Source organism: Botryllus schlosseri, chromosome 15 (assembly GCF_051294905.1).
Source record: "Botryllus schlosseri isolate E-star chromosome 15, Bs_hap1, whole genome shotgun sequence".
NCBI classification, from domain to species: Eukaryota; Metazoa; Chordata; class Ascidiacea; order Stolidobranchia; family Styelidae; genus Botryllus; species Botryllus schlosseri.
In genome coordinates, this window is record NC_137250.1 from 11,319,499 (window position 1) to 11,424,182 (window position 104,684).

The following is a 104,684-nucleotide window of genomic DNA, read 5'->3' on the forward strand; positions in this document are numbered from 1 at the left end:
TACTAGCAATGTCGCCATATCGCAAGAATTGCGATGTAGCGAAGAAAAACCAACGAATCTAAACGACTTGGAGAATTCTATCAGACAACTTTTCAAAATTAGATGGTATCTTCGAAAATTAGGATGAGTCTATCGAATGTCACATAAATTATGTAGTTGCAGTTGGAAGGGAAAGGACTGCGTTGACATGAAGAACGTATGTCCTGTTCCGAATCAAGGTATAGGCGTTATTCTAAATAAAATAACAGTAATAGGAAATGCCGGACGCAAACGCGACAATGTTTTACGAAATTCTAATGATAGGTCTTGGCCCTGTAGTCTACAGGCTGTAGCGCTGTAGCTATAGCTGTAATTCTCGTTGATAAACTTGAGTCGTGTGAGCAACGAGATAAATTAGACGGCCGCAAGTGAAATTACGCAACAATTCAAGAATATACGAGAATACGAGCAGATAACAATGCACGTAATAGATGATTACTAGGGCCATTTAAAGTCATTAAAGTCATATTTTTTTCTATACATCAGTAAGTCGTGAAATCAATTTTAACGCAAAAACCGCATCCATATGGGGTATATTAAGAAAGTTATAAAGTCATATAAAGTCATATTTTCCTGGTTAGGTCATATTTGAGTTATAAAGTCATATTGTTGTATACTTTAAATAAAAACTGCCAATTGAAGCAATTACGAACTAGGAAAGTAAGGCAATTTCTGATTGAACGAAGTCAAACTCTAAGGCTAGCCTAACATTACAGTCGCAGACCTATGAGGTCACACATTGCATTGTGTTGCTACACAATCTGTTTTACTTCTGTGCACTGAAGTGCGACGTCATTTGATGTTCTGAGACTTCCACAAGTGAAAGAAATAGTCAACGCACGGGAAGCTGAAGGAGTTATTGTAAAGAGCGTCAAAGATTCAGTGAACGATCCAAAGTTGACGAGTCAGTTGACAGAAATATGCCTCCACTACAAAAATATTTCAAACTTGATACTGAAAATGGAAAGTTGTGCGTACACTATCAAAGAGGCTGCTAATGCTGATCTAAATGTCCTCGATTTCGGAAAAGATCCGCTTGAGCTCAAAAATTACATTAAGAAGCGATTGGACAAAAACGATGTGAAACAAATTATGGAGCTACAAAGACGAGACATTTCACCAGCTGTATGCAAAACTGCAGAAGTGTCAACCAACGTCAGCGTCTGTGGAGAGCTTATTTTCCTTACTAAAGTCATTTTTTCGTCCAAATCGTAACTTTAAAGACTCCAACATTCCACACTATACATGAAACTGTACTACAAAAGTGGTTTAAAATAAAAATGGATGTGTATTACTGCTATATGTTGTTCATGTTTTACTCGTCAGTTCCATGAGTGACGTTGTTTACATGTAAAAATACACGATTTTCGCATAAAGTCATATAAAGTCATATTTCCCCAAAAATAAAGTCATATAATTGGTTTTTTAAGGTCATATAAAAATGGCCCTAATGATTACACACGAGAAATCGCGTGGCGAGACACCGTAGCTACCATATCTATTAGCAGCAGCATAAATGGGTTGCTGGTTCGAGTCGAGGTCGACTCCAAAATTCCTACCTAGCTGTTGGAGATTTACCTAGGCTCCTCCTCGCCATCTCATCCGTGTGAGCGGTGTCCTATTAAAGCCTAAAAGTATGCCGTACTACAAATTGCCACCGCCCCGTCAGTATACGTTCAGTCGTTCACGTATGCAGGAGTGGTCAACGGTCAATTTGGTCATATAGCTCGATTCAGCAAGAACCGTGCTACACGGCCAATAAATCAGGGAAATGGCAATTAGGGTGCTGCGTAGTTGGCACCAGAAAAATTTGTGTGGGCGTCGCCCCGCAAAGTCAAGCGGAGAAGATCGTGTCAATGGGATCCATGAAAAGCATCACCTGGGAACAGATAGAACATTGTATGCAACAGAACGCTACGTGGGGTGGAAGTAAGCCGGGAAATGGTTCAACATGGGGTTGGCAATTCCATCATATGTCGCCAAATCGATCCTCATCCTGTCAAGTGGGAACGCGAGCAGTTGTCGGCGGATAAAGTATGGGGTAGGTTGGCATTAGACATTACACACGTTGGTGGGTAGCCTTACCTTAATATAATTGATTGTGGTCCAAGTCGATTTGCGATATGGAGGAAGATAAAAACCTAATCTACCGAACAGGTCATACAGCATCTAAGCCAGGGGTCACCAACACGCGGACCGCGGGTCGCATGCGGCCCGCGAGATCATATTTTGCGGCCCGCGACCTGATTTGAAATTTCGGAAGACCACTTAGTAAAGCATTTTGAAATGCTGGGATTGATTTCAGTTTAAATACAGTTGTTGTTGTTCAAAGTGTGTGGTATTCTCCTGTGCTCAATATCACTATTCCTCACTCGCTGATGCGGCTTCGGCGACAGTAATATCATTCCACGAAGGAAGGATTTGCTGATATGAATGAGCATATTTCCTTGACGTGCAATGGCCCACCAATGCCACGACCGAGACGCTTAGAAAATGACTTCAGGCTCCGCACAAGACCAAGCTTTACGAGGAGGTAGTTCTCCAGCAAGTATTGTGTCTATAACCCCAATATCGATTCTTTAGTTCAGGGGTGGCCAAATCTGCGGCAATAGAAGGAAAATTATGTTACCATCAACACTTATTTCAATTAGGATGTGTTGGCGGCCATCAGTACGCAAATTGAATATTCAGATTGACTCCCTAATTAAAGAGAGGTTTGATGTATTCTTGAAATTTTCTTCGCGCTAGGCGCGGTTCCGTGCGAGTTGATTTTAGATTTTAATGTAGTAATGTATTTTGTAATCTGAGCCCCATAGTACAGATGCGAACGGCACAGGAAAATGATGCGCCCAATAGAGGAATACCAATTTATAATCGTGTTCTCCTCATCACGAATGAAATCTGTTTCTGGTAGGCCCACATTTGGGCAATTCCAACATCTTTTCATTATATTGACAATCCTGATGGGATGTCAAGAAATAACAGCATGCAACTGAGGGGTCTAATACCAATTGGACCTCCAAAAGATGCAGCACAGCATTAATGGCTTCCCTAAATTTTCGAAGACACCTCCTGCATCAACTATAGGCAAATTTGATCACATGGGCTGAGAAAGGATAAATATATGATAGTAATATGTGAAACTAACGAAGTTTACTCGAGAATGTGAAAAATGTTCGCGCTTCGCGCGACCAACAAGGGGACCCCTGGGGTTGTTTCTAATAGGAGTGCTCACGATGTCGGTGCGCAGAGTAAACCGAGAGGAATAAATAGATTGGTCTGGAGTTCACCGGCAATTGACATTGACAGTTTAACGCGGGGATTCGGCCTGCAATTAGTTCATTACGACTATATGCACTGGAATGCAGCCGTACCCAACATAAGTAGGCTAATCGAAGTGCGGCCGTGAATAGCAAAAAGGTTGGCCACATATTCACATCTTCTTTAGTTACTGAAGAGTGTTGCCAGGTACCGTGTGCAGCTCATAGTACAAAACAGAATGAAAGTGATGATCACGATTTTTTGTTGTTGTATTTCTTCAATAAAATATTATTTCCTTTGTGGTAACTATGCCCGTCTCCCATGTTAGAGAGAACAGCGCTATACTGACGTAGAGTTATAAAAACGTGGCTGTTAAACTCCGTTGTCTATTTCTATTTTGATATTGAAGTCATGCGGCCCGCGGCCTCGACGAATTTTGAAAAGTGGCCCGCGACCCTGTTTGAGTTGGCGACCCCTGATCCAAGCCAGGTGTTGCTCCAGCGTGGGGCTGTTGACGAAATTTTGAGTGACAAGGGTATATAGTTGCTTCAAGAGTCACAAAATGTCACAATATTTATGAAATTGGAGAATTGTCCGTGTATTCAGCTGTGCTTACAAACATTCCGGAAATTCAACTGTTGAAAGAAATCACAGGACCATTAAACGGATAGTGGCCAGGACTAATGGTAGTGTGAGCGTAATGGTGTATCGGTATAATAATACCACAAACTTTCAGAATGTCATACTAGCTGAGAGGGTATTTGGTTATGAGTCTAATCTTCCAAATGTTGAGCGGAGAGTAGCAAACGAACGCAATTCCAGAAAGAGAAATTTAAACCCATACAACATTGTAGAAAATGTCTTTGTGAAGTCACCTAAGGCGGAGTGTGGGCCTGCATCTGTGTGGAATCTGTGGAACGAAGGAACTGTGACGGATATTGATTCGGACTAGGTTATTGAAGTGAACGGGACAAACCGTCACATATCACATATGCCACGGTGTATATTGTTTTCTTTATGGCTCACTCGCCACTTGGACTGCTTTGGAGGATTGGAGCGCACGCGCACTCATTTCGTGAGCGACGTGGTGAAGTAGCCAGCTTTGTTTTGTTGTTGTTGGTCTGTTAATTATATAGTTTATTTACTGAAGAATATGGTCTTACCAGGATATTACCATCAATTTTCAACGATATTTTAATAAGATATTCGTTCATTTGGAGTTCTTCTTTCGTACCAGTTGAGGAAGTAGATCCAGAGTCAGCCTGCTCCAATCACTTTCTTCACAAGTCTCTACACTTGGAGACGACAACAAATATAAGACGTGTAACGGGTTGCGGCTCAGATCGAGGAAGAAAACAGAGCAAAATGCCACTTCTGTTTGACTTATTCCCAACTGATGACTGAAGTGCCAGTGAATCGACAATGGCTTCGGGAGGTGAACCAGTGGGTGAAGAATGGATACGAGAAGTAGAACAAAGATCATTTCGCAGAAGGGCACTACTGGGTTGGTTGGCAGACTTTAATATGGGATGGTATTTTTTCAAGTTGTTGTATTGTTTGGTGATAAATTCATTTCGTTAGCTAAGCGATTCTGAGATCAGGGGAGTATGAGGTTTGCAGCATGCGTTCTATGTGCGCCATGACCTGCGAGAGGCACCTGTGTCGGGAGAACGTGGAGACTGGAGAGCGGCGGCAGGTGCGTGTCGGAATAAGTTTGCATGTACTATAGAATGTAAACATGGAACGGCAACGACCGATTTTGCAGCTTCGTTCCGCGTCGTTGAGGCTGGAGTGGTGATTTGTTTTGCGTAAGCGACTGTAGGATTTCTTGCAATCCAAAAGTTATCTTCCAGAGCGCAGAAATTACTGAATCTGGTCTTGATCGAAAGCTACTGTCGCAGTGATTCTATACTACAGTACCTCACGCCACCAAGTGGGCTCCCCGCAACCCTAACACATCTGAGTATGTAGTTATACTCGCGTATAGCCCGCGTCAAAATTTGGAAGAAAAGAATAGTAGTTTTACGGTTTTGGGCTATAACTTGTTTTGTGTTCCCAATAGAGAAAACTTTCTTATTGGGACGGATAGAAACATGATATGTTGGCAGCTGTTGAGCTATATTTCATGACTCTACGACCAGTGGTTGACGATGTGGGCAATGTTACCCCCTCGCGCAAAAATTGGGGGATTGCCGGCTTAAAAATATGGGTGACCTGCCTAAAGTCAACCTTTTTTAAAGTTTTAGGTCATTTGTTTTTGTAGGAATTAAAAAAATTACACTCCACCCTAATGAGTATGAATAGCTTACACACCAATATTTGAGAAATAGGCTTATAGTTTATAAAATGTCGCAATATCAAGTTTTACGTTCCTCAACAGTACATCTTAAGGCTTTAAAGAGGGTGTCTTTATTTTGTACATGCAAGCTAATGAAAAGCTAATGCAGCTAATTAAGCTAATAAAAAGCTAATTAAGCTAATGAAAAGCTAATTAAGCTAATGAAAAAGTAAGCCAATGAAAAGTAAGCTAATGAAAAGCTAATTAAGCTAATGAAAAAGTAAGCTAATGAAAAGTAAGCTAATGAAAAGCTAATGAAGCTAATAACTATGCTGTAGCACGGGAGCCTTTCGACCCGCCAGGCGGAAGCAGACCTTTTAACGTGGCCCATGCATTTCAAAGGGTAGTTGAGAAAATTTTCGACCTCGCCTATACTTTAACGTGGGCGACATAACTGCCGCAACTTTACCGCGCGTCGCCTACCCAAAAACACGAGGCAATATGGCAAACCACCTATACTTGCTCGGATCGGTCCTAGATTTCGTGTGAGCCTAGTCGTGGGGGGGTGGGGGGTGGGGGGGTGTTTGGCCGAGAAATTTTTTAGAAATTTTTCGAACATTTTTTCGGACTTCAACTTTTTCTCAATTTCGTCCCCATGTTAAGGGATAGGAAAGTTGAACTTAGTCGATTTTTCAGGCATTTTATAATTTTACAATTTTTTCGATTCCCGATTTTCGATGTTCTGCTATCGGCCGAAGCGGCGCACGCTTTAAAACGAGAATCATGATTACAATAGTGCCTATTCAGATTTACACCGACCAGTGGTTGTCAAAAATTTCAACCTCGCAGCACCCTCTGTAAATGAAAAATAGTCCGTGGCATCCTGGCACAGTGATTCTCGACCTTTTTTTCGCTAACGGCACCCGGCAAACCGGAAGATTTGACGGCACCGACAGATATACAGAGGTTTGTTTAGAGGCGTTCATGGCGTGTGTCGACTACTATGGTCATGGTCATTTACACCAGGCAATTTTCTTCATTTCGATTCCGTAGCGACCGATTTGTACCACGGCCCACATTCTTGGCTTTTATAAGACACCGCTTACACGGATGAGATAGAGAGGAGGATCCTAAAAAAACGTCCACCACCTAGGTAGGAATTCTAGAGTCGACCTCGGTCGGACTCGAACCCACAACCCATAGGTCTTGCAACTGTGGATTATACCGCTGCGACCGTCTAAAGTCCGAAGTCCCTATACTTTAACATGGGGCCGAGATCGAAAAAAAGTCAGAGTCCGAACTTTGGTTTTCGGGCCATAACTACTAAAAAATTGAGAAATTATGAAATTTCTGAAAAATCGACCAAAGTCCAACTTTCCTATACTTTAACATGGGGACGAAATCAAAAAAACGTTGAATTCCGAAAATCTTTTCGGAAAATTTCAAAAACTTTTCTCGGCCAAACACCCCCCCCCCACGACTAGGCTCACTCGAAATCTGGAACTGATCCGAGTAAGTATAGGCGGTCTGCCATAGGGCCGCGTGTTTTGGGGTGGGCGACGCGCCGCAAACTTGCGGCACGTTAAAGTATAGGCGAGCTCGAAAATTTTCAAAGTCCAAACTCCCCTTTGAAAGGCATGAGCCACGTTAAAAGATCTGCTCCCGCCAGGCGGGTCGAAAGGCCCCCGTACTACAGCATAGTTATTAGCTTAATTAGCTTCTCATTAGCTTACTTTTCATTAGCTTACTTTTTCATTAGCTTAATTAGCCTTTCATTAGCTTTTCATTAGCTTTCCATCAGCTTTTACTTAGCTTCATTAGCTTCATTAGCTTTTCATTAGCTTAATTAGCTTTTCATTAGCTTAATTCGCTTTTTATTAGCTTAATTAGCTTCATTAGCTCTTCATTAGCTTGCATGTACAAAATAAAGGCACCCCTTTAAAGATTGTGTTTAGTGGCTCCAAACTTACCTTAACCACCGTTACCTTTATACATCTGCGCTGCAGACTTAATCGGTCGGTGAATGTGTGACAGCACCCTGCTTTTTCGTGAAGCGCGCGCTAAAGTTTGTAAACAATAAACATTACATTGTCCGTGATGTAGAAAAGAATTGAACGCTTTGGCACATGAACCAAGTATGTGGTCCTGTATCCTTGCTTTGAAACATAAAAAGACACAGGGTTTCTGCTTTTCCAAAGAACCAAACATAAGGGATATACATACATGCACCGTATTCTAACTGCACCTAAAAGGATTTTCAAAATATGTACCATACACACGTACGATATCCGTGATCCAGGTATGACCTTCAATAGGCTCTTCTTTATACTTGAAAACTGGTGTCCAATGCTCTCACATTGTACTACGAGTAATGCTGTACGCTTGAGACTGTAGCTTTATTAGGCATTGCATGACCATCACCCTCAAGGTTCTTTACCAGCAGGATTTCGAGGAGAGAAATCACTTGAATTTGGTCTAGTCGACGATCAACGTATAATCGTAAACTATTTGAATATTCGATAGCTTCTCACGAGTTGAATAAGATGAGGTTGGGTAGCAAGATCCTTTTAAGATGAAATAGTCTTTCGTGACATCTTTCCATTATTTTAGCTTCAAAAGTAAGAATATAATTTCCTGGATTATATCGGAAATCGACGTAGTTATGATAGACCGAATCGTGTGTGTGTTATGCCTTATTACCCCAGGTGAGATTATTCTATATGATGCAACTATTTCCCGTACTTCAAAGTGTTCTCTAGCGTAATCAGTCGAAGTCAGTTTTGTTCTCACATCCTAAAATGCTAAGAAATGAATATGAACATTGAACATTCGTTATCATTGTGACGTGATGTCGTGGGTGAAAATGCCTGGCCTAGAAAACCCGCTTAAGAGTTTTTACGACAATGAGTCTGTACACATGTCGCACTTACTGATGTATACAATCGTTTTGCGGCTGCGGCTGCGAATTGAAAATTCGGATACGTAATTAGAAGGCACCTCTGGGCTATTGTCAATAGTCGATACTCTACGTTTCTTTAATTGACTTTAAGAAGTTCGGACGTCGGAGCCTGTCATATTAGGCCTTTGGAGAGGATTGCAAGCAATGTTCCCTCTAAGCTGCTCGCGCACCCCCGACAAAGTCCGCGCGTATAGAAAAATGTGTGGCGCGCACAAAAATCGAAGTGATGGCATTTTTTATTAGTCGTTTCGCAGTGTTGTCCAAGGGACCGCGCAGTGTGTTGGCGAGTCTGCGCAGGCTCGTGAAAAATTAGAGGAAACATAGATTGCAAGCATCGTTTATTGGTACTTATATGCGTGACCAAGAATGCTGACTCAAGATATGAGATATTTATAGAGCAAGCCATTGTATATCATATCACCAATAGGTCTGAAAGATTTCCGTTGGTGTCTTAGTTAGATACGGGGAATAGCTGGCAAATTCATTTTAATACTCCAGCAAGCATTGTTTTTATTCATTTCTGAGATTCCAGCATGTTTTATATTGGAGTAGAGCAATGGTTCTTAACCGGGGGTCCGCGAAGCAATTTCAGGGGGTCCGAGAAATTTCCAAATTTGCAAAATATGTGATAACTTAATTTCTATTTTTTTGATATAGAGAAATCACGAAACAGTCTCACTTCATAACTACTAAACCTTAACGATAACGACTCACGTAAACAGAATGGCCGTTTGAGATGAAATATTCTACTGTGCAAACTCATCTTAATCGTCAATTTGCCAATAGCCTTGTTGATTAGAAAAGTTTTATTGGGGTTTCGGAATAAATTCGCTTTCAAAAGCATCCATTTTCGCCTGTGATATACACAACCGCCATTCCAATAACTTCAAGATGATCTGCTACATAGAAATGACTACAGTCTGGATGTGATATTGGTGTCATGTAAGTTTCGTTCAGACCCAAAAGTGTCGTCGGAAGCGTTACGCGCTATTATACATTTGCCACCTATATCTTTGTGGAAATTAATGGATTTCCGGCACTCGCTCACGTCAAATCGACGGCGCGGCAGTGTATTCCAAGAAATGCAGCCATAGGCTATAACTGGTTTTGAAATAATATACGTCTTCCCAATTTCTACATAAATAAAGTGTGATATTAATTTCAAGTAAGGTCATTTTGTTGCTGTTTATCACTAGCCTACAGTTAATATTTGCACAAGACAGATGACAGTTGCACGGTAACAGAGCTAAATTTGAGCTAAAAATTGGGGGTACGCGGGGGTACGTGACGGTCCAAATGGGGTCCGCGACTACAGAAAAGTTGAGAACCAGTGGTGTAGAGAGTCCCGTTCGCTAACAGTACGTAATGCAATCTTGGTTTCGCAAAATTATTGGATTATATACGTAATGAATATGTAAATATTCGTGGACAGGATAACTCTGTACAAGGGTCCATTCATTGATATATGACGATGATATTTTTACATAATTGCCGAAGTCGCTTGGTATCCTCATTTATGATCAGTGATAACTAGGGCAAGTTTTTTTTTGCACTAAAAACCTGAGAAAGTTGCATTTATTTTTTAAATTTTAACAAAAGTTGCAGAAGTTGCATTTATACAATTTTTTGAAATCATGAGGGTGTGAGATACTCGAAAGGTTCCAGCAGTTTAAAATTTGTATGGTGTCTGCTTGTTCCGTTTCTTCCTTCGCTATTCAATCGTTCATGGTTACATTTTTATTTACATAGGGTTCGCACAATTTACCAGTTAGTTCAGGGAGTTTCATGACTAACGGAATAGTGGGTATGCCGCATATACCCGAAAAAATTGCTTGGTAAACACGGCATACCCAGTAGACCCTACAGGGTTGGTGCGATGACATGCAAAATAAGGTCAAAAACATGCAAAATAAGGTCAGTCGCGACATGCAAAATAAGGTCAGTCCGCGCATAAATCCAAATCTATACTTCAATTACAAATCCAACTCTTTTTCTTATGAAAACGAAATTCAAAATATCTTTCCTGTATAGTAGCCTACTTTCAACATTGAAATTCCTTATCTATATCCTAAATCTTAAGATGTTTCAATCAAAAGCTAATCATGATTATCTTCATTACGAAGTCAGTCGCATGTAGAATATTATTATCAGTCCGCGCATAAATCCAAATCCATATTTCAATTACAAATCCAACTCTTTCTCTTATGAAAAATTGAATTTAAAAAATATCTTTCCTATATAGTAATTTCATGATTGACATTCCTCATCTATATCCTAAAACTGAAGATGTTTCAACAAAATATAATCAGACGATTATTACGATTACGAGGTGATTAGTCGCATATAGAATATTAACAGTCCGTGTATAAATCCAAATATTTACTTCAAATCCAACTTATTTTCTTGTGCCACTGACCTTAGTCTGCAATCTGCATGTGGCGACTGACCTAATTTTGCATGCGACTGACCTTATTCTGCATGTCGCGAATGACCTTATTTTGCATGCCACTGACCTTATTTTGCATGTGACTGACCTTATTTTGCATGCGACTGACCTTATTCTGCATGTCGCGACTGACCTTATTTTGCATGCGACTGACCTTATTTTGCATGTGACTGACCTTATTTTGCATGCGACTGACCTTATTCTGCATGTCGCGACTGACCTTATTTTGCATGCGACTGACCTTATTTTGCATGCGACTGACCTTATTTTGCATGCCACTGACCTTATTTTGCATGTGACTGACCTTATTCTGCATGTCGCGAGTGACCTTATTTTGCATGCGACTGACCTTATTTTGCATGTGACTGACCTTATTCTGCATGTCGCGAGTGACCTTATTTTGCATGCGACTGACCTTATTTTGCATGTGACTGACCTTATTTTACATGTGACTGACCTTATTTTGCATGCGACTGACCTTATTCTGCATGTCGCGACTGACCTTATTTTGCATGCGACTGACCTTATTTTGTATGTGACTGACCTTATTCTGCATATCGCGAGTGACCTTATTTTGCATGCGACTGACCTTATTTTGCATGTGACTGACCTTATTTTGCATGCGACTGACCTTATTTTGCATGTGACTGACCTTATTTTGCATGTCGCGACTGACCTTATTTTGCATGTGACTGACCTTATTTTGCATGTCGCGACTGATCTTATTTTGCATGTTTTTGACCTTATTTTGCATGTCATCGCACCAACCCTCCTCAGTAGACCTGCGTCCGGCGCCTATGGTGGGCCGCATTGTCACTTGAAATCCATTAATTTAGTCTTTATTATAGTTTTATAGCATATTTTGCGCAATACTTGATAAAAATTGCAGAAAAAAGTTGCATGAAAAATATAGACAAAAAGTTGCAACATAAAACTCCTCCAAACAGATTAAAACACCACACTACATACATTATCAGTATTTACGAAGCTTCCAAAAGCTGTAAAAAAAGTTGCAAAAGTTGCAAAAACTTGCCCTAGTGATAACCTAATCATGTTCCTTCACAAACAAAGTAAAAATATAAACATCTTCCACACGAATCAGTTCGCCATGGCCATATAGCTAGCGTGGAAGGTTGTTTTCTGCACCGATTCTTCTCGACATCCACTTTTAGCAATAACAGTCCATAACGGCTCGTTAAATTGGCAATTCCTTCGCAATCAATACAACTGACTATCTTCTCATTATTTTTGGGGTTTCCACGCAACCGACAGCGGCTTCATGGTACAACGACGTTGGAGAATGGAGTGAATGGATAAATGATCTAATCGATTGGCGCAGAAATGTTGCAGAATGGAAACATCAAATTGAGCGCGGCTGGTATGTGATTGCATTCAGAATTTCGTGCGATGTAGACTTGAATTGAAGTTCGGTTATCAAACGCCCATTTTCGGCTAACGTGATTCCATTCCAGGCTTCAGTGTCGCGATATTTGAGGTCAAGAAGTCCGTGCTTACCCGACAATGAATATACCCCGTTAACAATGCTAAAATTGTATGCGATTGCTGTAATATTGCATGAGCGAGGCGGGAACATAATTGGTGAAATTCGCTAGTGATGCAAATGTAATGATGGCAAAAAGTTTATTTTCCCCCAATGTTTAATTGCACATTATGTCGTTTAGCCATTGAATCACGTCATAATAGATCCATAGATCCACCTCTGAGACATTTTCAAATGTCCTTCCCAAATTTGTATTCTGGCTATACGTCTCACACTGTATGCTTCAGGAAAATTGGAAACAATAATATTTTAAAAATACATAGATTCATAACGTATTATAGTTCGTAACAACGCGTCAAATCCAGTGACACATTTTAAAATGCAAGTCTTTTCGCTCTCGTTCGGGATGTTAGAATCCAGAAGAATAAAATATTGACGATTATGTCCATTATCTTCACTTGGAAATACCTCTACGGTTTGATACCAATCATGTACCATACGCCGTGAGCGTGTTACACACATTTTTACCCACTTTGTCGCCTTCACCGGTTACAAGTCATTCTCGCCTGTTTTAAACATCCGATTGTGAACATTTTCGAGTGAAATCTCACATACGATGCAGCAATGACGTCACTGCTATTATGATGGATTGCTTTTACCCAGCTCTTGTACGACATGGTCACGTTGATTTGACGACACCAATAATGGTAACAGGCGTCAAAATTAACAATCGAAAAATTGGCGTACATGCCATTGATATTTGAGATAAAAAGATGCAAGCGCAACTATATACTGTGTGAAACGGATGCCTATTCGAGACACTGTTTCAGACACGTTGGAGCAGACCATCACCAGTATTCGCAACCTCGAATTTGACTCTATTCGAATTGTAATATTTCGAGTACAATGAGACATTAGGGTTGTCCAAAATTTGGAAAATCTTAATAAATGCTCTGTTTTAGTGTCTCATTCTATAGATTATTGATTTAAAAAAAATGAGCCTAAAAGAAGCTCACAGGAAAGAAATTTCGGACAAAGCATTTGAAAGTCGCTGCCCAAGAATGGGTGTGCCACCGACCATAGAATGGCGAGAAGACTTGTAATCACATAACCATGGCTCTTGATTGGCTAATCGGCTATGGTTCAATGTCACGACAGCAGCAGCTTGCAGCTAAGGTGTTCACTGTTCAAGGAGTCTGCTACCGGCGGGGATTCTGTAGGCGCATTGTTGGTATAGGTTGGCAGATGATGATTCAAGATTACTTCAGGACATATTGAGGTACGAAATACATGATGAACGAACAACAGCTACTTCACAACAACTTCTACAGCATGGCCGCATTATTGTGAAGGAAACGGCTGTTGCCTACATGTCTTGTTTTCATCGAGGGAAAGCAAAGGCGCTTATGCAAGAGGCGAACGAATTCCTCGTTTCGGAAGGGATCCATCATCATTGAATACAAATATATAGCTTACCAATGACACTATGATTCGTGTGATCTTAATGGGCTTCGGATGTAGTATATAGTTGAAGTCTTGAATGCTCTAGTGATCGGCTGAATCAGCCGGTTATGCTTGGTAGGCCTACTTATCGGATGCTTACAACAAATTGAATTCTCTTGTGAGTCTTTTCAAAGTCCTTAATGATGCTTCAGAAACGAGGTGTAAATGTAAGCACAGACTATGCTGGATATGATATCCAAACTATGCTATACTATGCAGCATAATCTGTGATACCTAGCAGCATAGCCGATTAGCCAATCAAGACCCGTGGTTTCGTGATTACTAGTCTTCTTGCGGTTCTATGGTCGGTGGCACACCCATTCTTCGTCAGCTACTTTCAAACGCTTTGCACGTAATCTTAACGGCTTTGCTATGAGCCCACTATTTTTTTAATCAATAATCTATAGAATAAGACATTAGAACGGAGCATTTTAAAGATTTTCCAAATTTTGGACAACCCTAGTGGTCACAGATATACGTCAGGAACCATCGCAAAGACCGAGCTTGCGGAAAGGTCAGGTGGTGATCAATATAGTCGCTGTAGACACCCGAGTGCAAGTACAGTAGCAACTGCTGTTAGCCTAATGTATACTCAAGTACTAGTAGAAGTACCGATTTCTAACGCATATTCCTTCATCAAATGAAATATAGAAAAATTCTGAGGAAGTAGATTTGGACTGAGCGTTGCAGATAAACCTCAGTGATTCAATGGTGATTGTTTTGAATTTGCAAAATACATCACCGTGGAGAGCAAATAGAAGGACTTCATAATGACAATGTAAATAAGGCAAAGTTACGCAACTAGGTAATATATGTTAAGGTAATACAGGGTATCTTCCAGTTGTCCACGCAAGCATGCCAATTTCATTCATGAAAATGATTTGAATGCATCCAAGGACTACTTTGTACTTGACAAATTTTAAAGTATGAAAAGTATGGAAGTTTGACTGCAAGAATGTAAAGTAGGTGTGGAATCTGTCAAAAACGTAGCGACCTGAGTAAGTGGTGTGAGCAGTCAAGACTCACTAGATTACTTAGAAAAAGAAGGGGTATTTTGATACTGCCTGCCTCCGACCTCCATACATATCCACTTACCTAGGAAGTAAAACAGTTTATATATTAACATCTATAAATCATAATATGCTTTACCGAGTATTGAATTGACCATGCGTCCGGCTGAATCTTATGAAATTCTCAATTTTACAGAAATTCAACTTGTGTTTCAGCTTTGTCAATGGGAGCGACGCGTATTGGACATTGCTTTTTGAATGCCCGGACTTTTCTGAGATTCAATGCGTCAATCAAACCGCCGGGAATTCGATAATTGACTCTCTTAATTGCACTATCGCATTTTGTGAAGATGGTCGTTATACTAGTAGGATTTGTATGTTTCGTGATCTAACGTTACAGAAATATAGGCTGGTTTCTGAACGAGCCAAAACGTTTAGTAAGAATTACCAGTTGATTCACGCATATGGCAGGTCTTTGCCATAATTCTAAATATTCCATTGTGAAAGATTCAACATGGCATTGATATAGGGAACAAATCAACTCACGTTACCTTGATATACGATCACAGGCAAATCTTTTTATTACTATTCCCGGTACGAAAGGTATTATCTATTTGAAAACAGTTGTACAATACATCCTTCACTGCTAACTTAACGGGCCTGGAACCCTGATTTACATTTAGTTATAAATGATAAAATATAGCTCGCCACGATTATATCAAATGGTAATAGTTTCATAAGAATATATGGGCATTCGAAAGTACACCCGACCCTGCTAGTAATATGGGTAAATTAGAGTCGCCAAAACGAGGCCTGGCAATATTAACGCAGGCCAGAAACATTGGTTCATTATCTGCATGAACTTCATCACTGCTGTTTCATAGTTAAGGTCAAATGCAGCATTTCATAGATTCCCACCGGCCGACTATCAGAGATTGGACTGTTCAATTGCAATACATTTCTTTACCAGACAACACGGTTCTCCGAATAATCTACCGCGGTCAATCTGACATGTACAAAAGAATCATTGGGATTCACCAAGAAGATTTGATTCAATGCAAAGAAAGGTAGGAGATGAGGTTATTCAAGTACGCCAGTTTGATAAACAAGCAGGCTTTGTCGTTGATAAGGTATTGGCAACCAAAAATATTTGCACCGACTAGACCCGATTACTATCAAAACAATCATTGATCGACGGAAACCTGACGAGCTTCTTGGACGTATAGAACTTCAATATACAATTAAATATATTCATATTGAAATGAACCCGAATATTTTCGGCTGACAATCGTCAGGGGTAATCGTCAGCAACTAATAAAGAATTGGAAAGAACGTTGCATATCAACAATCGAGTCGACTTTTATCAAAATACGGCAATCATACAGCTTTGTCAACTATATTACGATACTTTATTCGTTATTGGTCAATGCATATCGATCCATTCAGTTTGAAATCGGATACCGAATATGAGAAAGTGTGGAACTGGATCCGAATATTCACCCTGAATCGACGCACCAGAACCAACGATCATTATTTAAATAAACATGTCACAACCCGTGTTTTGTTTCCATGAAAAATAACAATGCGTATAGCATCGCAGATATCAAGTAGCCTACTTCACGATTGTTCAGTTCACCCATATACCAAGTATTCACGAAATGAGGTGTATGACATCACATACAATGTGTTGGTTTACAAATATCGAGCAACAGCCAACAAGACAGGTTTCGATCCGTAGACAACATTATCGAAACCGTTGTCGATCGATTTTATAAAGCATCATGGAAAAGAAATTCATGTTCACAAGTCTCATTCATGCACCGTCTCAGTACGCATCAATCTGGGGATCGATGATGAAGACTTGGAGACCCAACATGCAAACATCAGGCATATTTGACCTTAACAGTGTTATTCGTTCGACTATCACTGACGGTATCGAAACATTGGACAGCAGTACAGTATGCATACCAATAGACTGATATGTTCACAGTCAAATAAGGGAACCATGCACAATAATGTTCCTGATTTACGTTGGATATTTACGACACCGACATATTGATACATTCATTTCCCTTAGATGTCAATGATACAGTCCTGTTTCCAATGTACTGCTCGAATGTGCGGCTCATCGCGTGTAGAATCCATGCCAAATAATGAAATACCATCAAATTGTGCCTTCTGCGTTTTATTATTTCCACCGATGCACCTTGCCTGTGTCGTAAAACCGCGGTGAGACGGATTGACATGATCCCCGTCGATATGACCAAGTTAAACCAACGTCGATCAATAGGTCTTTTGGTGATGACCGTTTTGAAATGTTGCCGGATGAACTAGACCAGGGGTTCCCAGCCGTTTTTGGCCGTGGCCCATTTTTTAGCTTGTTAATGTTATGTGACCCACCCTTTATCGTAGAGCCATAGACCTGTTCAAAGCGTGGTAATCACCGGCGGCGACATGCTTATTTCTCTAAGATATGCGCATTTTCTCTTACTAATCATATTTAAATGTAGACCTCTTGCGACATGAAATCGCGCGAATCGCTAAGAAAATTTACAAGTTTTATAAATCTGTCGTAACAAACGAGAACGACAAACCAAATAACTTTGGGCCTCTTGGAGCTCTGGCCAATTGGAGTTTGGAGATTGGCAGTTACGGCCCTGGTAGATCGTATCACTCTCGTATTCAGGTCGTCCGGTGTTCCACTTACGTTGCGAAAGCCTATAATCTAATCCCCGCATCCACAGTGTGATTTGGGTCTTAGTTCCACTATATGGTGGGGAATAGCCTAATATAGCCATTATGGACCAGCTTCAAACAATTCTTTGGTGAATGGGATACTACAGTGAAGTAGAGAAAGAATGTTTTAATATGCAAGCTGTGCAATGTACACAGTATGTCTTCTGTCTTGTACGCAATGAAGTTGCGATGTCAGAATATTAAATCCAATGTTACAATCAGTTCACGTGACTCTTACAATGTACACTGATTTTAAGGCCAGACATTTCAAACCGCCCCAAAGATGATTGTGCTGCGCTAAATCCTCAATCCATTACGATTCGTTGCTTGATAAGGGATAACACTGGCCAACACATATTTTTAGGCAGACAAAGTATGTGTGGTTTTGGGGGTTCTGAAGCGAGGCCACTGATTCCGAATATGACCTTATTTCTTTCAAATTGGCTATTGTCCCTATTTTTGGAGATAATCCATGGGACTATTTTGACTAAAATCTCGTATTTTCGCTGCATGGGCTGGATTAAAAATCGTCTCAGTCGTACTAGAAAGTTCAGAAATTCACTCTACTTTTTCTTTTGACACTCTGAAGACTGTTTTAAATTTAATACATTAACAGAATTATATTTCGGGGTATTAGGTATATCATAATTGGAGACTTTCACGGATATCATGTAAAATGTACAATGTACATGTACGTAAATGAACTTCAATCATGTGCAATGCATAAGTATTTACCTAAGTACTCAAACAACGTTGCAATAATTGAATCAGGTTTAAGTCAACCAACTATTATAAATTCAAACTAATCGGTAGGGCAATTTTTTTTGACCTAAAAAATCTAAATTTTGACCTTTTTTGACCTAAAAAAAAACTGAAATTTGACCAAATTTTGACCTCACGTATGAAAATTAGGTGTTTTCGCATATAATGTTAAAATTGTACTACTTATCTTCATTTCTGGTTGGCACTGTCTGTCCTTACAAAGTAGATTGGCCTGAAAAAACGTTATTGGCTCAAAAACTGACAGATTTTTACATGAAAAACTAGTATTTTAACGAAATCTGGCTCTATGAAGAATTCCAGTTGTTACATTACGTATTCTGGTGGAAATAATTAAAATTTGTTGTAGTACAACGAAAGATCTTTTCCTACATTTTCGGGTAGAAAGTGTCTGTCCTTACTACGTAGCTTGCCAAGAACGGAGAAAGAACGTTCAACAGCAGCATTTGTTGGCTGACAACACTCAAGTTGTGTGCACACTGCTGGTGACAAACCGTGTTGCTTCATTCTGACAATGTTGTCTATATCACAATATTTCAGCTTGCGCTTCTTGATATAAGAACCATGCAATGTCCAAGCAGTCTTGCTTCAGCTAGGATATTGCGGTACGTTGACCATAAAACCATGTCACAATTTGTTTCATTTGACCATTTATGATTCACAATGAGCAGACGATGGTCCGTTTACAACGGTAGGCCTATAAAGTAGGCTACAAGCTGTAAAATATCAAATGATAAGTTCAACGACAGCGCAAAATCTACGATACAAACGAAATGCAGAGGTCAAAAAATGTTTGAGTTTGTAAACAATTTTGACAAATTTTGACCTAACGCTACAATTTTGACCTAATTTTGACTTTTTTTGACATGTAAAAAAAAAAATTGCCCTACTAATCAGTTGGAATATAATTAGGGCAAGTTTTTGCAATTTTTGCAACTTTTTTTACAGCTTCCGACAGCTTCCTGGATACTCAGAATCTATGTCTTATGATGTTTTGAGCTGTTTGGAGGAATTTTATAGTGCAACTTTTCTCTATATTGATGCCTATTTTTACTGCAACTTTTAACAAAAATTGCGCAAAAATGTACAGGAGTGATTGAAAAACATGCTACACACTGTTTCTAGTATGGTTTCATTCTCATTGATTTGCATAACAAAGAGGTATATGATGCGTTAGCTGCATCTCACTGGTATCTATGACACAATGGCTTGTAAGCAAGAAGCTCTACTATCCCTGCCAAGCACGACCGTGCTCGAACAATATTTAAATAGATCACTTTATTAATTCTGTTGCTTAAATCTGAAATACCGTAATTTTCCGAATATAGTGCGCCCCCATGTATAATACGCACCCTTAAAATGACGTGTATATTCTGGGAAAAAGCCTGTACCCATGTATAGTACGCACCCTGCATTCGCAGTACATGATTACATGAATAGTTGCGGTTTAGTATTCGATGTTGTTCTGTTTTGCGATGTCACCCTCGAACTATCGAAATTAAACATTGTCGATCTATAGTCGAACAATCATGACATAATGATTGCTAATCATAATACAATTAACGGCATTGTCTCTAAACGAGAGTAGATAGTAGCCAAAGCCTGTGAGGTCGGCGACGCGATAGTTCAGGCTAGCGACACCCGACATCTTGCGCACGAGGCCTATTACAATTACAGATGCGATTGCTCAGGCCAACGGTCATGTCGGGCGCACCAGTCCTGTTGGAGATGCGACTGATTACGCAAGCGATTATATCTTGCGCACATGGCCTCTTGTGTATGCGATCGTTAAGGTCTGTCGTTGACGCGATGAATCAACAAGGATTGCCGCGCATGCTTGTAGCAATCAGTGACCTAATTTCGCTCGCGTACAAACTGCAAACCAACTCAGCAAGAGATCGCGTACTTTGCAGACGACTCTCGTTAATTCGAAACCCGCTTTTCGTTAATTGGCAACACGCTTCTCTATTTGGCAGCGCGTTACACTCTATAATACGAATTACGGGACCCAATGGCTAGAGGTGATGCGCGATTTAAACAAACATGACGAAAGGTGTGATTTCAAGTTTTTGATCGAGGGATTTTTTTAAAGGCTTGCTGTACCCATGTATATTACGCACCCCCTACTTTAGGGCAAAAAATCGGTAAAATTTTGCGCGTTATACATTGGAAATTACGGTATTTTCCCATTTCACAAACGCCTAGGCGAGACCGCCGAAAATGACATTTTCACTGGGTCACCTTTTTCCGGGCTATTTATTTTGTTAAGGTCGCCAAGAGTGAGTTTTTATGAAATGCCTTGGGTTACGGTTGCAGACCTAGGGGGTTTGGGGTGTGTTATTCGACTTGTTTTAGGGAGAAGGGATTATCGCTATGTTGTTTGACTCTTGGGGGGAAAATTATTCCCGCATTGCGTAATTTTTTGCTGTGTGCATCAGACCGTTAAATGGCGAAGTAACAAATTTGACACCCCTGCAGGAACTAAGTTATACAACGGAACCATTCGATTATCTCATACCCTAATAATTCAACAAAAATTATGATTGCAACTTTTTACTGCAACTCCTGTTAAAATTAAGTGCAACTTTCTCGCGATTTTAGTGCAACAAAAACTTGCCCGAAATATTATATTAATAACTTATCTTAAACCAGATTTGGTTCTTGTACTATTCTCGGTTTTAAGCAATTTAGTGCAGTTTTTCGAAAGGTTCCAGGTTCTTTCTTTTGTTGTTTTGATGTATTGATGGAGCCTTTCCCCTTTATATTCCCTCTAATCAACAATTTTATCAGAAAACATATTAAGATGACTGGTCAAGAAAGTGAGATTTAATGCTCATGTTTGCTCCAAAGTTTCCATATGCGGATGCCAATTGTCGGACCAACTATTTGTAGTTGGATGCTTTGTGATATTCCAAAAACGGTTTCTTTACTACATCCTATAGAAGGGATTCCATGCAGCGAGCACCTTTCTTAATATGGAATTGTAATCCTTAGTCCGTATTCGAATCTGATATACATCAAAGACTCCAGATTTAAGCTTCTCGTTTGATATGGATACTATAGGATACCCACTTTGTTGGCGTTACGGAAAATTATCCATTTACAAGTGAAAAGAGATGAGACGGGTATGAGTATTTTCGTTAAGCTTTCCAGGGATAAACTTGATAGCTATATACTCCTCTTTCATCTTCGTAGAATGACCAATTGGGCAGGAGAAAATATATTTCCATTGTGCAAAAGTACAATTTTAGGCTCGACAAACTGCTTTTTTAACAAACAAAGTTCTCGCATCATGTCATGTTAATATTGATGGAAAAAGTGAGAACGACATGAGTGTTTATCATAGTCAATTGTATATTTATGCGCAGTATAAAAGTAGAAAAATCTAAGATTTACTTCCTACCAAGTGAAATATTCGAGGTTAAATACAGCGATTTTAAGCTTTTTATGGGTATAAATATCTTCTATTCTAGAGCCAATCTGGCAAAACTAATGTGATATTCGTAATCAGCTACCTCGAAAACACCAGCTAGCTATGTTCTACCAATTTTATTTTCATTTGTTGACCAGTGTAATAAATTGCAATTGTGGCTATTTTATGTCACGATGATACGACCTGCTGAAGTACCGTAAATCTAGATGAAATAAACTTCAGTCCGAGTTTAATGCTCCCCCCCCCCCCTTTTAACTTCATACGACATATCAGCATAAACTTCCAGTTATTATATAATCGAAATTCATTCCGGTGCTGTTCGCTGTGGGTTGTCATGGCCGTAGCCGGCGGAGGGGGAGGACAAAAGCCGCCGTTTTCCTCTCTCATTGTGACTCCATACGTCTCATCAGATTTAGATGAAAAGCTTTATGTAGCCTGCGTATAATTCGATAATATGAATAAGGTATATGTTTTGAGCGAATACGATAACGAATATACCTAAACTTTCACTAATTCTACAATTTTCCAAATAGTTCTGTGACTAGGGTTGCATCTAAAACAGAAACCAATTTAAAACAAGGTCCTAATCTAAAAGATGTTTTTTATTGTTTTTTATGTTTTTTTAAAGCCATGACGTCATGAATATTGATTAGGACGTCATAGTGGATTGACATTGACTATTGAAAAGATAGGGTAAAAATAGCTCCTTTGACGAAATATATGTACTATTGCTGCCGAACCGAGTATTTTGAGGGCTCCTACCATCCCATATCGATATACGTTGGCTGCATCGAGTGGTAAATGTCCGTAGGCTCATACGACATGTTTTTTTGTGAAGTATTGACACAACTATGGCATAATTTTACAGCTTAAAAAAACACAATTTTGTTTTTTAAAGGCCTTTTAAAAAATACTATTAAAACATGTTTTAAACAAAGTGTTTTAATACACTGTTTGTTTTAAATGCAACCCTATCTGTGACCCACCTCAAAATACTCCTGTGGCCTCCTATGTGTGAAATAACGAGGCAGTGCTCTCTTGTGGTGCTTAATACGATTTCAGTCTTCATTCCTCAGAAACACACCTAATTGGATCACATTATAATATCAGTCGCAATCGAACTCGAGATTTGCAAACACAGAATCACTGTTTACGATTTTTTTTTTATCTGGAGTGGTTGTGTGGGAGTAGCGACATCCGACATATTTATCGTGTCTTAATGAAAGAGGGTAACGACAGTTTTCGCAATCATTTTGAATACCAGTGATTCGATAGTTCACCAAGACATGCATATAGGTCAAAAACACTTTGGTTTTAGTAAAAAAGTTCACAGGGTGTTATCGTCGACAACACGGAGGATATTAAACGATGCAGTATTTACCGATGTACCCAATTTTGCACACCAGTGGTCGGGATGAAAGACCATCTATCCGTCAGATAGAGTCATGACTATCTTGTGATGTTACAAAGCGATGAAATCATAGAGTAAATCAGTGAACGGTGTAGCAATTCAGATGTATTACCGCTAGACTCGTATAGTCATTTTACCCAAGTCGGGGGCATGCCGGTTCATACTACAACCATGTTACGGTCAAATATTCCTGTTTGCGTGTTGGATCTCCAAGTCATCAATCCCGGATTGAATGTATTGTATACAGATTCGGTGCATGAATGAGACCTGGGGGAGCCATTGAGAATCCATTTTCTTACGGGTTTCCGGAGTATGACACACAGACTGAAAAAAAAAAACTCGATGATATTGATATAGAGCAGTGCTTTTCCACCTGTGTTACGGTTCGCACTTATGCGAATGAGAAAAATTTCAGGGCGATTGACAAGCGTGGTGCGTATGGTGGGAATGAAAATTCGGATGAGTGCGAATGAAAATTGTCCATATTTCTCACTTTTTCCGACGTGGAATAATTCAAATGAGTTTAATAGGATATTATATAAGTACAGTGTGTCTGTGACTTTTGTCGTTTGGACGCAATTCTAAAAACTTGTTGGTAGCTGTGCTTTTCTAGTTCACAATTGAGGAACGCTCCCGATGCGTTCATAATACTGCAAAGTTTGAGAAAATTTATCCGCACGAGAAGGTAACGTCACTGCCAAGAAAAAATAAGTAGTGGAATCGGAATCGGTATCGGTATCAGTTGCTCGGAAACATTCGGACCTTGTAGAGGTAATAGCAGACGTTGCCAGTCTTGACATTTGACATATTTCAATGCAAAGTATTCGGCTTTCGGCACATATTCATGTTGGTTGGCATTGGCACCATAATTTTGCGTTTATCACGTTCACACTTTCGACTTTCTTCAACTATAACAATTCGCACATGTGATCTGTAACAAGTGTTGTTTACTCATGTACCTAACCAAGTATTAGAGGCTGTTAAAAATAAATTTAGAGTAAGCACATTGGACATTGGTGTCTTAGGTCCGATGAATCCTTATCTCGCATTACATCGAATTACCAAATCACTGGGCGGTTTATCTACTGGCCACTGCAATAGCCTGTTGCGAACTACACCATTTGGGCTTGGACACGCTTCCGTGTTATTGAACTGATGATCTTAGGCCGAGTCTAGATCGTTAAGGCATAGGTCCAGGACCGTAACTGCCGCACCTCAAACCCCCCAATTGGAGGGTGGAGCTTGAAGGGGGCCCAAAATTATTTCCTAAATTAGCATAATTTATAGAGTTCACCATTTAAAAGTAGTACATTTAACGCTCACGTATTCGACATTTCATGCTGCATGGTGACGTCATATTTTGTGATGCGATTGTTGACATACGATGTTCTTTTGAATTCTCTGTGTTGCTGAAGATTGCCCCTGACGAGTGTCAGCTGAAAATCTTCGGGTTCATTTCAATATGAAAATGCTATTCAAGAATTTTTTTTTAAAATTTATGCAACTTGAAAACTAAAAAAAATGCGCTGCGCGATTTAATTACGATTTACTAAACTTTTATGAAAATTAAATGTTGATACTCCGCGAAAACAGCCCCGAAATTCCTCAGGCTATCTTCCCTATTGGAAGATTGAACTACTTCTACTTGACAAACTGAAAATAGCGAAAAGTAAGTAAGTAGATCACAAAATATTACGAAGTAGAAGTAGAGAAAATCAGATATACTTGAGTAAGTACCAGAAGTAGAGGAAAACTACTTGAGTACTTCGAAAAAGTAGAAGTACTTCGTTACTGACCACCTCTGGTTGTTGATCAATCAGCTTCCAATTCCATTCTGAGTAAAGCTGGGCAAAGGCGCTGGCCGTTTTTAGCTATCAGCTTACTAAATTTCGAAATGGACCGAGTTCGACTACAGAATTCCTACCAGAGTGTTTGAAGTTTATCTAGGCTCCTTCTCGCCCTCTCATCCGCGTAAGCAGTGTCTTTAAAACCCCAGAAGTCAGCCGTGCTACAAGTCGGCAGCTACGGAATCAAAAATAAAGAAAATCGGCCTGGTGTAAATGAACGTTGTCGTCGATAAAACACCATGATTACCGCAAACAAACAAACAAGCAGTAGACAATGTTGGATACGAATAAAATAGTATTTTAGGTGGCTAATTCCAATACTGTATATAGAGAAATCTGAGCATGCAAGGAAGAAAATATGAGAAAGTAGAAGTAACGGAAAATTACATTTACATGATTAAGTCCTGCAAGTAGCGGAAAACTACTTCGAACAACTATGGAATTACTTTATTACCGACAACCTCGGCATTAATACGGATCATTGCGCGGAATCAATTACGATGCATGGTAGCGTTTCGTTCGTACGTGTTTATGAATTCAACAAAAGGAACTGTTCTGGTATAGCGAACATCATGATTTAATTTAAAGCGCTCTTAAAGATACATTCAAAATGTAGGCATTTTTGAAGGTTTATTACTAGAAGCGCATTAAAATATTTTGGATCTACAATGCATTGAGCAAAGTATGAGCGAATTGCAGCGCCGCTATCGCTACCGATGCTTCAGTGTATTTTAAACTGAAGGTCTGAATTCCTACCCTAAGAAATGAAACACCTCAATCTCTACATTTGGTAAACGGATGGTGCTGTTCCGACAGATTTCGCTCTATGGCAAACTATTGACAGTGCGACAGTGCCACATGCATTTCAGTTTGGTAAATACACTTATATTTCAGGACGTGCTCGGAAGATTCGGATACAACCAACCAGTTAACACAGCCTGCAATCACCTCTGTTTCACCAACAATAATGGAACCGGAAACAAAGGATGCTTCCTCTACAACACCGACAGGTGGAGTGTTAGGTCAAGAAAGGCGTTTAAAATTTTAAAAAGACTCGCATTGCATATCATTCTGTTCAGAAGCTGTGCATACAACCAACCAGTTAACAGAGGTTACAGAGCCTGCAATCACCGCTGTTTCACCAACAATAACAGCCCAGGAAACAAAGGATGTTTCCTCTACAACACTGGCAGGTAGAGTGTTAGGTTAAGGCGGATGTTCCTGTCCTGGCGATCTGAGCCCCACGGGATAAATGCCATCCCACAGGGAACATTATTTTCCGTAAAGAAATACCAATTTGAAATCGTGTAGTCTTTTAGTTTAGTACGTTTGGGCGATTTCAATATCTTTTGTCATATAAGATAGGAGGTCACGAAATAGCATCATGTAACGAAGTCATTATACTAATGGGTACGCCCGAAGGTGTTTAATTATTATTTAGGGGCCCTACCTTTTCCAACACACCTCAGTCAGCTCTTCCGGTAAATCTCATTACGTGAGCCTAGAAAGGATAAAAATTGATAGCAATCTATTTGCAAGTCCCGACCATATTGCCCGAATCAATCATGAATTATAGAAAGTTTTCACGCTTCGCGCATCAAGGCGTTACAAACTTACTCACTAAACGGACACCCAATGTAAATGATAAGTAGCAGCAAAAAGCGGATAGCCCGAGGGGGATCTGGGTACAATAATATTTATAGCGAATTTTGTGGTTCTGACCAAAATTCAATCGATGTGGAGTTCCTACAAAGTGGTTCGAACAGTTTTTCATGAATTTGTGGCTCCGCACTGTGGCATAGTCTACGTCCGTGATCTTAGTCCCGACTCAGTCGAAACCCACACAGAACGATTCTAATGGTATGGTGTAGGCTCAAAACGTTATATTGACTGCTTGCGGATGGAACATATAGGCGGATCATATCAATATTTATCATGCAACATCCTGTATCGGACAAGAGATACGCTCCACATGTAGACTAACAACTGCAACATGATGTAAAAGAATGATGACAAACCAACATGGATTTCCGGCACATATATCGTTACACTGGGAAAAGAAAGGACTGCGTTGATATGAAGCTCGCAGGTCTCATAATGAATCAAGTGATACGAGTTATCATTATTGAAAATGCCAGACGTAAACTTGATAATGGATCGGACGAAATAATAGTTCAGTTCTAAGAACTGTGTACAATGTAGGCTACATTATACGTCGCCGCCCGTCATTGACCGTCAGTGTAGTTATCAAGATATTATGTTGGGTATGTATAGTGAGGTGATTGAAGAGTGGAAACAAGTGAGAAAGAGATGTCGTCCATGAATATTAACAAACTGCAGTCACTGAGATTAATCGTATGCGTTGCCGTGTCGCACAAGGCCTAAATAGGAGATAAGCGTGATATATAAAGAATAGTCGGAACAGTGGCGGCTCGTCCTATAGGGCAACTGGGGCATTGCCCCACCTAAAATTCTGTTCAATAACAATTCTTTACTATTTACAGACGCACAGCAATCTATATATACCGAAATCACAGCGAAAATCGTATTCTTCTTGTCCTTTCGCTTGTAAATGCTCATATATAGCGAAGTCTCTGCGAAAATCGGAATCTCTTCCGTGTTTTCGCTTTGCGAATGCCTAGCCGGGGCATGCCCCGGTAGCGCTCATAACAAGCCTTCACTGTCTATTCTCTCAAAGCCGCGCACAATAAAGAAACAATGATTTACTCTCTCCTATTCATAAAATTACCGAGCAGGTGGGGCAACATAGCCTAGTTGCCCTTAAGGTGTGATGTAACAATCGTATCTATATCTGAACTCGGTTACAGTCATATGCGTTGAGTCGATCTTTGCTGGTATAGGTCGATTTTGATGGTGTTTCACTCCATGATAATTCTTGAAACTTGGTATGTCATGTCGTGATGGTGGTATTTAACACTGTCCCAAGTTTCAGGGTTTCTACTCAAAGTTTAGGGTAGTAATTCCGTTTCCGAAGTCAAGTGTGTGCTGATCCGTCATGTATCGCAAACAGATTTTACTCAAAAGCCGGTATTGGTATCCATTGATTTTAACGATGCTCCTTAGCTAGTCTTAGTCTTAATGTTAGTATCGAACGCTGTACCAAGTTTCAAGTTTGTCACAGAAGTATGTTAGTGGTAATTTCGTTTCCTATAAGTCGAGTGAGAGCTGACTCGTCATATATCGCAAACATATTTTACGCAAAGCCGGTATTGGTCTCCATTGATTTTAACGATGCTCCTTAGCTGGATCCGTCATGAGCTTTTGCATGGTATGTCTTGATTTTAGTATCGAACGCTGTGCCAAGTCTCAAGGTTGACACTCAATGATTAGGGCAGCAATTTCGTTATCAAGGTCGAGTATGGTAGAGATGTGCGCTGATCTGACACTTGGCCTACCTAACGCATTGCGGATTTCACACAAAAGCCGGTGTATCTGTGTTACCGCTAACTGTGTTCAATACTGAGATAGTTGATGAGATGATGATATCATGAAACAGTTTACTAACATTCTCGGTTTGCATTCAAATATTTAGTTTTATTTTATATTCTCCAATGTCAATTTCACCGTGAAATTGTGGCCTTCAGGCCATTTGCTTACAATTACAACCCTTGTCAAGCGTGATAGCTGTTTCGTTTTGGATGGCGGCTAACAGCTGATCGCTTGATTGAACCGTGTCGAATCTTTGTTCCGTACACCGTTTACGCAGTTACCACACTTCAAGTCACAGCTCACCAGCAGACCTCTCGCGGCTTATACGTTAAAATCACTGTTGTCGAGAAGTTCGTGTTACCGTACCACCAAGTTACTTGTTTACGTTGGAAAACGCCATTGTGACGTCATCTTGATAAAAAGTCGCTCGCAGCCCTTGCCCCACCACCCGATATTGTCACGAGCCGCCACTGAGTCGGAAACATGGGTATTCTAACTAGAATGTATTTTCATAACCATCATACATTAATATTGTAATTGCAATTTGGTACAGGATATTTTAGGCGAATAATTGAGACAATGCTTCTTTTAATGATTGTACTCCTCGGAAGCACTGCCGAAGGTAAGATACAAATGCGACATGACGAAAAACCTTTATCTTGATGTAGCCTACCGACGAGTTTGCATCGGGCAACTGGTCGTGTGTCAGATTCCTAAACATATTGAGTAGATCGAAAGATTTAGCCTAATTCGATCATCGTAATTCGTGTTCTACTCCCGAAGCTGTTGATCTTGTCCTCTTCCAATTAAATTGGCCAAACCAGTTTAAATTATGATTTTAAATTCACGTTCACGGTATTTGATGCAGTGTTTCGGTAAGCACTGTATTTGACATATTCTGGTTATAAATATGGTACGAATAGGGATGGTGTGAACCTCTGAAAGGTTCAGGTTTGTGTGAACGCGAACCTTTTTGAAAGGTTCTGTGTGAACGCGAACGTGAACCTCATGACGTCACGTGACGTCGTATTGCTAATTCCAATCCTATCTTTCAATGAAGTGATAGCCTATATTAATGTACACGATACCTAACGACGACTCGGACCACATAATGCCACAATGCTGAAATACATATTGGCGTTTTAAACGTCGTCAAATGTATCATCTGAGGCATTCAAATGATATAATAATCCCACAAAATCTATATTTTCCGTCACTTTGCCAACAATTTCGACGAGGACTTGCCATGGAATATAAGCTTACTCCTTAACGGTCTAGGCCAGACCGGACAATGTATTCGGCATCTGAGTATTGTTGCATTGATATTGATCAGAGTGTAAAACGGGTTTCTGTACTTCCTACCGATATTACGCACAAGTTATACAGCAGTAGCCAAAACCTTAATCGCACGGATTTGGTCTTGACGATGAAATAAACATATGAGGTCAAGAATGACCCCGTACGCCTGCAAGATATTTTACATCAGAAAACGATATCAATCTCATTGATTGGTTGAATAAGCATCATTCGCTGACTACATGTAGTGTATTGAGCTCGTGATGTTGTGTGATTACAGGTCAAGCTCACAGCAGGGAGTCACTAAATATTCACAAACAGAAAGCTGGATATTTCGACAAAACTTTTATAGCAAAGCAAGTAAAATGTGGATATTTCGACAAAACTTTTATAGCAAAGCAAGTAAAATGTTTGAAATTGTCAAGGTGCATGCTCGTTTAGTGATGATTTTTCATGCTGCCAGCGCCATGCATAGGGTGGCTCGTAGTTGAAATGCAATAAATATGAACCAAAGATGTTATAATGCAGTGAAAATTGTAACATATGAAAAAGGTTCACAGTGCAGAACCTACCAAGGTTCTGTTGTGAACGCGAACTTCTAAGTTTCCGAGGTTCACACACAGAACGCGAACGTGAACCTCACGTTCACACCATCCCTAGTACGAACCTCTGGTCCACGTAATCATGTTTGCATACCGTAACAAACCTCAGGGCTTTGGAGATGTACATTCACGTTCCTATCTGTCCACGCAATCTTGTGGTGTTTTGAACTGAGGAAGATTATAACTAGGGCAAGTTTTTGCAACTTTTGCAACTTTTTTTACAGCTTCCGACAGCTTCCTAGATACTCAGAATCCTTGTACTATGACGTTTTAAGCTGTTTGGAGGGATTTTATAGTGCAACTTCTTGCAAATTTTCGCTATTTTTCATGCCAATTTTTACTGCAACTTTTATCAAATATTGCGTAACATGTAAAGGAGTGATTTTAAAACATGCTGTAAACTATTTCTAGTATGGTTCTATTCTCTTTGATTTGCTTAACAAAGACCTGTATGATGGGTTAGATGCATCTCACTATTTTCTATGGCACAATAACTTGCAAGCAAGAAGTTCAACTACCCCTGGCAAGTACGACCGTGCCTGAACAATATATAAATAGATCGCTTTATTAATTCTGCCGTTTAAATTTGAAATAGTTTCCAATTTCACGAACGCCCAGGCGAGACTGTCAAAAATTACATTTCCCAAGGGTCATTTTTTTCAGGCTAATGATTTTGTCACCAAGAGTGAGTTTTTCTGTAATACCTTAGGTCAAGTTTGCAGACCTTGGGGTTTGGGGTGTGTTATTCGACTTGTTCTAGGGGAGGGGATATCGCTGTGCCGTTTGGCTTTTTGGGGCAAATTATTCCCGCATTGCATAATTTTCTTCCTGTGTGCTGGCAAAAATGTAATTTTGTTGGTTTCGTCAGACCGTTAACCCTTTTAATGGGGGGGGGGGGTCACTGGTGACCCAAGTTCAAGTTCATCTCTCAAATTCTCTAAATATATATGTCCTAGCGGACTGCTTTTGGATTCTATGGAAAGCCAGCTATCTTCTGATTTATATGATACCTAATTTGACGGTATAGGGCATGACAATTTTTGGATACCGACGATCTGACATGAGGAGTTCGGCCGAAAATACGCATGCCTAGAATTTCCAGATATTTTCCGAGTAGGAAATACAGTCAGAAATTCTGCCACAACATCAGAAGTCGGCTTGGACGGTATTCTGTGTAATTTTTTCACCGTTTCGAACATCAGACTTTGTTCCGGGGGGTTTCTGAGGGGTTTTGGTAATTTTGGTCACGCTTCGGTGATTTTCAAGAACATAATCAAGTTCAAGTCCAAGTTTGTGACGGAATACGAGTCACAAACTGGTTTACTATGCCTGCAAATGGTTGGATATGACAAGAGAAAGTATGCCAGATTGTTTCGTACCATTAACTGGGCGGTAGGGGTCCGATTCGGTATTGATCTTGAACTTGACCATTATGACCACTCACTGACCACGCCCATATGTAAATTTTTCATGTATTTTTGATTTTACGATATCTGGCGAGCCGCGCGGTTTACGGTCATGGTTGACGGCTTGTTTGAAACCAGGCAACGGTGGCTACGCACTGAGGCATCATTTTTGACTCTCTGACGCTATCCTGCAGAGATGAGCATGGATTAGGATTAGGTTTTGAAAAAACAGGATTTGTGAAATTTTGTCGGATTTGGATTGGATTTGGATTAGACATTTTTTTCAGAACGGATTAGGATTTGGATTGGATTTACCTATTTTCTGGGAGATTGAAATGTCGTGTGGCGAATGGCGACAAACTTCATTTAGATCAGTTATTAATGTACTTATGGTTACTAAGTTATCTTGAATCAAGTGAATAGTTGGTTGTGAAAGAAAATTTTCGACTCCCTCCATTGCATAAATTAGTATTTTTTCTGAATTTCCAGTTAGAATCGGATTAGGATTGGACATGGACTTGAATGTGAAAAAGTTATGGATTAGGATTTGGATTTGGATTCGAAGGTTCGGATTTGGATTGGATTAGGACATAGAAATTTCAAATCCGCTCATCTCTGCTATCCTGGGGTCTGTCTGGAAAAATGAGAGAGAGAAAGAGATTTTTCAGAGAAAAAGTTTGTTTATTTAGTCTTATAAAAAAACTCTAGACATTTCATGGGGTGTCGATCGGGGGTGGACATGGTAGAAGGCTATATTCTGCCCACGTTTAAACTGGAACAGCTCAGATTAAACTCTTGGTGAGGTCACAGTATGAATTTGAAAAGTGATAGTCAGTTCTGCAAAATCTGACCCCCCATCAAAAGGGTTAAAGGACGAAGTAACAAATTTGACAGGTCTGCCGGAACTAGATTATACAACGGAGCCTTTCGAGTATCGCTTACCCAGTAATAATTCAACAAAAATAATAAATGCAACTTTTTACTACAACTTTTGTTGAAATTAAATGCAACTTTCTCGCGATTTTAGTGCAACAAAAACTTGCCCTAATTTAAAAAATAATGATGAGTCCGATTTGCTTAGTCGCGATGGTTCAAAAAGCGACAAAATCACGACGTGATATTGGTGCTTTATCACCCCGTTTGTCTGATGATTCCCGTACGAAATATTTTTCTAAATCTATCGAAATCTTCCTTGTTACGGAAATTTGATTTCGGCGAACGATTGAAATAGAAGTGGAAGTATCTCAAAACCAAAACCAGTATAGCGTGCACGGTAGTATTCGGTACTCTAACTCTGGTAATTGAAAGGTTCGCGGTCGCAAATAGCCTTCGCACGTTCTATACCAGTGTTTCTTAACCGGTGGAACCGCAGAGGTCCATTGAGCCAGCCTCGGGACTCCGGTAGTGGCCAAGACAAACACTCAACTCTATATTAAGGGTGTTCAAAAATGACTGTTTTTCTCAAATTTTACTGGCTACTTGATAAAATTGTTAGGTTGACTAATTTAAGCCTACACACCAAATTTGGTTCAATTCCAACCAGTAGCCGCATTGCTACAGGAGAAGAAAGTTTCTATTTATTATATAAAAACAAATGAATAATAAATTAAAGATTTTGTGTTCACCCGATGAAAGTGTTAGGTTGTCTATAGAAACGATGTTCACCAAATTTGGTTAATTACATCCAGCGGAAGCGGAGTTATTGCCGTCGAAAAATTTGGATTTGAATAAAACAATATTTACGGTGGGCACACTTATAATAAATAATTGAAGAGTTGGTCACCGTAAATACTATTTTTTTGATAATCCAAATTTTTCAACGGCAATAACTCCGCTTCCATTGGTTGGAATTGAACCAAAGTTGGTGAACATCGTTTCTGTAAAATTACTGCTTGATTGTGCACATTAATTGAAATTTGGGATAACCAAAAAAGCAAAACGTGATACAGTATTGCAGATCAGTCCAGTAGAGGTAGATTGTAATGCGGGAAGCATAGTTTCTCTGCATGCTCACCCAGTTAAACTCGTCCTGCAAGGGCAAACCTGTCAGTTATCGCCCTTTGCGTCGTCGATTTCTTGAGATTGAGATCACGGAGCATTAAATTTCCAATATTAAAAAAAAATTATGAATAAAATATCGGCTTCATAGGCCGATATCGATAATCGGGGAAGTGCCAAATATCGGCCTCGATAATTGGCCAGGTCGATAATTGGTCGACCTCTACTTACTAATCCACAGTATACCCTGGCATACCTCCGACACATAAAAGTTGGTCCGAAACACTGCCATTTGTGTCGTGACGCTGGCGCTTAACCAATTGCGCCACTCGCCCATGTTTGCGGGCATTCTTTAGCGGCTACTAGCGGGCTTCAAGATGAGTTATAAACGCATTGTCTGTCAATATGACGTCACACTATCAAAGCTATGCCTATCAACTGTAAACACGAGTGGAACATGGATCCTGAAATTGGGCCATCTCTAACATGAGCTCTGGTGATTGCTGTATTGTATTCTCATTTGTCCTGCAACAGATTTCTTCACTGGCTGAATGAAATCGTCTGGCTGATCGGATCCGTTAAATTTTTTGAATGAATTCTGTCAATAGTATTGTTTCTTCCATACACTACTAGAAAATGTTGATCCTCTCTCCGCCCTAGTGATCGGAGTTAGCGGTAGAGCTGGTGGTGGATAATGCTTTCGAAAATGTAGGGAGAATAATTGTACATCGTTAAGTCATGTTCATATCACATGAATAAGACTATTTGTCAGCCAAAATGACGGTCCGCGCTAGCAGGTTGCACATCCGGTTGTTTCCAACCTTTTATGGTCGCGACTCCATTTCCAATTTGAAAATGTTCCGTGACCCAGCTCAAAATTTGATAAGCTGATTACTAAAAGGGGTCAGCAGCACCTTTGCCCAAACTAACCCACGGACTATTTTGGAAGCTGATTACGTTCAACATCTTCCCTATCCCCATAATAAAGGCAAACCACCCTCAGGTTTTTAACCAAACGGCTTTAACCGACTCTAGGAATATACTGCTATCTTATAATTGCGAATACAATTAGACTTATTTCAGTAAATTATTTCATATAATTTCAGAACATGCGACACTAGGCCTGAATCGCTCGCTGAGCGAAGAAAAAATTCGAGTAGCCTACATCTGCTTGAAAATAATATTGTTTATGTTGATTTACGAAAAATTGTTCAGCCTACTTCAAGCCTTCAAAATTTGGAACATTTTGGCCTATTTTAGAATTTCCTACCAGACGCAGTTTGAACATCAAAATTCCGGGCATGTGTAGGGCTGTTCAAAAATAACTTTTTTTCCCGATTCAAGCCGGTCACCTCTTAAATCGTCAGGTTACCCTAAAAAACGCTTCACGCCAAATTTGGTTCAATTCTAACAAGTATAGGGCTCCGCAGATCCAATTGAATTTTTTAATTTAAACAGAAAAATTTTAAAAAAAAATTTCAAATTTTTCTGTCAACCCCATGAAATTGTTGAGCTGTCTTCAGAGACCATGCAAAACAAATTTGACTCAATTCCAACTAGTAGAAGCGGATTTAATGGAGTTTTTCGTTGATATTTCTCGGATTATCCTTGATTGGTGGATAATCCGAGGATTATCAACGAAAAACTCCAATAACTCCGCTTCTACTAGTTGGAATTGAGTCAAATTTGTTTTGCATGGTCTCTGAAGACAGCTCAACAATTTCATGGGGTTGACAGAAAAATTTGAATTTTTTTTTTCAATTTTTCTGTTTAAATTAAAAAATTCAATTGGATCTGCAGAGCCCTATACATGTTAGAATTGAACCAAATTTGGTGTGAAGCGTTTTTTAGGGTAACCTGACGATTTAAGAGGTGACCGGCTTGAATCGGGAAAAAAAGTTATTTTTGAACAGCCCATTGTCCGTGCAATTCCGGACGTATGGCAACCCTAATATGTACTAATATAGTCAGTATGATCCGCGGATCGATTATCTTACCCGCTCAAGACATAAAATGTATACAATGTGATACGCAAGAAAGAATCCGATGTAGGCCTAATCAACAGATAGGAGGATGCTGAAACGATGGAGTGTCGCGAATTGATCTAACATCCAGCCTGGCCTAATTGACAGGGCTGTGCACAATGATTCGCGTAACCTATACTCGTATCTGAATCAAGAATTAATTTTAATGATCCGAGAGGTGTAGTAGGAGATAATTATGGCCAGTCGAGTACTGAGATACTAGAGCGGAAATTGTAGTTTCGATAGTGTTTTCCACGGTGGAAGCCTTGAAGCCTCGATTGGCCGTATCCCAGTAGAAGATTCATATTATACAAAGCTACGCACGTTAATTTTAGTGGAAATTAGATATATGTGAAGGGAAATGAAATAGGCATGGTCGAAAAAATACTATTTTCTTTAATGTGATGTCAAACTGGCATTATATTTGTGTGGCGGCATAAAAGTGGGTGCCTTTATTTTGTACAATGAAGCTAAAGGAAGCTCAAGCGTAGGGCTGTTCAAAAATAACTATTTTTCCCGAATTCAAGTCATTCACTGATTAAATTGTCAGGTTACCCCAAAAAACGTTGCACACCAAATTTGGTTCAATTTTAACAAGTATACGACTCCGCAGATCCAATTAAAATTTTTAATTTATTAAGAAAAATTTTTGAAATTTTTTTCAAATTCTTCTGTCGACACCACGAAATTGTTGAGCTGTCTTCAAAGACGATGCAAAACAAATTTGAGTCAATTCCAACTAGTAGAAGCGGGGCTCTTCGAGTTTTTCATTGATAATCCTCGGATTATCCAACGATCAAGGATAATCTGAGAATTATCAACGAAAAACTCGAAAAACTCCGCTCGCTACTATGCTTGTTAGAATTGAACCAAATTTGGTGTGCAGCGTTTTTTTAGGGTAACCTGACAATTTAATAAGTGAATGACTGGAATCTGGGAGAAAAGTTATTTTTAAATTTGCCCTACTAAAGCTTCATTAGCTTTTCATTAGCTTTTCATTAGCCTCATTAGCTTTTCGTTAGCTTTCATTTGTCAGTAGCTTGTTTCATTAGCTTTTCATTAGCTTCATTGTTTCATCACCTTCATTGTACAAAATAAAGGCACCCCATAAAAGGTGCATATCGAACCTTCCGCATCTTGCAACCTGTGACGACGTCACAATGAGTGATATTAGACTCGAAGCCTAATACTCGATTTAGAATCGAATTACTCAGGTACTCGATTTTGCCCAGTTCCACTAATTCCCGATGTAGCAACAACGTTCGATCTTAAACTCTTCGGCTGTCTTTATAAACTCATCTTCCTTGCTCTTGGCCATTTACTTTCAATGTATCATTGAATTCAAAGGAGAATCGCATGAATGTTAGAACTAAGTCTATGCAGGCAAGCAACTTTTATCTTCTCATAATGTTGAAAACGTCGGTGTTGACCACTGTTCGCTCACTGAAAATTCTGGAGTAAAGGACATCCTAACGGGACGGCGATTATGTTGTCCTCATTGCGGTCTGTCCTTATGACTCATTCTGACTCCGACGAATCTCACACCTTTACTTTTACATTCTAAATCAGTGGTTCTCAACCTGGGGGGCGTTCCCCCGCTTGGGGGGCGTGAAAGCATCTGAAGGGGCGCGAAAAAGAGGTCAACTGAAATTTTCGCGCTATGCGCGATTCTGTTCCGACGCGTGTTTCTCTATATATAGACCGAATTTCATATTTTTTTAATTCGCTCATCAACAGTCGTAACCTTTCATGCCATCAAACAATCTGTTGGGGTTGCTAGCATCCCGGTTGGATTTTGAGATATGACAATAAGGGGGACGCGAGATTTTTCATTATCATAAGGGGGGCGTGTCTAAAAAAGGTCGAGAACCACTGTTCTAAATGATTATAGTATAATCTATGCCTTGCGTTTCAGGAAGGAACTGCTCAGTAGATAATGGAGGCTGCAGCGACTACTGCATTGATCGGGGCGATAGCAGCGATCCATTTTGTGGATGTCCTTGTTACTACCAACTCGAAGCCGACAACGCAAACTGCGTCCTTATTTCCACGTGCCCTGTCGATATGCTGTGGATGTTTGATTTCAGCACTCAAGTTGCTGGTCCAACGGGTTGCATTTATCTCCAAATCGATATCCCTGGCGGAGACCCTAATATCTTCTATGTATGAAAATTGGACAGGGAAACACTAGTCGAATACATATCTAATAACCCCATGTTACATTGATTTCAGGAGTGGAGAAATACGACCGCAGCATACATTGAAGCTTTCACACAGGAAATCGATAACTCTGAATACAACGTCGCTACTGTTGTCTTAGGTGCATCTACAGAAGTTACAAATAAGTAAGGTCACATAGGCTACAACAGATCAACGAGAAGGTACAAGAAAAGTTATATTCGTATCTTCGTATGTATATAGTTACGGCGAGTTAAGAAATGCTGCGGCTCTTCGACAAAGCATCGAAAACGTTAACTATGCGAAGGACAAAATATGTGGCTCGTTGGAAGTTATATACGATCTCGGAAGAATAGCCGGCGAAGTTGCTGGTATCTCCTTCCAACCAAGTGGCTTGACCAGTGAATCAATTCGCATCGGTAAGTAGCTTTATTGTCCGTCAGGGCTTCTTAACTTTGGCTACGCCCCCGGGGGACGATTTGAGTTTTGAAGGGGCGGAGACGCTCTGGGGCGCTGGAACGGAATGGCGTAGTAGACCTACTTCAAATATGGATGTAGTTTTATAGTAAAACTACAGTTCTATGTAGCCCTGAGTTATCGTGACAAATTTTCTTTGTAGCACTTGGCATTACAAGTTTATTTTGTATTACTTTGTAATTAGCCTACTATATGTCGTCAAATCGCCAAATTTTTCGTCGCTCTTCGCCAGAAATATACTGACGACGTATGCAATATGTTTCCAAAAATGCAATTGATTATTATAATTCATGTAAAATGGGAGTTACGTGCTTCATGCGCACACTTTTATGTCTCGAAGTCTCCCTTAAAACACTTCCATTACAGTAGATAAGGGTTTCTCAACTAAATGTCTCGAACTAAGTATATATTGTATATCTTGCAGCAGACTCCGTGTCGAATCGAAATTTGACAATGAGGCACTGTGCCAGTGGCTCTCAGCCTTTCTGACGTCGCGGACGGATCAAACGTCAAAACAAATGTTGCGGACCTGTGGAAAACCCAAATTTAAAATTCAACCCTAGATTTAATTACGAAAAATGTCTGCAAATCTAATGCCCATTTGTTGTTAAAATACATTCATTAAATACTATTTATTCCTTGTATATGTAGATAAATGGGCAAATATTGTAGCGAATCAGCAATCCGGCCCGCCAATACTTAATTTTCCTATATCCGGCCTGCCGACTGGAGAAGTTGCCCGCCCCTGGGCTAGGCTAAGGTGGGTGTCTGATTTCAAAGACTACTCCAGGTCGTGTCGACACCTTACTATCTTTTCATTGTATCGCAGCTCTGGGGTGTTTTCAAATGATTAAAATAACAATAAACGGATACTGATACTGAAATAGGTATATGCCTCTGGAGTTTCCATAGGGGTTGACGGTTTAAGTTCGATATTGAGGAGGCGATGCGTCTTTCGTTGCATCCGAAATCATATATCTAGGGCAGTGGTTCCCAACCTTTTTCGGTGGCAGGGCCAAATTTAGAATTTCAGAGTACGGTCGGGGCCGCACGAATACCAGGGCAATGAAAGGAACCCAAAATAGTCACCAAAATATGAAAATTCGCATTGTTCCAATCATTCGCTTGGCGCCATTGGCCATTGTTTTGCCGCGCTCCCGTTGTTCAAAACAATCAACCTTTGCCGGCTATTTCGGAGCAGTTTTATTGGCCTGGCGAGATTTCAATTTTTGGAATCAGTGCGACACCTTCTTTCGATAAACACCGTCATATCAAATTATTCGGACGCTTGGGTGACGAGCTATAGGACTAACAAAATTGTTAGTTTTACGATCTTTTTTGCCGGCTAAGCAGTACGCATCTCGGCGTATTCAATCGTGAGTCACTTGTTGCACATCTATCCGTAAATTAGTTATCAATACCCAGGTCCGTAACAGCACTTCGTCAGCCCCCCCCCCAAACGTTGCTCTTGGCCCCCTCAGGCTAGATGGCTGTTTACCGCTATTTATCATTCAAATCGGGTGTCCGTTTTAGGCAGCTTCCCTCGACTAATCGCGCGAAGCGCGAAAAATTTATGAATCGGTCAATATAATCGGGAATTGAAAATATAATGGTATCAATTTTTATTCTCTCTCTCCTCACATAATCAGATTGACCGGTTAAGCCGAGTGAGTTGTATTTGAAAAGGTAGGACCACTCAATAATAATTACACATCTTCGGGCGTATACCCGTTGGCAGAAACGAAACAGCACTTCGTCAGGCCTCTCAAAACACTTAGGTCTTGAGCTCCCATAGGTTGATAAACCGACCCCCTCCCGTTGTTCGCTTCTGCCACGAAATTAAGATCACCGTTTAGTGAGCCTGCGTGGAGCGCGAAAATTTTCGATAATTCAAAATAAAATATGTAAATAAGATCAGGAACTGCATAAATATTGCAATCAATTACTTGTCCTCTCTGCTCACGTAATTAGATTTACCGGCAGAGCTGAGTGTCTTGAAAACTGTAGGGCCCGTAAATAATAATTAAACATATTCGGACGGGCGGACCCGTTGGTACGACTTCGTTACATGATGTTATTTCGTGACCTCCAGTCTGCTACATCAAAAAATATAGAATCGCCCAAACGTGCTAAACTAAAAGATGCACACGATTTCAAATTGGTAGTTCTTCACTGGCATATAATTCTTCCCTGCGGGATGGTAGCCTATTTGTCTCATGAGGTTCAGATTGCCAAGACAGGAATAGTCGGCGCTAGTCATTTGGGCGCCTCTGGTCAATTATACCTATATGTATTTTGTATATACATAACGAAGTTTCCAGTCAGCGTAAGGGCAGTCCTTTTCGGCCAAGATTTTCTCGCTGTCGATCGTTCTGGCACACTTCTTGGGGTCGCATGTTATATGGCCTAAAAATTTATATGTCTTCGTGCGTCGTGACGCGGTAATGGCCAACGCCGATATGCCCACTTCTATAAATCTTACGTATTTTATCTTGGTGGAAGAGTATCCAATAATGAAGGTACTTGGAATCTTGAAATCGCGCGCAGCGCAGAAAATTTTTGAAAAAGTTGCATAGAATTTCATAAAATACTCTATAATTCATGCTAATTCACTAAATAATTTTGGGGCCCCTTCGAGCTCGTTCTCCCCAATTTGGGGACTTGGGGTGCGGCAGTTACGTTCCTGTCAATACCTATAGGTATATATCAGACATGGGGTGATTACTTCATGAATGTAATCGATTGCGATTACGATTACTTCGGAATCACGCGATTACGATTACGATTACGATTACAGCAAAATCAGGAAGTAGTCGATTACGATTACGATTACACTGGAAAAGTAATCACGATTACTCACGATTACATTTATTTTGCATCTTAGTAGTTATATTGGAAGACAATACATGGATTGCGCTGAAAAGGCCTAATGAGATAACATATTTCTTTAAAACAGATGCGACATTTGCTTGTTACGTCACAATGCACATATTGCCCATTTTATAAAGGACGATTTATCGCACCCAATGATTTGCATTATTGCCAGGTCCATAACTGCTGCACCCCAAATGCTCCAATAGGGTGTGGAGCGTGCTCGGAGGGGACTCAAAAGTATTTCGTGAACCAACATAAATGATAGCGTATTCTCGACAGATTTCATTAACTTGAAAATTCTCTTTGAGCTTTGCCATTTAAATGTCTCTAGATAGCTTGATTTCGAAATGCAAACGTCTCCCCTCAAGAAATAAAGGATGCATAACTCATAGTAATAGGCATTATGGTGCCAGTCAATACCGCGCCCCGACACACCAAAAGACATATGCAGCTTAGGCCAACATGCGACTCTACGAAGTGTGCTATCAAAGAAAGACATTGGCCGAAATTTGGGGTATGTGTCCATTGTCAATAGCCGCGCTGGGTGGGCGTGACTAACAGTCCGGTCCTTCCAATCTGAGCCCACGATGCAAATGCCACGCAGGCACCCACAGAGCATTAGACATGACAATTTGTGTGTGCGTCTCACGAAAGTTTTTCTTTTAGTCTGCTAAGTTTGGGCCACTACAATATCTTTTGACTATATAACAGACCGGAGGTCACGAATTAACAACATGCACTACAATAATTATTGCAAGATACCAGATGTTATAATTATGGATTACGCGCCCCCTGCTCTTCAGGTAAGTCTGACCATCGGAGGCTGAGATAGGATTAAAAATGCAATATAATGCAATTACCAATGTTATTGACGAAATTAAATCTTCAAGTTAAAAATTGACTACCCTTTGGGGGCCCAAGACCAACGTCTAGAGTGGAGGACGATTTTGCTGTTTTGATCCTGATTCTAGCTACAACCCACGCTAACATGGTATATACTATAAGCCGATGGCTATGGCGGCAGGTCCAAATCTTCAGTAAAGAATTGTGAAATAGCAATTGACGCCCGTTTTGAGTAGAATAATATGAGAATAAGAGAAGGTGAAAATAAAATTCTGCCTTCAACTTAATACAGATAATGTAATGCAAGCTGCCATTACGAGAAACGGCAAAAAACGGCGCGGTTATGATATATATCAGCAGCTGTTGATTTTTAATGCTTTGTTGTGGAAACAGTAATATTTTATTTGATGAGTACAAAATTTCAAATCTTTGTCTGGTGTACGTTCGTACCAGCACATAGGCCTACTGCTCGCCAAGCAGCAACGGTCAAATTGCGTCTAACTAAGCATAACCAAACATCAATACAAAAGTTGCTATTTTGAACTAGGCAGAGAGGTGATTGATTATCCTGCAGCGAGGTAGTGGCGTATGAAATATATTGATAACCCGATATACTGAACGGTGGGTGTTTTACAATCACACTAATGTACATCGACTATCTATTTACTATAAGTGTGGAATGTGGATACTTCTTACGCAAAGACGAGCACAGCTAATAGGCTACTTCCGACGTGATAATGAGCAATGGCATTTGAAAATCAGACGTTTGTGACTCAATAACTGGTATAATATCTCTTGCTTGTTAACGAATGTTCAGTTTATGTCACAGTCGTCGTACAAATAAAAAGTAATCGTTCTTTCACAAAGAAATCGATTAAATATGCGAAGTAGTCGATTACGATTACGATTACTTCGGAATTTTTTCGAATGTAATCGATTGCGATTACGATTACTTGAAAATGCTGTAATCGTCGTAATCGATTACGATTACTAATCGCGATTACTCCATGTCTGGTATATATATATATCTATACCTATATCTATAGGTACTGCTCGTTCAACTGGAAAGTTAGGGCATATTGCATTAAAACAGCAGTGACGTAATCTTAGCAGCCTACTCACAACTTTCCTGCAATCCTAATTGAAAACTCCAGACTCCAAGCCAAGCAAGAGTATTTTATAAATAATTTTTTTTTTTCATAAATCGATTTCTCAATATGTTTGTGGGGGCCGCAGAAAGGCTAACTGGGGGCCGCATGCGGCCCTCGGGGCCGCGGTTGGGAATCACTGATCTAGGGGCATCATGTAGGTAACGTATTGTTGTCGGATAACCTGCTACAGTCGTAAGCCTGAGTCCAATGTAGACGCGCCTATATCGGTGTTTATCAGCAAACTCTGCGGGGATTTCATAGCGCGGGAATTTCATTGCAAATAATCTTCAATATGATGTAAAGTGGCGTCATATTCTTTGTGGTCGCATAAAAGGTACGTATCTGAACTTTCCACATCATCGACGTCATAATGAGTGCTACTAGAATACTCAACTTTACTAAGCCTAATACTCGATTCACCATCAAATTACTCGGGTACTCGATTTTGCTCAGCCCTAGTTGCGACTAGGCGGGGCACAATAATTCGAGTACTCGAATCTGAATCGAGTACTGAAATTATACGCTCCTCGCAACTGAAGGTTAATTTATCAACGAGAATTATAGTTTCGATACTATTGTCACTGTTGATACCTTGAAACCTTGATTGGCCGTATCGTATCATACAAAACAAATTGTACAAAGTTACGAACGTTACTGGAAATACCCACATTTCCGAAGTCATGATCATCCCACAACATTGTCACCAAGTGCAAAGAAATCGGTATGGTCGAAAAAATACCAAACTATCTTTAATGCGATGGATAACAGGCATTATATTCTTTGTGATCGCATAAAAGGTACATATATGTACTTTGACATATTGCATTCCGTTATGACGTCATGATGAGTGATACTCGATTATTCGACTCGACACGAAGCATATTACGTGATTCAGAATCGAATCACTCAGGTACTCGATTTTGACCAGCCCCAAAAGTGTCTTCATACTGAGCTTAGGAAACATTGTATCCGGTTAACATTTATCGAAATCATTCAATACGAACGTAACGCAACGTAACATTTTCCGTAAATATTTCGAAATATGTGCGATATGAACGTAGGTGGCGCCGTACTCATTTCACCAAGCTGTCAATCATTTCGTGCTTTTCGAAAACGCTCTGTTCATATTGACTTATACGGTACCGGTATACTGTTACTGCGTGGTGTCTTTTGAGGACGACACTTGATATAAGCTATGGTCATGACACTTGATGTTAGTCATTATAATTTTGGATACTCATGAAATTATTTTATTTATGCATCAAAATGGCTAGCAATGATAATGTTCAGCAGTGGTGCATGAGAGGGGATGCAGTCGCATCCTCAAATGATTTGAATTCTTCGCGAATTGATTTTTTGAGCTTCGTGATACTTTTCAAATAATATTTTACACCTTTCCCTCACCATTTTAAAATTACAATATGTTACAAGAAACCACTATGCAGTATACAAGAAGTATATATTCACTGTAACCGGTGCATGGAATAAATTCTCGAAAATTACAATCAATGATATGACAAATAGTTTCAACAAGACCAAGCAACAAGGATCACTTGATGCGCCCTTGTAATCAGACCTTTAGTGGGATTAGTAGTGCCTACATCAAGCCATCTATTGGTTGGGTGACATTCTGAATGACATACAGTTGGTTCTACCTCTATCCATCCAGACAGCGTATTATATCGACTTGGCGCTGCGATACTACCCCAAATCGCTACCTCGTAGCTGTAACACCTCCAGTCGGTAGTTTCGTAACACTAGAAAGCCTTGTTCACACTGAAGCAAATTTACGATATATTTAACGTAAGAGAGCTTAATGTAATGAAGTAATTCGAAAACCGCCTTCAGTATGAACCAAATTGTTTTCGTAAATATTTCGGTGAACTATAGGCAGTGTGAACAGTGTTAGTTACGGACATTGTTTCGGAATCGGTGCCGAAACTCCAATGTGAAGACGCCCCTAGTTGCGACCCACAACCTCACATGTACGCTATAGATTGATTATTGCTTAGTTTAGAGTAGGCCTGCACGCATGTTAAAGTTACGAACTGGGTGCAGTTTTACCAGTATTTTACCGAACTAAATTCAATATAAAAGTCGATATCATTTTTTGAATGAATTTATTGGTATCGGCCATCGGAGGTGAAAAAAGATCGGCAATTTTCGTGACGTAACAGCATGACGGTAGGAAGTCAAAAAACTATAATCCTTGACCGCTAGACTGGGAATATTGCTGTATTTCATGTAGCTGACACTTTCAAGGTATCGAGATGCAGCCTTTCTAGTTTATTTCATGTCCGAGCATGACAATGGCTGTAAAGCTGTTGAAATAAGTGCTATGTAGTTTCAAAAATGCACATTTTGAGGTAGATTCCACCTTATTTGAATATCGGCTGAATATATAGCTGCTATCGATGAAGGCGTTAGATATCGGTTTTATTGGTATCGGCCCAAAATCCAATATCGGTCGGGCTCTAGTTATAACCTATAATATCAGGAAACAAGTGCTGAGATGCGTGCTAATCAATGAGGTGATAGAGCAGAACCCCATCATGTTGGTTGTTTGAGACGAATTACTGATTGGATGCGCGCCTCGCGTTTCTAATAATGTTCTTCGGCTATTAATTATTATTTTCTGCTTGACACATTCGTATTCACGAATTGTTGCGCAATGTCACTTGATGGTGCGTAGTTCAATACGTTACTCACATGACGCAGGCATATCTTTGAATTACATTTGTCAAATATTGATGCAACACCTGAGTCTCGGAGGCGCATATTCTGATTTTCTTCGATTAGTGTGAATGGAAACTTTCTATATCACAATAAGGTTGATCGCCGCTGGACAGACTAGCGAAAAACGGCACCGATATCGAATTTCAACTAATTGCCGCTTTTGGCAAAAAGCGAATTTCTATTGATATGGTTATACAGATACACTCATTGTTCTTGCTTCAGGTTCGCTCTTCGCATGCATATTTGTATCGTTAAATTCGGCTGTATGTCTTGATAGCAATGAGTGCAGGGCCGGTCATGGATATCTAGAAATTTGAGAAGTGTTGGTTCGATTATCTTCACAATAAGAACAATTTTGTTCAAAATAAGAACAGTCTCATGTTCACAATAAGAACAGTCATATTCACAATTAGAACAATTTTGTTCAAAATAAGAACAGTCTCATGTTCATAATAAGAAAAGTCGTTATATTTACAATAACGTCCGTCGCAGCACCAACATATCCCAAACACGATGTCCGAGTGGCAACAGAGTCTGAACGCACTCCAGACATGATGTCCGAACACCCCCAGACACGATGTTCGAGTATCAACACAGTCCGAACACACCCCAGACATGATGTCCGAACACCCCCAGACACGATGTTCGAGTGTCAACAAATTCCGAACACACCCCAGACATGATGTCAGAACACCCCCAGACACGATAGTCGAGCGTCAACGCAGCCCGAACACATCCTAGACAAGATCTCCGATCACACCCCAAACACGATTTCCGATTGGCAACGCAGTCAGTCCGTAGACACCCCAGACATGAAGCTTGAGGTATGATCGGACACATGTCTGGGGTGTTTTCGGACATCGTGTCTGGGGTGTCTCCGGACTGCGTTGCCAATCGGAAATCGTGTCTGGGGTGTGTTCGGACTGTGTTGCCACTCGGACATCGTGTCTGGGATATGTTAGTGCTGCTACTGACGTTATTGTGAATATAACGACTGTTCTTATTGTGAACATGAGACTGTTCTTATTTTGAATAAAACTGTTCTTATTGTGAACATGAGACTGTTCTTATTTTGAACAAAATTGTTCTTATTGTGAAGATAATCAAACCAAACCGTTAGAGAAATTTCGCAAATTATTAAGAAGCATTGGCGCACGACTTCGAGTAACCTCGAGATCGGCACCACAGATATATCACGTGTGTTACGGTGCATATTTAAAAAAAATCTTTTAACTCCAGATCGAATACGGTAGGTTTCTGAAGGAAATTGGTGATACCAAAATCTGTTCGCCTATTTTATCTTCAATTTGAAACAATATTATATTTAGTATGCTGTGACCCCTACATTCCTCGCTCATAATGTGATTATCTGATGTCATTTAATGAAAAGTAATATAAATGCTGTAACTTGATTCTTGCGACTTGAAAGGATGCACGGTTTACACTCGTCTTGCTCTCAATTGTCCAAATGTCCAAAGGACAGCGCAGGGAGTTAGCGTGTTTGCATAGGCTCATAATAAATTGGAGGGCCATTGATTCCAACGGATAATGACTCTGTGATACCGGGTAGGTCAACGTGATGGACTTTCTTCAGTCCTCGACCTCCCATATTTCGCGGTAACTAGTCCAACTAGACAGATTAATGAGAAAAGGAACAATGTATACAGATACAATTTAATATTAATGGGAAAGTTGAGCTTGCCTATCAGATAATATCAGGTCAAATCTACGTTCGATTGGCTTGATTTTCCCACTCAAAAATTTTCCAGAAATATCTACAATTTAGACATACCTATTTTCGACCTACTGCGGCATGTAAGTTCGTAAGTATTCCGAACGTATCTATAAATTTGCTATCGTATCCATAAGGCATAAGCCATCGCAAAAGTAGCCCTGTGCGACAAATTGCATAGAAAACTCAAATATCAAATGAAAATGCATGCAAATCTTACAGCTGTTGTCACCATGGTATCGCCCTACACCTCCTCAGATGCACTGCGGGTCACTACCACGGCTACGATACACTCCTACTTTGACCAGGTATTCGTGATAGGAAGAAAAAATCCCACAGTTTCCGGAATTGAAAGCGATTTAAGGTGAGTATGCCCGATACCCATGTTTAACTTTTTCGTTCGCTTCGCGACTAGACCGTAGAGCGTAGACTAATTGTGGGCAATCGTTTTTCCCAAACGGCCAACAGAGAAGCAGAAAATATTGTGGCGGCCCGAGGAAAAAATTTGAACTTTATTCTGCGGGGTGTTAATTGTATTTTTGAAATGAAAGAAGTGAATGACTCTGTCAAAATCAGTGTTGGGATCAAGTCACTACCTTCGAGTCACGAGTCATTTCGAGTCATTGCACATTTTGACTCGAGTCAAGTCAAGTCAATCGATTTTCGAAGGTGACTCGAGTCAAGTCAAGTCACTCGATTTCTGGAAGTGACTCGAGTCAAGTCGAGTCAAGTCAAGTCAAGTCACGAGTCAAGTCATAATTCAAGTCAAGTTGCCTTTTCAAAGTATGAGGCATGATTACGTCATTGTCTTTTGCTAGCTGCCTGAAAGACAGATTGAGTGGTCAGTGTTTCTGAACCGATGAACGAATATTTAGTTGAATATACACGCACGAAGGCATCGATCACATATACGTAGAACTGCTTAACTATGCAAGTAATTGCATAGCCTCAGTTTATAGTTACCAGCCAAAATAGAGAAACGAATTGATAAGATGCAATACACCACCCTTTTACAAATTGATATGATACAATTCGAGCCTTCGCCAATGGTTGAGGAATATATAAACTATATTCGAATTCAATTTCATTAAAACAAGAGGTTTTGTTAAGGTAAGAACAGAGAACAGAAATAGGCATTTTGCTATTACATTACTTTACTACTAATTTAGGACAACGTAAGCTGTAAGCTTCGATGGCATCGTTTGCGGTCAATTCATTTGTGAGAGAACGATGGAGGCTAAGTAAAACGCAGGATTATTGATTGGTTGGTCGCACTCATGGGTTACACCAGCGTCTCGCGAGCAATCCGACATATGCAAGACACAGTGATTTTTATCGACACCGATTACTTGATGACTTGAAATTGACTCGTGCATTTTGCTCCGAGTCACAAGTCAATTCACATTTTTGATGCGCCGAGTCAAGTCAAGTCAAGTCATTTTAGCAACGTGACTCGAGTCAAGTCAAGTCATACCAAAAAAGTGACTCGAGTCTGACTCGAGTCAAGTCATGACTCGAGTCATCCCAACACTGGTCAAAATACAGCCGAAAGATCAAGATCGAACACGGCGTCACCAGATATTAGGCCGAATTGGAGGTTAGGCTCAAAGACTGTATTCGGTATGGTGCTAACGAGGGATGGTGTGAGCTTGAGGTTCACGTTCGCGTTTTGTGTGTGAGCCACGGAAATCCAGAGGTTCATGTCCACAAACGAGCCTTGGTAGGTTCTGCAATGTGAAGCTTTTTCATATATTACAATTTTCACGTCGTTATAACATCTTTGGCTGAAATTTATTGCATTTCAACTGCGGGCCACTCTATGCATGGCGCTGGCAGCATAAGAAATCAACACTTGACGAGCATGTACCTTGACAACCTCAAAAAATTTTATCTGCTTCGGTTCAAATTCTTGCTCGAAATATCCAGCTTTCTGTTTTCGAACATTTAGTGACTCTCAGCCGTGAACTTGGTCCGCAATCACACAACATCAAGAGCGAAATACGTTACATGTACTTAGTCAGCGAATGATGCTGATTCAGCCAATCAATAAAATTGATATCGCTGTCTGATGTAGAAAATCTAGCAAGCGTACGGGGTCCAGCTCGATTTTATGTTTATTCTATCATAAAATCCAAAACCGTGCGATTGGGGAGTTGGCTACAGCTGTATAACTGACGCCGAATACATTGTTCTGTGTGGCGAGATGGCGCAGTGGTATAATTCGCGGCTTCAACACCAATGGGTTTCTGGTTGGAGTCCGACCGTGGTCGACTTCAGAATTCCTATACCTAAGTGTTGGAGGTTTATCTAGTCTCCTCGCCTCCTCATCCGCGAAGGCGGTGTCTTACAAAAAGCCTAGAAGTGGGCCGTGCTATAAGTCGACAGTTACGGATAAAAATGAAAAATATCGGCCTGGTGTAAATGACCACTGTAGTCGACAAACACCATAATACCTCAAACAAAAATATGGTTCGGTTTGGCCTGGACCGTCAAGGCGTAAGCTTATGTTCCCTGGCAACTTCGACTAGACAAAACCGGGTATACGACCGAGCATTAAAATGCTGAAATAGACAACAATGAAACAGTAGATACGGTTGACCCGAAAACAACCCGGAATGACGACATGAAGAGGAATGAAACTAGGCAGACGAGCCAGGCAATTATCAAAGCATACTTCTCAATTGACGCCGCATTCGAAAATGCAGACACAACACAGAATGAAACCGAGCCTGCACAAGCCGGGATGGAGGAGTATGCCATCAAAAGCCGTCGGATAAGACACCTCAGAAACCTCATGAACCGACAAGCAGCGAAAGAGTGACTACCATGAGAGGAACTGCAAGCAGCCAAGCGAAAAAGCCGAATAATATTAAGAAGAACAAACTCAACAATTCTCCCAACAGAATCGATGACGAATCGATTGATACCAACGTCGATTAACGTAAATGAATTTTCAAATAGAATGCAAAATCTGGAACAATGTATACAAACCTGCAAACGGCTATCGACGCTACACCCGACGAAATTATGGGCAACGTATACGACGGACCACAAGCTCCGATAATACTGAAAGCTATCCGATAGTACGCGATAAATTGTATTTATTGACCCATAAAACCCATCCATTTCACCCACAACCTATCCCAAGCATCCTAACCTCCCATCCCTTCCTCAACCCATATCACTCCCCCACCAATACCCACCCAAATTATCCACCAACCATCATAAACGATAAACAATACACGCATACGAACGCCAATTACTGACGGCTTCTACTACGACTTCAACCACAAATTCGCCTTCAACAACGACTGCGATGAGATGACCCGATGATGGAGACAAACCAAACCGAAAGAATTGTATTTATGAAATTATTGATTTTTTATCCATACATAATTGAATAAAAATCACAAAACGGCAAGTTCTCGTCAAAATTGTTGGCAAAGCGACGGAAGATTTTAATTTTAGGGATGATTATATCATTTGATTTCCTCAGTTGATACGTTTGACGACGTTTAAAAAGTCAGTATGCACTACAGCATTGTGGCATTATGTGGCCCGAGTCGTCGCTAGGTATATCGTGACTACATCAATATATAACACTTCACTGACATGTAAGGTTGGAATTAGCAATATGACGTCATGAGGTTCACGTTCGCGTTCACACGAGCCTGAACCTTTTAGGGGTTCACACCCAGTGTTGGGAGTCTGACTCGAGTCACCTTTTTCGTATGACTTGACTTGACTCGAGTCACTTTGCTAAAATGACTTGACTCGGCGTATCAGAAATGAGGATTGACTCGTGACTCGGAGAAAAATTCACGAGTCAATTTCAAGTCATCAAGTAATCGATATCGATAGAAATCATTGTATCTTGCATATGTTCGGATTGTTCGCGAAACGATGGTGTAACCCGTGAAACCGACCAATCATTAAATGATCGTGCGTTTTACTGAGCCTCTGTTGTTCTCTCACAAATCAATTGTCTGCAAACGAAGTGATCGAAGCTGACAGCTTACGTTGTCGTAAACTAGTATAGTAAAGTAATTTAATGGCAAAATGTCTATTTCTGTTCTCTGTTTTTACCTTAACCAAACCTTTTGTTTTATTGAAATTGAATTCTAATATAGTTTATATGCTCCACAACCATTTGCCCAGGCTCGAATTGCATCATATCAATTTGTAAATGGGTAATGTATTGCATCTTATCAATTCGCTCTCAATTCTCTATTTTGGCTAATAACTATAGACTGAGGCTCTGCTGCAATCACTTACGTAGTTTAGCAGTTCTACGTATATGTGAATGATATTGAGCCTTATTGCGCGTACATTTAACTCAATATACGTTCATCAGTTCAAAATCAATGAACACTCAATCTGTATTCTAGACAGCTTGCAAAATGCAATGACGTAACCATGCCTCATACTTCGAAAAGGTAACTTGACTTGAATTGTTACTTGACTCGTGACTTGACTTGACTTGACTTGACTCGACTTGACTCGAGTCATCTCCAAAAATCGAGTGACTTGACTTGACTCGAGTCACTTTCGAAAATCGATTGACTTGACTTGACTCGAGTCACTTTCGAAGATCGATTGACTTGACTTGACTCGAGTCAAAATGTTCAATGACTCGAAATGACTCGTGGCTCGAAAGTAGTGATTTGATCCCAACACTGTTCACACCATCCCTAGTGCTAACCCCTGAAAGGTTCTGGTTCGCGTGAACGCGAACCTCTTTGAAAGGTTCTATGTGAACTTGAGCGTGAACATGAACCTATGACGTCATATTGCTAATTCTAACCACACATTTCCGTGAAGTATAATATATTAATGTAAATGTTTAAGAACGATACCTAGCGAAGGCTCGGGCCACATTAAGACACAATGCTGAAGTAAAAGCTGAATTTTTAAGCATCACCAAATGTATCAACTGGAACAATCAAATGCTATAATAATTCCAAAATCAATATTTTACGTCGCTTTGTAAACAATTTCGACGCTTACACCTTGACGGTCTAGGCTGGACCAGACGATGCATTCTTAAAGCGTCACACTATTGCTGCATTCAAGCATATGGACTTATAGTGTTTTGACTGGAGTCCGAGTCCAACTCATTGTGTTGACCGTTCATTGTTCAGTTCCTAGTTAATGTCATGTGTAACTCACTTTTTATGACTCTGATCGGTGATATCGAATGCTTCGCATTCATAATATACTAATGTTCATCACTTTTAACAGTTTCTGTTAGCATTTTCAAGCATCAGTAATGATGCGGTTTGTAGTATTCATGGTGTTAGTCGACGACTATGGTCATTTACACCAGACCAATATTCCATATTGTTGATTGCGTATCTGTCGACTTGTAGCATGGCCCACTTCTAGACTTTTTGTAAGACACCACTTACGAGGATGAGATGGCGAGGAGGAGCCAAATAATCCTCCAACACTTAGATAGGAATTCTGGATTTGACCTCGGTCGGATTCGAACTCACAAGCCATATTGGCGTTGTAGCTGTGGGTTATACCACTATGCTATCTCGGCTATCAGTACTGATAGACGAAATAATATTAATGTGAAAACTATACTATTTTTCGAAATTGGTAGACTCAGTCTCGAGTCATATGACTTGGTCCGAGTCATGCGCAATGACTCGAGTACAAGTCGAGTCAATCCACAAATCATCACAAGTCATCGAGCATGTCCAGTGTCCCAATTCAAGTCGAAACACAAACAATTTTTACTGAATCACTAGGCCTACTTGTATGTCACTTGACTTTTATATTATCTTCTTTCACTTTTCATTCAGTGTGTATGCCTCCTTTTTTACATCGCCTATAGGCCAGGTGAGTGTCTGATTTCGAAGACTACTCCAAGACGTTTCGACACCTTCCTATCTTCATTGCATCGCAGTCTCGATGACATTTTTAGCAATAAATTGAATTGAAATTGAATATTAGTTCTTTATATCCGCGAGTTTACATTGCAAATATAACTTTCACCAAAATCCGTCAAATCTCTGAATTTTTCGTCGCGCTTCGCCGAAGTATACTCCGACAATGTCCGCATCATGTTTCCATGAATGCGGTGTTTTATAATAATTCACGTGAATTAATTGCGCGTACTTTTCGATAGCCCGTTCCTCGTTAAAACACTTCCCTCATGCTACCTCGGGTTATTTTCCACAAAATGTTTCTAGATATCCCATATGCAGCGCACAGCGTGTCAAAATCGAAGAAAAGGGCACTTAATCTCTTTTCTGAGTGAAAGCCCTTTGCGCACTAAAGAAACTTCAAATATTTTTGGTGAAAATGATGAGCTAAATAAACTTGTATATGGGAGCTCCAAAATTAATTCTTCAGAATATTTATTCATCGTGTCGTAAAGGAGGATACTGTTTAGTGTTGTGATCCACAACCTCACATGAACGTTATATAACACGGGTTGCTTTGTTTGGACTACATTCATGTTGAATTTAAAAACTGGTTGCAGTACTTAATTCAATGTGAGCTAAAATATCTGCCACATTCTAAGTTGGTTTACTATAGTCACACAAATCAATGAAACAAAACCCAATACGATTAACTTGTGGTGATTTCGGGATGTGTACATCGGGCTCGAACGAGATGGTATGAGCCCGTAGCCGATGATTGTTATAACAACCTTGGTTTGATCCCGGTTCGCACATACAATTAGCATAGATTTAATTAGTCGGATGATCCTCGGGGTCGATTCAAGCGCTAAATATTTCCAATAATAAAGTCCCAACTCGAAAAGACAGACCGGACCGCGTCCTCTTATCTTTTGTTTTTTACTGCAGTTTTTAAAATATGGCGGGCGACCTAGGCAATTTTTGAGAAGGGGCACTGCAGGAAAAAAGGTTAAGAACCACCGGCTTAATTCATGCTGTGATTCACTCCTGCAGTGTTACATTGACACCTTATGGCAGATCTCTCGCGTGCCAGAACGCATCATCGACCCACTGTCCCTATCTATTCTACGCCGATGACGTCAACGATGCTGGAGTTACGTTTAACAGAGCTCAGATCAAGAATATGATTGGGGATGAAGCCTGCGTCGCGAAAAGACCTACCCGTAAGTTTCGTTAAAGCTAGTGTTTCGCGTAATGTCGCTTATCATAATGATGTATCTCGAAATGAATTGGAAGAACTTGGCGTGAACTCAGAGTCATATTTGGATTGAAATCGTAAATCCAATAATATAGTTACAGCTAAATTATTGCGATTCAGTCCGTACTTGCCAGTGGAATGCTATCCAATATGGTCGCCAGCAAAAGATAGAAAAATATTACGTTATCCAATAGTAAACAGAAACATTCATGATAGTAGCCTACACAGCCGGGGTTTCCCGTTAATGGTCAATGACCGTAGACCACAGGTCTTATTTATTGTTTACGTATTTTTTTTAAATTGAAAACTTCATTTAAGGCTGCGTTTCTGATATTAGATATTTAATTATTTATACTTGTTTCTATTGAAGTTTCTGCTAGCCAGACCTGGCCAAAGTGCGGCCCGCGGAGCTATTCTGTGCGGCCCGCGAAAGGTTGCTTGGAATTCAAAACATAAATCCTGCTTTTCGAATGCTGACGCGTGGACTAAAACCATGGGCTGTAACAACTGAACGGGAAATTCGTTTGCTCTGAAGCCTAGTCAATAATACGCCACGATTACGCTGCCTATACGTACGCCTACCTCGCGTGCGTACTCCAGATTTACAATAAAGTCAATGCAGCGAAGTAGCCTATGATTAGCAGTCACAAGAGACCACTTTGTCCATATAGTTTAGTTCAAACCTTCTTTGTTGCCATCGTCACGTTACGCATTATACGGTTGGTGTTTCAAATTATTACGTGATACCTTTCCAAATCCCTAATTCGTAAAACAACTCAATCAGTGCTCGCGATTACTATATGACTCATCATATCTATCACCCATAAACGATGAACGGGCATGTCAAAAAGTGAAGCCGAAAGCTGAAATTCAAAGAAGGTTTAGAGCACTAAATATTTCTATACTGGAGTCAAATGTAAACCTTTTAGTTTGTACCGATCATGTCACCGAGTTTAGAGATTTTAATTAAAGTCGGTATTATGACAAAAACACGGAGACAGGCATGGTCAAGGGACGGTGAATTTCAGAAAAACTGCAAGCTTTGCTCAACCTCATGGCTATTTAAGCTGCACACTGCTCGGAAGGCAGCGACCAAGACAATAATCTTTGTACTATCACAAATACATTTCAGTACAGTGGTTCTCGAACCGGGGGAGTGGAAGCATTTGAAGAGGGCGCGAAACCGAGGATAAATGAAAAAATTTTCGCGCTCGGCGCGATTCACCACCAACTCATGCTTGTTACTCTGCGTATTGATATTTCAGAATTCCCCCATCAATAGCTATCACCTAACATGGCACCAAACTATCCGTTGGAATTGCTAGCACTCTCGTTGCTCTTTTTAATATTTTTTGATGTCACGACAAGGGCGTGGAATTTTTCACTGTCGTAAAGGGGGGCGAGCCTAAAAAAGTTGGAGGATCACTGTTTTAGTGTATTAATAGTGGGATGTGGATACGGGTTTAAAGATAGTTAAAAATGAATCGTGTTTCGCATTGTCTCGAATCATGAAGATACATCGATATTTTTTTAGTTAACCGTCAATTTCTCATTACCCAGCATGAACACATTGACTGAGCAGCATTTTAAAACAATGTAATTTAGAAATAAAATTGAAATACGCTAGATATTATAGCTAAAAATTTTCACTCGGCCCGCCAACGTATTTTCTACTTCTCATTTGGCCCGCGGAGAAAAACAATTGCCCACCGCTGTGCTAGGCGAAGCTCGCGAAGTCTTGTCAGAAAGTACGAACTTTATCTTGGTTATTCGGTATTCTTTGAAAGTAACGGGCCTTTGCTGTTTGCTATGGTCTTTGTTATACTGTTAAGTGTCGGCTAATTGTACTGTTGTAATTTATCAAAGTTTGCCAAAAACTCTCCGTAACTTTCACGTACACGTTGTCGGCTACTTGTAGGCTGCCTTTGAAGTTTCATTCTACACTTGCACCATTATGACGCACTCCCAAAGTGTACCATGAACTCTATGACAACACCATGCACAAATATACCTTCCAAACTTTTCAATCAATTTAAAATTTGATGTTTACTTCTCTAATTAGTTGGCAATCGTCCGACTTCTTGTAATCTCGAATTGAGACATAAAATTCTAAACTATTTGACGGACCGGCAGGAAAATGGCCATGGACCAACGGCTGAAAATCACTGTTCTAGAATCTAGCTAGATCAACAGAAAGAAGTCGCGGAAGTCGGTTTTCCGGGCATCTTCTCGAAAAAATCAACCTTTTCAGTCAATTCACCAGCGATCAGAGTTAGGTGAATAAATTGCCCGTTTATATGTCCTCTTTTTCGAATCCGTAAATATGGGGGCGGGCGCCGTATTTAGCCAAATTAGGCCTAAGATTCGTGTACAATCAAAAACTCCGCTTGGTTTTACGCGCTAGGTCTATCAATAATCATTGCTGACGTACTGTATACAGTTTTCAATGGTTACTGCAAATTTTGACAACCAATGTGTGTATCAGAATCACTAACCTTGAACGACTGACAAATTACGTTAGAGCAGTGGTTCCCAAACGGTGGGGAATTCAATGGTTTCTGGTGGGGAATAGACGCATTTGCTCATAATTATCTACAGGACAGTCTTCATATTCACGGAGACACATGCGCAATTACCGCTACCACCTACCAGTTAACTGCTCTGGACTGTATGTATCGAAAATTATATTGCGCGGTGCTCATAAAACCTCATTTTTAACTCTGGGTGGTCAATCATGGCGTCGTAAACGCATCCAACACGACTAGTTTGGCGTGAAATAACGCTTTCGCGAAATTTTGAGCGTTACTGGTATCGGTTCACCATACGTTTTACGTTGCAGTTATAGGCGATTGTCTTGCGTACTGGTGTGGTTGTGTGTCTTGTGCAGTCAAAACAGCAAATAGCTGCTCTGTGATGACAAAAGTGTTAGGTAGAGAGGAGAAGAGCCGTAAATGCCGCACCCCAAACCCCCCAATTAGGGGGGGGGGCGAGCTGGAAGGGGACCAAAATGATTTCGTGAATTAACATAAATTATTGAGTATTATTTTGTAAATTTATTCAATTTTTTTTTTGCGGTGGGCGGGCGATTTAATATTGCCTGATATTTTGATTATTGGGTACCCTTCCGCTACGAAAATACGTAGAATTTATAGAAATGGAGACTTCGGCGTCGGCCATTACTGCGCCACGACGCACCAAGACATATGAAGTTATAGGCCAGGTAACATGGGACTCCGAGAAGTGTGCCAGAACGATCTGCAGCGAGAAGACCTTGACCGAGAAGGAATGCCCTTGTGGTGACCGCAAACTTCGATATATATACAATATACATATATGTTTAGTTATCCAAAGGCGGCTAAATGGCTGGCGCCGAATGTTCCTGGCCTGGCGATCTTAACCCCACAGAACAAATGCCATCCCGCAGGGAAAAAATTATTTGACAGTAAAGCAATACCAATTTGAAATCGTGTGTGCCTTTTAGTTTTGGCGATTTCCATATCTTTTGACATAGCAGATATTTGAGGTCACGAAATAGCATCATGTAACGAAGTCAATATATCAACGGGTCTGCCCGAAGATGTTAAATTCATATTTAGCGGCCCTACCTTTTCCAACACACGTCGCTCAGCTCTACCGGTAAATCTGATTACGTGAGCAGAGAGATATAAAAAATTGATAGCAAAATATATGCACTTATGCAGTTCCCGATCATATTGACCGATTCAAACATGAACTATATAAATTTTTCGCGCTACACGCATTTACGGTCCTTGTGGGGAATGCAGACTCGGAATAAATCTGAAGTGGGGAATGACGACAAAAAGGTTGGGAACCACTGCGTTAGAGCATCATAACTGTATGCCAAGGGTCACCAACGCCGTGCCCGCGAGCCTGTTGTAAAAATATATCGAATAGCAGCATTTAACAATATTCGTCAGGTTATTACCAGTGAGCTTTTAAATATATAGATAGATTGATTAAGCAAGCTATTCTTTTTTAAATCACACTGACATGTAACTTACAAATGACAATACAATAATACAATATACATTTAAAATTATGATATCAAATATCCTCAATTAATGAGAAAAAACCAACATGTAATAGAATCACAAGATATCGAAGGCGTAGGACACGGCGCACTGCCTATGCAGGTGACACGACGGAAGGCTATCCACGGTCTTCTTGGAATGGTGGGTGGTTCCATTATGGTACATCTACATCAAGGACAATGCCAAAGTAGTAAACAACATTTCTATTCGGTAGCAGATAGCCGTGAAGTACTAGCAGATTTTAAATATCTGTATGCCCATTACGTATTGCATCTTTTGACACAGTTTGTTTCTCTTACACTCAACGCAGTTTAGTACCATGTTTCTAACTTTCTGTAAGGGTTGCTGTTAGGGTTGGGACTTCGGGATCAAATTTCAAATCCCGGGATCGGGATTTCCCGGGATTTTCGCTCCTCAATCCCGGGATTTCCCGGGATTGGCAAAGTAGCAAAATGCACATACAACTACACAGACAACATTTATTCCGTGTAATATTGACGCAAAAACATGCTCCCGTGAATACGAATGAAACGCAGCGATCGAAAGTCACCCGGATAATGAGCATTTAAATTCATGTACCGCCTGCTTCGTGTAGGAGTTGATTTGTCCAACGTGATTGAAAAACGTCCATCATTCCGTTACATTGCCATAAGCTCTTCTTCCACACACTTGCGGATTTTTTTTTGTGCTCGATCACGAAGTCCCGAATCCGTTTGTGACATCTTGGCAAGTTATAGGCGTCAGCCTTGAAGGCCCGACGAATTTGCTCACTTTGGAACAATTTGTTTAAATGCTAGCCCGTCCACAGCAGTTACCTGGCTAGGAAGTTCATTGAACCGAGGATTATGCGATTTATAAAAGGAATGATATTTTTTTGACTTGCCCGATTGATTCGTGAGGGTTGATTTAATTACTATGATGTGTACGGACCTTAAATGCGTTATCAGTCCCTTTGTGCTACACCTGTGGTTCCTAACCTTTTTCGTCTCATCGCCCCCTTATCAACCTCGACACACATTTCCGCCCCCATCCCCTATCGCCCCATATTTACGGATCCGAAGAAGAGGACATATAAACGGGAAAATCATTCGCCTAACTACTTTGATCGCCAAAGAATTGAATAAATAAAAAGGTAATTTTTCCGAGTAGGTGCTCCAAAAACCGGTTTCCGCCGTTAAGTTGACCATTTTTTGGTTAACTTTTGCGTCGTATGCAGAATGAGCCAATGCTACGATCCGTAGACTACGACGGAAATGATGGTGCAGCTCATTTTATGCCATAGTTGGTTTTATTATCATATAATTGTGAATTGTTTTAGACAATCAGCCGAGTTTGTAACACTGCTTTATTACCAAAATAAGAGACATGACGCTACGTAAGCCTTGGTAGATGCTGTTCACAAATCCCGGTATTTCATTGCGATTAATCCCGGGATCGGGATTCCTTCAAATCCCGGGATCCCGGGATCGGGATTTCCCGGGGTCCCAACGCTAGATGCTGTTGTCCGGTACAATGGAATCTGTCATGTCTGAATACTGAACAGTTGGAGATTGAACTTGTAACACTGCAACCTGACCTCCACCCAGTGGCGGCTCGTCCTCTAGGGCAACTGGGGCATTGCCCCACCTAAAATTCTGTTCAATAACAATTCTTATCCATTTATAGACGCACAGCAATCTATATATACCGAAATCACAGCGAAAATCGTATTCTTCTTGTCCTTTCGCTTGTAAATGCCCATATATAGCGAAGTCTCTGCGAAAATCGAATCCCTTCCGTGATTTCGCTTTGCGAATGCCTAGCCGGGGCATGCCCCGGTAGCGCTCATAACAAGCTTTCACTGTCTATTCTCTCAAAGCCGCGCACAATACAGAAACAGTGATTTACTCTCTCCTATTCATAAAATTACCGAGCAGGTGGGGCAACATAGCCTGGTTGCCCTTAAGGTGTGATGTAACAATAGTATCTATATCTGAACTCGGTTACCGTCATATGCGTTTAGTCGACCTTTGCTGGCATAGGTCGATTTTGATGGTGTTTCACACCATGATAATTCTTGAAACTTGGTATGTCATGTCGTGATGGTGGTATTTAACACTGTCCCAAGTTTCAGGGTTTCTACTTAAAGTTTAGAGTAGTAATTCCGTTTCCGAAGTTGAGTGTGTGCTGATCAGTCATGTATCGCAAACAGATTATACTCGAAAGCCGGTATTGGTATCCATTGATTTTGACGATGTTCCATACCGAGATCGGTCATGTCATTTGGTACGGTAATCTTACTGTTAGTATCGAACGCTGTACCAAGTTTCAAGTTTGTCAATGAACTATGTTAGTGGTAATTTCGTTTCCTAAGTCGAGTGAGAGCTGACTCGTCATTTATCGCAAACATATTTTACGCAAAGCCGGTATTGGTCTCCATTGATTTTAACGATGCTCCTTACCTAGATCCGTCATGAGCTTTTGCATGGTATGTCTTGATTTTAGTATCGAACGCTGTGCCAAGTCTCAAGGTTGGCACTCAATGATTAGGGTAGCAATTTCGTTATCAAGGTCGAGTATGGTAGAGATGTGCGCTGATCTGACACTTATCCTATACCTAACGCATTGCGGATTTCACGCAAAAGCCGCTGTATCTGTGTTAACGCTAACTGTGTTCCATACCGAGATAGGTGATGAGATGATGATATCATGAAACAGTTTACTAACATCCTCGGTTTGCATTCAAATATTAACTTTTATTTTATATTCTCCAATGTCAATTTCACTGTGAAATTGAGGCCTTCAGGACATTTGCTTACAATTACAACCCCTGTCAAGCGCGATAGCTGTTTCGTTTTCGATGGCGGCTAACAGCTGATCGCTTGATCAGACTATTCCTCAGTAAATTTTACGCAAAATTCGGTGTTGGTCTGTTCGTATTAATTTTGACAGTGTACCATACCGAAAACGGTCATGAGGCTACTTCTTGATGATTTCATGTGACAGTGTACCAAGTTTTCGGCTTTCATCCTCGTATTTATTCGGTAATATATTTTCCAAAGGCGATTTTGCAGCAGACATATAGACACTACAGACCGTAAGCCGTATGTGTCGTGTGACAGTCTCCAGCCTCAAGGCCAAAATTTCATATGCTGTACCGGGACCGAATTTCCGAGGCTGCTATCCGTAGTTCTTCAGAATTATGTTTTGGATTCAATATGACATGTCCAATCTATGAGATAACAATTGCGTATCTGTCCGAACTCGTTGACCTTTCCAGTTAGGCTTACGCAATCTCTCGAGTTATAGTAATTTCCATTTCTGCAGAATTAGTCAGGTATAGTGCGAACATGAACCGTGTCGAATCTTTGTTCCGTACGCCGTTTACGCAGTTACCACACTTCAAGTCACAGCTCACCGGCAGACCTCTCGCGGCACATACGTTAAGATCACTGTTGTCGGGAAGTTCGTGTTACCGTACCACCAAGTTACTTGTTTACGTTGGAAAACGCCATTGTGACGTCATCTTGAGAAAAAGTCGCTTGCAGCCCTATCCCCACCACCCGATATTGTCACGAGCCGCCACTGCCTCCACCCAAAAGCCCACCAGGCTTCAGCAAGCTTTCGGTGACTAGGAAAAGTACAGTGGTGTATGCCAAGCAGCTATGAAGGTTGCAAGCGTGTTGCTGTAGGTCATGCATAAATGAATACACGCAGTGACGGAGGTCAATGGAGGCAAGTGAGGCACTGCCTCACCTGTCGCCGGGATAAGAAAAGGAAATTGTGAAAACCGTCAATGATTATTGATATTAACCCTCGATGTCCAGGAATAACTACATTTGAATATTCTTTTCATCCAATATCAGGATAGAATCTGCCTCACTCACTATTCGCTAACAATCGAACGATCGCAGCCCGATGAAACGCGCTATCGATTTCGGAAACCGACAGTGTTGTATGAATTTTATAGTAGCGACGGCCAATACGTAATGCGAAGTAAATACATTCCCTTTCTGATGTAGCTGTTACGTATTTGCCATCCATAGCTACGTTAAATACAATAGCCATTTACAGTTTGATTCCAGTTCTGCCAACTTGTAGCACGGTCCACTAATAGGTTTTTATAAGACACCGCTTACATCGGGGGTGACCAACCTTTTCGGCCAAAGGGCCACATGAGATATGCGAACCATTGCGCGGGCCACTTGAATGTTGATGACCTTTTTCAGTCTTGCGATAGGAGCGAACCGGATTAAGCAACGGTGAAATCAAGACTAATATTAATACGCATCAAAATGGATAACAATTATGACATGAACACGCAGCAATGCTGTTAATCTGACTCAATTCCAACAAGTGGAAGCGGAGTTATTGGCATCGAAAAATTTGGATTTGACTAAAATAGTACTTACGGCGAGCACACTTATAATAAAAAAATAAATAATATTTTATTCAAATCCAAATTTTTCTGAAGGCCATAACTCCGCTTCCACAGGTTGGAATTGAGCCAAATTCGGTGACCCTCGTTTTTATGGACAACATAACAATTCCATGGGGTGAACAGAAAGTTTGGAATTTTTTTTACTTATTTTTATATGATAAATAAAAAAGTATATTCTCCTGTAGCAATGCGGCTACTGGTTGGAATTGAACCAAATTTGGTGTGCAGACTTTAATTAGGTAACCTAACAATTTTATCAAGTAGCCAGTATAATTTGAGGAAAAAATCCATTTTTGAACACGCCTACGCAGCATGCAAATGCGACCTAGCCGCGCCCAGCGCGAAAATTTTTCAAAGTTAATGAATGAATTCGGTCAATAATAATGTTACTTTCATATATTGCGGGTTACGAATGTATACCGCCGGGTTCATTTGGCAAGGACAGGATCATTCGGCGCTTGGACATTTAAATATTGAAGATTTCTGCAAGCATGCGTCTATCATTTTGGTGCAACGGTTTCATAGCCGACGATCTTTCTGCGAATACACACGCGAAGTCGCATGTTGAGCGACACGTTCACTGATAATTGCGATGCGAATATAGTTAGACTTTATTCTGTAAATTGGGCGTATGTTTAGTCTTTAGGGGGGCAAGAAATCGAGTGACAATAAATCACGCGAAATTCGAAGAAAAATGTCAAGTCATCTACATCTGCCACGAACATTCTACTTTATGGTCATATGCGGAGATCTACGAAAAATGTGACTGGCGCCTGGCTACACCAATGCGTCGGAGTTGATATATTGATATTTCAATCAAATCACGCTGTAAGCACCACTGCTGTGTCTTGTAATAATAATAATCCAAAATTTCGCGGTCAGGCTAATCAAATTTTTAGGTGACCTTGCAAGTTCACAATTAATTACCTGGAAATTTTATTTTTGGGATATTATAACTAATTTCGAGAATTACCTCGCGGCCCACTCAAAACCATCTTGCGGGCCCGCGGGCCACGGGTTGGCCGCTCCCGGCTAACATGGAACAGATGACGAGGAGTAGCCCATAGATAGCCTGCGTCTGAAGATGACTAACGGCCTCGAATCCTCGAAAATTGTCATCCCCAATCAAAATCATGAATCTAACCCTGGTTTTCCACAGTCTGAATGATGTATTCAACCTAGTTCGATGTTAGTGAGTGACATATTTAGTTTTTCTAATACACTGTCCATTTCAATCTTGTAAGAGATTGGACGAGCAAACTGCAATAGAGACTATAAACCGAAATTAGGACCTTGAATAAAATATTTTTATGATTTTCATTTAATACTTTTCGTTGAGCAATCGGTATTAAATAAGTGAATATTTCTGTGAAGTAAAAAATTTAAACATGTGTTGTACACTGTAGAATCGCAACGGCTAACAGGGTACAGAGAAAACGCTATTGCCTAACCGCTTCTTTTGCTGCTGCTGTTGTTGTTCACCTATTTGTGTATCTTTATCAGTTACTTTACGTGTGTGAGTGTGTGGGGGGGAGGTCCGTGCCTCAGCAACCATGAACCTCATCGCACGTCACTGAATACACATAGGTATTCTAATTCTAAATCTTTATCTTTCGATTGTACAGACAACTACACAGTGACTTGCGGCGTATCGGATGTAACAATCCGAATACCCACTTGCATACTTGGAGGTTTGGATGCGACTGACCTGAAACTGAATGACGATTGTGACGTGAATGCCATTTCACAAATCGACGGTGGCGACACGGTTATCACAGTGCCTTACGATGATTGTACTTGGGATATTACTGTGAGGGCTTGGTCACGGTAATGTGGTGTTGTAAAAAGAAGACACATGATTATATTTTGCAGTATGAGACCGTTGGCGAGTTTAAGTATGCCACATATACTCAAACTGTGTCGAGAAAGGCCACGGGTTCCTCAGACAGCGCTAAGACGGTCGACTTGAAAGCGTCGTGTAGGATCGCTCAGTACACAGATGCTGAGTTGGGCGTCGGCGTAATGGACACAAGAGCAGTTGCCGGTGATGTGAAGGTCAACGGAACCTACGATGTAAATTTCTTCATGTATCCGAATGCCTCATATGTTGCACCGTATGAGACGCTTCCGTCATCGGTAAGTTAACCTACGCTGAACGACATCGGCATTTAGACCTGTAATCTAATTTATGCGCAGAATTGTGCTGTGCCATGAAACCATAGATGAAGATTGCAGTCTTTTCTGGGCTGCGATAACCGTCCATCCCAAGTATTAATTAAACAAAAGTTGCCATCTGTGTTCAAAACGTGCTAAAAGCAACACAAGAATCCTTACATGAGCAATGAGCAGATTTGAATAAAATAGCATTTACTGTGGTCGGGTAACGATTTTATTTATTTCCGATATTTTTCGACTGCCATAACTCCGCTTCCACTGGTTGAAATTGAGCCAAACAGGGTAAGCATCGTTTCTATAGACAACCTAGCAATTTCATGATGTGAATAGATAATTTTGAATTTTTTAATAAATGGGAAATTTTCTTCCCCTATGTCATAAATAGTATTCAGTGGTAGATCTCGGACAACTTCAAAATTCTCTTCGCGCGATTTATCGTAATTTATTGGCTACTTTCAATTTTGCTACTCGTAATGCCCCTCCCCCAAAAAACAATAGGCATTTAAGCGCCGGCCATTACCTCTCCACGACACACCAAAACTTACTGAGTTTTGGCCAACATGCGACTTTGCGAAGTGTGTTACCAAATACAACCTTCGCTGAAAATTACATCCGCATGTTAGCATAAACCATCAATATAGCATATCGCCAATTGTCCATAGGCGCGGAATAGTCCCACGCTTGCTATAGGAAGTCACCACCTCCTTAAGCTTTACCAGTAAATCTGGCCACTAGACTGGGAGACAATGAAAAATTATTAGCAATGTATGCAATTACCAATATCATCGATGTAATTCAAACCTCAGTACCATTTTTTTCGCGCTCGCCCTGCTTTACGCAGACACCAAGGTTTATTCCCTATCACAGCAAAACGTGCTATTCTGTTAGTGGTAAAAAGGCCCGTTATGAAAGGGTTCTGAGGGAATTCCCCAGAAGTTTGGTTTGTGGTCATATGGGGGCTCAAGACCAACGTTACTTTTTGGGGGCACCTGAGCAAATGAGTGCCTACACAGAAATACACCCCCTTGTAGTCCCGATATATAATCCAATGCTCATTAGGGTAGGCGTCTTCAAAAATGACTTCTTCTCAAATTGTACTGGTTACTTGATAAAATTGTTGGATTACCCAATAAAAGGCTGCACACCAAATTTGGTTCAATTCCAACGAGTAGTTGCATTACTATAGGACAGGGATGGGCAATTTTTTCTTCCGCGGGCCAAATGAGAAGTAAAAAATAAGACGGCGGGCCGAGTGATTTTTTTAGCTAAATTCTCCAATGTATTTTAATTTTACTTCTAAATTACATTCTTAATAAATGCTGCTCAGTGATTGGGTTGATGTTAGGTAATAAGAAAGTTGCGGTTAATTAAAAAATATTTATTTGCTGTCATGATTCGAAACAGTGTTGAACATGAAACATTTTAACTCTCTTTAAACCCCTTACACGTTCTTCTAGCAGGAGACTAAAGCAGCGGTTCTCAATTTTTTTAGACACACCCCCCTTTATGAAAGTAAAAATTTTTGCGCCTAGCCCCCCACCATGCTATCAAGATATCACAACCAATGTTCCCTCTAAGCTGCGAGCGTGCGCAATTGCGCTGTGCTGACACGGTCTCTGCGCACAGAAAATATAAGCTGCACACAAAAAAGCCGAACTATAATGACCTTTTTTTAGTCGTTACGCACTGTTGTCCGAGAGACCGCGCAGTGAGTTGGTGAGTGCGCGCAGACTCGTGAAAAAGTAGAGGGTAAATTGATCACAGCATATTAAAAAGAGCAACCAGAATGCTAGCAATCCCGACGGATAGTTTGATGGCATGGAAGGTATATGGTTGTTGATGACATAATTTTGTAATATCAAAGTCGGACAATAGTCTTAAATAAAGCAATAACGTCACTGTAAGATGAAAGTAAATCGCGCGGAGCGCGAAAAAAAATTTCATTAACTTCAGCTTCGCGCCTCCCTTCAGATGCTTTCTCTGAAATGTACATGAGAAAGTACCAAGCTTGTCTTGGTCGCTCCATTCCGAACAGTGTGCAGCTCAAATAGCCTTGATCTTGAGTGAAGTCTGCAGTTTTTCTGAAATTCGCCCTCCCTTAACCGAGTGTTTCGTGTTTTTGTCATAATTAAAATCCTTAATCTCGGCGACATGCTCGGCAAAAACTAAAAGGACGAGCTTACCCCCGACTCCAGTATACAACTATTTAGTGCTCTAAACCTTCTTTCAATTTCAGCATTCGGCTTTCTCCTTTTGACATGCCCGTTCATCCTTTATGGGTGATAGATATGATGAGTCATATAGTCATCGCGACCACTGATTGACTTGTTTTACGAATTAGGGATTTGGAAACGACTCGCGTAACAATATGAAACCCGTACCGTATAATGCGTAATGTGACGATGGCAACAAAGAAGGTTTGACCTTAACTACATGGAAATGATGATTTCTTGCGAAGTTAATTGTTACTCATACTTTGCCACATCAACTTTATTTTAAATCTGTATTACGCTTGCGAGGTACGTATAGGCAGTAAGGATGGTATGAACGTGAGGTTCCCGTTCGCGTTCTGTGCGTATGAACCTCCGAAATTTAGAGGTTCACGCTCACAAACGAACCTTGATAGGTTCTGCACTGTGAACCTTCTTTATGTATTACAATTTTCACTTCATTACAACATCTTTGGTTGAAATTTATTGCATTTCAACAGCGGGCCAATCTATGCATCGCGCTGGCAGCACAAAAATCAACACTAAACGAGCATGTACATTGAGAATCTCGAAAATTTTACGTGATTTGTTACAAAAGTTCACTCGAAATAACCAGCTTTCCGTTTGTGATTATTTAGTGATTCTCTACTGTGAGTTTCACCAGCAATCACACTTCACACACCATCAAGAGCGAACGATGCTTATACAATTGATATCGTTGTCTGATGTAAAATACCTAGCTGGTGCACGGGGTAAATCTTGATTTAATATGTTTATTGTATCATAAATACCAAATCCTTGCGATTGGGGTGTTGGTTACTGCTGTATAATTTGTTAATGGGGTAATATAGGTAGCAAGTATAGAAACCCATTTTACAATCTGCTCAATATCAACGTAGCAATACTCAGACGCCGATTACATTGTCCGGTCAGGCATGGACCGTGAAGGCGTCAGCTTATGTTCCCTTGCAAAACCTCGTCGAAATAGTTGCGAAAGTGACGAAAGATATTGACTTTATGGGATTATTATATCATTTGATTGCCCCAGTTGATACATTTGGGGACGTTTAAAACGTCAATACATACGTCAGCGTTGTGTCATTATGTGGCCCGAGTCGTCGCTAGGTATCGTGTACATTATTATAGGCTATCACTTCACTGAAATGTAGGGTTGGAATTGGCAATATGGCGGTATGTGACGTCATGAGGTTCATGTTCGCGTTCACATACAGAACCTTTCAAAAAGGTTCGCGTTCACACAGGACCTTTCAAAAAGGTTCGCGCTCGCGTTCACACGAACCTGAACTTTTCAGAGGTTCACACCATCCCTAGTAGGCAGCGTAATCAAGGCATAATAATGAACAGGCTTCAAAGTAAACGAATTTCCGGTTTAGTTGTTACAGCCTATGGTTTTAGTCCACGCAGCGACATTCAAAAAGCAGGTTTAATGTTGTGAATTCCAAGCAACCTTTCGCGGGCCGCACAAAATGGCTTCGCGGGCCGCACTTTGCCCAGGTCTGCTTTTGTTGATTTGAGAAATAATTTCTGGCCCCCTTAAAACTCGCCCCCAAATGGGAGGGGGTTGGGGTGCGGCAGTTACAGCCCTGATCATAATTGAACACGTCCATAGCGATATGTGACCCGAATCGAAATCTTCAATTTATTTTCCGTCATTAACAGCCATATTCATTATGACTTGACGAAAGTATATATGATAGCGGGCTGATACAGATATTAGGCTACTCAGCTATCGCCGACGGTCTCCTGTCGTCTCTTTATCGTGTTATATGACTGAGCCTTGATAAAATAGAGGAAGTGGAATATTGACGATGAAATACATGGTCATATGCACTATCGACCACTATCCAGACGTGGTCAAAGTAGTCTTTGGTCAAAGTAGTCTTTGATCAAACTCATGTGCATGTCGTAATATTCAATTCAATAAATTTATACTGAATTACAGGTAGAAGTAGCGATTTTCAGACTTGTCAAAACTACTTGGAGTAGAAATAGAAATCGAAGGTCCGAAAATTACTCAGCTATGTAATTTGAACAGGAAAATTGGGATGCGGCACTGTGGCGGTGGCGTCACATACTAGCATTAGTTAGTGAGCCAATCAAACGCCAGTGACAGCTCTCAGCATTACTGTAGTTACATCTTTGTTGGCAATACGGAATTACCATAGTGGCGACACAGATGGGTTCAATTTTTGAAATTCTATGTTATTTCTGTGATGTCGGCTGTATCGCCCCGTCGATATGTCTATTTCACTTATAAAAGAGATGCAAATATATACGTGTTTTACAATACTTGCCGCATGACAAAATCTGCAAAGTGAAAAGTAAGTACTTTGGCTTCAAAAGCTGTAGAAGTAGAAGTGGGAGTAGTCAAGAAACATAACCACTTGAGTAAGTTGTGGAAGTAGGTAGCGGAATACTCAACACTGAAGAAGTAGGAGTACTTCGTTTTTTATCAACTACGTTACTTTAACTCCAGCTTGAGATTAGTCAATCCTGTAAGCTACTGAAAATGACTGAGCGTCTACTGCTCTACTTATTTGAACAGTGTTAAGCTAAAAGACCGAGCTCAAAACACTTCATCTCAGCCTATCCTGTTCAGCATCGCGAGTTCACGAAGTCATAACGACACTACAAATTTCAGATCCCAGTACTTCAGAGAGTATACCTTTCACTTGAAGCCACTCTTCCCAGCAATCTTGAATTGATTGTGACCGACGTAGAAACGAGTCCCCATGCTAACAAGACGATAACGGTGTATCCATTACTGAGCGGCCAGTGTCCAACCGACGATACGTTCCAATTTGAAGAGACTGCGGCCGACGCCATAAGCAGATTTAGCGTTCAAATGTTCCAGTTTGCCAGTAGCGCATCGCTTCCTGTAAGTGATAACCATCGTCATTTCATAATAGATCATTCTCCTTCGTGATGGATGTAATAAATATGTTTCTACCAGTGTTGGGATGACTCGAGTCACCTTTTTCGAATGACTTGACTTGACTCGAGTCACTTTGCTAAAATGACTTGACTTGACTTGACTCGGCGTATCAGAAATATGGATTGACTCGTGACTCGGAGCAAAATTCACGAGTCAATTTCAAGTCATCAAGTAATCGGTGTCGATAAAAATCAATGAATCTTGCATATGCTCGGATTGTTCGCGAAACGCTGGTGTAACCCGTGAGAGCGACCAATCATTTAATGATCATGCGTTTTACTGAGCCTTCATTGTTCGCTCACAAATAAATTGACCGCAAACGAAGTGATCGAATCTTACAGCTTACTTTGTCGTAAACTAGTATAGTAAAGTAATTAATCTCTGTTTTTACCTAAACCAAACCTCTTGTTTTATTGAAATTGAATTCGAACATAGTTTATATAGTCCTCAACCATTGGCGCAGGCTCGAATTGTATCATACCGATTTGTAAATGGGTTATGTATTGCATCCTATCAATCCGTATCTATTCTCTATTTTGGCTGCATGGTAACTATAAACTGTGGTTTAGCAGTTCTACATATATGTGAGCGATACAGCGCCTTCTTGCGTGTATATTCAACTCTATATTCGTTCATCGGTTCAAAATCAATGACCACTCAATCTGTATTTCAGACAGCTAGCAAAATGCAATGACGTTGTCATGCCCCATACTTCGAAAACGCAACTTGACTTGAATTGTGACTTGACTCGTGACTTGACTTGATTTGACTCGACTTGACTCGAGTCACCTCCGAAAATCGAGTAACTTGACTTGACTCGAGTCACCTTTGATAATCGAGTGACTTGACTCGAGTCGAAATGGGCAATGACTCGAAATGACTCGTGACTCGAAGGTAGTGACTTGATCCCAACACTGGTTTCTACCCGATATATATCTTAGTAAATATAGCAATGTATTATACAGGTATACACAGATAATGGTAATTTATTATGTTAGTCTGCCATATCTTAGGCTTACCATATTTCGGAAATCTAAAAAGAGGACACTTTTTCAGAAATTTGAGACTTGCAAAACCGGAGAAGAATTCTCAAAAATCGGTGAATTTTTCCCACTTTATGATCGGTTGACTAAAAAAAAAGGTCATCTTTTCGCTCAGAGCTCAAAATACCGTTTGAGCGTCACTGCTGGTGCTAAAATCTCAAAAAAGAGGACAAAAGGGCGTCCTCCGAGGACACTTTCAAAAAAGTCAAAAAAGAGGACAAATCCTCTTAAAAGAGGACGTATGGTAACCCTACCATATCTGCAATTATAATTCTTGATTATACTGCATACATTTATTTGTATGAGTATCTTACGTTATTTGCTGATTGCCGAAGGTATATGCAATCTCTCCGTTTGATGATCGATTTCCTATGGCACAAGTCAACTTATAATAAATCAGTAATTTCATAGAAGACCAAAGAATCAGAAAAGGACACATGCTGGTCTTGTCTATACTTGTAGCCTACTTGTATTGCAGAATGAACAAAAGGATGGGGTATACTTTTTTGTTTCCGCACATATGTGTGAAAAAAGCGACACCAGCCCGTCATGCATACAGGAATGCCCAACAACAAAAAGAAAGAAAAGAGACTTGGGAAGTACCGCGATAGAAAAGCAGCTACATAGATTGGGACCGTTTTTGCTTGGTAATCATAATACTATATGTTCATTTTCATATATCAGACGATTCCAAATTTAGACATTCACAGAGTATTGTGTAGCCGTTCGGTCGTAGTCTTCGCTGTCTGACTGAATACGGCTAAGTTTCTTCAGGTTCGACTGGACCCAGAGACACATTGCAGATTCGGCGTATATATTAGAACGAAGGCAGGCAAAATATATACATCAATACTTCCAATCCAATCCAAGACTTAACAAAGTAACAACTCCACACAAAGAGAACCCAAGACCCACTGCATACTAAGACCAACCCCAAACACTTCCTCTTTTCCAATACCGCATGCTACCTTACGCATGGCTGGTCTTGCAATCAGACAGTCCGGAGTCATTGTGGCTCTGCACTATGCAGCCGAGCGGTTACAATTGTTATGATAAAATTTATATTTTGGTCGGAAATAGGCCTGCGTTGACTGAGGTTTTTTTGAGCGATAGCTGTGCAACGAAAATATTTCATTTCGTCTTGGAGTTTCCATGCTGCGCTCCTTAAAATTCGTTTTTAAACCTACACTAAAGTGGAGACCGATCACGTATGTAGTGTGGAGATACTCAACCGCATGGACAATGCACTGCACAGTGCACATATAACTTTTACCCCATGAGAAATGTTGCGAGTGCTCACCATCTGTGGTCTAATATGTTTTGCCTGTGTGTTGCCAATTATTTTGTAAACCGGATTGTTGCGCCTAACAACATTAGATTGAATGTAACAGTCGATAAACATTGTACAGCGCAGTGGTTCCTCTTGCCTTTTTTCGTTATGTACCTCGTTCCCCCCTGGCGTATTTTGAAACACGGGATTCTCCCCTCTATACAACGGAAACCACCCTGCAAAATTTGCTCTTGTTTGTGCACATTATCATTAAGAAAACAAGGAATCGTAAAAAGGATAGCCACGAAAAAAATTCTTTCAATCTACTGAACGGACCTGCTACATTTTATCCAGCTCGGGTATCACGTGTCGCGAAGACAAATATTAATCCCAATGAACAGAATAAGCTATATGACGGAAGAAGTAAAATAACTGAGACCTAAATTTACATTTACGCTTGTGCGACACAAGAATAACAGAATGCAAGTAGAAGAAAGTTAAAAGTGCTGGGAAAATCCTGTACATGAGTGATTCGATTGCGAGTGGAGTATGAAACGTCGATTCGAGTAAATCATTACTCATTATAACGTCATAACAGCAAGAGCAGGACCGTAACAGCACTTCGCCAACCGGGCTTCGCCCCCCTGATCCCCCTCATCCTGTTCGCTTATTACTGCTACTTACTTATCCTCTACATTGGGGGCCGTTTAGTCGGGTTGCTTTTCTTGCCTAAATGGGCGAAGCGCGGAAAAATGCTATAATTCATGATTCAATCGGTCAATATGATCGGGAATTGCATATATGTTGCTATCAATTTTTATCCTCTCTCTGCTCACGTAATCAGATTTACAGGTAGAGCTGAGTGAGGTGTGTTTGAACAGGTAGGACTCCTCAATATTATCGTTAAACATCTTCGGGCGTATACCCGTTGGCAGGAATGAATCAGTACTTCGTCAGGCCCCCCGCAAAAAATCTTAGGTCTAGGGCTCTCATAGGGTGATAAACCTACCCCCCATCACCTTGTTCGCTTTTGCCACGAAATGAATTGTACTGCTTAGTGAACCAACGCGAAGCGCGAAAATTTTAGAAAATTCATGATAAAATCGGTCAATAAGATCGGGAATTGCATATGTATTGTTATCAACTTCTTATCCTCTCTGCTCACGTAATCAGATTTACCGGTAGAGCTGAGTGAGGTGTCTTGGACACTGTAGGGCCCGTTGGTATGACTCCTTAACATGATGTTATTTCGTGACCTCCTGTCTGCTATATATAAAAAATATAGAATCGCCATAACGTAGGCTGCGGAACTAAAAGACGCACACGATTTCAAACTGGTACTGGCATATAATTTCTCCCTGCGGGATGGTATTTGTCTTGTGAGGTTCAGATTGTCATGACAGTATTTTGTATATATGACGGAGTTTTCGGTCAGCATTAGGGCAGTCCTATTCGGCCAAGGTTTTCTCGCTGCCGATCGTTCTGGTAACCTTCTTGCAGTCGAATATTACATGGCCTGCTTTATATGTCTTGGTGCGTAATGGCCAACACCAATATGCCCATTTCTATAAATCTTGTGTATTTTTTCTTGGGAGAAGAAACCGCGCGAAAAATTTTCGAAAAAGTTGCATAAAGTTTCAAAAAATACTCAATAATTTATGCTAATTCACGAAATAATTTTGGGCCCCCTTCGAGCTCGCTCCCCCCCCCCAATTGGGGGAGGTTTGGGGTGCGGCAGTTACGGGCCTGAGCAAGAGGGTCTTCCAAGTCTCCAAATACGCACTTTATAAACGACTACGAAGTGAAGATAACCAGTTACACTTATTTGCATACATCAAATTTGCTATCTGTAATCTCATAAGGCAATACTGAAGATCGGTCACTACTGTACAAAGCTTTCCTGACGTTAAGGTATTGAATGATATACCTCGTATCGTGGCTTTAAGGCTACCGCAGTGACAGGAAAGTGTCGCAACCACGATTTCCATTCACTAAATGTTGTTTTGGGGTATTCATGGTGTTTTTCGATTGCAATGGTCATTTACACCCGGCCGATATTCTATTTTGATTGCGTAACTGTCGACTTGTAGCAGCCCCCCCCCCCACACACACACACACAAACACTTCTAGCCAAGTTAGACACCGCTTACGCAGATCAGGTGGCGAGGTAAAGCCTAGCTTCAGGTAAACCTCCAACACTGGGGAATGTATTCTAGAGTCGACCTCGGTCGGACTCGAACCCGCAACATATTGGTGTTGCAGCCGTGGATCTCACTACTACGTTATCTCGTCACTCATGCATAAAATAATAAGGAGCGTAGAATTTCATTACTCAAAAATTGAGATCTGCCTATTTAAAGGACTGTCTACTTCCGTTCCACGCACTCTTTTTGTAAGACACTGCTTGCACGCATCTTATGACGAGGAGTAGCCGAAATAAACCTCCGAGCTCCGACACTCAGGTAGTAATTTTGCAGTCGACCTCGATTGGACTCGACCTCGCGCCCATTGGTGTCGCAGCTGTGGAACATACCACTGTGCAACGTACCACCAATCACTATCTCGCGGCCCTGTGGATATAAAGCTGTATCAGCTGTACCAGCTGTATCAGCTGTATCACCCTGTGGATATAAAGCTGTATCAGCTGTATCACCCTGTGGATATAAAGCTGTATCAGCTGTATCACCCTGTGGATATAAAGCTGTATCAGCTGAGCTGTATCACCCTGTGGATATAAAGCTGTATCAGCTGTATCACCCTGTGGATATAAAGCTGTATCAGCTGTATCACCCTGTGGATATAAAGCTGTATCAGCTATCAGCTGTAACACGGCTCTATCAGCTGTATCACTCTCCTGTATGGAATCGGTGTCTTGTGTTCAAACAATTCTGGAATTTTTTATTAATATTTTTTTAATAACCGGTACTTCAACTTTGAGAATCATCACTGCTCCCATATTATAGACAAACCGTACCGAGATTCACCCAGGTATCACTCTGCAATTAGTATCAGGTCTATACTATGTCTGGGATGCGCGAAATAGTATAGTACGCTGTCACACATTTAGTGATTCAGCTCTTCTCACCTACACGCGCGAAGAAAGAGAAATTTCTATATTTCATGATTGAGTCGGTAAATATATATAATCGGGAATTGCATATAGATTGCTATCAATTTTTTTAACGTCTCTATGCTCACGTAATCTAATTTAGGCTACCGACCGGTAGAGCTGAATGAGGTGTGTTTGAAAAGGTAGGACCCCTCGAATAATAATTAATTGAACATCTTCGGGTGTGTATACCCGTTGGCAGGAACGAAACAGCACTTCGTCAGGCTCCCCAAAAAACGTTGAATCTTGGGCTCCTATAGGGTGATAAACTAGGCTTACCATATTTTGGAAATATAAAAAGAGGACACTTTTTCAGAAATTTGAGACTTGCAAAACCGGAGAAGAATTCTCAAAAATCGGTGCATTTTTCCCACTTTGTGACCGGTTGACTAAAACAAAAAAAGGTCAACTTTTCGCTCATAGCTCAAATCACCGTTTTTCACTCCGAAATACCCACCGGAGCGTCACTTCTGTGCTAATTTACGGCATATCACTCGCATTTTGCTCTAAATGTGACCTAAATTTTCAAAAAAGAGGACAAAATCTCAAAAAAGAGGACAAAAGGGCGTCCTCCGAGGACACTTTCATAAAAGTCAAAAAAGAGGACAAATCTTCTTAAAAGAGGACGTATGGTGGTAACCCTATGATAAACCGTCCCCCATCACCTTGTTCGCTTTTGCCACGAAATTATTGTTGTACTGTTTAGTGAGCCAGCGTTAAGCGCAAAAATTTTCACTAATTCATGATAAAATCGGCCTATAAGATCGGGATACAGCTGATACAGCTTTGATACAGCTGATACAGCATTATATCCACAGGGTGATATGGCAGATACAGCTTTATATCCACAGGGTGATATAGCTGATACAGCTTTATATCCACAGAGTGATACAGCTGATACAGCTTTATATCCACAGGGTGATTTAGCTGATACAGCTTTATATCCACAGGGTGATACAGCTGATACAGCTGGTACAGCTGATACAGCTTTATATCCACAGGGCCCTATCTCGCCACAAAATCTAACTTAATACTCTGTCTAATCGGTGAAAATGAGTTAAATACACCAATTCTTGTATATATCGTAAGGTGCAGTGTGTTCCGTTTTTGTGTGCGACCCCGAGAAGACGGGAAATGGAGGCACCCCCTTAAAAGCATTGCAATATAAAAGGCAGTTCACAATTCCCATCTACAAATTGCGAAATCCCCACCTAGTAGCGAATTTCCCCCACCGCTGGAAACCACTGGTAGCGCATGGTAAGGATAATGATCCGTGTCAATACATAACCGCTTACTATAAATGTCATCAGGTATACCTACTATTTTTATTGAATAACAAAACGTGTGCTCGCGTTTGTTGAAATCGTACTCATACGCAATATTTCACATTTCAGATATCACCAATACCGATGGTATGGCGTTTTGAGATTTCCGAAAGTCACACGACTTTTCCTCTGCGATTCCTATAATCATCGTAACCAGATGCTGTTTATCGTTAAAGCTACCCATTTACCAGGTCTATAGACAGATCAATAACTTTGATTGTATTGGTGTATTTGTGCGTGAAATTTACATACCGACGGGCAACGATCTCCAAACATCAGGGAGTTGTACGCATGTGCCGCGCACGAGTTGTACGTATTGTACGCATGTGTCTTATTCCTCATGAGAGTTAATAAATACGGAAGTTTTATTTAATATAATAATCGAAATAAGGTAGACGTTCGTGTACTGTAGATCATATACACACACAAGAAAATAACGTTCGCAGACTCTATTAGCCAATCCTTCACGGGAAATTATTCCATTATGTAGGGTCAAGCAAACAGGAGTGTCCAAATTAGATATCAGCTTCACACTAGCAGGCTTGGCGAGTTTCTTTCTTTCGTAAAAAGTCACCGATGTTCGTCATTCGGATTGTTTGGATGCAGACGAAGTATACAGCGGTGTAGCCATATGCAGCTCGAAATCAGGGTCCAGTGTCCAATCATCATACCAGAAATTGGGTGAACACGGCTGCGAATCCGAGAATAAGCATGACGACCAATGTGACGACCAGATTGTTGTTCTGAAAAGTCGGTCGACACGCAATATAATCTTCAATGCACAATAAACATTAGCATCTATATCGCACCAGGTATTATCAAGCAATGAAGTAATCCGAAGTTAACGGAATAATATCGAGTCATTGCGAATAGTCATAAGATATATAGTATTTGGCTGCACATCAAATTTGTTGTCAACTGGTAAAGGTGAAAACATATCCTAAAAGTTTGACCCGAGTCCCGAGGAGAATTAGTTAAATCACGGGAGTGATACCATGTCTTACTTTTAAAACTACCGCGACTTTTCAGTATAACGAAAGAATGTAAAATTGAATGCAAGTGGTCAAATTAAGGGTGTTCTAGTTTTACCTGCTGCAAGTACCAAACTATATCCATAAATGTTAATACAAACTTACTGTATCTCCACTCGTGTTGGATTGTTCATTTGGTGGACTGTCTTCCGGTGTGCTGAGTGTCTTCACATTATGCCTCAACCTCGTGGGTAATGGCGAATACTTTTTTGTAATTGATGTTTCAATTGCACTGGGATCCGTGGAGTTTTTCTGGAATTTTTATACATACGCTCGCTCCAGAATGCAAACACGATGTATAAACAGTTCGGTTTCGGGGTTACAGTAGAACAGTGGTTCTCAACCTTTTTGTCTTCGCGCCCCCCTTACGGACCCCGCGGACCCCCACGAAGCTTCAGTTCAAATTTAGCTCAATTGTCGTGCAATCGTCATCTGTCTCGTTCATGTTTTAAACAGTGTTTTAAATAAAGGCCTTTTAAAATCCACAATTTTTTTAAGCTGTGTAATTATGATATTATTGTGTAAATACTTTCCAAAAACATGTAGTATGAGCCTACGAACGATTTCCTCCCGATATTGCGGACGTATACGATATCGGATGGCTGAAACCCTCAAAATAGTCGATTCAACAGCTACAGCACGTAGATATTTCCTCAAAGGAGCTGTATTTACCCTATATTTTCAATTGTCACTCCGCTATGACGTCACAATTGAATATTCGTGACGTCATGGCGTTAAAAAACAATACAAACATGTTTTAAACAAAGTCCTTGTTTTAAACATGTTTGTTTTAAATTGATTTTTGATTTAAATGCAACCCTAACTGCAGGCCTAGTCATAAACAGCAACAAAATGCCTTTTCTTAAAAATAAGATCAGACTATTCATGTGGAAATTGGGTTGATTTCTATTATTTCAAAGCGAATTCTGCAACTGCATTTCTTGAAATACGTGGTGGTGTCTTGAAAATCCGCTCCTTCGATTTGATATAAACGAGTGCCGAAAATCTATTCCAACAAATATAGGTGGTGGCGAATGTAATAAGAACGTGTAATGCTTCCGACGACACATTTGGGTATGATCGCAACAAATATGCCACCAAAATTGACAAACAATTTTTTTAATGAGCATAGAACGTCAAGCCTGGTCATTTCTATCTAGCAAGTTATCTTGAAGTTATTATCAAAATATTGTCATGTACAATGTACATCCATAGTAGGCCATGGTACATCACACGAGAAAATGGATTTTTTTTATCATTTAGACGTCACCGTACTGATTGACATTACTTGTCGAAATTTTTTTTTTCACACTCTTGAACAAAACATCTCTAAACAGCAACATGTTTGTATCAGTAAGTTATTGAAAATTTAGCAATTAAAATGCACAGTAGGATATTTCATCTCAGAGGGCCATTCTGTTGACGTGAGCTCTGGAGTTTTACTAGTAATGAAGCCAAACTGCCCCATGCATGATTTACCGAATTTAAAAAAATACAAATGAATTAACAACTATTTTGAGGCTTCGCGGACCCCCGATTGCGAACTGCTGCATTAACAAGTATAGCGTATATCGATATAGATATATATTTCAAATCACTCTGTCTGTATAGAGCGAATGGAGACGGCATTGACTGTTGAAATATTTGTGGAGAGAGGCTCCAAGCCTAAACATGTAGCCCCAGTTGTGATAGGCCTACATGACAAATTGCACTTCAACACCAGGAAGATTATTACGATGCTTGTTGAGAAAGAGAGAGCAGTAACGTGTCAATCAGCAACTACAATATTCAATTATATATCGCATGCCATGAATCTACGTCCCGCATACACTGCACATCACGTATCTTATCTGTCCACTACTGCTATAAAATCTAGACCAGAGGTGGTCAGTAACAAAGTACTTCTACTTTTCCGGAGTAATGAAGTAGCTTTTATCTACTTTCGTTACTTACTCGAGTGGTTATGTTTTGGGACTTCAGCTTTTACTTGAAAAGCTTTTCGGCAAACTATTCGCTTTTTACCAATTTGGATTTACAAAACTAGAATGCAGTTTTGGAATACGTTTGCATTGTACGAAATGTCATTAGTCATTTTGCTTAATTCGCGAAGTAGCCGCGTGTGATAAGCTGCTTCAAGTTTTCAACCCCTCGACCAATACTGCTATCTGAAAGCACTTGACTATTTTTCCGACCTTTCAATTCGCTACTTCAAACTGCAATTGAGTAGAAATTGATGGCGTTACCTGTACTTCTACATGAGTAGCAGCCCTGACTATACTTTTGAGTAAGACAGAGCAGTTGCACCGATAGGTGACCGGGACCATAGGTGCTAATAAGAAACGAATTTCATTCACCTACCCTATTTCGCAAGTAAATGTCTCTACGCTTCCGCCTGGATTCAGAATCAGATGCTTCGGAGCTGTCTCTCGTGTTGTAATTGGCAAAGGCAGGTGATATCAAATCAACAGTTGAGCTCGCCGTGGTCTCCGTGCTCTTCACAAGTTTCTGCGTAGTCAGACGCTTTCCATCGGCGTGCTGCTCCGCTTCTCTCTCACTGTCGAGAGAACTACGACCTGGCACGGCCGAGGCTTGTTCTTCAGCGACCGTGATCTGTATTTGTGGATTGACTAGCGCGTAGTCTCTGGCGCTTTGATGGCTTTTAGACACCGCTTCGTTACCTGAAGGGCGCTGATTCTGGTATTCGGACGGATCGTTCATGGACGCGAGAGGCGACAGCATTTCGCTTTCATAATTCGAGATGTACTCTTGCCTTGAATTATCATCGTCATGAGTTCTGGCGTCGGAGTCGTGAAAAAACTTTGAAGCGCCGCTTTCTGAAGTCGAAACGGACTTTGACCACATACCACGTTTGGTGTCTGCGGCACGGCGACCCCAAGACTCTTTATCTACGTTTTGAAAATCGTCCTTTGCCGACGCAAACACAGAATCGGACGATTTCGACGTGGAACCGTGCGTTTTCCGTGGCTTGTGTAGCAGCGACCGGAAAAACCCGTGCTTACCACTGGATGTCGGTGAATGCATCGAGGTATTAGACGCGACATTGGTGTCAGACGCAATGGAGTTTTTCATTTCTGGTGGCGTGGAATTGTATAATCGATTCCTATCTTCCGAGGCGGTAGAAGGTATCGCGCTCTCAGGCGAGAGGTGTGTTTCTTTACGCGTCGGAGATGGAGAAACGTGGCCTGGCGACGGCGCGACTACGCTTGACGAATCTTCGTCCTTGTTTATCTTATGTTTGCTTCCGAATATGGATAGTTTTCTAAAGCTTGATTTCCTGAAATAGGCATATATAATTTACATGTCACAACGAATATACACACTTACAGTCTTGCAAGAGACTTATACATCGGCATAGGCACTGCTAACATTAGGCCACCGTCTTGTAGCATCATAAGTGCACGATCAGTCAGAAGTACATCCGGTATGTACCTCCGTCACAATGCCTCTATAAATTTCAGTCTTGCTACACCCAGGCCTGTGTCTGTAAGACTATATGCTGTGAAACCATTTTTGCGTTTCGTTTTGACTAAAATATCTGATAAATTACTATCAAGGTGCCAGTTATGGACTACACTCGAGCATAGTCTACTGTACATTTTATTACTGATATGAAATTTTTTGCCAAGTTGCGACATGCAACTACTGCATTTGCACAATTCACAAGCTAAAATTTCATGCAAGTCCATTTTTCCTATATATGCATGCCACTTTATCTTTCGTCAGGGTGCCTTTATTTTGTACATGCAAGCTAATGAAAAGCTAATGCAGCTAATTAAGCTAAGGAAAAGCTAATTAAGCTAATGAAAGGCTAATTAAGCTAATGAAAAGCTAAGTAAGCTAATGAAAAGCTAATGAAAAGCTAATTAAGCTAATGAAAAAGTAAGCTAATGAAAAGTAAGCTAATGAAAAGCTAATGAAGCTAATTAAGCTAATGAAAAGCTAAGTAAGCTAATGAAAAGCTAAGTAAGCTAATGAAAAGCTAATGAAGCTAATGAAAAAGTAAGCTAATGAAAAGCTAATGAAGCTAATTAAGCTAATGAAAAGCTAATGAAGCTAATTAAAAGCTAATTAAGGTAATGAGAAGTAAGCTAATCAAAAGCTAATGAAAACCTAATGAAACAAGGCAATGAAAAACTAATGAAGCTAATGTAACAAGGAAGCTAATTGAACACCACGCATCGAAAAACTTCGCTGATTGCAATTGCGAAATGTGTGCGTTTGTTGATTGACGCTGAATTGGTATCTTTCAAATAATAATTATTAACCGACATCAATGCCAGCCTCGTTTATAAATAAACTATGCTGCGAGTACTATCTCGCGATATTATTGAAAATACTCGTGATATACTCATTTACGACTATGAAAATGTTGCTACTTTATCGTTCGCAATGACTATGAAAATTATTATATTTGGAACCACTACACATCGCCGATTTTGCGTTGAACATTGTGCCAATGAAAACGTAGCTTTCTCTTTACAAAATATATTGACCCTACATTGCTAGGCTTAACTAGACCAGTTATAGAACTTTTTCTCTCCTGCGAACTGTTTGCTCTGGTTAAACCTCTACTCTACCAAACGATAGCTGTCCCGACAACCCATAGCCGCAGGCGCGTAACATCAGTGCCGATATCCAGTCTGGTTGAAAAGGTGCGATAACGACAGAAAAGGAATCCGTCGTGAAAATATCTGTCAACTCATTTAGCGGATCACCGGTTCGTTGAGGCAACCTCACATTCGGGAGAAACCGAAATACGCCATCTCATCCCTGCTGTTCATATCATTGGGTGATAATTTTCAGTTTTGAAACACGAGCAAGCGTAGCACTGTATTGAAAAATATAGCAACATATAAAACGAAACTGAGCATTCACTTGCAGAAAATTACGACAACGAAAGGAAATACGCCAATATGGACAGGGATTTCAGTACTTGCAGACAGAAAATGTTGTACATGTTGTGTATGTTCATGCTGGCAGTATAGGCACAATTGCTGCAAATGCACAGTGCATTTATGACCATAGTAGTCGAGACACACCATGAACACCTCAAAACAAACCTGTCGGTGCCGTCAAATCTTCCGGTTTGCAGGGTGCAGTTAGGTCTGAATTGGCACTATTGCAATCATAATTCAAAAATCCCTATTGAGAATCGAATATCCAGATTCTAAACTTGGATTTAAAATTTCGGATTTGATACGTCCAGAATTATATGAGCAAAATACTAACCTGGACTTACTTCCTTGCTTCATTGGCTTCATTTTTACATTCGCTGGTTTCATTAGCTTTTCATTAGCTTAATTAGCTTTTCATTAGCTTACTTTTCATTAGCTTACTTTTCATTAGCTTACTTTTTCATTAGCGTAATTAGCTTTTCATTAGCTTAATTAGCTTCATTAGCTTTTCATTAGCTTTTCATTAGCTTTTCATTAGCTTTTCATTAGCTTTTCATTAGCTTTTCATTAGCTTACTTAGCTTTTCATTAGCTTAATTAGCCTTTCATTAGCTTAATTAGCTTTTCCTTAGCTTAATTAGCTTCATTAGCTTTTCATTAGCTTACTTTTCATTAGCTTACTTTTTCATTAGCTTAATTAGCTTTTCATTAGCTTTTCATTAGCTTACTTAGCTTTCCATTAGCTTAATTAGCCTTTCATTAGCTTAATTAGCTTTTCCTTAGCTTAATTAGCTGCATTAGCTTTTCATTAGCTTGCATGTACAAAATAAAGGCACCCTTTCGTCATCTCCTCGCTCGTTCGCTGTTGTCTGGCTGTTCATTTCAATGTCATCCCGTGGCCTGAGATCAATAATTAACTATTCCCCGTCTAAGTCAGCGACGGATTTCTACGCACTGCGGCGCAAATGATCTCAATTTTCATGTATTGGTAAGCTGTGTTCGCCACCTAAATGCGTTACTCACCGATGAGGTTGTGAATGTTGAGGCGATTCTTCTTTTTCTCTGCTTGCTAGTCCTTCAACGTTACCTTTTGCTGGGTTGCTGTCCGCGTTTGTCGACCTGAAAAGCGATTTTGCTGATGGCAAATGTGGCACGCACTTATCTGAAGGAATTGTGATATACTGCTACATTTTTGCGGTTCTTTAATGTAAGATAGGACCTTTTCATAGGGTTACAATACGTCCTCTTTTAAGAGGTTTGTCCTCTATTTTGACTTTTCTGGAAGTGTCCTCGGAGAGCGCCCATATGTCGTCTTTTTTGAGGATTTGTCCACTTTTTTGAGAAATTTGGTTAAATATAGGGTGCAATTCGAGTGTTATACTGTAAATCAGCACTGGAGTAAAGCTCCGGCGGGTATTTCGGGCGAGATGAGCCGGAAAGTTGACCTTTTTTCAGTCAACCAACGGAGATTTCAACAGAAGTGTAAATTCTGGAGCCGAGTCGAAAAAATTACCTTTTTTTTCTTTCAAGTCAACCAACTACAAAGTCGGGAAAAATTTACCATTGCTTTCGGATTTTACTCCGGTATTGTAAGTCTGAAAATTTTGAAAAAGTGTCCTTTTTTCAGATTTCCAACATATGGTAACCCTACCTTTTCATAAACCAGATATAGGCTAATTCCCGAACAATGCAGGAAAAGTGCAACAAAAATGAATGGTATGACATATAAGGTAATGTGAATGAAACCAGCGTTATTTTCGTATTTCCTTACGTGAATTGCCGGTACGATTCGGGACCGGCGACACCTCCCATTCCTTCCCGGTCGCCGTTATATTCCTCGCGCAACTCTAGGTCGCGGAATGGATTTTCACCTTTCGCCAATAGGTAGGATAACCCTGCGAAATGTCAGCGCCGGTGTTGAGATACTGTCATCATTATCTAACGAGTGTAAAGTATATGCAGACTAACTGCGATGAACGTCAGCAGAAGGGCAACTCGGACGTTGCTATTCGTGTATATAGCTGTGGCACCGTTATCGCATAATCGTCATCGAATTTTGACGAACATTCCGAATCCCTTTCACATTAATTAACTGTATTGTCTCGAGTTATCGAGTTAAGTAATTGGTGATATCTAGTAGCAAGTTGTAATATATTATAGTCCGTGGTGCAAAAGGCCAACAATTGTGATTAACACCTCTATATCATACCCATAGTAATAATAACAATAATAATAATGAGGATAGGTCTACATCAGTGTCTTGCTCAACCGCAAACATTATACGGTACTTCACACCGTCTATTACTCAACCATTGAATGTACTTGCCTGGTTGGTGAAAATCAGGTGCTATATCGCGCGCAACGCATCTCGCAATTTTGGCTTCCTCTCGGGCGTGCAGAGATGTCAATTCAGCCTGGTCGGCCTTATCAGTGGCGTGCCACGTCCTGCGACCATAAAATTCCGTTAAACTCTTCCAAATGTTTCAAAGGTATTCGGAGGTTACAGAGGAACAGCCGGAGATGCAATGACGCAGAAGTTAAGAAAGCGTGCAAGCAATTCTGTAATTTTCATGTGGGACATTTTGACGTCACCAAACAGCCACGTCGTGGCACCATTGTGAATTGTATTTTTAGCCTCGCTTTCCAGCTACGGACACCCCGTCCCGCAAAAGTTGAATCCTGCTCCATTTCTAGTTAGTCACTTCAAACGAAAATTTGGGAGTGGATTAAACCAATTGTCTTAAAAAAACTCGGATTTCAGTCGCGTTAAAACATAAAATTATCGTCATATTCTACTGGTTTCATTTCCGCGCGAGTACAATAGAATGCTTCCAAGCTGACATTTTAGTAATATTTACCGATCGTGGCGAGATAGCGCAGTGATATAATCCGCGGCTGCTACACCAATGGGTGCGGGTTCGAGTCCGACCAAGGTCGACTTCAGAATTCCGATACCTAAGTGTTGGAGGTTTAGCTAGGCTCCTCCTCGCCACCTCATCCACTTAAGCGGTGTCTTACAAAAAGCCTAGACGTGGGCAGTGCTATAAGTCGGCAGTTACGGAAAATAATGACGAATATCGGCCTGGTGTAAATGACCATAGCAGTCGACAAAACGCCATGAATACCACAAAACGAGTAATATTTACCGCGATAGCGCTATTTCAGCCTTTTGTTTGGCGACTCCCGCCACTCTGACAGCTTGCTTGATGCTGTTGTCGATTTTGTCTTTCATTTTTCCTGATTTCACTCCCAGCACTTTCCGCCTGGGCACGGCCATGATGTTGTGCTTGTATTTGCCCTCTTCGATGGTGCCATCCGGGAATACGGTGCAGCCGTAACCATGGCGTTGATTGGCCAGCCATTCGCCTTGGTATTTAAATCCGTCCGATCTTTCGCAAATTCCAAAACCTTAATAAAGATTAGGATGATTAGCAGTCAGCGGGCATTGTCTAGCTAGAACTCTAGATTACTGACCTACGGATAGATGCGCAACTCTCGCAAAACCCGTCGTTGCGATCGGGCAAGCAGTTACTCTCAGCAATCTAAAAGCAGCATAATTGGTAGTGCTATAACTGGCGACCAGAGCGCTGAAAATTAATAAAACTGGTCTTAATCGAAAGCTAGTGTCGCACTGATTCCGACAATACAAATTAAAATTTTGTCAGAATAATGGAACCGGTTAAAAGCCGCCCTCAAAGTCTGAAAATCGGCATTGTTCCAAACAATCGCTTGACGAAATTGGCCATTGTTATGTTCATTGTGTCGCGGCGCTGCCATTGTTGGTCTGCTAATGCCGATTTTCAGACTTAGGGTGGAGCCCAATTCCTATCCTCAGCCAAGTTCTACTCAAATGCGTATCGATACTCAACTAAGTATCGATCGTTACTCAGCGTTGAGTGCGCGCCAATTCTCTCTACTCAGTTAAGTATCGATTTCCAGACGCCGTTTTTCGATATTGCGTTGCCAGATTTTAATAGCCGAAAACGGACACGCGTGGACGACTTTGTCATGACGACGCGGTGGTTTTCCCGCTATTCGTTCACTGACTAGCGCAGGAGAGATTATAATTCAGCAGTTCTGAAATGTTAGCTGCAATTTCCTACTGAAATATAGGATATAAAACCCGCACCGCAATATTGGGTCGAAGTATTCGCTCAATACTGCTCTAGCGTTAGATATCTGGGTTCGCAAGTAGCTTCTGATCAGCGCAACATATAACAGTACCTCTTACATTTGCTTTTTAACACGTCTTTAGAACGTAGTCTAACCAGTAATTAGTAATCACTAAAATGGATTGCCGCAGCCGAACAACTTTCTCATCTGAAGACCCACTGGAAGTATTAGAATTTATTGAACAAGAAAGTCCACGCACACCACAGAAATATTTGAAAGATGTCACCAACCCATTTGAAAAGTATTCAGAAGTAGAGTTCAAAAGCCGTTATCGATTTTCCAAGGACTCTGCCATTGACGTTTTTGGGGTGATAAAGCACGACGAGTCATTGTCGGTTAGAGGACAGTGTCTACCTCCACTGCTTCAGTTCCTTGTGGCGTTGCGTTTCTTCGCAAAAGGGCATATTCAACAGTCAGACGGTGATTTGATCGGTGTTTCACGTAACACAGCAAGGCGCAGTATACATAGACTTGCTTATGCAATCGCCACACAAAAGCCGAGTTTTATACAATACTGTTATGCAGATGCTCGTAAGCTGAAAGAAGGCTTCTTCAGAATTGATGGCTTTCCGGGAGTCGTGGGGGCGATTGATTGTACGCACATTCCAGTTGTATCACCAGGTGGAGATGAAGCAGAGATATTTAGAAACAGGAAAGGATTCATGTCAGTGAATGTGCAAGTGATATGTGACAGCAACCGTAGAATTCTAAACATAGTTGCCAGGTGGCCTGGCTCTACCCACGACTCCCGGATTTTCAATAACAGTTCAATCAAGGATGACTTGGAGAGTGGATCACTCGATGGTGTTCTTCTGGGTGATAACGGCTATGCCTGCTTGCCCTATTTGATGACACCATTGATGAATCCCACAACCCGCCAGGAAAAGCGCTATAACAAGATGCACATAGCGACACGATCCCGTGTGGAGCACTGCTTCGGAGTGCTAAAGCGCAGATTCCTGGCTCTCAGCATTCCATTGCGAACTAGGCTGGATAATTCATTGACCATAATCATCGCCATTGCTTGCCTCCATAATGCGGCCATAAGCAGGAACCAATCACTGGAAGACAATTATGATATTGAAATTCCGGAAATACGTTCCAACGCTAGCGATACAGCTTCAGGGAGGGCAGTGAGGGAGGGCTTGATTGCTCAAATGTAAGCCGTGCCCAGCGTATCAATCGAGTTCTTGATCTACATATTCCTTATTTTATTCAGTTATTTTGCTTACTGGTTTCAACTAATAAATCATAAATCAAGTTGTTGCAGAAAATTCGATTTAACTGCAACGTCAGGCAATTAGGCTATGGCCAGGTAGCAGGAGAACATGTACCTGAACAACCTACTAGCGTTTCAATGTAATTTCTTATGCACAGATATTACAGAGTGCAACATTTATCTACTAGTTGAATGCAACTATGACCCACCTTCCTGTACACACGCTGTCCTAATTGTCGACAAAGCCAGTATGCACATTTTACACGCGAATGTCCTCATCTTTGATGGAATCGCACCAACCCTAATTGAAAAATATGTTGGGCGTTAACATGAACTCAAGTCTTGTTTTGGAAAGTGCTCAGGAATACGGTTGATAACAAATTGTAGTGGTTGATGCGAGCAAACTGTCAGGTTCAATGCTATCTGCAGATATTGCAAACAACCAAACAGCTATATCACAAATGTTGTGCCATTGGCAACCTCTAAAACCAGCGGTACTTGAAATGGGGGGCGCAAAGTCACCAGAAAGGGGCCACGAAGCTGCGTTCAACTCAATTTTTCTTCAAAGCCCAGCGCGATTTACCTCTATTAATAGTATTGGTATGTGTACAGTTCCAACTTCATATTTGAGAATTCTCTCATCAACAGGGAACAGTCAAAACCTTCCATGCCATCAAACCATCCTGTGGGATTGCTAGAGCATAGTGGTTTCATTATGTGATATGACGATAAGGCGGGCGTCAAAATTTTCACTATCATAAAGGGGGACGAGTCTTAAACAGTCCAAGAACCACTGCTCTAAGCTAACCATAATGAATCGAAATTGACGATATGTATAAAGTTAACGAGACATGTTCAGGAAAAGACGGTAGAAAATATACCAAGCCGTTATTACTGCAATCCTGAACACAATGGACCGATGCAAAAGAAATAATCGGACCTACCTCGCGTCGAGTGGCCTCCGTTGCCCGCGCTTCGGTTACCCGAGATGCTCGCCGCACGACCGCCGTCGAGAAGAATGACACGTGCTGACGTGCGAGCAATTTCTGTTACGTTCTACGCGTTGATTCGAGCGTGACCTTATGATATATCATGAGTACTACCAGTTCTACCTCGGCACTTGATATCGTATTTACAATGATTACTCTCTTTTATTGCATCGATATTTCATCAAGAAACTAATAAGAACGATAATAACGTACTGAGAATGCAGCTCCGATGAAATTGGCAGTTTTTCAAGATTTCTCCAATCTTTCCATCTTTAATTTTAGATACATAATTTTTAGACGTAGCTCCTCTCTTCGCAACTCACTCTCCTCTTCCATCCATCTACTCTCCCTCATTCTTAACTCCTTCATCCATTCCGCTTCCTTCAATTTCTCTCTCATATATCGCGCCTTGTTTTCTTCTAAATCATTACTACAACTGCTGTCGTCTAGATATTAAATGGTTCGAATGAGTTTATCTTGATTTCTACATATCCCGAGTATTGTCTCACCACGAACACTGTAACTCGAGCTCAGATTGAGCCTGGAGGTCCGCCCAATGTCTTGCTCGTTGTCGGATACGAAATTCATTACCACATCTAAAAATTGAAGAGCATTCGTACAGATATTAATATGTGAGATCAGGTTTCGTGACTCACAAGACTTTGCTCCATCGTCGTCAAACGGGTTGCCCAAATCGCGTATCTGTCCCGGGACGACAGCTATAAAGTAATCTTTTGTTTCAAGCAGCACTAGATATTAAAGACTTCAAGAACATACATGCCACTGCCTCACTAAGAGGATCCACATTTACTTCAATTGGTCCTCCACCAGTTTTTCTCTGCTCTCTTTTAAGTAATGCGGAATCAGTCTTAGAGCGTTCTTTCATATTTAGCCATCTTTTCCGAAGACATTTGGCACTTCTCTGGCAGCTGATACCAGCAGCATTAAACTCTAAAGCCAGCAGCTCCCAAGCTCTTTCCTTTCCTGCGGCACAGACCTTATCGGTCTTTTTGTTTTCTATTATTGGAAAACCCTTCACCAGCTCCAGCAGAAGAGCCTTTTCTTTATGCTGGAAATTTGGTTCTCTTCTAATACCGGTACCTCTTTCCATTACGTTGGACGCCATTTCAATGTACTATGTGTCTACCTATAAATTTTAGAAAGCTGTAGGTAACAAATTAATTTGTGTAGAACAAATGTATAAAGCAGAATCCGTGCAACCAAACGCATCTAATAAATTAATTAAACGAAACGCGATACTACCATGTCAGACAGCAGGCTTTTTACCTCTAGTCGGCAGTACAGAAAATCGGACAACCAAAGGCGGGAGTCGCTAGGTTACAAACTACGGTTCGCTGCTCAACCGTGAAAATTGACACTTAAGTCAGGTGGTGCCTTAACTTAAGTTTTAGTGCCGATCTGGACGCATTTGAGTTTGAGTATCCTTTTTGGCGTGAGTTGAGTTACGAAATCGTTGCTGAGTAGAGAATCGCTACTCAGCAGAGAAATTGGGCTCCACCCTTAGTGGGCTGTTTACGGGTGGTTCCATTGCCTTGACAAGATTTTAATTTGTATTGTCGAAATTTGTGCGACATTAGCTTTCGATTAAGACCAATTATATTAAATTTCAGCGCTCTGGTCGCGAGTTGGAGCACTACCAATTATGCTGCTTTTAGATTGCTCAGCAATAAGAGTAACTGCTTGCCCAAGCGTAACCACTAACCACCACGAATTGCGTATCTATCCGTAGGTTAGTAATCTATACTAGAACACTGCCTGCCATCACTGGCGCAGTCAAGCGAGACGACGATAGCACATTTTTGACTTTTTTCACTGTGACGTCATATCCAATCATCCCCCCCACCCACCCCAAACAAAATACTTCATCCCACCCAAAGTTTCATCCTGGCCGCTATCATGGCTACTAGTTCAGGTTTAAGCAACCAGGAAAAATTCAAGGAAGAATCTTCATGACAAAATGTTCATCGGCCCACGAGTCATTTACGGAGTGTAGAACATGGAGAGAGGATACATTGCATACATGCAACGCGAAATAACATTATTGTTGCAATAGGTGAATTATGAAGAAGGCAAGAAGCTATTATGGAACTAGGCTCTAAGCTTCATTTTGTCAGAATACACGCTTCAATTTAGCGATTCAGGTCATGAACCCATCAAGTTCGTATCGTATGCTTCGAAAACAAAGAGTCACGGTAAAATACTTCGACTGCCGCAGTGATATCATTCGAAACACCTGCGACGAATGCAGCAGAGTCACCCCAACCAGAATATTGCATCGGCCTTGACTAGAGATTGTCACAGCAAAACAACTTATCATAGAAGGCTATTCAATGTTCGAATGTTCTGGCCGTTGAAAATACGGCTCACTGCAAACTACCGCCTAATCGATTCTGTAATTAGTACAGGTCAGAGTTGGTCAGAGTAGTCACCGTTCGTAGTCAAGTAGAAGTAGAAGTAATGACGTAAATTTCTACTCAAGTACAAGTAGAAGCAGCTAATTCCAAGTAAGTTCCGAGTAAGTACTATAGAAATCCTATTGCTTTGCCGAAAAAAACGGAAAACTGTAAGGTAAAAGTAGTCTAAAATCATAACTACTTGAGGAAGTACAGCAAGTAGGCAAAACCTACTCGAGCACTTCGCAAAAGTAAAAGTACTTCTTTACTGAAAACTTCTGGTAGAGGTTCGAGCACACGTTTCGCGTCAACCGCAATAGCCAAACAGAATCTTCCCGGATTTTTGCGAATAGGATGAAGAAATTGGGAACGGCTAAACTCGCGTAGCCAGGATTCTGCGGGAGAATGTTTTTAAATAATGACGCGGCATTAGGAATATCCATTGTGACGTGTAGAAATGAAGTCACAATGTCGAAATTAATATCTTGGCTGCGGGGGCTTGACGTCATTGTTACGCGCAGGCACATATCTATGCGCGAACATAGTCATTGGTGACCTCACATGAATGTTACATATATCGGGAGTAGGTGTAAGATCAGTTTACCGTCACGCTTGTCGTGTTTCCATTGGCCGCGATACGTCTCGACGGCGTCCAAATCGACATCGTCTGCAATCGTGGATAGACTGAAGGGATCGCTTGAACTGTCATAGTCGCCGAATGTCGAAGAAGCGAATTCCCCGCTGCTTGCCATGGACGTTCCAGTATAATCGCTGAACGAGGAATATTACCTCATTTTCGTGTGGTGAGGTATGGGCTACCTATACTGCTTGATGGTTCGATCACCGAAGAAGTCACACAAGTACGTGTAACGATTTACATGGGACTAATTAAAATTACTTCAAACACAAGTACAATGTTCGAAATTGAGACTGGTTATCGGATCCAAAAACCAATAAATGTCTGTCTATGTCTGTCTGTCTGTCTGACGATCCATTGCATATCAAATTGTCAATACCCCATAAATGGGAAATGACACAGAACCATTTAATTTTAGCAATTAGTTACGGCGGGAAGGTTCGAACTAGAACAGAATTACTGTTTTAGTGCATCCGATAACGAGGTCGGCAAGAGAAAGGCAGCCAGGTGACCATCCAGTTTTAGCAATGAACCGCACCTACACCAACACTACATGCTTATATAGTCTACGATCTACATTGTACATTGTACAAAGCACCGCATGAATGAGATTGTCTTTCTGATCCACACAATTTTTCATATCACCAAAACGAGCATCGAATGGTCATTTGTTAAAGTAGAAGCAAATCGTTGTTGATAATAATAATGTGAAACTCTTCTATTGTGGTCACGTGTTCGAGGAGAGCAATACGAGGGGAATGCTCAAAGTTTTTGCAGTTCTGACCAGTGTTGGGATCAAGTCACTACCTTCGAGTCACGAGTCATTTGGAGTAATTGCAGATTTTGACTCGAGTCAAGTCAAGTCAATCGACTTTCGAACGTGACTCGAGTCAAGTCAAGTCGATTTTTGGTGGTGACACGAGTCAAGTCGAGTCAAGTTAAGTCAAGTCACGAGTCAAGTCACAATTCAAGTCAAGTTGCCTTTTCGAAATATGAGGCATTACGTCATTGCATTTTGCTAGCTGTCTGAAATACATATTGAGGGGTCATTGATTCTGAATCGATGAAAGAATATAGAGTTCGATATACACGCTCACATATACGTAGAACTGCTAAACTATACGTGAGTAATTGCATAGCCTCGGTCTATAGTTACCAGCCAAAATAGAGAATAGAGAAACGAGTTAATATGATACAATTCGAGCCTGCGCCAATGGCTGAGGACTATATAAACTATATTCGAATTCAATTTCAATAAAATAAGAGGTTTGGTTGAGGTCAGAAGAGAGAACAGAATTGGACAATTTGCTATTAAATCACTTTACTATACTATTACGACAACGTAAGCTGTAAGTTGCGATCACTTCGTTTGTGGTCAATTAATTTTGTTAGAGAACAATGTAAACTCAGTTAAATGCACGATAATTGAATGATTGGTCGCTCTCACGGGTTAAACCAGCGTTTCGCCAACAATCCGACCATATGCAAGATACAGTGATTTTTATCGACACCAATTACTATAGATGACTTGAAATTGACTCGTGAATTTTGCTCCGAGTCACGAGTCAATCCACATTTGTCACACGCCGAGTCAAGTCAAGTCAAATCATTTTAGCAAAGTGACTCGAGTCAAGTCAAGTCAAGTCATACGAAAAACGTGACTGGAGTCTGACTCGAGTCAAGTCATGACTCGAGTCATCCCAACACTGGTTCTGACAAGTGAAGAATGCTCGGCGCAAGACCGTTTCTGATTTGCAGCTAACCCAATTTTGTAGTTTGACCTGAGATGATACATGCAATGGAGTTGGAGTCCCACGCACGTACCATTTCGAGGTTTTATACAGTGCTCGCCTACCACCTACATAAGTTACTCGCGCCGAAGGCGGTCGAAAATTTCTCCACCGTGTTGAGCTGCCGAAAGCAGCGAAACAGAAAATGAACTGAACATTTTTTAAGGTGCAGTATATGATTTCTGTAGTGGATTCATTTGGAATTCTTGTGGTCAAATAAATTAAAACGGAATTTGGTTACGTAAGAATCCCAATGCTTCCCGACTAGATCTCTTCCCCGTATAGGGTTAGTATAGCTTTGGGTATATTCAACTAATCGGCACGAAATGCACGTGAAAATCGGGTTATTCTGGATCTGCCTCAAAAGTTGACTAGTAAAGGGGAAAATCCCACCGATTATACGTGGAGACGGATCTTTAGGGAGTCATGCCAAAAAAATGACTTTTTAGAGTTTAGTTGTAAAAAATTTACCGTTTATACGTCCTCTTTTTCGGTTTCGAAAATATGGGGGCGGCGAAAATTTGCGTAGACCTTGATAAGGAGGCGATGAATCGAAAAAGGTTAGGAACTACTTAACTAGATATTTGTGAATCAGGTTGAAGGAGTAGCCTGAACTCAGAATTATAGCACATGTATTCATACAAAAATAATTCTGGGTCTAAACACCGCCATTATGTACATGTAATGTTCAATAGGTTAATATTTGGCAAATACTTTTGTCAATAGAAAATTAGTTCGCAGACTTGAAGGTTGTGAACCACTAGTACAGGGCCGGCCAACCCGTGGCCCCCGAGAAGGTTTTGAGTGGCCCGCGAGGTAATTTCCGAAATTAGTAATATTATCAAAAATGGATTGCACAGATTGTGAACTTGCAAAGCCAACCAAAAAATTGATTAGTCTGGCCGCAACACTTGAGATGTGATGACTAAAGTATCAGTTCCGACGCATTGGCAGATCCATGAGCCAGTCACATTTTGGTAGATCTTCGTACACTACAATGAATCAGAATAATTTGCGATAGATTTATCAGAAGTCAAAATTTTCTACACGCTTCGTGCAACATGCTGTCACTCGGTTTCTTGCTTTCAATATTGTTACCCCTTTGCGAAAATGAAAGAACGCCTAATGTATCAGATTGAGTCTAACTATATTTGCGATTACGAGACAAAGTGCCGTTCAACATATGCGACCTTGCGTTTGCGCTCGCAGGAAGTCGGTCGACTATATGAAATCTAGCCACAAAATGATCGACGCATGTTGGTCGAAGCTTTCGATATCGATATGTCCAGGCGCCGAATAGTCCATTCCTTGCAAACTGAGCCCAGCGATATAGTGCATGCCCGCAATATATAGTCCAGTGGCATTATTATTGGCCTATGAACTTCGAAAAATTTTCGCGCTTGGCGCGACTATTGGCCCGCGCAATAGTTCGTAAATCAAATGTGGCCCTTTGGCTGAAAAGTTTGGCCACCCCTGCCCTAGTATATGCTACAGCAGAAAACGGTTCATGTATAATAGGGCTACGACCTACGCTCGGTGATGGGTGATCAGTAGGGCAAGTTTTTGCAACTTCTGCATCTTTTTTTCACAGCTTCTTAAATACTCGGAAGTTATGTAGAATGCTGTTTTAAGCTGTTTGAAGGAATCTTATAGTGCAACTTTTTGCAACTTTTGTCCATTTTTTTCATGCAACTTTTTGCAACTTTTTATCGATTTTCCATGCAACCAACTTTTTACTGGAAATATTTGGCAGTATATGAAAATAGATCGCTCGACTGAAATACCGTAAATCATCACTGAAGTAACGGTATGACGGGCATTTCGGGAGCTGAGCCGGAAAGTTGACATTGTTTTTTTTTAGTCGACTAACGGAGAATGTGGATGGAAAACTGTTTTTTGGGAGTGGAACTGGAAAGTTGACCCCTTTTTTTAGGTAACCGACCAAATCAGTGGTCTTCTAGTGCAACTTTTGTGATAAATAAATGCAACTTTTTACTGCAACTTTTGTGAAAAATATATGCAACTTTCCACGGATTTGACTGCAACAAAAACTTGCCCTTGTTGATCAGTTTCTATCTTGGATCTGCTATTCTCACGCTGCGATACTGTATCATATAACTCTCGCGATGAGATACAGGTCGAAATCAATCCCTCAGAACATACGCGCGAGAGGCTCGCGTTCGCAAAATTGACTTTAAATTCACATAATGATCAATTTACTGGGATATCAAGATCGCAAATACATCGATTTCAATTCGAAGCGATCACATGCAGTGATACAATCATGTGAAACGCTTGGCTTCAAGTCTCGAGCTAGATTGTACCGATATTCCTCGGTCATGTTGTGATATGACTACACAATAGCAACCCTGTTCTAAATATTTCCGTTTCGCAGACAAGTTCGCAGAGGGCTATCACTAATAAATGATTTGGCCAACTAGATAATTTTCAGCTTTTCCAAATTAGATTAGAATTAGAGCTACACAGATTCTCCTAAATTAGATTAGAATTAGAATTAGAGCAACACAAGTTTTTTCCCAATTAGATTAGAATAAGAATTACTGACTTCGTAAAAACTGAATGAAATTTTGAATGGGAAATGAATACAGCAAAAATCAGCTCATATCAAATCACTGTGGATTCGCAAAACCATGAGAATGTTTAACGTCTGTAGCCTACATGTACACCAACTAACAACACTATTCCACACTAGCTGAAACGGCTCAGTTTAGGCGATGGCAACAGCATTCCATCGATGGAGAGTCTGCCGAAATCATTAAGCATATTGCCTTGATGTGCAATGGTCCAGACGCTGCCAAGACAGAGACGCTTAGAACACGGCATAGGACGTCCCAACAAAATCAATCCTTAGGATGAGATAGTCTTTTAGCGAGTAACATGTCTGGCCAGCCCCAATATCGATTCATTAGTCGTTGGAAAGCGATGTCGGGTATCGTGCGTAGCTCATAGTTCAAAATAAAATGACGTTTATGATCATGATATTTCTTGTTGTGTTTGTACTACTTAAAATAATACTTCTTTTGTGGTAACCATCAGCATCGCCCATGTTAGTCAGCACGGCGTTGTACTAACGTAAAGTTTCATAAACTAGAATGTTGCTCGCAGACTACAAGCCACTATGCTAGCAGGTTATTATTATTCGTTGTCACAATAACTGCTATGAGTATGACTGCACGGTGTGAGTAAGCACTAGATTTCCCTGCGCGAGAGGGGTATTCTTGTTAACTAGCTGCAAAATGCTTCAGACAAAGAGGCATTTTCAGGAAAAAATAAATTAGATTAAAACTAAAATTAGAGCATAAGAGAGATTTCACAAATTAGACTAAAATTAGAATTTCGCCCTAATTTAGTGAAATTAGACACCTAGAATTATCTAGTTGTTCAAGTCTGACTAATACGTCGCAGTGTAATTTTCCTTTGCACCATTAACTCCGAGAGTGACTGAATATTTATGGGAATTTCGGTCTCACCGTGTCACGCTATTTTGAATTTCTTGATAGAATTGCGCTATATAGCGTGGACAAACAAACCTATATACTCCCGTATCCATAGGTATATCTGTATTGCATATATGCGTATATAGCCGCGTTTATCACTCGGCAAAATCCACATAATTTGATTGACCTATAAAGTGTGACGTTGCAACATCGCAACTGACTAGTCTTCGACTCTTTGTATACTTCAAGTGAATATTATGCATGGCAGCTATGGCGCGTATATATAGACCATAGACGCGACAACGGGAGGATATCGCAACGTGACGATGTCGCCGCGTATCTCAGCCTTCTCCGATCGATATATCCCTTCAACATCCATTTTATAGTGCGCCTAGCAGAGTAACAGCACAAAATTGAGGAATACGCTCAAGACACATATACAGTCTATCTTCAAATACACCACAAAGAGACAACATGCGCGTAAGCAGTGCGACGATGATACCAGCCGAAGGCCAACAGCACTTACAGACATGATCATCGATCACGTCACAGCTAAATCAGACAGTGGCGTTACGACGCAACACAACCCGTTTTGAATAAGCCATATTTTACCTTCTGTTAGATTGTCCACTTTTGGTAGAGCTTGTATTACTCGCGATGGAAGTATTTGATCTCGACTTCTTCCTAAGGGTATATGACAGCGTTCTTCTTAAATTTCCCGCTCCGTTACGCAAGAAGCCCCTCTTTTTCGGTGACGTAGAAGTAGAAGGGAATATACTGCGATTTCCCAAGACGAATCCTCCTCTTGCATGGCCATCGTTTGCTGTCAATATACAATAAAATAGGATCATATTTTTTGTGAACACAATCTAAATAACCGGGTTAATTGAACGTACAAAATGTCCAAGACCCCAATCGACAGCAAAATGCCAGATTCCAAATCCAAGGAACAGAGGCAAAATCTTAAATATTTGGTAAGTGTGATAGTTATAATTATGCGACGTCACGTCGCTTCCAAGCAATAAAATTAGAGAACAGAACGCTACCGCTTACTATACAGTCCACACTCCACAGTCCACACGTAGTCGGCACTATTCGATATCACCACATCACACATCTTTTTGTTTCATAAACAACAACAACACATCGCAAGTCTGATACTGTAATGTATATGCCTGGAGCCTACGTTTCAAAGTCTTCGCACATAATGATGGGAGGACACTGTGCACTAGACAGGTGCACTATATCTGGTTAGATTGCTACGCATTTCGCAATATTAAATATCGCGTTAAAGGTCATGGCAAGTACAGAGTGCATGACGCGGAATGTAAGACATTTGTAAAGATATCGCCTGTCTTGTACAGTAATATCAATTTGGACGAAGGTGTCAAATCGACAACATAACCTAATCATACAATCCTACTTGATGTACAATGACTAACGCGTGAGAGCTTACTTATTTCGTTCTATCGAAGTTGAATTTTTGGGAATTACTCTAGTTACACTCTTTGGTGATTGGTGACGGTTTGATCTTCCATATAAGTGAATTAGGTTGACGATGACGACAATACATAACTATACCGACGATGATGTTCGCATCGCAGCTGTTTTGACGTTGCAACGTTTAATATTGACCATCCCGGGGGAATATGGCGCACAGCGGATGCTATATCAGACACTTCTAAAAATGCTCCGTTTTAAAATCAAATATCTGCGACTCATTAAATTCCTGCTTCGAAAAATGAAACTTTTACAAACCACGAACGCACCGTGCTGTCCGGCTGTCCCGCTGTGATCACTGCGCAGCGAACTTAGGGAAGCACGAATCGGGTATCGTACGGACGTCGCCATTCCGTATGGGGCACTCTGCCTCACTCCATACCCGTGTCTCATACCGCCCATCCATTGGCCGTGGTAAGTTCCTGAAGGACAAATCGCCGGGTCGTAATAGAGAACGTTAAAGATCTACAAGATAACTTTGATGGCTTAATTGAGTAATTGAGTAATGGAGTAAAAGGCGTGGAATATTGAAACAACCCTAACTCTCGACAACCATAAATTATGCATGGCGCTACGCACACCATAGTTTGACAGTGTTTATCGATATAGCACGTAATCTCTGGCGAACGTAAGTTAAAATAGGCATCACAGGTGAATTATTCTGTTTTTATAGGAAAATGATTAATTTCTGTATGAATACGCGAACTTGCCTTCATCAGCATATGTTTCGGTACCGTAGCCATCCTGAAGCCCGTTACTCCAAGTCCCTTCGTACTTGGCTAGACCCGAAATGCTGGAGCGTACTCCATATCGCTCCTTGAAACCGTGTGTCCATTCACCCTTATATTGCCACTTGCCCTTGATTTCAACTCCCAGCCCATGTCTCTTTCCGGACGCCCAATTTCCGTCGTACGTGCTTCCACTCGGCCACGTATAAACACCAATCACCTCAAAACCGTGACTCCACGAGCCTGCGAACTCCCCTTGATTTTTCGGGCCCGTGCATATTCCGTGGCCGTGTGCCTTGCCATCTTCCCAGCCGCCGCAGTACGAGCCGCCGTCGTCAAAGTCGAATCTACCCCCGCTTTGAGTCATCGAGCGTAAACGCGAATGACAGTTGTAAATGCGATAGCTAGAAATCTGTAACAAATTGTTTTCATCTGTCTATCATACCAGACGACGCAGAAGACGACCTACGCGAAATTACCTTTTCGTAAATCGCTATCAGCCAGGTTGCAGGCAAAGCCAGCTACGATCGTTCGTCATGCGCTAACGAAGCGACTGCAGTCGCCGAAGAGGCGATAACGACTTCGTATCAGAGCGACATCGACATTCCTGCCGATCGACCGACTACCTTCGCAGAGCTACGGAAAGACTGTGTTCCACGAGATTAAATTGCGAAGGATAGTTAGACAGAGATGACTTGATAAGCCTTCTTCTCTGATATTTCGCTATATTCTCGACGATAGTGTAATGTTTAAATTGAAGAGAACATCGGCTATATCTCATTCACAATAAGCTATCTGTACTGTACAAAGTTTATCTGAGAATATATTGAAATGTGATAACCGGATATAATTATTTTATTTATACTTGACAGGAATTCGATGGCAACACTTACGCTAGGCCTAATCAATGTTGATAAACATCGATGCCGAAGTATAATTAAATATAACTAGAAAAAGTCTCAGAAATTGCTACTACTCCATTGTCGAAATCTGCATAGAAGGCAGGGACGACAGGATGTTGTGTGGAAATGCTAAAGCAGGGCTTTGATTTCTATATCCACCATACTCAAGTAGTTTCGTCTTGAGATTAACTTTCACTTCTAATTTAACAATGCTCGAGTTAAAATATATTATTTGCATAAAATTATACATTATGAGACCTCCTATCTCACGCTTGAATTAACGACAAACTACTATGCATCAGCTGGCTAGGATTTCCCGAAGTCCGCCTTTCCCGCCCCAAACCATCTCGGAAGGAAAGCTCTTTCCGAGTAAATATTGAGAAGTCTCAATATCATCTTTACAAACGTGTCCGATTCACGATTCTTTGTGAAATGACATGACAAGATAAGTTTATGAGATTGTAAAATGCTAACAAGGTGAAGGGCGTTGTTGAGATTGGACAATGAAAAGTAGGATTATCGAAATACATGAATCGGAGAGTTCATTTCTAGCAGAGACAATGAATGCTTTGACAACACACAATAACTATACGTTACAAGCGGTTGCTCTGCTAAAAAGCAGAACAGTAGCGCCACGGGAAGGCTTGCAACATTGCCAACCAAAATTCAGCCCGAAATAGGGCTGATGTTCGTAGAATGGTAGGCCTGGAAAGTCTTTCTGAATACATGCAGCGCTGGACAATAGGATCCTTTTTAGCTTCGGTAGCAAGATTATGAACTTAGTTTTGATGAAGCTCCCAATCGTGATGGGGCCTGAAAAACGAAATAAAACAATGACAGCAATTTGTGATAAATACCAATAAAGTTGTGTTGTGTTGTCAATACGGTTTACCAGTAACTCCATTGACGTGTAAAAAATATCGACGACCACGATCGCAAATCACAATACAGTGTTGCGATCAAGTACCTACCTTCGAGTAACGAGTCATAACGAGTCATTGCACATCTTGACTCGAGTCAAGTCAAGTCGAGTCACAAAGCCTTGTCGAATTATCGAAGTACAAGACATGATTCAAACTCATTACAGATTGAGTGGCCCGTATCAATTCTGTATCGAGCAACGAATATCGAGTTAATAACGTTGCATGACTCGCATATACGCAGGACTGCTAAACTACGTCGGTAACTGTCTGCCAATGAGATGATGAAACCTCGGAAAGTTGGAACAAATTGATATGATGCAATAGCCTGCACCAGGGTTCGCCAACTCAAAACGGGTCGCGGGCCACTTTTCAAATTTCGTACTGGCCACGGACCACATGAATTCAACATAGAGATAAAATAGGCCACATAGATTGACCACCCCGTTTTTAAAAGTTTACAGCAGTAAAACGCTGTGCTCTCTAACATGGGCGTCGGGCATAGTTACCACAATAGAAATAACAAAAAATAGAATTGTCATCACTTTCATTCTATTTATGCCTAATTACCTATAAGCAGCGCACGATGCCTGACAACACTTTTCAGTGGCGGTTAAAGAATGGATACTGGGGTTAGCTAGACACGGTACTTGATGGAAAACTATGTCCTCGAAATTCTTGATCTTGTGAGGAGGCCCCGAGTCGTTCTCTAAGCTACTTGGTATTGGCAGTGTCTGGGCCATTGCGCGCCAAGGCAATAAGCCCATTCATATCAGCTAATTCTTCCCCCATGGAATGCTATTACCACAGCTGAAGCCGTATCAGCTAGTGAAGAATAGTGATGTTGGACGCACGAGAATATAGATTCTTTTGAACAACAACTACAATATTTTGACACCCTTTTGTAACTAAATTTCCGTGGGTTGACTAAAAAAAAAAAAAAAAAAAGGTCAGCCGTTTTGACGCGTCATCGCCCCCTTCGCTATTTTCGCCCCCCGTCGCCCCCTTTGTCAATTTTCGCCCCCCTGTCGCCCCCTTCGTCATTTTCGCCCCCCAAGACCGCCAAATCGCCCACGTTGGGAACCACTGGCCTAGGCGATGTAAAGAGGAGGCATGCACATTGCACACTGAATGAAAGTAAAGAAGATATAGTATTGAAAAAAACGACAAGAAATCAGGCGGAATGTCATAGGATGCGAGATCGATAGGTCAGTCGTGGTCCGGTAATCTTGAGGATGGACTGTATTTATTTAGTAGTAATTGCTTGTATTTCGACTTGAATGTGGACAGGCTCGTCGACTGTCGGATGACCGGCGGTATACTGTTCCATACATCAGGTCCGGCAAAGAAGTCATTGGCCAACGACCGCAGTGGAACTGATACATAAACTTTTTTGTCACCTTTCCTTTTATATTATCTTCTTTTACTTTTTATTCAGTGTGCATGCCGCCTTTTTTACATCGTCTAGGCCAGATGGGTATTTGATTTCGAAGACTACTCCAAGTCGTTTCGAAACCTTCCTATCTGTATCGCAGTCGCGTGTGAGGGCTCTTGTGTGTGTCCACTGTCCACTGTCCGCGTGCACACGTAAAAACTTACTATTCGAGTTTTTATGGAAATAAGATTTTGAGGCATTAACCCCAGCGGATTTCGATGAAATTTGAATTGAATAGAGTTACAGTGTTGCTACACCTTATGTGAGTATCTAAATTATGATGCATAATTGACCTGTGGTGTGCCCCAAGGCTCAGTACTTGGACCGGTCCTCTTCACCTTATATGTCAACGACATTTTTGAAACCTCCTCCTTGAACACCACACTGTTCGCTGATGATACTCACCTCCTCTCTTCCGCATCTTCTACGGCAGAGCTGGATGCCCTGACTGGTGACCAAATGCCTAAAGTCCATGAGTGGACGGCCCAGAACAACCTTTGCATAAACGCCTCGAAAACCCAATTGCTGACAGTAAATTCAAAAAATAACCTAACCGTTAATATCGCTGGTCAGCCCGTTTCCAACACAGATAATGTCAAATATCTCGGGGTTTTACTGGACTCGAACATGTCCTGGAAGAGTCATATTCAGTCCCTAGAAACTAAGTTATCACCGAAGTGCGGCCTGTTCTACAGCCTTTGGGCGCTTCATGCCAGCATGGGTTCTTCTGATACTCTTTAAATCCTTAATCCAATCGAAGTTACATTATGGCATCCTCTGTTGGGGGGCTGCCAGTAAAACTGCACTCAAGCCACTGCAGAAACTACAGCATAAAGTACTCCGAATCATAGCTAGGGCCCCAAAGGGGCCTGGCTGCCCATCCAATAAGTCGCTGCTGAAGAGATTCGGCG

The 104,684-nt window shown here is 40.7% G+C and overlaps 4 protein-coding genes across 4 annotated transcripts; 2 read left to right on the plus strand and 2 right to left on the minus strand.

Moving 5' to 3' along the window:
* The first annotated feature begins 6,842 nt into the window (after positions 1-6,842).
* Positions 6,843-26,691, plus strand: LOC145457902 (uncharacterized). The gene is made up of 6 exons (XM_080336196.1): positions 6,843-8,283; positions 12,256-12,361; positions 15,214-15,362; positions 15,968-16,064; positions 26,099-26,214; positions 26,284-26,691. The coding sequence occupies exons 1-6, from the start codon at positions 8,241-8,243 to the stop codon at positions 26,412-26,414; spliced, it is 642 nt and encodes a 213-aa protein (XP_080192322.1). The 5' UTR covers positions 6,843-8,240; the 3' UTR covers positions 26,415-26,691.
* Positions 26,692-29,162: 2,471 nt separating this feature from the next.
* LOC145457898 (uncharacterized) lies at positions 29,163-78,056 on the plus strand. Its single transcript, XM_080336191.1, has 11 exons — positions 29,163-29,276; positions 37,896-38,143; positions 38,213-38,325; positions 38,402-38,577; positions 48,194-48,335; positions 54,922-55,067; positions 65,200-65,384; positions 65,447-65,710; positions 70,622-70,858; positions 72,437-72,605; positions 77,732-78,056. Exons 1-11 carry the CDS (start codon positions 29,234-29,236, stop codon positions 77,761-77,763), a joined length of 1,755 nt encoding a protein of 584 aa, XP_080192317.1. The 5' UTR covers positions 29,163-29,233; the 3' UTR covers positions 77,764-78,056.
* Positions 77,875-101,177, minus strand: LOC145457897 (uncharacterized). The gene is made up of 12 exons (XM_080336190.1): positions 100,996-101,177; positions 100,499-100,928; positions 100,058-100,210; positions 98,901-99,111; positions 93,008-93,174; positions 86,755-87,016; positions 85,935-86,053; positions 85,380-85,503; positions 84,632-84,727; positions 81,052-81,988; positions 78,799-78,945; positions 77,875-78,405 (listed from the first exon to the last, which is right to left on the minus strand). The coding sequence occupies exons 2-12, from the start codon at positions 100,881-100,883 to the stop codon at positions 78,328-78,330; spliced, it is 2,679 nt and encodes an 892-aa protein (XP_080192316.1). The 5' UTR covers positions 100,884-100,928; positions 100,996-101,177; the 3' UTR covers positions 77,875-78,327.
* Positions 90,132-91,520, minus strand: LOC145457899 (myb/SANT-like DNA-binding domain-containing protein 3). Its single transcript, XM_080336193.1, has 4 exons — positions 90,767-91,520; positions 90,646-90,708; positions 90,499-90,585; positions 90,132-90,435 (listed from the first exon to the last, which is right to left on the minus strand). Exons 1-4 carry the CDS (start codon positions 91,113-91,115, stop codon positions 90,236-90,238), a joined length of 699 nt encoding a protein of 232 aa, XP_080192319.1. The 5' UTR covers positions 91,116-91,520; the 3' UTR covers positions 90,132-90,235.
* Positions 101,178-104,684: the final 3,507 nt, after the last annotated feature.

Coding starts and splice junctions, on each gene's coding strand:
- LOC145457899 (XM_080336193.1), bottom strand. CDS start 91,115: ATGGCGTCCAACGTAATGGAAAGAGGTACCGGTATTAGAAGAGAACCA. Junction 90,709..90,766: donor TCTTAGTGAGGCAGTGGCAT/GTATGTTCTTGA, acceptor ATTACTTTATAG/CTGTCGTCCCGGGACAGATA. Junction 90,436..90,498: donor CTCGAGTTACAGTGTTCGTG/GTGAGACAATAC, acceptor TTTAATATCTAG/ACGACAGCAGTTGTAGTAAT.
- LOC145457898 (XM_080336191.1), top strand. CDS start 29,234: ATGCTTCTTTTAATGATTGTACTCCTCGGAAGCACTGCCGAAG. Junction 38,144..38,212: donor GAGACCCTAATATCTTCTAT/GTATGAAAATTG, acceptor CATTGATTTCAG/GAGTGGAGAAATACGACCGC. Junction 72,606..77,731: donor ATTGGGACCGTTTTTGCTTG/GTAATCATAATA, acceptor TTCACATTTCAG/ATATCACCAATACCGATGGT.
- LOC145457897 (XM_080336190.1), bottom strand. CDS start 100,883: ATGACTCAAAGCGGGGGTAGATTCGACTTTGACGACGGCGGCTCGTAC. Junction 86,054..86,754: donor GCTGAAATAGCGCTATCGCG/GTAAATATTACT, acceptor TTATGGTCGCAG/GACGTGGCACGCCACTGATA. Junction 84,728..85,379: donor GAATCGTACCGGCAATTCAC/GTAAGGAAATAC, acceptor ATCGCTTTTCAG/GTCGACAAACGCGGACAGCA.
- LOC145457902 (XM_080336196.1), top strand. CDS start 8,241: ATGATAGACCGAATCGTGTGTGTGTTATGCCTTATTACCCCAG. Junction 16,065..26,098: donor TTGATTCAATGCAAAGAAAG/GTAGGAGATGAG, acceptor CTTATATTTCAG/GACGTGCTCGGAAGATTCGG. Junction 26,215..26,283: donor TTCCTCTACAACACCGACAG/GTGGAGTGTTAG, acceptor CATTCTGTTCAG/AAGCTGTGCATACAACCAAC.